The 144,179-nt window shown below is 44.5% G+C and overlaps 2 protein-coding genes across 7 annotated transcripts in view; one reads left to right on the top strand and one right to left on the bottom strand.

Moving 5' to 3' along the window:
• cnih4 (cornichon family member 4) overlaps positions 1–2,637 on the top strand; it is a 25,337-nt gene extending 22,700 nt beyond the window's left edge. The window contains 1 exon segment of the mRNA XM_067985327.1: positions 2,413–2,637. Coding sequence (XP_067841428.1) covers positions 2,413–2,440 — 28 coding nt within the window. The 3' untranslated portion in view covers positions 2,441–2,637.
• A 5,088-nt stretch (positions 2,638–7,725) lies between these two features.
• On the bottom strand, positions 7,726–111,718 carry LOC137322130 (WD repeat-containing protein 26). 6 transcript variants are annotated; one of them, XR_010962967.1, is made up of 16 exons: positions 111,055–111,534; positions 105,679–105,778; positions 105,531–105,587; positions 67,672–67,808; positions 62,623–62,720; positions 61,771–61,927; positions 47,419–47,557; positions 46,444–46,584; positions 43,872–43,991; positions 38,432–38,577; positions 35,348–35,426; positions 31,366–31,413; positions 28,362–28,491; positions 26,578–26,763; positions 25,309–25,724; positions 7,726–7,852 (listed from the first exon to the last, which is right to left on the bottom strand). XR_010962967.1 is itself a non-coding variant. In XM_067985245.1 (15 exons), exons 1-15 carry the CDS (start codon positions 111,447–111,449, stop codon positions 25,699–25,701), a joined length of 1,959 nt encoding a protein of 652 aa, XP_067841346.1. In that variant the 5' UTR covers positions 111,450–111,718; the 3' UTR covers positions 23,892–25,698. The 6 variants fall into 6 exon arrangements, 5 of the variants coding, with proteins under 5 accessions (XP_067841348.1, XP_067841346.1, XP_067841343.1 ...); XM_067985245.1 differs by lacking the exon at positions 7,726–7,852 and having other exon boundaries at positions 23,892–25,724; positions 111,055–111,718; XM_067985242.1 differs by lacking the exon at positions 7,726–7,852 and having other exon boundaries at positions 23,892–25,721.
• Between the last annotated feature and the right edge of the window lie 32,461 nt (positions 111,719–144,179).

Genomic DNA, 144,179 nt, shown 5'->3' on the forward strand with positions numbered 1-144,179 from the left:
TCAGGGTGGGGTCTGTCATGGTGAGAGTGATACTGAGGGTGGGGGTCTGTCATGGTGAGAGAGATACTGAGGGTGGGGTCTGTCATGGTGAGAGTGATACTGAGGGTGGGGTCTGTCATGGGAGTGAGGAGATACTGAGGGTGGGGTCTGTCATGGTGAGAGTGAGATACTGAGGGTGGGGTCTGTCATGGTGAGAGTGATACTGAGGGTGGGGTCTGTCATGGTGAGAGTGATACTGAGGGTGGGGTCTGTCATGGTGAGAGTGATACTGAGGGTGGGGTCTGTCATGGTGAGAGTGATACTGAGGGTGGGGTCTGTCATGGTGAGAGTGATACTGAGGATGGGGTCTGTCATGGTGAGAGTGATACTGAGGATGGGGTCTGTCATGGTGAGAGTGATACTGAGGGTGGGGTCTGTCATGGTGAGAGTGATACTGAGGGTGGGGTCTGTCATGGTGAGAGTGATACTGAGGGTGGGGTCTGTCATGGTGAGAGTGATACTGAGGGTGGGGTCTGTCATGGTGAGAGTGATACTGAGGGTGGGGTCTGTCATGGTGAGAGTGATACTGAGGGTGGGGTCTGTCATGGTGCGAGTGGGGTTGGATCTGTAATGGATAGTATGATACTGAGAGTGGGTGTGTAATGGGGAGTGTGATACTGGGGGTGGGGTCTGTAATGGGGAGTGTGATACTGGGGGTGGGGTCTGTAATGGGGAGTGTGATACTGGGGGTGGGGTCTGTAATGGGGAGTGTGATACGAGGGGTGGGGTCTGTAATGGTGAGAGTGATGGTGGGGGTGGGTCTATAAAGGATGTATGATCCCGGGGGTGGGGGTGTAATGGAGGGTGTGATACTGTTGGTGGTAGTATAATATTGTGGGGGGGGGGGGGGGGGGAGTGTAATGGACAGTGTGTTTAATGGGGAGTGTATTGCAGGGGGGCAGGGGGGTAACAGGGAGTGTGACGCTGGGGCTGGGGGGTGGGGGTGGGGGTGTGGCGGGGAGGGTGGGGGTGTGGCGGGGCGGGGGTGTGACGGGGAGTGTGACGGTGGGGACGCGGGGGTGTGACAGTGGTGGGGGGGGGCGAGACTTGGTGGTGGGGGGGGGCGAGACTTGGTGGTGGGGGGGCGAGACTTGGTGGTGGGGGGGGGGCGAGACTTGGTGGTGGGGGGGGGGCGAGACTTGGTGGTGGGGGGGGGCGAGACTTGGTGGTGGGGGGGGGGCGAGACTTGGTGGTGGGGGGGGGGCGAGACTTGGTGGTGGGGGGGGGGCGAGACTTGGTGGTGGGGGGGGGGCGAGACTTGATGGTGGGGGGGGGGCGAGACTTGGTGGTGGGGGGGGGCGAGACTTGGTGGTGGGGGGGGCGAGACTTGGTGGTGGGGGGGGCGAGACTTGGTGGGGGGGGGGCGAGACTTGGTGGTGGGGGGGGGGCGAGACTTGGTGGTGGGGGGGGGCGAGACTTGGTGGTGGGGGGGGCGAGACTTGGTGGGGGGGGGGCGAGACTTGGTGGGGGGGGGCGAGACTTGGTGGTGGGGGGGCGAGACTTGGTGGTGGGGGGGGCGAGACTTGGTGGGGGGGGCGAGACTTGGTGGGGGGGGCGAGACTTGGTGGGGGGGGCGAGACTTGGTGGGGGGGGGGCGAGACTTGGTGGTGGGGGGGGCGAGACTTGGTGGTGGGGGGGGGGCGAGACTTGGTGGTGGGGGGGGGGCGAGACTTGGTGGTGGGGGGGGGGCGAGACTTGGTGGTGGGGGGGGGGCGAGACTTGGTGGTGGGGGGGGGGGCGAGACTTGGTGGTGGGGGGGGGCGAGACTTGGTGGTGGGGGGGGCGAGACTTGGTGGTGGGGGGGGGGAGACTCGGTGGGGGGGGGCGATACTCGGTGGGGGGGGCGATACTCGGTGGGGGGGGCGATACTCGGTGGGGGGGGGCGAGACTCGGTGGGGGGGGGGGGCGAGACTCGGTGGGGGGGGGGGGCGAGACTCGGTGGGGGGGGGGAGACTCGGTGGGGGGGGGGGAGACTCGGTGGTGGGGGGGGGAGACTCGGTGGTGGGGGGGGGCGAGACTCGGTGGTGGGGGGGGGCGAGACTCGGTGGTGGGGGGGGGGGAGACTCGGTGGGGGGGGGGGCGAGACTCGGTGGGGGGGAGGGGGAGACTCGGTGGGGGGGGGGGGGAGACTCGGTGGGGGGGGGGGGGAGACTCGGTGGGGGGGGGGGGAGAGACTCGGTGGGGGGGGGGAGAGACTCGGTGGGGGGGGGGGGGGGGGAGACTCGGTGGGGGGGGCGGGGGGGGAGACTCGGTGGGGGGGGCGGGGGGGGGGGGGGGAGACTCGGAGGGGGGGGGGGGGAGACTCGGTGGGGGGGGCGAGACCACTTTGAACGGTCAGGCTCGATTCCCGGTGGTTGATGTTCTCTTTCACAGTATGATCCTGGCGTTGATAAACGACTGAGGCTGTCTCTGGACACTCCTTGATGTGAGCAAGATCCAAGTACAGGAGCCAGGACTGTCCCAGCCACTCACTTCTGTTCGGTTGGAAGTTCTCAAGAAGTACAAGAGGAAGATGCATCATGCAGTTTATTTTTTGGACCTGATTCAAATGTGTTTTGAGATTATTTTTTAAGCAATAAAGTTACTGTTTAAAAGGAAGACTTTGATCATCTGGTTGCCATATCAGGGAGAGCTTTCCCATTGGCCTTTTCAGCACCAGCCCTGCCTGAAGCGATTCTCAGCCGTCCACGTTTGCTCGCTGCTCTGCTGAATTAGGCTGTAGTTGGACTTCTAATATTGGCCTTGGTGCCCCAGGGTTAGGGAAGGGACTATCTCACCGGCTCGCCATCTCTTACCAGCGACCCCTACTGGAAAGCGCGTATCAGTGGACATCGGGCAAGGACGGGATCGAGGTTGGCTGTGATTCCTCCTCCTGTCAAATAGCCTCTGAGCTCACGCTTGAAGAATGGCTGCTCGGCTGAGGTACTGGAGGGCAGGCCGGAACCCATGAACTCTTTGGGAGGGAGGATCAAGAGGAGGAACGAGCCAGGGGCTGGCCAAAGTTTGCTGGTTGACCATAGTGTGTCTCTCACTGAGCTCCACTGGATTTCTGACTCTGACTTCTCGTGTGACAGAAGCAGTTGACAAATGACATCCCCGTGACCATGGTGCACGGTCCCTCATCGTCCTTCTGGACACAGTTGACCACACCATCCTCCACCAACGCCTCTCCTGCGTCGTCCAGCTGGGTGGGACTGCGCTCGTCTGATCCCATTCTTAACTATTTCATCGTAGCCAGAGAATTACCTGCAGTGGCTTCTCTTCCCGCTCTCCCACTGTTACCTCTGGAGTTCCCCAGGGATCTATCCTTGGCCCCCTCCTATTTCTCATCTACATGCTGCACCTCGGCGACATCATCCGAAAACACGACGTCAGGTTCCACATGTACACTGATGACACCCAGCTCTACCTCATCACCACCATCTCCCTCGACCCCTCCACTGTCTCTGATTTGACACGCTGCGTGTCCAACATCCAGAACTGGATGAGCAATAATTTCCACCAACTAAATATTGGGAAGACCGAAGCCATTATCTTCGGTCCCCGTCCCAAACTCTGTTCCCTAGCCCACCGACTCCATCCCTCTCCCCGGCCACTGTCTGAGGCTGAACCAGACCGTTCCCAATCTTGGCGTCCTATTTGACCCTGAGATGAGCTTCCGACCACATATCCGCTCCATCACCAAGATCGTCTGCTTCCACCCCCATAACATCGCCTGTCTTTCCCCCCCCCACCTCAGCTCATCTGCTGAAACCCTCATCCATGCTCTTGTTATGTCCAGACCCGACTATTCCAATACTCTCCTGGCCGACCTCCCATCTTCCACCCTCCGTAAACTTGAGTTCATCCAAAACTCTGCTGCCCGTATCCTAACTCACACAAAGTCCCGTTCACCCATCACCCCTGTGCTCACTGACCTATATCGGCTCCCGGTCCAGCAACGCCTCGATTTTAAAATTCTCATCCTTGTGTTCAAATCCCTCCATGGCCTCACCCCCTCCCTATCTAATCTCCTACAACCCTCCGAGATCTTTGCACTCCTCCAATTCTGGCCTCTTGTGCATCTCCTACTCCCCTCGTCCCACCATTGGTGCTGGAATTCCCTTCCTAAACCTCTCCACTTCTCTCTACTCCTTAAAACCTACCTCCTTGACCAAGCCTTTAGTCACCCATCCTAATCATAGAAAGGTTACAGCACCAAAGGAGGCCATTCAGCCCATTGAGTCCACGTCTGCTCTCTGCAAGAGCACTCCAGCTGGTCCCATTATCCTGCCCTATCCCCATATGCAAATTTTTTCCTTTCAAGAACTTGTCCAGTTCCCTTTTGACGGCCATGATTGAATCTGCCTCCACCACCGCCTCGGGCAGTGCATTCCAGATGTCTCATTCTTTGGCTCGGTGTCAATTTACATCTGATTACGCTCCTGTGAAGTGCTTTGGGATGTTTTCCAATGTTAAAGGTGTGATAGAGATGCAAGTTATTGTTGTTTGAAACTTCCTCACAAGCCAGGGTAGGATGATATGGATTGTGGCATTCACTGCACATGGTGGGCAGCTAAAGATCTGGGTCTAATGTATAGCATTTTGTGGGGAGAGGTCAGAAATAAAACCTTATCAAGTGGGAGGCAGATTTCTTTTGTTTTTCCCAAATCATGAGTTTGATTTCCTCTCAAGCCGGTTACTAGGGAGAAAACAATGACAAACTTTCCAACATCTAGACAGACTAGATGCAGGGAGGATGTTCCCGATGGCTGGGGAGTCCAGAACCAGGGGTCACAGTCTCAGGATACGGGGTATGCCATTTCGAACGGAGATGAGGAAAAATTTCTTCACTCAGAGGGTGGTGAACCTGTGGAATTCTCTACCACAGAAGGCAGTGGAGGCCAAGTCATTAGATGTATTCAAGAAGGAGATCGATATATTTCTTAATGCTAAAGGGATCAAGGGATATGGGGAAAAAGCGGGAACAGGGTACTGAGTTAGACAATCAGCCATGATCATTTTGAATGACGGAGCAGGCCTGGAGGGCTGAATGGCCTACTCTTGCTCCTATTTTATTTGTTTATCTATCAGTATAGACCGAGGCTGTGCAGTTGTCTTTTTAATCTCGTATGTTTTGCCAGATTTGAAGGGACAGTTACCAGATCAAAAACAACTCAATTGCTTTATATTTGTGACAATGTAATTCTGAGGGTCTGTGCTGGGTCAGGGCTTAAGGAGGGGGAAAATCAGCTTAAGGGTCCTACTTCTGATTACTGATCACATCCACACAACTTCCAGCTGGAATTATGGCAGTTGAGGACCGAATTGGGCTTGGTTGCAATGCCCCAGCTGTCGAATAGCGTGTTAGCTTTTGCTATCGGATGTGAATAATGGCTACTTGAACAAGGTGCAGGAGGGTGCCCGGGGCCAATGGATCCATAACCCAGCAAGGAGCCAGTGCCTTGGGAAGAGGAGAAAATTGCCAAGAAGCAGACCTGAGGTTAAACAAGATTGGGAAAAAGAAACTCTCCCCACATGGCCCCAGTTAGCACTTTTCCCACTTCTGCTTGTGGGTGAAAAGCCTTTGTAACTTTGGTTACTTCACTCCTGGGAACACTTCAGTTGTGACACTGTGAGAACTGCCTAGTTTGTACTTTATGAAGGATTAGCCAGTAAAAGATGACTTGGTACGAAGGTGCGTTGGAACTTTGCTCGAAGGCGGCAGTGAGTTGTGGACTTTGGATTCAGTCACGAGTGAATGAGTGAGTGAGTGCCAGTTAAATAGCCTTAAAGCTGATGGATGAATTTTATTTTAGGGCACGGTTTAAAAATGTAAGCACAATTCATATTTTACTTTGACATCCAGCAGCCACAATTCCTGTCCCACTCCCATTATCAAGAATGCTACTTAGAGTGTGAGAGTGCTGAGCTCCAAGTACACCCTTCAGCTTCAGCACTGAGCCGAGCAGCGTGCTGACCAATAATGTAATCACTGCAACACGCTGAATATCTCAGCAGGTGGGGCCCTGCTCAAGGTTTCTTCCTCTGCCAAGTCCACCGATCCATTAGCCTCGTGGCTGTTGCTGGGATCTTGCTGCTAGCAAAATAACTGCCACAGTCACCGACGTAACAACAGTATCGTAGTAGATACAGGAGGCCATTCGGCCCATCGTGCCTGTGCTGGCTCTTTGAAAGAGCTATCCAATTAGCCCCTTTCCCCATGGCCCTGTAAATTTTTTCCCTTCAAGTATTTATCCAATTCCCTTTTGAAAAATCTGCTTCCACCACCCTTTCAGGCAGTGCATTCCAGATCATTACAACTCACTGCGAAAAAAATGTTTCCCCATCTCCCCTCGGGCTCTTTTGCCGATCACCTTAAATCTGTGTCCTCTGGTTACCGACCCTTCTGCCACTGGAAACAGTTTATTTTTATTTACTTTATCTAAACCCTTCATGATTTTGAAAACCTCTATCAAATCTCCCCTTAACCTTCTCTGTTCTAAGGAGAACAAGCCCAGCTTCTCCAGTCTCTCCACATAACTGAAGTCCCTCATCCCTGGAATCATTCTAGTAAATCTCTTCTGCACCCTCTCTAAGGCCTTGACATCCTTCCTAAAGTGTGGTGCCCAGAATTGAACATACTACTCCAGCTGAGGCCTAACCAGTGTTTTATAAAGGTTTAGCATAACTTCCTTGCTTTTGTACTCTATGCCTCTAATAATAAAGCCCAGGATCCCATATGTTTTTTTTAAACAGCCTTCTCAACTTATCCTACCATCTTCAAAAGATTTGTGTACATACACCCCGGGTCTCTGTTCCTGTGTCCCTTTTAAAATTATACCATTTAATTTATATCGCCTCTCATTTTTCCTACAAAATGCATCACTTCACATTTCATCTGCCATGTAACTGCCCATGTCCTCCTAAAGTTTGTTTCTATCCTCCTCTTTGTTTACTACATTTCTGAGTTTTGTGTCATCTGCATACTTTGAAATTATACCCTCTATACCCCAGTCCAGGACATTAATATATTTCAAAAAGAGCAGTGGTCCTAATACTGACCCCTGGGGCACACCACTGTATACTTCCCTCAAGTCTGAAAAACAACCCTTCACCACTACAGTCACTGCTTTTCGAGGTAGTTGGTAGTATGGGAAGAGTTGAGAGTGCAAGTGTTAAGAAGCATCAAGAGGAGTTCCCGGTGGGAGGGCTAATAGATATATTACAGGTCAGTGCTCAACTGAGGGGAGGAAATCAGGCTTAGACACCAGCTGCCTTCCAGAGTCTCCCCCAAGTGGCCATTCTATATGGGTAAGCCGAGTCAGGGAGTATTGATTGTGGGGGTATTATATCCACAAACACAGCAGGATCAGGATTATGAGGCTGAGTTCCCCTCCTTCCTTCCCCTCCATGCCTGTGAGTTGTGGGGGGGGGTGCGGTGGGCACTGAGTCCCTGGTTATCCAGTCGAGATCAGCTGTCTACAGACCAGGGATTGAACCTGGCACCTTCCTAGTCCATTAGACCTCAGTGTCCCACTAGACAATGTGCTCATCTACCAAACCATGACTCGCTGGCGTCTCCCTTTAACTCAGACCCTTCATCCTCTCTGCTGGATACAAAGCATCAATACCTAAGCCAGAAACACTGAATAAACATCACGTCACCATCTTCTCCCAGATACGAATGAATGCTGAAAGTTTGGTGAGATGCAGTTATTTATTTTTATTGAATTTTAAGAAACGGGTACAAATCATCCTTGTTTGTTTGTTTGTTTGTTTTGAAGGATCACGTGCATCACGGTGATGTGATGTAAAGTGGATTTTCTCAAACCTAATACAACAGGAACAGAAATATTGGAAGCAGTTAAAATATTTATCGTCAACCATTAAGATATACTTAAAATGCTCTAATGTTTATAAAATAATGAAATGGTTTAAAATAATCCAAAATGGGAAAAAATAAATAGGCAAAAAAATACAGGCTGGATATTAAGTTGTGCAATGGCTTAATATAGAAACTAATGCAGAAAGGATATACTTAGTTCAATGTTATCACTAAGATTATTTAGTGAATTGGCAAAGAAAATTCCCATATCCAACTCACTTTAATGTTGTGCGATAAACACATTGTGTGATATTCATCCCCTTCAGATTGTTCCCGCTACCGGTGACAGACACCAGTACTTTGCCCAGTGTTACACGGTTCAAAATACTCTCTCCAGACACAACCAAAGCTTGGAATCTGCTGCTGGACACAGCCCAGCATATTGATGCCAGCTCTTGTATGCCCAACCGTGACACTTCACCAAAATCCCAGTGACAACAGCCTGTTCCACATTGGAAGTTTCAAAAATAAGAGGCCAAAAGCAGAAAGAGAGATACTCGAGCGAGAGCATGACTGGAAGAGTGAATGACAAGTGTGCTTTTCGATGTTTAGCATCAGCCCATTGCGATTATCCATATAAATACCAAAAGCTCTAAATAAACTGGCTCCACCACAGCTGTGTATTAAGTCAGAACAGCAGAACTAACTTCAGCTCAACAAATGGGCTTCTTGCCTGCCACTTGCTTCATCAATAGAACAAGGGCTCTTAAAGAAAATCTATTTACTTCCCTTCACAGGCCAGGCACACAGTCAGCAAACTGTGAAGGGAACCTGGCAACAGTAACTCTCGATGACATCCCATCTCTGTCGTGAGATAGATATAATATATCACTTAACATTCAAGACTTTTGTCAATGGAGAAATGGGGTGGCGTTCACACACACACCAAGATTAAAGCAGGTTCAGAAAGAACAGGTTTTCTTTTACAGACTCATGGGGCTCAAGAAACCAAAGATTAAACTGAACACATAACCAGAGTGGTGAACACACGATGGACCAGCAAGTAAAAATTCTGCAAATACACACAGTACATGAGGATCAGGCGACATCTGAAAGAGTAAAGGCAGTTTAGCGCTCTGGGTTCCTCACTTCCAAGGTCTACCCAAGATGGTGCCCGTTCCCTTCTGTATATTGTTATTATCAGAATTTCCAGTTTTTTTTCTGGGAATCAGGAGAGAAGGTCTATGTAGGCAATCAAGGTGAAAACCACCCGATTAGGGATTAGGGACCTTACACTGTCCACCCCCTGATCGTCACTGATTTAATAAACACTACACTTTGGGATTAGGGTCCTTACACTGTCCACCCCCTGATCGTCACTGATTTAATAAACACTATACTTTGGGATTAGGGTCCTTACACTGTCCACCCCCTGATCGTCACTGATTTAATAAACACTATACTTTGGGATTAGGGACCTTACACTGTCCACCCCCTGATCGTCACTGATTTAATAAACACTATACTTTGGGATTAGGGACCTTACACTGTCCACCCCCTGATCGTCACTGATTTAATAAACACTATACTTTGGGATTAGGGACCTTACACTGTCCACCTCCTGATCGTCACTGATTTAATAAACACTTTACTTTGGGATTAGGGACCTTACACTGTCCACCCCCTGATCGTCACTGATTTAATAAACACTATACTTTGGGATTAGGGACCTTACACTGTCCACCCCCTGATCGTCACTGATTTAATAAACACTATACTTTGGGATTAGGGACCTTACACTGTCCACCCCCTGATCGTCACTGATTTAATAAACACTATACTTTGGGATTAGGGTCCTTACACTGTCCACCCCCTGATCATCACTGATTTAATAAACACTACACTTTGGGATTAGGGTCCTTACACTGTCCACCCCCTGATCGTCACTGATTTAATAAACACTATACTTTGGGATTAGGGACCTTACACTGTCCACCCCCTGATCGTCACTGATTTAATAAACACTATACTTTGGGATTAGGGACCTTACACTGTCCACCCCCTGATCGTCACTGATTTAATAAACACTATACTTTGGGATTAGGGACCTTACACTGTCCACCCCCTGATCGTCACTGATTTAATAAACACTATACTTTGGGATTAGGGACCTTACACTGTCCACCCCCTGATCGTCACTGATTTAATAAACACTATACTTTGGGTTTAGGGTCCTTACACTGTCCACCTCCTGATCATCACTGATTTAATAAACACTTTACTTTGGGTTTAGGGTCCTTACACTGTCCACCCTCCTGATCATCACTGATTTAATAAACACTACACTTTGGGATTAGGGTCCTTACACTGTCCACCTCCTGATCATCACTGATTTAATAAACACTACACTTTGGGATTAGGGACCTTACACTGTCCACCCCCTGATCGTCACTGATTTAATAAACACTATACTTTGGGTTTAGGGTCCTTACACTGTCCACCTCCTGATCATCACTGATTTAATAAACACTATACTTTGGGTTTAGGGTCCTTACACTGTCCACCCTCCTGATCATCACTGATTTAATAAACACTACACTTTGGGATTAGGGTCCTTACACTGTCCACCTCCTGATCGTCACTGATTTAATAAACACTATACTTTGGGATTAGGGACCTTACACTGTCCACCTCCTGATCATCACTGATTTAATAAACACTATACTTTGGGATTAGGGTCCTTACACTGTCCACCCCCTGATCGTCACTGATTTAATAAACACTATACTTTGGGATTAGGGTCCTTACACTGTCCACCTCCTGATCGTCACTGATTTAATAAACACTATACTTTGGGATTAGGGTCCTGACACTGTCCACCCCCTGATCGTCACTGATTTAATAAACACTATACTTTGGGATTAGGGTCCTGACACTGTCCACCCCCTGATCGTCACTGATTTAATAAACACTATACTTTGGGATTAGGGACCTTACACTGTCCACCCCCTGATCGTCACTGATTTAATAAACACTATACTTTGGGATTAGGGACCTTACACTGTCCACCTCCTGATCGTCACTGATTTAATAAACACTATACTTTGGGATTAGGGACCTTACACTGTCCACCCCCTGATCGTCACTGATTTAATAAACACTATACTTTGGGATTAGGGTCCTTACACTGTCCACCCCCTGATCGTCACTGATTTAATAAACACTATACTTTGGGATTAGGGACCTTACACTGTCCACCTCCTGATCGTCACTGATTTAATAACCACTATACTTTGGGATTAGGGACCTTACACTGTCCACCTCCTGATCGTCACTGATTTAATAAACACTATACTTTGGGATTAGGGACCTTACACTGTCCACCCCCTGATCGTCACTGATTTAATAAACACTATACTTTGGGATTAGGGACCTTACACTGTCCACCCCCTGATCGTCACTGATTTAATAAACACTATACTTTGGGATTAGGGACCTTACACTGTCCACCCCCTGATCGTCACTGATTTAATAAACACTATACTTTGGGATTAGGGACCTTACACTGTCCACCCCCCTGATCGTCACTGATTTAATAACCACTATACTTTGGGATTAGGGACCTTACACTGTCCACCCCCTGATCGTCACTGATTTAATAACCACTATACTTTGGGATTAGGGTCCTTACACTGTCCACCCCCTGATCATCACTGATTTAATAAACACTATACTTTGGGATTAGGGACCTTACACTGTCCACCCCCCTGATCATCACTGATTTAATAAACACTATACTTTGGGATTAGGGACCTTACACTGTCCACCCCCTGATCATCACTGATTTAATAAACACTATACTTTGGGATTAGGGACCTTACACTGTCCACCCCCTGATCGTCACTGATTTAATAAACACTATACTTTGGGATTAGGGTCCTTACACTGTCCACCCCCTGATCATCACTGATTTAATAAACACTATACTTTGGGATTAGGGACCTTACACTGTCCACCTCCTGATCGTCACTGATTTAATAAACACTATACTTTGGGATTAGGGACCTTACACTGTCCACCCCCTGATCGTCACTGATTTAATAAACACTATACTTTGGGATTAGGGTCCTTACACTGTCCACCCCCTGATCGTCACTGATTTAATAAACACTATACTTTGGGATTAGGGACCTTACACTGTCCACCCCCTGATCGTCACTGATTTAATAAACACTATACTTTGGGATTAGGGACCTTACACTGTCCACCCCCTGATCGTCACTGATTTAATAAACACTATACTTTGGGATTAGGGACCTTACACTGTCCACCCCCTGATCGTCACTGATTTAATAAACACTATACTTTGGGATTAGGGTCCTTACACTGTCCACCCCCTGATCGTCACTGATTTAATAAACACTATACTTTGGGATTAGGGTCCTTACACTGTCCACCCCCTGATCATCACTGATTTAATAAACACTATACTTTGGGATTAGGGTCCTTACACTGTCCACCCCCTGATCGTCACTGATTTAATAAACACTATACTTTGGGATTAGGGTCCTTACACTGTCCACCCCCTGATCGTCACTGATTTAATAAACACTATACTTTGGGATTAGGGTCCTTACACTGTCCACCCCCTGATCGTCACTGATTTAATAAACACTATACTTTGGGATTAGGGTCCTTACACTGTCCACCCCCTGATCGTCACTGATTTAATAAACACTATACTTTGGGATTAGGGACCTTACACTGTCCACCCCCTGATCATCACTGATTTAATAAACACTATACTTTGGGATTAGGGACCTTACACTGTCCACCCCCCTGATCATCACTGATTTAATAACCACTATACTTTGGGATTAGGGACCTTACACTGTCCACCCCCCTGATCATCACTGATTTAATAACCACTATACTTTGGGATTAGGGACCTTACACTGTCCACCCCCCTGATCATCACTGATTTAATAACCACTATACTTTGGGATTAGGGACCTTACACTGTCCACCCCCCTGATCATCACTGATTTAATAACCACTATACTTTGGGATTAGGGACCTTACACTGTCCACCCCCTGATCGTCACTGATTTAATAAACACTATACTTTGGGGTAAAGAGAGAATGATTTCTACAAACGCACTAATCACTAATCATCACAGTATTGCCAATCAGATACAGTAGCATTTTACTGGACTTGAAATGTCCAATAGGACTTTTTTAAAAAGATGATATTTGAAACTAATTTTCTTTCGATGCATTGCAATCACTTGATTGTGTTTCACTTTTTACAATGCAGAATCCAACAGCAATTCTGGGAATGGAACACTTTCCAGTCGTCCCAGGTCAATTTCCCCTCTCTCCCTCCCCCCCCAACATCTGCCATCGTTATGGTTCGATTGAGACTGATTATTCATTTGGTACGAATTAGTGTCAAGTTATAAGCAATTCTCTGTGGCAGACGCACTAGGAGTCAGGTTCAGGAATCCTCACACTAACTAGCAGAGAGACTTTTTTAACCAATGAATGCGAGACTCCAGAGATGTTGCTAACTGACTGCCACTGGTATCTGTCCTTGGGATGCTACTTTCCCATGGATTCCTTGTGAAAGAAGTACCTGCACTTCACAGCAACAAGGGGGAACTGCTAATTCAACACATGGGCCGTCACACGCACAGACAGGCCTCAGTACTCTTTGTGCTCCCAACATGCTACACCATGGGGCCCCAGCATTATTACAGCTGTACAATGTGGATCTAGGCAATAGCAAATGCCCATCTGAACAGGAAGTTTTAAAAAAAAAACCTTTGGTGGAGGTAGCTTTATTCAAACTTGCTGTGGAATGTTATGCCAAAACGTATTCAAGTAGTTGTCTGATTTAAGTTAGCAGCCCAGGAGACAGGTAACCTCTATCCATTCCCAATACAAGGGTGTTAATAATTTCTATTCAGTAGCTAATGCTGCACCACTACTGATAATTCACCGCAGTGAGGTAATTTATAATCTCACTCGCCTCCCAAGTTGCCACCTTCTGTTATGAATGAATGAATGAATGGCACTTTTACAATGCTTACTTGCCATTGGCAAGCACCTCTGGTGATATTCTGGGTAATGTAAAGGGGGTGAGTGTCACACTCACTTCCAACACTGTCCAGAACCAGAGGTTTCAGAGGGTCTATGAGCTCAAAATGTAGGTCTCCATCTTCATACTCTCCCAATAGGGCCTGCAGTGAAATGAGGGATGACAGCAACTTGTAAGTCATGGGTCTCTGCTCACCTGCCACCTTAACCTCAGACAAAAAATGGCACAAGATAATACTTTGCAACCTTCCTAAGGTTTGTAAGGAAGTGTCATATTTTCACATGGAAGGTCAACGTTAGGAACGAGCAGCCTGCCTGCTCATGCCATTGACTTTCACTCTTCAATTCCTAGGCTCTGCAACCAGAATAGAGCAGAGAGCCACGGCAAACCGCACGTTCCAGAAACTAGCTTTCACCGCAAAAACCTCAGCAATTTACAACACCAGCTTAAAGGGTCATTCATCTCATCGCTGTTTACTGGATCTTGTGTGTGCAAAACAACGACCACATTTACCCATGCAATAAAGTCACAGCATTTCAAACCAATTCATTGTACATTAAGCACTTTGAGTGGGCTGAGATATAGTAAAACACCATGTAAAAGCAAGTCTTCACTCTTCTTAACCAATGATGCTTGTTATAATTTAATCTCCCCACCACCTACCCTCACTGAAAGGGACAAATAGTTTTTTTTTAAAAAAACAAGAGTGGGGGGGGGGGGGGGGGGGGAGGGAGTAAGAAAATATTAGGTTGTAGGAAAGCCCCAAGCCCAGTGTCTGCTGAAACAGTTTAATGTGTGGTTGAGGAGCTGAATTTGATCAATTGGCTCTTCAATGATTGTCAATGGCATCGCTTCTGCAGGAACCTGTTTAGGGTAGCTGGCTCATTGTTAAAATAGTGTTTCAGAGGCAGCCATTTGATTACAAAAGGCATCTCAGCTAAAGTTCAGTAAGAGCCCGCGGTCCTGTTTCTCCATCAACAATCCAGACAAGAGGCTATTAGTTAACTCAAAGTTTGGGGATTCAGGGTAAACCCTGGGGAATGGATAAGAAGGTGGCTGAAGGATAGAAAACCAGTGCTCCGGAGAAGTTACACTGGGGGGAAGGGGTAATACCGAGTGGGGCGCCCTAGTAATCAGTGTTGGGAACACTACTATTTCTAATTTAGATCAATGACCTGGATTCAGAAACTCAAAGCAAAGGGATCTAATTTGCTGATGATACCAAACTAGGAGGGGCAGTGAAGTCAGAAGAGGCAGTTCAGAAATTAAAGAACAATTTGGAGATAATGCAATTTAATGCAGACATTGTATGGTCCTGCACATAGGAAGGAAAAAATAGATGGTAGCCATATCCACGAATGGTGTTGGAATAACTAAGGAAGAAGCTGTGACACATGTAGGAGTCTTAGAAGATTTGGCACCAAACATGTCCAGCCAATGCAGAGCAGCAATCAACAAAGCCAATAGAATATTGAACTACGCAGCCAAGACAGTAGAACACGCCACAGATCATGATCAAATGGTACAGTATTCTGGTCAGATGGCACCTTGAGTACTGCATTCAGTTCTGGTTGCCAAACGCCAGAGAGAAGAGCCACGAGTTGGAATCAAGGGTCTGATTTATGAGGGACAATGGGAGAGACTTGGCCTTTTCAGCCTGAGAAGGAGGCATCTGAAGATGGAGAGGTATTTAAGATAGGTAAATTGCAAGAGTAGGATAAGGGAACATCTTCAGCTGCTTCATCAATGACCTTCCCTCCATCATAATGGGAAATGGGGATGTTCGCTGATGATTGCAGTGTTCAGTTCCATTTGCAACCCCTCAAATAATGAAGCAGTCCGAGCCCGCATGCAGCAAGACCTGGACAACATCCAGGCTTGGGCTAATAAGTGGCAAGTAACATTTGCGCCAGACAAGTGCCAGGCAATGACCATCTCCAACAAGAGAGTCTCACCACCTCTCCTTGACATTTAACGGCATTACCATTGCTGAATCCCTCACCATCAACATCCTGGGGGTCACCATTGACCAGAAACTTAACTGGACCAGCCACATAAATACTGTGGCTACAAGAGCAGGTCAGAGGCTGGGTATTCTGTGGCGAGTGACTCACCTCCTGACTCCCCAAAGCCCTTCCACCATCTACAAGGCACAAGTCAGGAGTGTGATGGAATACTCTCCACTTGCCTGGATGAGTGCAGCTCCAACAACACTCAAGAAGCTCGACACCATCCAGGACAAAGCAGCCTGCTTGATTGGCACCCCATCCACCACCGTAAACATTCACTCCCTTCACCACCGGCACACTGTGGCTGCAGTGTGCACCATCCACAGGATGCACTGCAGCAACTCGCCAAGGCTTCTTCGACAGCACCTCCCAAACCCACGACCTCTACCACCTAGAAGGACAAGAGCAGCAGGCACATGGGAACAACACCACCTGCACGTTCCCCTCCAAGTCACACACCATCCCGAATTGGAAATATATCGCCGTTCTTTCATCGTCGCTGGGTCGAAATCCTGGAACTCCCTAACAGCACTGTGGGAGAACCTTCACCACACGGACTGCAGCGGTTCAAGAAGGCAGCTCACCACCACCTTCTCAAGGGCAATTAGGGATGGGCAATAAATACCGGCCTCGCCAGCGACGCCCACATCCCATGAACGAATACAAAAAAAAGGTAAAGTGATCAGAAGTAAATTTTAGGACTAACGCCAGGAAATTATCCACAAAAAGTGATTAACATGTGATGGACTGCAGATAGAGTGGTGGAGGCAAAACTCTATAATCATTTAAGAAACAATTGGATGCTGCAATGGGGAAGATTTCTGGATGGGTGAATTTAGATAGTTTCAGTTACAGTCGCCCTACCTTGTTAAACTTCTCTTGACTAGATCAAGAATTCAAATTCCATCTAGGGTAAAGAGACTAATCCAAAGCCAATCAATGTAAACTAAAAACTGTGCTCCCACCCAAGTCAAATAGATTCACCTGTGAGTTCATGGGGGGTAAGACTGCACTCGTACTGAACTTACACATGATTTCCAAGTTATCCTTGCAGTTTTACGCATGTACCCACTGGGCTATTACAGTGTGGGCAGTCCACAGAAAACTGCCAATTTTGGAAGTTTAAATGCTGTCTTTCAGTGACATAGAAAATAGGAGCAAGAGTAGGCCATTCAGCCCTTCGGGCCTGCTCCGCCATTCAATATGATCATGGCTGATCGTCTAACTCAGTATCCTGTTCCCGCTTTTCCCCCATATCCCTTGATCCCTTTAGCATTAAGAAATATATCTATCTCCTTCTTGAATACATCTAATGACTTGGCCTCCACTGCCTTCTGTGGTAGAGAATTCCACAGGTTCACCACCCTCTGAGTGAAGAAATTTCTCCTCATCTCGGTTCTAACTGGCATACCTTGTATCCTGAGACTGTGACCCCTGGTTCTGGACTCCCCAGGCATCGGGAACATCCTCCCTGCATCTAGTCTGTCTGGTCCTGTTAGAATTTTATATGTTTTGATGAGATCACCTCTAGTGAATATAGGCCTAGTCGACCCAATCTCTCCTCATACGTCAGTCCTGCCATCCCAGGAATCAGTCTGGTAAACCTTCGTTGCACTCCCTCCATGGCAAGGACTTCCTTCCTCGGATAAGGAGACCAAAACTGCACACAATACTCCAGATGTAGTCTCACCAAGGCCCTGTATAACTGCAGTAAGACATCTCTGCTCCTGTACCCAAATCCTCTTGCAATGAAGGACAACATACCATTCACCTTCCTAACTGCTTGCTGCACCTGAATGCTCGCTTTCATCGACTGGTGTACAAGGACACCCAGGTCTCGTTGCACCTCCCCTTTTCCCAATCTGTCACCTATCAGATATTAATCTGCCTGTTTTTACAACCAAAATGGATAACCTCACATTCATCCATGTTATACTGCATCTGCTATGTCCTTGCCTACTCTCACAACTTGTCTAAATCACATTGGAGCCTCTTTGCATCCTCCTCACAGCTCACATTCCACCCCAGCTTTGTGTCGTCTGCAAACTTGGAAATGTTACATTTAGTTCCCTCATCCAAATCATTGATATATATTGTAAATAGCTGGGGCCCAAGCACTGATCCCTGCGGTACCCCACTAGTCACTGCCTGCCACCTGGAAAAAGACCCGTTTATTCCTACTCTCTGTTTCCTGTCTATCAACCAATTCTCAATCCATGCCAGTATATTCCTCCCAATCCCATGTGCTTTAATTTTGCACACTAACCTCTTGTGTGGGACCTTATCAAAAGCCTTCTGAAAATCCAAGTATACCACATCCACTGGTTCTCCCCTATCTATTCTACTAGTTACCTCCGCAAAAGACATAGCCCAGGCAGAAACCATTGGTGAACTGAATTGGAAAGGACAGTACAGGCTGGCGACATGGCTGTCAAAATATTACTCTGACATTCTTGCCTGATGCAAGTGAACTATGGCACGAAGTTGAACCTTAAAGACATTTCAAATCAGCAACAAAGATGGTAGGTATTAATGAAGGATGGTGAAGCAGGTCATAGTAGATATCAAGTCTGAAGACCTGGATACCTTGAGGTCCTGAAAATGGCAGGGAGACGTTGTATGGAATCTACATGCCAACGTTGTATAATTGAAGCCTAACTGCATTATCTGACAGATAAAAAAGTATACACCATTGAGCCAGTTGAGGTTGTGGAACACAAATATGCAGCTTCCACTACAAGACTATAAATGCAGACGCTCTGCTGAATAATATTAACTTGCACTGGCAGTATTTAAAAGCAAAGAAACAATGTCCCTTTCCAATGGCTGCAAGAAAGTAGACGCCTTGAGGGCCCATGTTATCCAGCAACAATACAGAACTTTAAAAAAAAATCAGATTTAGGATCTCCTGAACCATTATGGTGAACAATGAGCGATGAAGGGAGAACCAAACTCTACTCAACTCCTGGTTTTAAGGCACTTTCTCAGTAGCACCGATGCATGATAAAATCCTCCACCTCTTGACGGTGGGGCACCCTATAACACCATCGCATAGATCAAAAATCATCACCAGCCTTCAGGTATCAGTGGGAACGATCTCCTCCTTAACCAAAACAATTTGGCCGAGGAACCAGAAACACTGATTGGACACTCAGCCAGGTGGTCTCTTTTGGAACTCCACACCACAGCATGGGCCGTTAAATTCAAACTGAAAACAAGCCCTCCTTTCAAGGAACTGTCATTTTAACTATAATCTCCCTTTGGTGCTAGAAGTCAGAACAAGAATGGCCTTCGTCGCTTGGTGGTTCTCTTTCTGGTGAGCACTTCCTCACCCTTTAGTAACGACGGGAGAAAGGGCAAATCTATAGGACTCTCCGCTTTCCTGGAACCTTGGTGCGGACTCAATTGCTGTGTGTATTGTTCATTCTCTAGAGCTTAAAGTAGATCACTTATAGGGCATCCCACCAGAAAAGCAGTTTCATCCTTTGCTGTGTCTGCCCTCAGAATATTGCCTCAAATGGCAGCAAGTTGAAGTCATGTTAAATTTGTTACAAAGCAATTTGTGGCTTTGAGCTTACGTTGAGGTATTCCATTCAGTCAAGTTTCCTTCACTATCACAGGGGAAAAAAAAGAAATTGGGTTTGAGCTCAACTCTGCCCAACTGGCTAATTCAAGACCAGTTATAATAGGACACTACAATCTCTGGTCCAAGACATTCTCCTCAGTCCCTCATCAATTAGCCACTTCTGACTGGTATATGGAGATTCTATTCACCGTCATTTAGAGGCAGGGTGGAACTCTGAAAGTCCTGCCATGGTGATGCAATATTTACCCAAATATTACATTATTGGGGGGGGGGGTTTATCCATATACAGAAAATATTCCTATGGGGTAGAGGACATCAAAAAATATTGTAAAACAGAAAATGTTGACCATCAAATGTCGTTACCACAGAGGATCCAACGATCACAAACCTCTGGATACTTCAATTGCTGACAAACCTCTTTTTTTGCTGTTGTGACTATGGAATTATGTTTAAGGTACCTTTGCGAGCAAAAGTCTCGATTACCTTTTCTGACAAATAAGTTAATCAGCAGAGGGGTCAGTAACCAGAGGATACAGATTTACAGTAATTGGCAAAAGAACCAGAGCGGAGATGGAGAATTTTTTTATGCAGCGAGTTATGATGATCTGGAATGAACTGCCTGAAAGAGTGATGGAAACAGATTCGGTGATAACTTTCAAAAGGGAATACTTGAAGGGGAAAATTTTGCAGGGCTATGGGGAAAGGGCAGGGGAGTGGGACTAATTGGTAACTCTTTAAAAGAGTAGACACAGGCATGATGGGCTGAATGGCCTCCTTCTGTGCTGTATCATTCTACAATTCTATCTAGAATCCTTTAAAATGTAATTGTTCTTGAATACAAATGCAAGATGCCTACAGATGGTTAGGAATGTTCACATTATACAGTGCTGCTAAAAAATTCACTGAAAGGAAGAGAAGCAGCTGAACAAAATGCTACTCAGTAAAATGAACTTTGTGCAAAATTGCTGGCAGCCCCTTGCTAAGCAATGCTAAATATTCTTTGCACCATTTCCCAATTTACACTATTAGATCCGATTCAGGAATCTAAGCTCTTTCCTTGGAAAAAGGAGACAGAAGGTTATCAAAATACTGGAGACTATCTTCTTGTGTGACTGGGTGGTAGAGTTGTCTGTAAATGCACTAAATCCACTATAGAAATGGAGCTGCACCTGGCTACCCACTGGCTCCTAATACCAATATGGTACTGATCCATACAGATCCAAAAGGTCCTAGGTTAAATACTGGTCGAGGCTGGGTTAGGTGATCTCAGCTTGGAATGGTAGAATCAGTGTACCCCTAGAGGCAGGGAATGTTAAATCAGGCATGGTTCCAACTCCTAATTAGTACCTCGGTGGCATGTGGGCATGATTAGTCTTAGATGTGAGCCGTTGAATAGCCTGAACCCACTGTCTAGATTCCTGTGCAAAGAAAAAGAAAACAAATTGGGCAAAAACCTGCACCCAACCTGCCTCAGGTACCAGAGCTGAACACCTGGCCTTTTAATGTGAAATGGTTTGCTCTTCACTGGATCTTAACTCTTACCCCAAATGACACTTCACCAAAGCAGATTCTGAAGCTGGATCCATCAGCCAAACTTAAAAGGGATCCCACTTATGTACCTGACAAGAACAAAAGACTCTGGGAAGTTGCCAAGGGCCTGCATTCTGATCTATCTTAGCGTCCAGGCACCACCTACTATTTTTTCAATGACCTTCCTCAGTCAACCCTGACAGACTGGAAGTTTAAATCATGACTGAAGGGAAAACCCAATTTGTGCTGAGTTAGCTGATGTCACCTGGGACAACAGGTGATCTGCTACAATTGTCCTGTGCCCTAGGGCAAGAAGGGAAGAAAAACAAAACAAGCCTAGGTTCTCACTTCGACTGTCTAATTATCTTTACTGTCATGATGTGGAGATGCCGGTGATGGACTGGGGTTGACAATTGTAAACAATTTTACAACACCAAGTTATAGTCCAGCAATTTTATTTTAAATTCACAAGCTTTCGGAGATTTTCTCCTTCCTCAGGCAAATGTTTTGCCTGAGGAAGGAGAAAATCTCCGAAAGCTTGTGAATTTAAAATAAAATTGCTGGACTATAACTTGGTGTTGTAAAATTGTTTACAATTATCTTTACTGTGTGTGAATGTTGAATGAGTTAAGCAGCCTCCCCATACTCACCCCAGGTCAGTATATATGCATGACTAAGGTCACTGTGCCTCTTGATTGAGCAATCTTTTCAAGCTGGAACATAATCAGTCTCCTGAACTAGAACACCATGCACTGTCTGATCAACAGGCACCTTCTGCTAACAACAAGCTGAATGGATTTGATAGTGGCTTTCCAGTCCATAATCCCTACTCCAAAAATAAAATAATCGGAGTCAGGTTGGCACAGCATAGCTCAAGTGGCACTGTTGACACACCATAATTTAACAAAAAGGTGATCTGACTTGTTCTGGTGGGATTTGCCGACTCTGCTCACACACCTGCTCTTCCCAACGGGCTTGGATCCACTTCCAATGTGCTTCTTTACGAACTGGGCAAAGTGAATATTGCAACAAGATGCACAGGTATCCACACAAAAATGTATAATTTTTTTTTTGCTTAGACTTTGTGCTAGTTTGAGGACTGTAAACTCTATCACAAAAAATGCTCAAAGCTGTTTTCTCCCCTGTCAGAATGTGCTCATCTCTTCAGCTTTGGGTTTCACCCAAGGGCTCTATTCTCTGTGCTACACACAAGAGATGTAAAGGATTGTTACAGAGACCTGTAAATTTGTCAGACCAATTTTTGGAACACCGCTTTAACTGCATGCATTTAAAATAGAAGCTGGGAATTTATGTATTAAATGTATCTGAAGTATTCCTATCCAGAGAGTTGGAAAAACAGAACGTATTGCCAATCGATGACTGGTAAATTATCAGGTAATATCTGATTCTATTCTAATTCCTAATGTACAGCATCTAAACTCGGGTAGAAATATTGATAATTTACACAGAAGATTGTGTTTAAAGAGAAAGGAAGGTCTGAAGGAACACACACTGTTAACATACTCCCCCAGTTTATATTGAACAAAGTGATGCTCTTTTATCAATTTCCTATCTCTAAAAGACTCAGTAAGCTGGTTCTGCTCACTGCTTGGCACCAACAGGAGGGGCCTCGAGTATCTCAGGAGCAGTTCTGCTGAAAGCAATGGGGTAGCAATATTGTAAAGTTTTGAGTGTCACCCATTCCTGGGTAAGTATGGTACCCACCTGAGGATATGCAACCTGGGGGGAATAAGAATATTCTGAACACAAGGTTCGCCCCTACCCTTCTCTTCTAAATTAAGCCATAGCGATGTCATGATGTTGGTGAATATACATTGATGAAGCCGTAACCATTTTAAGTTGCTTTGGAGTACATACACCATCAGAATCTGCCTGCAGTGAATCCAATCACCTCGGTTCAATCAAGGGGCACTGCCAAACTTTGAAAATTTTAAAGTGACTATTTACCATCCCACTCAAAAAGTATATGTTAAATCATTTGAAATATCAAACAGTGCAGAGTATTAACACCCACCCACATTCCATACTTCACACTGACATAGCAAATAACTAGCACACTCCAGGGGAACCTTTCTGTACACTTCCTAGCCCCAGGCTGTTAGATCTAGGGCAATAAGAACCCAGCAAAAGGAACAAGTCATGCGTCAGAACTCTCAGCCTCCTGCCCTGAGCTGAGTTCAGAGAGCACAGAATGAATGGACTGCAAATACGTTGACTAATAGGGAAGAAACCCCATTGCTGATCCATGTGGAAATACAATTCTTTGTATTGAAATTAGGAGAGCCAGTGCTATAACTCAAACTCGGTGCAGAACTAACGCTGAGCGTAGATCACTGAAGCTGCCCCAGTTATAGAGACCCAACATATAGAAACGTTAATGCTGACTGCAGTTTAATGACACCTCCAGAGCTACGGTGCATGTGTTCAGCATGGGTATGAATCAGGGCCAGTGAAACCATCCCGAAGTGGGCCTGGATGACACTGGCAGAGATATAACAGATGTATGTTGGCTGTGTTGCACTGCACGCTTGAAGCTGCATGGTTGCCAGTTCTGAAGTAGAGCCAACCTCTAATGTAGTAATAATTGGGCAAAATCAGATTACATTCTGCGGTTGCCTTCTACAGTATCTTTCCCCAATGTCTCTTCCCCCAACATTGAGTTTAACAGACTAAATACAAACTACAATTTTTATTAATGGGATCCAACTTACATCTCATCTCTGCAAAGTGATCTTTTGTTTCTCTTTTCCTCTCCTTCCCCAGTTCAAAAAGCAAATTTCCAAATAACACAAACCCAAATTTGGAGGAGAATTTAATCTTAGTTCTAATAGCAGTCATACATAAAAAATAAATCATGGACTCTAAAAGAATGTACAATAAATTGGCAAAGTACAAATTTGTGATTGATCAGCCAGCTATTTGATCAATCAAGTCGCTATTCAATTTATCAGATTGCAGTGCTGTTTCCCCACCCCCCAGATCTAACCCATACAGGTCAAGTACTAGTTACATCACTAAATAAAGACATTAAACCACATTGCTGCACCTTTCCTCTTGAGCCCTTAGACCTGCTCACTTCCTTAAATCTCATTTTTCGAGAAGAGGAGCAAATTCTACACTGGAGAATGGCTCACCAGTAGAGGTAGCACCTATGCCCCTCCCACTCCAGCAGCAGTACAATACCTGGTAATTAGGCAATTGCCAGTGAAAGTTAGTATTTTGAGGGGTAGATGAAATGAAGTTGATAACATATGCAAAAAAGGATCTAAACAGATTGATCAGTATGTGGTGAGAAATCTTAGAAGGATATTATTGTAAATAGTTGAGTTTAAAAATGGGCAAAATAGTAAAGGGCAAATATAGCAAAGAAATATAGTATATTGCACAAGTCAAGGTGTGGTAAGGTTTCTTCTCATTAAACATTTACATTCTTTCCCCATTTTCTTGCTTTAAGCCACCCCATAGTCAGTAGCAGTCCCTAGTCAGGAAGGAACGTGTGTGGCCTGCTCCCAAGCCTCTGCCAATGCTGCTCTGTAATCACCCACTTGTAGGTGCTCAAAAGTGCTTCAGGGTTCACTCACATTCAGATTTTTCCCAGCCCACACCCCATCCCATGGTGCCGACCTCCAGATGAGATCAAGAACTTGCTAATTGGGAATCAATGATGTAAAACCCTGCCACAGCTAGTCACCTGCCACGTCACTCAGCACTGATTCTGTCTGCAACTCAAACAGGTGAAGTTACAAGTCTGAGTGAAAGAACATGTATCACTGTATAGTTTTTGGTAACACACATTCTCTTACAGTCAGTATCAGTTCGGCTTTAAAATCATTCCTAAACAAATCCAAGTGGCATTCCCACCGCAGTGAATTTAAAAAAGTCACTGCTGTGATCATTTCATGAACAATGAAATGAATTTATCGTAAAACAAATGGAAGACCATGATGAGGAAATGAGTGCAGGAAAATAAGATTTAAATGATTCAACTAACAATTAGGATCTTTAAAAAAAAAACCTGAAATTTTGTACATGAACTCCTAGTTCTTCCCCTCCCCAAAAGACCACAATGAAATAAAGTTCCAAGGCAGCATGACCCAAGATGAAGTCCATGAACTGAGCTGTAGTTATTTCCACTAATTCAGGCTACCAGATTGAAAACAAGGAAAACAATCTTCTATTTTACTGCATGTTTGCTCCAGGCTAAAGCATTCCTCACCCTAGCAAGCCTTCTAAATGTGTTAGACTCCAAACAAGCACTTAAAATTCCATGGTGTAGAACAAGAAGGTAGGCTGCCAGAGCAAAAAAAAAACAAAAAGGCAGAAAGAAATCTGAGTTCGATGGAGTCTCAATGTAACACAGTTCCTCATGACCAATGGGTAAAATTCAAAATGGCGTCCCAATGGGGTCTAACGAGATTGCTTCTCTTGAATTTGTAACTATGAAGCAAGGCGGTAGGATGCTGGCACCGGTTAGAGGACCGGGAACGAGTTCTTCGTCACAAGCATGTCTTGTCCAGTGATCAACCGCAGATGGTTTGTGTCAAAACCCAAGCCATTTTGTTCCGTGACTAATTTCAGTTTGAAGCTGTCCGTTGCAAAGTCACCGTCAACTATCCATGCTGCTGCAAGCTTCTGAGGAAAAAGAGGAACACAAAATTAACAGATTACAAAACAAATCTGAAATAAAACCATTCGTGGTCTGCACAACTGTGATTTAAATTAACTGCGTTAGAGAGAAATACAATTGTTTGGACTGTTCAAATGAACAATGTTGCTGGCTCCAGATGTTGCACTGTGGGTCCCAGAAAGAGGTATGGACTTAGCTTTCCTTTAAAATGTTGCGGTCATATTTAGTACCAGGGAGCCAGTTTCTACTAGTGTGGACGGATACAAACTACAAAGCCCACTTTACTAAATTGGATAGGTCAACTTGGAATTATAGAAATGACAGGAAAGGAGGCAGCCATTCAATCCTATTGCACCTCTGCCACCGTTAGCTCTTCAACCAGAGCTATCTAAACCACTCAGGTAATGTTATCGAAGAACTATTTAATCCATGTCCTCTGAGACATTTGAAAAATAATGAGCACACTTAAATCTAAGGAACAAGGCACAAACAATTTAGTTATGTAGGCTCTCAACTTAAGAACAGGAATTTGTACTGTATTCGATTTGGAAATCAAACCATCACTAACTTGCATTTATATAGTACCTTTAATGTAGAAAAAACGTACCAAAACCAGTACAAACAATTTCTGCAAACAGTGAGATTCAAGTGCAAGTAAGTTCTATTACGTAAATTCCTAACTCGAGTCCAAAATGCTGCATTTTATTTTTCTGCCCATTCCATTGTCTGATCTCCAGTAATTTGCTCCAGAACATACATCCTATTAACAATATGTTCACAAAATTTAGTATGGTTTTACTGTGTAATCCAATATTCAGCTAAAGTTTGCCGACTGCAGTAAATAATGAAACTCATCACCTTCAGACTCTTGGGTGTCTAAGAAAGGCGCTGGTCCCCATATCCTGACCGTACCATCGTCTGAAGCGCTAGCCATCATGGACGGGACCTGCGGGTTCCAGCTCACGCAGTTTACAGTACGGGTGTGTCCTGTCAGCTCTGCTATTGGGAGTTCACTCCGTTTGTGCCAAATATAAACCTTGTGATCTGCAAGAGATTCTTTGTTAAAATACAAATTACAGCACCCTGTTTTACCCCTTCACACACATAACCAACCTATAATTCATAAATTGGTTAGTAACAAGCAAATAAATTTAGATGGTAAAAGTTAGCTGTTTTGTAAATTACTGCCATTAGCATTTTCTCATGAACCCCCCGCCCCCCCCAGCAGTCTCCTGGCTAAAGGGTCAGGGAGGCAGTCTACTCTCAGGTCTCAGTCACTCCCTATTCTATAATCATCTGTAAGGGGCCCTCTAAGCAGGCAGATACAAAGCCGTATTGGAGGCAGCCTGGCAGAGTGAAAAGCAGGGCAACTTGCCCAGTGATTTTTCTCTCCCACTGTGGAATAAGAATTAGGCTTCCCCTCATCACCTCCTAATTAGTACACCTGATACCAGCAAATGCGGAGAATCAAGAGATGGGGTTGGATAGGGGAGGAGAGATCCCACCTCACCATTCTTTGATGGAGCAACAACTCCTTACCTCAGCGGGTTCATCTACAGACAGCTACCTAAACCCCTACCATTTGGCACAGTTCCTAATCTCAGCTGTGCCATTCGGTGGAAGGCAAGTAGAAATATCGCACTTCCCCATAGGGAGTCAACAGCGCACCTGCTTTAAAATAACAGAATCTACTGCTAGTCCTCAATTCAATTCAAGTAACTATCTGGGTTAATTGAATGGGGGCTGAAAACTCTGCCACCCATCATCACAATTAAAGTGCCCCATCGTAAAAAAAACTATACTCGCTTACAGGTACAAGCCAAAGACTTTATGGTAGAGAAAGATTTCAGCAACTTGCTCAAACTGCTAATCGCTACTTTTTAACCCCTTGGATTCGCACCAACAGTCAGAACCAAGGGTGAGAATCAAGAGCAGGCAGCTAAAGCAGTCACCACTGAAAACCAATCTTTGCTATAAAATCTTCAATATACCTTTGTGTTACATGGGAGTGGCATCACAGCACAGCACAGCGAATCACCAGCATATGGTACAGGGCAGTGCGAATAGGGGCTCCAATCCAATGCGTTGCTTGATCTGAGCCAACCTGCTGTGGGAAGGTGATGGTCTGACGACAGATATCTCCCACATGGGGAACCACATTACCCCCTCAAAATGGAAAAGAGCTGGGAGCAGACTCCATGCCTGTCCCCCTATGCCCCAAGATGTGGGGAGACCAAGGGGAATTGATAACATTTATAATCTCTCAATAAATATGTTCATAACTCTCAAAGTTTGTAAAACTCTTTGATAAACAGAAAAGGTAGACTTCAAAATTGTGTAGTCATTGCTCAAAAACAAATTGTTTGGGGTAGATCCACAAAATGAAAACGGAAATATTAGTATGGACACATGCCTCAATATCTATTGCAATTTTCCCTGGCCCAATTAAATGGTGGATTTCTGTCAACAAAATGCCAAGAACCTGGGCTTTTTTCCCCTAATATCCACATCAAGACGTACCATGGGCAAACAAACAGAACTAAGTGGATAGTTCTTGCAGAGAGCTGGCACACGTGCAATGGGTGGAATGGTCTCCACCTGTGCTGTGAAAGTCTATTACACGGTGTACTTCAGCTGCTTACCTTCACTACCACTGGCTATAAAGTCTTCATTGTTGCCTCCAAAACATGAATGAATTGTGTAAAATCCTTGTGTGACACCTTGATACTTTCTCACTAAAACACGGTCCTGCAAGTCCCATAGATGAACTCCCTGGCAACAGAGAGAAGACAGTCATGCAGAAGTTTAGGTTTTCTTTCTACTACATTTTATTCTATATAAAGTAGTCTTTGAAATAAAAAAGTGGAATTAATATTCAGGTGCTCTGGACAGTAGGAAGGGATGATACCCAGATGACCTAACATTAAAACTTTGATTATAAGTACCTTCTTGGTTGAGAGAGGGAGCATCTGAAAAGGTTAACATTTCTGGTTCTGACAAGGGCTCAATACCTGAAATATTAACCTGCCGTTTCTCTTTTCAGATGCAGATGGATCTTCTGTATATTTCCAGAATCTTCTATATTTTATTTTGGATTTATAGCATTTGCACAGAGCTACACAGGTAAACACTCCATCTAAACGTTTGGGCCGTATCATTGCTGGTTTGAGTGCTTTCCAGTGGCTGACAATTTTACCATTGTTGGGCTAAACTCTTTAAGTAATATGGCTCACTGTGGTTAAGTGAGTTTGGGTGTAAATCAGCTAGGATGCACCTGAGTGTTTCTTCTCAACTCTGATGCATTTTTGTTCTTGTCTGTATTCCTGGCCCACGGTCTTTTAAAGGCCCCAATACTCAACAATCCACCTCCCTCTCCTCCTTTAAGATCGTTTTTAAAACCCCACTTCTTTGACCAAGCTTTTGGTTACCCTTGTAATATCTCATGTCCATTTTTTGCCATTCACCTCTGTGAAGCACCATGGGATGTTTTTCTATATTAAGAGGTGCTATATAAATGCAAGCTGTTGTTTGCCCCTTCATGTCCACACCAGTGATTTTCTCCACATGAGCCACCTTGTCTAATCTTACTCTCACTTCTTCCCCATTCCCTTCAACAGCAAAAAATGATCATGGAGCTAAAGAATGAGATGTTATGAGGGTAACCAAAAGCTTGGTCAAAGAAGTGGGATTTTAAAAGAAGACCTTAAAGGAGAAGAGGGAAGTGCAGTGGTTTAAGAAAGGATTTCCAGATCATGGGGCGTAGGTGGCTGAAGGCATGGCTACCTGTGGCGAGACAAAGGAAGGAGGATACATAAGAGGCTGGACTATATGATTCCATGTTAATGTTGGGGAACGGCACACTTTCCGTGTTAAGCGCCTCCAAGTCAGATATAGCAGCTAGATGCAGCATGAAGCTACTCTACCCTGACAATTCAGCTCAACTCCAGAAGAGTGCATCTTATTGTGCTAGATTACCAGCTAGCGCAGTTTAGTGCTGGGAGCCTGTGTGTGGATTCATACTCAGCTCCCCAAGCATCGGCAATTCAGTACTGCATCAGGAAATGATACAACTGTACCTCATTATAACAAAGCATTCATTTCATATGAAGGGGTACGAAATGTTTCTCAGATATGTTATAAGGCCCCACATAAATCCAAGACTTTGTTTCATTACAGTTTTGCCAGGATTAGAGTATGTTAAATTATGAGGGGTTTAATAATCACAGTACAAACTGATTAGTATTACTTGTTAAAATTTAAGTGCAAAATAAACTTGGATTATTTAGGTCCTTGAAGTATGTGGGAAACCTGGGCTTCTAAAACATAATCATAAAAATACTTTTTAAAAAATAAAATACAACAGGTGATTAAAGCAGCTCATTGCAAGTAGTTTGGTTTCAATCATAACACTGGCAAATTGCCTTATTCACTACAAACCAATGATGTTTTCTGTTGGCAAATTCCATAAGCCAGTATTTCCTGAATTGCCATCATTCCAGTGTAGTCCAAAGTCTAAAATCTGTAGCAGAATTCTCAATTGCTCGAAAATTTACTGAATGCAATGTCCACCACTGAGCTGTAAGGTATAGCTGGTTACACAAACCAAGAGTCTGCACATCACCACCTTAGACCGCAGGCTTCCACTACTTCAGTCAATTTCACTCAAATGCATTTTCTTGCTTGCGGATTCACTATGTCCTGGAGTCGGTATAACCAGATGGCACACTGGCTTTCTGGAGGTTGTAATGTTTGATACGAATCACTGAGGACTCCCTTCTCTAACCTTTGGATCAATGTTGCATATTGAACACGTTCTTATAAGGAGGCACCACTGCCAGGCTTTTCACTTTACAATGACTGTAGAGATGGAGAAATCAGCTCACCCCAACAGGACCCTCAATACTCCCAGATTCTGAAGCGATCCATCATATCATCACTATAACAGACTGAGCTATTGAACTCCAAAATTACAGCAACATAAACTTTTACATCACTAACTGGAGATACCTTTCCATGCCTGGAATGAGAAATCATGGTGCTGGGAGACAGCAGAGGTGGTGGTTGAGGTCAAGAGGTCAACTTTAACTGTATGAAGTGAGTCTGCACAGAGGTCACCTGGGAGGATCTGCTCTGCCACTCCCAGCAAGTAGATTCATCAATGTTCCAAATCCTCTCCATTGGGTGGTCTACACACGGAGGTCACAGTGTAGAGTCAAACAGGCAGACATCCAGGTTTAAAAGCTCTCCATTCTGTCCTAAGGATAAGTGCAGATGTAGGGACCCACCCACAATCCCATTCCTATAACAGCCTGTAACCTTCAACTTCACAACTGACCTAGAGCAGCGGAATCAAGCCTACTTGCAGTAAGGCAACGTCCATCAAACTTTATGCTAATCAGAAATCAGAGTTCTTCAACCTTGGGCAGTGAGCTTCTTCTATTAGTTTAAATAAAACTTTTCTTCAGAATGCTGATAAAATCTAGTGTTCTCTCCACCATGCTGTGTGTAACCATTAAAACAGTCTTAAAGGTAGAGTTATTACTGAAGTTTGTGGGACCAGGACCCCAAGTCACCATCACCACTTAGTGTCAAAAGCAGTACAAGCTTAAATCAGTTCTGGCTGTTTTGTGCAGACTTTCTACTCACTCTGGAGTCAATCGACTTCTCCTGCCTTTTCTCTTCATCTTCCACTGTCTTCAGTTACATTTTCACCATGCAGAGGGAAACATATGAGTCTTGTTAAAAATTCAATTCCAAATAGCTGGCTGCTTCTTCAATCCCAGAGAGATCAATGTACTAGCAGGTGGATATAGTGGAGAGATCTTGCAGTAGAGGTTGGAGGAAAAGCACATAAAAAGACAAAAAAAACACAAAGCTGCCATCAAGTGATAAATGCACCCCTCCCCATTAATCTGATCAGCTTCGACAGAAGCAGAGAGAGCTGGTTTCAGTGAAGTGAACGCAGTGATAATGCACTGTGAAATGCATCAAGAACTAAGACTAATGATCCCTCTGTAGTTTGTGGTGTTTAATACCAGAATTCAATTTGTCATCTTAATAAAGGGCTGACATTACACTGGTTTAAGGCCTACAAGTACCAGTGGATAAATTCCACCTGTTCAAATGGAAAGCTGTGCAGTACATATCCATTGCGGACTTTCAAAAGGACATTCTTATATCTGGTAAACATGCTTTTCCACAACTAATTATCTATATATTATACCACCTTCCCACACATGAAGTCGGCTCATCATGACAGACCACCAGAAACATCTCATGAATGGAAACAAAAGTTAAGAAATAATCACACCATACAAACCAGGTATGATCGCTGCTGAATTCGCCATCTCAATCAGGGTGTAAGAGTATAATTGGCCTCAGCACGCATGGGTAATGGACAGGGACATAATTAAACCAGTTCTCCTACCGTTGGTTGTTATCCAGCAATCCATGCTGAAAAATGCATGTGTGGAAGCAGAGGGGGGTTAGTAGTACGAGCGGCTTTGGCTGTGACGATCCCACCTCACAAAGTCAAACACAGGAAAGAATGTCCACTTCGGCAAGGGACCAGGGGGACGCAGGCACCCATGAAACTACCCCTCAGCACAAGTCAGCAACTCGAAGGCAGGAAACTACAAGAAGGAAAAATGTACCGTGTACACAAGTGGATCTGTTAGGATGCGGGTTTGTGCTCACAATCCTTCAGTCACAGTTACTAAATCTAAGCTGCACTGCTCTAAGTAAATACTTGCATTTATATAGCACCTTATAACACTGTCAAAACAGCTCAAAGTGCTTCACACAGTGAAGTACGGGAACTTATATAGACAAACTCCCCCTATAATGGAAGTGCTGAGTGAAGGCCAGGAGAGAAGGAAGAAAAAGTCAGCCACCCCAGGTTGATCTCGTTTAGGCAGTTTCAGACTCGCACTGTGGAAGGCTGGTAACCAGGTCACCAACTACCTCGGTTAGGAACTCCATTTAACAGAGTCTAATTAAAAAACTTGACCGGCTTTCATTTATGTTGTGTTTTATCACACCACTCAAAGCATTCACATTCAACGAATTATACTCAAGTATAGTGAGAGTTATTAGGCAAATGTGGCAGCTATTTTGCACACAGCAAGATCAAAGAAACAGAAATGACAATTAATCTATTTTTGATGGTGTTTATTGAGGGAGGAATGTTGGCCATACGCTGGGAGAACTGTTCGAATAGTGCCAAAGATCTTTAATTTGATCTTGGGATGTCCACGTTAGCCACTGAAACAAGCAGGCAGGGCCATGGTTTAACATCTCATCCAAAAGACAGCACTCCACCGGTATTGCACTGGATCATCAGCCTGCCTGGATCATGTGCTGAAACCCTGGGGTGGAACTTGAACCTTCTGACAAGGTGAAAGTGCTAGCAATTGAACCAACCTGGCACTTTGGCAGGAAGAGGAAATAAATAGTCTCACCAAAATAAAAGAATACAATTGTATTACACACAAAAAAAATGCCTGGGGGACAAATTACAGAAGAGCATTCTCTTGTTTGTCTGTACATTCCATCTCATTGTCACAAAAACAATCATAAACCATCAGAACACCTCCAAGTCATCTCCAACCATTTCTCCAAATGTCTGCCAGGAGAGAGAAAATTTCAGTATATTCAGCGTCAAGCCTAAAGATAACTTTGAACACAACCTGGAGTGCTCTTCAGTGCCAACAGCCAATCATGAAGTGATGTTACTACACACCTCATTGCCACAGTGCATCTATAGAACATACTTATTGCAATCGACCCTCTGTGGTTATGTAAAATTAACAGAACCTGGAAATTGCTTTGCTACAATATCCTCCCTTCAGAGAACTTTGACCAAAAGTGGGGTAATTGTATAAAGCAGTTTCATGGAAAATGTAATAAAATGCAACAAATCCTGCCCTCTTACAACACATTTTATTAATTATTTTATCCCTCGTGACATAGAAAGAACCTCAAAATTGATTAATTCTTGATGAATGTTAAGTACGTCTCTCCACTACAGAACATTACACCACTTTTATCTACTGGATTAGGCAGAACAGTCCTTCAGGGGTTGTAAAACAAGTCAACACCTGCAGTATTAAAAGGTAACTGCTGTGGCTGTTTAACGGGATAGCTTTTATCTCAAAACAACCCCGTTTCACTCCAATAAAATATGCCACAGGGACAGTGGAACATAACACAAGGTCCTGAAAGTAGTTACATACCATGATTCCACAGACTTAAGCAACCCACTGGGACCTTGCCTAAGTGCCTAAACTCCATGTGTTCATTTATTCAGCAAATTTCAATAGGTTATTTGACATGAAGGTCATTACGGCAAAGACTTACTTCCACTAATATATCAGTTTTAATACAAGGGAGGGGTAACTAACAGGAGTTAGGCGAAGATTAGAGGAGGCAACCAAAGGCAGTCAAACAGAAGGGTTTTGAGGAGGCTTTGAAGGTGGGGAGACTTGTAGCAAGGCAGAAGTGTTTAGGAAGATAGCAGTCCCGACTCAAAAGAGTGTTGTGTGCGCAAGCTGGGACGGGGCTGAAGAAAGTTGCTGGGGTAAGGTTAAGCAAGGCTGGGGGAGGACTCGTAAGTGAGGATGATCATTTAAAATTCAATGTGTTGGGGAATGAGGAACCAATAGTGATGGCGAGGATGGTTGAGCAGGACTTGGTGTGGGATAGGATTTGGGCAGTGGTGTTCTGGATGAGTTGGAGTTTGGAAAGACAGTTAGGGCAGTGTTGGAAAAGTCAAGCCTGGATTATGGCAAATGTGTTGCTGAGGGTAGGAATGAGGTATAAATGCAAGCAGGTAATGTTTTAGAGATGGAAATAGGTCTTGGTGATAGGGTGAATATGAGTTATGAAGTTAAGCTCAAGATTACATAGGACACCTGTGCACTGTCAGGTAAAGCTCGAGAGATCTGCCAAGGAGAAGGATGGAATCAAGGATTCGGGGGTTTTGGCTGGTGTCCGATAGGCATTCAGACAGCACAACAGCAATGAAGTCAGGGTGATGGTGGAGGGGTAATGTTTGGTGTCACTGGCACATGTGTAGAAACTGATCCGATGCTAATGGATGTCAGAGAGGTAGCATGTAAATGAGGAATAGAAGAGGGCCAAGGATGGAACCTTGGGGCAGATTGGGGTGAGCGTGCAAGAGCAGTTAGGAAAGTCACTGCAGGACACCTGACTATGTAGGAACAGAAGGGAATGGAACCATATACGGGTGATACCACTTAGGAGAGGCAATGGTAGAGTACTGACCCTCACTAGACAGCAACAAGTGAGAACCGTAGCTGATTTTATCCCCCTCACTGGGTGGCCTCTGCACCCAGAAGTGAAGCCACACACAACTGTCCCAGCTGAGATCAGCTTGGCACAGACCAGGGAATCTAATCCAAGACCAACTTGATTTATTTGTCTCAGTAACGAACTATTTTGGTGCATTTACTAATTAAACCTACAAGGTGAGGCATTAACTGGTTACACTGTCTATACTTGCATCAGAAGGTGAATTTGTCCCCTTTGACTTGGAGCCTATGAAAATGCTACAGTAGGGAGCTACAGGTCAGATTCAAACAAATTGATTCCTTTCTATTTTACATACCTGAGTCGCTACATTTAACAAGGCTAACCTTCCATTCTTCGAAACTGTAAAAGACATTATAGGATGATCCTCTTGCACTCTGTAATAGAACCAAACAAGAATCAAGTAGGGCACCAACAACTTTAATGCACTGGATTTATTTTAATAACTTTCACAACACAATGAGTTGAGGCAGCTCTGAACAATGATGAGAGTCAGGATTTTTCATCCTCTCCACAAAGCTATACACAAGCAGACAGGAAGGTCTTAAAAACAACTCTTCCTTAAGACATCATTTAAAACAGAAAGCAATTACAACCAATGGACATCCTTTTATTTTATTCTCAAGATTTTTTCTTTAAACATTTCTTCAAAAGCAAGTCTCATCAATGAAGATAAAGAATTGAGAGGATTATTGAATTCCAATACATGACGGGATAGAATTAAACAGTTAATTCTGAAGTACACCAGATTGACTGTCTCAATTAATGTTAGTTAAGTCTGGGGTGTCCAACCATTTTGTCTTCATGGGCAGCATAGGTGTGTAATCGTGGAGCCTTGGGGCCCACATATAAAGCTTAAATGAGTGTTCCCATTAGTTTGCACATATCTCAAGCTGTGGAAACTAGCAGATTAAGGTGTTGATTAAGGATTTATCCACCAGAGGCAACAGCCCTTTCCAAGCCCCCAGGCCCACACAATTCAAACAGGACAAACCAGTAAAGTACAGAAGCACAAATAAAGCTAAGATGTCTAAACTTTGCTGATTGGATTGCCACGTATTTTGAGCTGAATGTGGCCCAAAGGCCATAATCATGACATCCCTGATTTAATTTGCTTTGCACTGTTAAGCTCAGGAATTTCACCAAGCCAGGTAATCTCAGTCTGTGTCGTTCGAACAAAAAAGAAAATCAAAAACTGAACTGTACTAAATTGATTTAATATTTAAAATCCAACCCGGTGAAGGAGAATATTTGATGATCTCATGACTTAATCAGAAGTCAATCATTCTCATTACTACAAACTACACCACCAATGGAATTCACGATCCTCAGGCCTGCTGTTTTGTGGCTGTCATTGCTTCCCAGAGTCTCTCTTCATCCTCTGAGTGATGATTTTAAATTGATGACCCCTTGTCACTAACTCCAAAAGCAGGAGTCTTTCTCTATTCACTATCAAAACTTTTCATAATTTAAAAAACCTCTTAAATTTCCTCAGCCTTCTCTGCTCCAGTTGAAATAGTTCCAGTATCTCAAGTCTTCCCTCACAAATATAGTTTCCCATCCCAAGTATCATCCTGATGAACCGATGGTGTACACTATCTATGGCGTTAATACCCTTTCTATAAAGCTGCACACAGTATTCTCACTGTGCCCTAACCAATGTTTTGAATAAATACATCATGATTTCATCACTCTTGCACTCTATGCCCCATTTATAAAATCAAAATTTTTATTCCCTTTTTCATGGCTTTATCTACCTGCACTCGCACTCTAAGGTAATTATGTATATGAACCCCTAGGTCGCTATTCATCCACTTTATAGTGTTTTTCCATTGCGTGTACACTCTCATTCAGTGTTTTTCCTCCCGAAATGCATTATCTCACACTTACCCACAATAAAGTGTACCTACCAAATATCTGCCCATTTCACTCTATATTAATCCATATATTAACCTGAAGTCTTTTACAGTGCTCCTCACAATTTGCCAAACCTCCTACTTTTGTGTCATCAGCAAATTTCAAGATTATGTTTTCTATAGCCGAACCATCCATATACACTGAGAATAAAAGTGGACCCAGGACTGACCCGAGGTACACCACTTCTGACCCTTCCTCCAATCCCAGCAACACCCATTTACCTTTATTTGTTTCCTATCTGTCATCCAACTTTCTAACCATTCTGCTACACTTCCTCTTATACCGTACACTTGAATTTTCCGAACAACCCTCTTGTGAGACACCTCATCAAATGATTTTTGAAGTTCCATCTACACTACATCTACTGCATTCCCTTTTTCTATCCATTCGGTCACATCAAGTTTGTCAAGCGTGACTTACCTTTAACAAATTCTTGCTGGTTGTCCTCAGTTAACCCATGTATTTCTAAATGCTCACCAATTTTATTAGGATACAAGGAGTGAGCTTAAATGGGATGAATGAACTTTTCTTGTATTCTAATGTTGCTGACAGAGAAACAGCAAAGTAATTCCGAAGACACACAGTAGAAGCTGCACTGCAGCAACTCGCCAAGGCTTCTTCGACAGCACCTCGCAAACCCGCAACCTCAGCCACCTAGAAGGACAAGGGCAGCAGGCACATGGGAACGACGCCACCTGCACGTTCCCCTCCAAGTCACACACCTTCCTGTCTTAGAAATATATATTGCCGTTCCTTCATCGTCACTGGGTCAAAATCCTGGAACTCCCTACCTACCAGCTCACCACACGGACTGCAGCGGTTCAAGAAGGCTGCTCACCACCACCTTCTCAAGGGCAATTAGGGATGGGCAATAAATGCTGGCCTTGCCAGCGATGCCCACACCCCATGAATGAATAAAAAAGGGAGTCGAAACAAAAGTCAGAAGTAAGCTGGGTCAATCATACTCCAATGCGCTGTCCCATCGAGTACGATGCATAGTACTGCCTGCAGTTCCACAATCTTGACATTACCATCAGGAAGAGGTACTCAAGAAGGTAAAACCTGAAGCAGAGACATTCAGGCTGGCTCCACTCTCATCTTTATGGATGGATCCCTAATAGCATTGGAAGAAGCCTCAGTGCGCTTGAAGATAGAATAGATACACAGGATGGTAGACCCCAGGGGATGAGAGGAAAAGTTAAAATGGACAAAAGAAATTAAAAAGTAGCACTGGCAGGTGACACAGCACAGTGACAATCAACCAGGATATATGCAATGAGATATCAATCTCAGCACACCACTACAAGGAAGGCAGGAACTTCGAAGAGGAAAGATTAGTCCACACGTGTGTACTAAAAACAGCAAACTATATTCACAAGTGATCCATCCATCCACCCTTCCATGGGATCAGATAGTCCAAATAGAGCTTTAATCTCAGTGTAAACAGCTAACCACAATGGCTTACATATTCCTATCGGTCAGGTCCTCAAAGTTGTAGCCTCGTATCCGCTGATGTGTGTCTGAAGCAAGAACTGTTTTTCCGTCGTTTAGACACCATAGGCACTGCACTCTCACACCTTCCCACGAATCCAGCAGATTTCCCTCCAAATCCTAGCCCAGACACAAAGAACTGTTACACATCTGAACACAGCAATGTCAGTAAGCCTCTCCAGCTTTGAACAGCTGGAACATAATTCTCTCCCCCTCTCCCACCTCCTCCCTTCAAGGCACTGATTCTTGCTGGATACAGTTCCACATGTAGTGGCAGTCCTCTGGTATCACACCCAAGTGGCCATTCTATATGTGTGAGTATAGACTGTGTCAGTAGGATTTTCGACTGGGGAAGGGCATCGCGGCATCTTTTCCTCATCCAACATCTACACATAAGCATTTTCAAATAGGGGCTTACAGTCAGCAGTCAGGAGAGGGAGTCCTGGCTGAGTTTTCCCTGCCAAGCCTATGGTTGCCAACTTCAATCGTAGATCCCCAACTTCTGATTTGGCTGATCAACTAATTGAGCACAAATCAAAGGAATAAGATTTTCCTAATTTTTTATGACTATGAAAATGTTATATTAAATAAATCAGGACTGATAGCATCAGTGTTTACTTTCTTGAAATGATGAAATGATTATCAAAGCAACTGTGTCAGTGTTTAAAGATAGATCAATTTTTAATTAGTAACAGGCAACCAAGGTAGACCAATTTGATCCAATCCCACTTTTATTCAGTACCCACCAGTACAGGCCTGGAATCAGCACCACTGAAGTCTGCTGTGGGAGTTGAGTCCTGCCCTGGAATCGGATTATATCCGTGAAGTTAACCTATCTTTCTTCCAGATGCTCATCTACTGCTATGCACATCATTTTCAGTTTTTATTCCTGATCTTTGGTTTTTATTTAAAATTTTCAACATTTCCATCTTTTTCTTAGAGCCTGCAGACTTAGCTAGTCCAGGTAAAGGTCAAGAACTGACAAGTTTTGTTACAGCCTTTGCAAGAGCCACCCATAGGGAGCAATGAGGAAAATAGGTCTGTGCTAACAGATTGGACAAATTAAATGTTTGAGTGTTCTGTACAGCACAGCACCATCTAGTGCATACAGAATAAATTAAAATTTAGATGGGGCAGTATGCAGCTTGACAGATTCTCAATAAAAAGCATCTGAGGAATGGAGTTTGTAGGCTCTCAAAAATTAGCTCTTCCATTGGATGTTTGTGTGCAAGGGGAGCAACAGGTCTGCAGGGGACTCGAGAGCAGAAGTAGCAACTTTTTAAGGGATGTGCAGTGCAGAACAATGTGAATAAGACAGAATGCGACAGAACATGCCAAACAGTTTGATCCAATTGAAGTCAGCAATGAACTTTGTAGCATTTGAGTATCTGGAACACTTAAAAGTATTCTCTAAACAAAGTGTTCCTGATTAAATAGACACTCAGTGCCTTGCAGAGCACTGTCTGGGCCTGCTACAAACAGGCCTCAGCTGGTTTCTATTAGAGTTCAGCAAATATATAGGTCAGCACACCCAGCCAGCCAATAAATTGAAGACAGAAGCATCACATTTCAGTATTTGATATTGCAGCAACAATAGGCTTCTGCAGAAATGACCGAAGCGAGTGTGTATAGTACTACAGCAAGACTGGAAATGTTCACATCTGGGACATTCCACAGGACCAGCAACCTGGGACGTCAAATATGTTGATAAAAAAGTCCCGGATCCAGTGACACCTCTCTCAATGTGTTTTCTCAGGAGGACAAACAGGTTAATTTTCATTAGCAGGGTGTGTGAAGTGTCATGACCTGCTTCGTCCCAACCACGAGTGTCACACAGTACAGCAATCAGCTGGTCTCAAAGGCATGCATTCCACTCACTGGCAGGCACCTAAAGGGATCTGACTCAATCACTGCTGTAATGGATAATGTCTTGGTCATTAAGAACGTAAGAAATAAGAGCAGGTATTAAATTCGCCATTTAATAAGATCATGACTGATCTTCAACCTCAACTCCACTTTCCCACCCGATCCCCATATCCCTTGATTCGCTTAGAGTCCAAAAATCTATTGATCTCAGCCTTGAATATATTCAATGACTGAGCATCCACAGCCTTCTAGAGAATTCCAAAGATTCACAACCCTCTGAGCAAAGAAATTTCTCCCCATTTCAGTGCTAAATGGCCAACCCTTTATCCTGAGACTATGCCCCCTAGTTCAAAACTCTCCAGGGAAAACAGCCTCTCAGCATCTACCCTGTCAAGCCCTCTCAGAATCTTATATGTTTCAATGAGATTCTCATTCTTCTAAATTTAGAGAGTATAGGCCCATTCTACTCAACCTCTCCTCACAGGACAACCCTCTCATCCCAGGAATCAATCTAGTGAACCTTTGTTGCACCGCCTCTAAGGCAAGAATATCCTTCCATAGATAAGGAGACCAAAACTGTACGCAGTACTCCAGATGTGGTCACACCAAAGCCCTATACAACTGTAGCAAGACTTCCTTACTCTTGTTCTCCAACCCTATTGCAATAAAGGCCAACATACCATTTGCCTTCCTTATTTCTTGCTGTACCTGCATGTTAACTTTGTGCTTCGTGTACAAGGACACCCAAATCTCTCTGAACACCAACATTTAATAGTTTCTCACCATTTAAAAACATTCTGTTTTTCTATTCTTCCTACCAAAGCCTTCAAAAGGGAACTGGATAAGTGATTGAAAGGAAAAAAAATTGCAGGGCTACAGGGATAGGGCGGGGGAGTGGGACTAGCTGGATTACTCTTGCATAGAGTCAGCACGGACTCGATGGGCCGAATGGCCTCCTTCTCTGCTGTAACCTTTCTATGATTCTAATAACCTCACATTTCCCCACATTATACTCCATCTGCAACTTTCTTGCCAACTCACTTAACCTGTCTATATCCCTTTGCAGACACTGTGTCCTCCTCAGATTACTTTCCCACCTGGCTTTGTATCGTCAGCAAACTTGGATACATTACACTCATTCCCTTCATTGAAGTCATTAATATAGATTGTAAATAGCTGAGGCCCCAGCACTGATCCTTGCAGCACTCCACTAAGTTACAGTCTGCCAACCTGAAAATAACCCATTTATTCCTACTCTCTTTTGTCTGTTAATCCTCTGTCCATACTAATATATTATCCCAACCCCATGAGTCCTTACCTTGAAGGATAAGTATTCGCCTTTCAATTACACTAGGTGACTTTTTAACTCCATTTTGTGATAAACAAATCTCCTAAATTCCCAAGTCCTTCAAGAGGTAACTGTCCTTCGTGTTGTAAGCTGAGTGTGGGTTATATAGAAAAACACGGAAACAGGCCGTTTGGCCCAACCTGTCCGTGTTGGTGCTTATCCTCCATGCAAGCAGTAGGCCTAATCTCATGTGCCTACCCTGCTTCCATATCCCTTTATCCTGCTTTCCTTCATCTACCTATATAATCTATTCTTAAAAGTTGACATGGTCTCTGCATTCCAGTCTCACACTTCATGTGCATAAAAGTTTCTCCTGCTCTGTCTAAATTTCTTGCATTTAATCTTATATCTATATTCCCTTATTCTAGATCCCTCAACCTCTGGAAACAGTCTTGTTTCTATCTACTCTGACCCATCCCTTCATAAATTTAAACACCTCTATCAAATCACCCTGAGATCTCCTACAAGGGATCATATCTATAAAACCAGCTAGTAACTATATGGGTCTGGTAATGTGATAGTCATTGTTTGGGACTAGCAGCTCAGGGGCCATGAGTTCAAATCCCACATGTAAAGTCTGGAATTGAATCTAATAAATCTGGTGATTTGTGGCTGGTAACAGAAAAGTAACTATCTTGTTCACTAAACACCTACGATGGGAACCTGCCACGGCCTACATGTGCCTGCACTCCCACACTACTTGGTTGACTCAATGTCCTCTGAAATGGCCTGGCAAGCCACAGTTATAAAAACAATAACAAAGTCCATCACCAACCTCTTAAGGGAACTAGGGTTGGGTAACAAATGTGGCTTTGCCCATGTTGCCCACATCCTGAGTACAAATGAACACACTCAGGCAAGTCAGGATAAGAATTTTAAATTTGAAGCTTTGAGGGGTCAGCAGCCAATATAGGTCAGTGAGGACAGGAGTGATAGATGAACAGGATTTGTTGCAGAACAGGATATGGGCAGCAGAGTTTTGGATGAGCTGACATTTACGGAGGATGCAGGATGGGAGGCTGGCCAGGATAGTATTGGCATATTTGAGTCTGGAGGTGTCAAGAGCATGGGTGAGGTTTCAGCAGCAGATGGGCTCAGGTAGGGGCAGATATGGGCGATGTTACAGAGGTGGAAGCAAGCAGTCGTTGCGACAGAGATTTATGGGGTCAGAAACTCAGCTTAGAGTAGAATATGATGCTGAGGCAAACAGTCTGGTTTCGCCTGAGACAGCAGCCAGGAAGGGGGATGGAACTGGTGGCAAGGGCATGGAGTTTGTGGTGGGAGCCAAAAATAGTGGCTTTGGTCATTCCATTGTTTAACTGGAGGAAATTGTGGCTCATCCAGTTTTTGATGTCAGACGAGCAGTCCGACAGAGGCGGTGGAGGGATTGATAGAGGTGGTGGAAAGGTAGAGCTGGATGTTGTCAGTGTAGCTGTGTAAGCTGATCTCGTGTCTGTGGATGATGTTACTAAGGGGCAGCGTGTAGATGAGGAAGAGGAGGGGAGCAAGGATAGATCGCTAATGGACTCCAGAGATAATGGTGCAAGGGCTGGAAGAGAAGCCATTGCTGGAGATGCTCTGACTACAATCAATCATAAAGGCAAGAGTCAAACCAAGTATGGACAGACTCACCTAACTGGACAACGGCGGAGCGATGTTGGAGAAAAATGGTGTGGTTAACTGTGTCAAAGGCTGCAGAGTGGTCGAGGAGGGATAATGCACATGGTCACAGTCACAGAGAAAATTTCAGTGCTTTGGCAGGGGTCGGGTTCAAGGCTAGGACAGGAAGGAGGTTTGGCTTGGTGATCAAGGGTAAATGGCAGGGAGAGGGAAGGGAGAGCAGAGCAGATCATCTCAAACTTAGTGACAAAGACGTTCATGAGCTCCTTACACCTGTTCGAGATGCGGGTGGAGGGGGAAGGGGTTCAAGGAGATGGTTTGTAGTGAAAAAAATAATTCCAGGGTTATTTTTGCTCTCCAGGACGATCCTGGAGTAGTGGACACACAGATAAATTTTACACAGTACTCCACAATATGGGAGTGTAGCAAATGTTCTAAATGTAAAATGAACCTGTTTTGTAGAAGTATGCCACGGTCGGCTAGTCCAGTCATAGCTATTTTTATAAATGCAAATTTTGATAAACAAAAGGTGACCACACGGGCATACAGATAAAAATTAAACTGAAACTGAGCAACTCACACACTGATAAAACTGTCCACGCTGTCCACCTGTCACAAAGCGCTTTCCGTCTGGGTTCCAAGCCACGCTTGTTAGACTATCCTCATGAGACTGGCTCATCTTTGTTCTTAGCTCCCCTGTCTGGAGAGGGGAAAAATTTAACCCATCGACTGCAATGTGTTCTGGCATCAAAAGTAACAAACAATCCAGAGTTAACATTTTCTTCATTTCTGATGTCAGGTTTCAGTGTCACACACTTGCAGATTCAGACCTTTTACAGATGATCTGGCCAGTGTTGTAATAAGGCTTATTTAATGCAACAGTAAGCTGTAGGAAGAAAATTTTCACTTATAATGTGCAATATACTTGTGTGAAGCTCAATTACCTCAGCCTTCTCCCTCCACCAGTGACCTGTTATCACCAGGATTTCGCTCCCATGTCATATGGCTCAAAATGCTCCAGATACAGTCCAAAATTGGAAGAACTAAATCTAATTTTAGTGGATGTTTTCAAAATGTATGTGTACTTACGAAAATTTCACAAGCCCACCATGCTTTGCTGAAATCCTCGTTACAACATTGATGGTCTGCTTGCTTAAGGATCTAGGTAGTTTCAAATACTTCTACATGAAGGTAATGTTGCTGATTTTGTATCCCTATTTCCACATTCTCCTCCTCTCGTGTCTTTTCAAGTCACACACTTCCTACATCTGATTTGTTCCCAGGCCATTCTGAACCAGCCACTGAAAGGCCTGAAGACTACTGTCCTTTCTCAATATATTGAGCTGAGATCAAGAACTTAATGAAGTAGGTGGTAAGTCTGTCTCACTACTCTGCACATCGGTGCAACGACCTGGACCGGCGCGGTGCGACGACCTGGGCCGGCGCGTCAACTTCATGTATTCAAAGGGGTGCCAATATGACAATGGACCAGAATGCTAGGACTTTTGCACTAACTTCCTAAAGGATAAATCTTAGCCATGACTACGGAATCATCAAATGGAGGCCAGGCGGTTATTGTAAGAAGTCAAGTTTAAAAAGGTCAGCCAGGCCAATCCCCTGCACCTGCCTTAGTTATGAAGCAGCACGTGCAGAGACCTGCAACGTCAGGTATGGTGCCAGGCATATGAATAGAGAAAACATATCATAAAAATAATAAATGGTGATAATACTGTGACTTGGGGGGATAGGGGCAAAGAACTTGTTTGGGAGTTGCTCAGCCCATGTGGTGTCATTAACCCGAGGTACTTCATGTCAATTAAACCAGTGTTGCCCAATATATTAGTCACCAGCCACACGTGGCTAATTGAGAATCCAGATGTGGATAATTACATTTTTGATTAGTAAATAAAAAAATTAGTAACAAGCACAGTTGTTTGGACATGTGATCTCAATACTCATATTCGCACAGTGTATGCATGTGTACTTTAACATATTTGTGCGTTTGTCTGTAAAATGGTTAGATAAAAAGTAGAGTATGCCAGTATTTTGATCGTTATGTGCTTTACTTCCTTGGTTACTACTTATTGGTTATTTGCTAAAGTGGTGTGTAACACCAGTGAAAATGCTGGACTTCAGCTCTACAGAAACACCAGCAACATTATATGGAGAGAGGAGCTGAATTCTGGTCAGCTCATCCAATCCGAATAACCACTCTAGGCCAGAAGAAAGCAAGACCAACCAATATCCAGCAGCGCAAACTGGGCTCGCAGCATCTAACCATGTTCTGGATGGGGAGCAGGGGCGGGTCTGGCATGTTTATTGTGTGAGTCAACATTCTTAGCAATCACTCTGATGAAGTCAAAATACTGCTCGTGGGACAAAAATCTAGAAGCTGCACTAAGATGTGCTGTGTCTGATAAATTCATGCTAGAATTCCAAACTTGGGTGAAAGAGAAAGACTACAAAGTTTCACAATGAATGGTAGTAGATATTTGTTAAGTACATTTATTTCTATTGGGTGCAAGGTGTTTTCCACTAAAATTAGTGGACGTAGCTAAAAAGGCATTGCACAGCCACATCTGTGGCTAGTTAGCGATTTCTATTTGACAATGCTAAATTAAACCAATGTTATAAGTAAATTAAAACCTGTTAAATCATAATCTTTTGTTATTGTTTGATGAGCAGCACCAGTGGTGACTGAGTGCTCCAGGATAGCATTCAAATTAAAACAGGAGTTACAGAACAGCAGTACCAAGCTCCTTATGCAGTTCCATATGATTTTTCTATTGACGTATGCTGGAGGCTATCAGCACAAATTCTACCTCACTGATGACGTCAGGGACGTGCTATCACTTATGTCTTAGACTTGCAAAGTAACTCCAAGGAGCTTGCACATGAGCCATTTTAAGCACTATAGTCTGGGCAAGGCAGAGAATGGAAATACTCTGTGTAGATGTGATCTACTAGTGGTGCACTAAATAAAGACAGTGGAAGAGATTTAGCAAACTTATTAGCATCACTGATTCCCAATTAGCTTTTGATCATCCAGTTTGCAACTTTTTTTTAGGTTGAATCCAGTGCAACAGTCACTTAGGAATACCATCCGTGCCAATAATTTTGATGTCTATTACATTCTCATCAGCGTTGCTTACCTGCACATTCCAGAGCCATAATTCAGAGCAGTCATCAGGGCCACAGGCTAGAAGATAGTTATCATCTGGACTCCACGCCAGGTATGATACTCCGTAAGCATGACCCTCTAAAGTTTTAAGCAATCTAAGCTGGTGAGTGTCCTAATAGAGAAAAATAGAAAATTAACAAAGCCCATTAGTGAAGCTTTCCCACATTATTAGTACATTTGGGCGTTCGGGATAATGCTGCACAACACACATAGTCTTGGGACTTCAGACCTCATCACTTTAATCTGTATTTAGGAATTGTATGTTTTAACCTAATTATGTTTTTATTATTTTTTGAGGCATCGTGAGTTATATTAATGCTGGGAAATTGGCAGCATTATCACTAAGCACTCCCACATCAGGTGATAAGCAGAGTAAAGCCCATCCTTGTGTTTTCCCAAAAATGTGCCTCACCACCAACCTCAGAAGAGCCCCTATATTAAATCAGTCCATTATTTTCCCAATTTCCTACACCAGCCATCTGTTACTTGAGAATAAAAGAAACACGCTGTGATTTCTGCTGGAAAATATTTGTGTGGAGTTCAGGTGAGAACAGAATTGACCACGATTGCCCTCCATGGATGAATGGACATCCAACATAATGTCTAGGCTCAGGCATAAGGGATGACTGCTGATGTTTGGGTTAGGTACTGCTGTGCTACCAGCAACAATGAAGGGGAAAAGGTTGAGTGAAAAAGAACAATTTGTGGAAATGTTGTACTTCAGACAACATGTACAATTCATTAATGATTTGATGTAACCTACGTCAGGTTTTCAGCACTGTGGAGAAAATGCATTTCCTTGGAAAAATAGGTCTATACAGGGTTTATTAAAACAATTTACCATGAATTGGGAATATGGTGATCCAAATCAAGGCTAGGAGAAGCACACTAATTGCTCAACCTGAGGAATACAGGGGCTTTTGTTTCCTGTAGCCATGGTACTTACTGGATCAACCTGCCATATAATAACCGTGGTGTCCTTGGATCCTGTTGCTAATTTAGTGCCATCATTGGAGAACTTGCAGAACCACACCTCATTGCAGTGCTCTGTGAGGATCTGCTGTGTGTAGCAAGGGAACTGTTTCCTTTCGAAAAAAAAATTAGACTTTAGCTCTTAAAAGCGAGTGCACAAAAAGGCAATACAGTCCACCCTCACTATAGCACTGGCAGGTCCTGAGGAATATTTCGCACAGACTTCCTGATTCCCTGAACGCCACATACAAATACATATATACTACTTGCCAGGAGAGAAACCCAAGTCACTGGCCCTTAAAAAAGTTGCTTCCATTTTGGCCTGGACATCTATTTTAGCTGTACACAAAGCTTGATTCTGAATCATTTCTCAGATTATTACCAGAGACAGCAAAGCTTGAACAGAAAAATAAAACAATGAAATTCTCCAAAGTAAATACAGTATCAGAAGAGAAACCAAACAGCGGGCAGTAAGCAAGCTTTGTAAACTACATGAAGATTGAGGAAAACCATACTAAAGAAAGTTAATATTTACTCTCGCCTGCTCAACCTTCATGTGAAAGTCACCAAGTAGCATAAAGAAACAAAGTGCCTCTCTTACGTTGAGGCTAGCCAGAAGCTTGAGATGGCCGGTTAAGATACCTACAAGAAGTTACTCCAAGTAATGCCTTGCAAACAATGATAAGAAACCCTTGACATAGTGACCTAAGAAATGGCCAAAAACACAAATGAATATCATATAATTTGTTCTGGTGACCCTCTACCTAACAATTCAATACATTCTGCAAGTCTACTTGATTCATTTTTAGTTGCAGGTTCATCTCAGCCATAGCTCCCAAAAAAATGAGATTGGCTAACTAACATCCTTGGTTCTACTTACACTGGATGCTTGGATCTGTTTTAAAAAAAGCATTTGCCTTTCCACAGAGGAGACATGCAGGAGAGGGGGGGGGGGGGGAAAGAGAGGGGGGTGAAAAGGAAACACTTCCAGAACATTAATTCCAGAGATAAATGAAGTTCAGGTATTTTGATTTTTCCAGGCATTTGGGGACAGGGGGGATTTTCTTGGGTCAGTGTCCAAGTACACTGGGCACAGTAAACATCAGGAACTTGGGCGGGTCAGAGAGCAAGCCTATAAAAGAACCCACCAAATGAATGGAAGGATGGTTCCTTTACTCTGACTTGCCTGACTTTGATACTTCTGTGCCTTGACAATCGAGTGCACCTGGGCACTGATTCCTTTCATTCCACAAAACTGAAAATTATTGGGTGTTCACGAGCTGAATTTCCTGCCAATGGTATATAATAGGCCGAGATGGCCACTACATAAACTCTCAACAACAAGCTAGTACTCAATAGGGAGGGAAGAGGCTTGTGTGGAGCATAAACACCGGCATGGACCTGTTGGGCTGCATGGCCTGTTTCTGTGCTGTACATTCTATGTAATTCTATACAATTCAAACCTACGTAAATAGTTACTAATAGAGCATTTACCTTACAGAATGGTTTCGAGCAGCAACTCTGATTTGGCAACTGTACTGCAGGAGAGGTGAGGCAGTAATACTGCCCCCCCCAAGACACCAAGACCCACCTGAAGTGTTTTTGTCTTTGTGGCTCCAGACACAGTAGCACCAGAGCAACCATATAAATGGCTAACAGACTTTTTTTTGCTCAGTCCAGTCATGCAGACTAACAATGCAGTTTTGTTTGCTTGCCTGTTATGGACTTTCCCCAATCAGGAAGGTTCTGAAGCCAGAAAAGAAAGTCACGAATCAGGACATTCAACCAATTGGACAAGCACGAGTGCAATTTTTTGCTGGTGTGGTGGAATTCACCTCTCAACATGTGCACCAATGAATTATAGAACTTAGTTATAGTTACATTAGGAAAAAGAGGGTGGTCAGGAGCAGTGTTGGCCCCTTAAAAACTGAAAGTGGGGATATTGTCATTGACAATGGGGAAATGGCGGACATGTTGAACGATTACTTTGCGTCAGTATTTACAGTAGAAAAAGAGGATAGCATGCCAGAAATCCCAAGAAAACTAATATTGAATCGGGGACAGAGAACCGATAAAATTAACAGAGGTAAAGCAACAGTAATGAAGAAAATAATAGCACTAAAGAGTGACAAATCCCCAGGACCAGATGGTTTCCATCCCAGGGTTTTAAAGGAAGTAGGTGAGCACATTGCGGATGCCCTAACTATAATCTTTCAAAGTTCTCTAGATTCAGGAACTGTCCCTCTAGATTGGAAAGTTGCACATGTCACTCCGCTTTTTAAGAAAGGAGAGGGAAACCAGGGAATTACAGACCAGTTAGCCTAACATCTGTTGTGGGGAAAATGATGGAGTCTATAATTAAGGATAGGGTGACTGAACACCGAGAATTTTCAGTTAATCAGAGAGAGCCAGCATGGATTTGTGAAAGGTAGGTCGTGCCTGACAAACCTGATTGAATTTTTTGAAGAGGTGACTAAAGTAGTGGACTGGGGAATGTCAATGGATGTTATTTATATGGACTTCCAGAAGGCATTTGATAAGGTCCCACGTAAGAGACTGTTAGCTCAGTTAGAAGCCCATGGAATCGAGGGAAAAGTACGGACTTGGTTAGGAAGTTGGCTGAGTGAAAGGCGACAGAGAGTAGGGATAATGGGTAGGTACTCACATTGGCAGGATGTGACTAGTGGAGTCTTGGGGCCTCAATTATTCACAATATTTATTAACGACTTAGATGAAGGCATAGAAAGTCTCATATCTAAGTTTGCCAATGACACAAAGATTGGTGGCAATGTAGATGAAAACATAAAATTACAAAGTGATATTGATAAATTAGGTGAATGGGCAAAACTGTGGCAAATGGAATTCAATGTAGACAAATGTGAGGTCATCCACTTTGGATCAAAAAAATAGAATAGGGTACTTTCTAAATGGTAAAAAGTTAAAAACAGTGGATGTCCAAAGGGACTTAGGGGTTCAGGTACATAGATCATTGAAGTGTCATGAACAGGTGCAGAAAGTAATCAATAAGACTAAAGGAATGCTGGCCTTTATATCTAGAGGACTGGAGTACAAGGGGGCAGAAGTTATGCTGCAGCTATACAAAACCCTGGTTAGACCGCACCTGGAGTACTGTGAGCAGTTCTGAGCACCGCACCTTCGGAAGGACATAATGGCCTTGGAAGGAGTGCAGTGTAGGTTTACTAGAATGATACCTGGACTACAAGGGTTAAGTTACGAGGAGAGATTACACAAATTGGGGTTGTATTCTCTGGAGTTTCGAAGGTTAAGGGGTGATCTGATCGAAGTTTAAGATATTAAGGGGAACGGATAGGGTGGATAGAGAGAAACTATTTCCGCTGGTTGGGGATTCTAGGAGTAGGGGGCACAGTCTAAAAATTAGAGCCAGACCTTTCAGGAGCGAGATTAGAAAACATTTCTATACACAAAGGGTGGTAGAAGTTTGGAACTCTCTTCTGCAAACGGCAATTTTTAAAAAAAAATTCGTTCACGGGATGTGGGCGTCGCTGGCAAGGCCGGCATTTATTGCCCATCCCTAATTGCCCTCGAGAAGGTGGTGGTGAGCCGCCTTCTTGAACCGCTGCAGTCCGTGTGGTGACGGTTCTCCCACAGTGCTGTTAGGAAGGGAGTTCCAGGATTTTGACCCAGCGACAATGAAGGAACGGCGATATATTTCCAAGTCGGGATGGTGTGTGACTTGGAGGGGAACGTGCAGGTGGTGTTGTTCCCATGCGCCTGCTGCCCTTGTCCTTCTAGGTGGTAGAGGTCGCGGGTTTGGGAGGTGCTGTCGAAGAAGCCTTGGCGAGTTGCTGCAGTGCATCCTGTGGATCAGCCACAGTGCGCCGGTGGTGAAGGGAGTGAATGTTTAGGGTGGTGGATGGGGTGCCAATCAAGCGGGCTGCTTTATCTTGGATGGTGTCGAGCTTCTTGAGTGTTGTTGGAGCTGCACTCATCCAGGCAAGTGGAGAGTATTCCATCACACTCCTGACTTGTGCCTTGTAGATGGTGGAAAGGCTTTGGGGAGTCAGGAGGTGAGTCACTCGCCGCAGAATACCCAGCCTCTGACCTGCTCTCGTAGCCACAGTATTTATATGGCTGGTCCAGTTAAGTTTCTGGTCAATGGTGATCCCCAGGATGTTGATGCCGTTGAATGTCAAGGGGAGGTGGTTAGACCCTCTCTTGTTGGAGATGGTCATTGCCTGGCACTTATCTGGCGCGAATATTACTTGCCACTTATGAGCCCAAGCCTGGATGTTGTCCAGGTCTTGCTGCATGCAGGCTCGGACTGCTTCATTATCTGAGGGGTTGCGAATGGAACTGAACACTGTGCAGTCATCAGCGAACATCCCCATTTCTGACCTTATGATGGAGGGAAGGTCATTGATGAAGCAGCTGAAGATGGTTGGGCCTAGGACACTGCCCTGAGGAACTCCTGCAGCAATGCCCTGGGGCTGAGATGATTGGCCTCCAACAACCACTACCATCTTCCTTTGTGCTAGGTATGACTCCAGCCACTGGAGAGTTTTCCCCCTGATTCCCATTGACTTCAATTTTACTAGGGCTCCTTGGTGCCACACTCGGGTCAAATGCTGCCTTGATGTCAAGGGCAGTCACTCTCACCTCACCTCTGGAATTCAGCTCTTTTGTCCATGTTTGGACCAAGGCTGTAATGAGGTCTGGAGCCGAGTGGTCCTGGCGGAACCCAAACTGAGCATCGGTGAGCAGGTTATTGGTGAGTAAGTGCCGCTTGATAGCACTGTCGACGACACCTTCCATCACTTTGCTGATGATTGAGAGTAGACTGATGGGGCGGTAAATGGCCGGATTGGATTTGTCCTGCTTTTTGTGGACAGGACATACCTGGGCAATTTTCCACATTGTCGGGTGGATGCCAGTGTTGTAGCTGTACTGGAACAGCTTGGCTCGAGGCGCAGCTAGTTCTCGAGCACAAGTCTTCAGCACTACAGCTGGGATGTTGTCAGGGCCCATAGCCTTTGCTGTATCCAGTGCACTCAGCCGTTTCTTGATATCACGTGGAGTGAATCGAATTGGCCGAAGACTGGCTTCCGTGATGGTGGGGATATCGGGAGGAGGCTGAGATGGATTATCCACTCGGCACTTCTGGCTGAAGATGGTTGGTTCATACTAGCTCAATTGCTAAATTTAAATCTGAGATTGATAGCTTTTTGGCAACCAAAGGTATTAAGGGATATGGGCCAAAGGCGGGTATATGGAGTTAAATCACAGATCAGCCATGATCTTATCAAATGGCGGAGCAGGCACGAGGGGCTGAATGGCCTACTCCTGTTCCTATGTTCCTATTCTACTTGAAGTAACTCTGTGATATAAACATAGCATAAGTGAGCCAAAATGGCTGAAACTTCACACCCAGTGTTATATTCATGGTCCTAACACCAGTAATCAAAGCAGTTCCCTCTATTACAGATCATTTAGTGTACATGAATTTTACGGAACCAAATAAATTTATCAATGAAAGAAACTCTTGTTTGGTCAGGTTGGCCTATTCAAGAACTACACAATCCACTGGAGGCTCTGAGAAACGCTGTATCTGATTTTGCCTTCCAAATAATAATGATTTTTTTTCAGCAAGTATGGAGTATTCTATATTTGATCTGGTGAACAATCCTATACAACTTCACCATTAGATACATCTCTGGGTAACCTCACATGCTGCTTGAAGTCCACTGCATTCTGTATTCCTGGAAGATGTTCAGCAGTGTAAGCTTTGGTTCAGTGGTAGCACTCTCACCTGAGTCAGAAAGTCATGGCTTCAAGTCCCATCACAGAGACTTGAACAGATAATTTAGGTTGACATTTCAGTGCAGTACTGAGGGAGTCTTTTGGATGAGTTGTTAAACCGAGGCTCCGTCTGCCCTCTCAGGTGGATGTAAAAGATCCCACGTACTATTCAAAGAGGAGCAGGGAATTCCTCCCAATATTTATCACTCAACCGACATTATTAAAACAGATTCTCTGGTCATAATCTTATTGTTTGTGGGACCTTGCTGTGCATAAATTTCCTGCTGGATTTCCCTACATTACAATAGTGACTACATTTCAAAAGTACTTCATTAGCTGTAAAGCCCTTTCGGACACCCTGAGATCATGAAAGGGGCTATATAAATGCAAGTTCTTTCTTTAAAAAAAAACATACCACTTCCGACTCCGTAGAAACACACCCATTGGTATGTTCACATATGTTGGTCTCTGCTCAGACTTCCTGTTTCTAAAACTTTCACTCAGAATAGGCGTAGAGCCAAAATAACTATACGCTTCAGTCGACGGTCCAGCAGTTTCCGCTTACACCAGCCCTTGTGGTTGAGTTTTGTGTAGAAAGTGAAACGCTGTGCTACTGCTGTATTGAGATGGAACTAATTTTGCCATACAAGGCAAAAACTTACATGACTGAAGATAATGAATCACAGAAATTTCCTTGGTTGATGGCAGAGCTGATACATGATTATGATCCTGGACTCGCAAACCAGAGGCTGAGTTCAAACCCTGCAGCGATAAGTTATTGAACTGAAATCAATAAATCTGGTAACTTATGGGCTGGCACCAGAAAGATAACTAGATTGTCGTGAAACTGGTTTGCTAATGTCCTTTAAGGAAGGGAAACTGCCACCCATACCTGGTCTGGCCTACACATAACTTCAGTCCCACACTATGTGTTTGATTCAAAATTTGAAACTACTGCGACATAAGTTCGAGAAGAAAAAATCATATCCCAGTCGACTCTACAAAGTCCTCCTTACTAACATCTGGGTACTGGGAGAGTTGTCTAACAGACTAGTCAAACAATAGCCTGACAGGATTCTATGAGGATGACTATCTGTTAACCAACATCCAAGAATTCAACACCAACACTGAGTATCTCCAGTCCCACTGACAAGATGTGCCCCAGGGAGTCCTCGCTCATTGACACAGAACCCATGAAGTTTCATAGCTTTGGGTCAAACAATATCAAGGAAACAGCCTGATAGTCACCATCTCCCATAACTAACACATCAGTATTCTTCAATGATGACTACCACTTTGAGGAAGCACTGAGGGAAACAAAAGCACAGAATGTACTCTGGGTGGGAGGCTTTAATGTCCAAGAGTGACTTAGTAGTACTTGAGCTTGTACAAGTATATAAAAAGGAAGAGGGTAGTTAAAGTAAACATTGGTCCCTTAGAGGATGAGACTGGGGAAATTATAATGGAAAACAAGGAAATGGCAGAGGAATGGAACAAATATTTTGTATCTGTCTTCACAGTAGAAGACACTAATAACATACCAATAATAGAAGATAATCAAGGGACAAACGGGAGGGAGGAACTATCACTAGAGAAAAAGTACAAGGTAAACTAATGGGTCTAAAGGATGACAAGTCCCCTGGTCCTGATGGCTTGCATCCGAGGGTCTTAAAGGAAGTGGTTACAGAGATAGTGGACGCATTGGTTGTAATCTTCCAGAATTCACTAGATTCTGGAAAGGTCCCAGCGGATTGGAAAACTGCAAATGTAACACCCCTATTCAAGAAGACAAAGAGGCCATCCCCTATGGACAGGCCCTGCGAATACACAGGGTCTGCTCAGACGAGGAGGAACGCGATGGACACCTACAGACGCTGAAAGACGCCCTCGTAAGAATGGGATATGACGCTCGACTCATCGATCGACAGTTCCGACGGGCCACAGCAAAAAATCGCATAGACCTCCTCAGGAGACTAACACGGGACGCAACCAACAGAGTACCCTTTGTCGTCCAGTACTTCCCCGGAGCGGAGAAACTACGCCATGTTCTCCGCAGCCTTCAACATGTCATCAATGAGGACAAACACCTCGCTATGGCCATCCCCACACCTCCACTACTCGCCTTTAAACAGCCACCCAACCTCAAACAGACCATCGTTCGCAGCAAATTACCTAGCTTTCAGGAGAACAGCGTCCACGACACCGCACAGCCCTGCCACGGTAACCTCTGCAAGACATGCCAGATCATCGACACAGATACCACCATCACACGAGAGGACACCACCCACCAGGTGCATGGTTCATACTCCTGTGACTCGGCCAACGTTGTCTACCTCATACGTTGCAGGAAGGGATGCCCCAGAGCATGGTGCATTGGCGAGACCATGCAGACGCTGCGACGGCGGATGAGCGGACACCGCGCAGCAATCGCCAAACAGGAGGGTTCCCTCCCAGTTGGGGAACACTTCAGCAGTCATGGACATTCATCCACCGACCTTCGGGTAAGCGTACTCCAAGGCGGCCTTCGAGACACACGACAACGCAAAATCGTCGAGCAAAAATTGATAGCCAAGTTCCGCACCCATGAGGACGGCCTCAACCGGGATCTTGGGTTCATGTCACGCTACACGTTACCCCACCAGCGAACAAATGTTATCTGTTTTTAATATAATGGGTCATTTGCTGGCTTTCTCTGCCTTCCGGATGTTTCTGCCTCTCTCTGTTTTTTTTCCTGTTTGTTTTTTTGTTGAATGTGTATTCGGGGGTTCTGCAGGTGACACCTCTCTGTCTGAACACGGTGATTGCCTTGGCAACGGGCAGTTGCAGGGGCATTCTGTAAACACCATGTATTGTTCTATATGTATAAATGCGTAGGCTTCAAGGAGCTCCTGAACATTTACCTGAGGAAGGAGGAAGTCTCCGAAAGCTTGTGAATTTAAAATAAAATTGCTGGACTATAACTTGGTGTTGTAAAATTGTTTACAATATTCAAGAAGGGAGTGAGACAGAAAGCAGGTAACTACAGACCAGTTAGCCCAACATCTGTCATTGGGAAAATGCTAGAATCCATTATTAAGGAAGTAGTAGCAGGACATTTGAAGACTCATAATGCAATCAAGGAGAGTCAACATGATTTTATCAAGGAGAAATCGTGTCTGACAAATTTATTAGAGTTCTTTGAGGAAGTAACGGGCAGGGTGGATAAAGGGATAAATGGATGCAGTATATTTGGATTTTCAAAAGGCATTCGATAAGGTGCCACATAAAAGGTTACTGCACAAGATAAGAGCTCATGGTGTTAGGGGTAATATACTGGCATTGATAGAGGATTGGCTAACTAACAGAAAACAAAGAGTCGGGATAAAAGGGTCATTTTCAAAATGGCAATCTGTAACTGGTGGGGTGCTGCAGGGATCAGTGCTGGGGCCTCAACTATTTACAATATAAATCAATGACTTGGATGAAGAAGCAGAGTGTATTGTCGCCAAATTTGCTGATGATACAAAGGTAGGTGGAAAAGCAAGTTGCGAGGAGGACATTGTGTCTGCAAAGGGATAGAGACAGGTTAAGTGAATGGGCAAAAATTTGGCTGATGGAATATAATGTGGGAAAATGTGAAGTCATCCACTTTGGGAGGAAAAATAAAAAAGCAAAATATTATTTGAATGGAGAAATACTACAAAATGCTGCGGTACAAAGGGATCTGGGTGTCCTAGTACATGAAACGCAAAAAGTCAAAATATAGGTGCAGCAGGTAATCCGGAAGGCAAACGGAATATTGGCCTTTATTTCTAGGGGGATGGAGCGTAAAAGCAGGGAAGTCATGCTACAACTGTACAGGGTGCTGGTGAGACCACACCTGGAGTATTGCGTACAGTTCTGGTGCCCGCATTGAAGGGAGGATATACTTGTATTGAAGGAAGGATATACTTGCATTGAAGGCAGTTCAGAGAAGGTTCACTAGGTTGATTCCGGGTATGGAAGAGTTGTCTTATGAGGAAAGGTTGAACAGGTTGGGTCTATACTCGTTGGAGTTTAGAAGAATGAGAGGAGATCTTTTTGAAACATATGAGATTCTGAGGGGACTTGATAGGGTCGATGTTGAGAGGATGTTACCCCTCATGGGGGAATCTAAAACTAGGCGGCATAGTCTCAGAATAAGGGGTCGCCTGTTTAAGACGGAAATGAGGAGGAATTTCTTCTCCCAGAGGGTCATGAATCTTTGGAATCTGTGGAGGCTGAGTCATTGAACACATTCAAGGCTGAGTTAGACAAATTTTTGATCAGCAAGGGAGTCAAAGGATATGGGGAAAAGGCGGGAAAGTGGAGTTGAGGTAAAAAAATCAGATCAGCCATGATCTCATTAAATGGCGGAGTCGGCTCGAAAGGCTAAATGGCCTACTCCTGCTCTTCTGGAACCCAGAAGGCCACAGCTGCCTTGGGGCCTGCGTCATGTGGTGAGAGAATCAACTCAAGGAAGTAACCTATTTAATCTTTTCTCACTAACCTGCCTACTGCAGACACGAACGACCACAACTACATTGGTAGGAATTACCATCGCACAGTCCTTGTGAAGACAAAATCTCGCCTCCACAGTGAGGACACCCTCAATCACAATGTGGCTCTACCATCAGTGGGACAAACTAAGAACAGATCTAGCAGTCCAAATTAGGCTCTGTGGTCCAGCAGCAGCAGAATTGTATACCATCACGATTAGCAGCCCCCTGACCCAGCACATCCCTCATTCCTCCATCGCCATCAGGACAGGATGTCAACCCTGATTCAATGAAGAGTGTAGAAGGGCGTACCAGGAGCAACACCAGGTATACCTTAGAATGAGGTTCCTAGTGAAGGTACAACACAGGACTACTTACATGCTAAACACCAAGCAGGTTCTGGAGTGCTAAATGCTCCCACAATCAATGGAGCAGAACAAAATTCTACAGGCTTACCACATCCAGTTGAGAATGGTACAGCACAATAAGGTAACTAATGGAAGGAGGCTCTATGAACATCCCAATCATCAACCATGAGCCCAGCACGTGAATACCAGCGACAAGGCTAAAGTGTTTGTAAGTGACTTCAGCCAAAAGTGCCAAGATAATCCTACAGGGCCTCCTCCCAAAGTCCACACCATCACAGATACTAATGTACAATTCGGTTCATTCCAAATAACATTAAGAAGCAACTGAATTCAGTTACAAAAGCAGGGCAGAGGCTGGGTACTCAAACAAGGGACTCACCTGAACTGCTAAAGCCTCTCCACCATCTAAAAAGCTCAAGTCAAGAGTGTGATGGATACTTACCATTTGCCTGGTGAATGCAGCTGCAACAAAACAAGCTTGACCCCATCCAGGTCGGAACAGTTTGCTTGATTGAAACCCCCGCCATTGGACTCAATATTTATCTCTTCCGTTACTGCAATATATACTATCTATAACATACTGTAGCTACGAACCAAGCTTACTTCAATAGAACCTTCCCCTACGACCTCGATCACTAAGAAGAACAAAAATAGCAATGTCATAGGAACACCATCATCTCCTAGTCACACATCATCCTGACTTGGACATTAACTGCCACTCCTTCTTCATCACTGGGTCAGTACCCTGGAATTCCATACTCTACATCACTGTGAGAGAAACACCACCACAAAGACTGCAGCAGTTCAAGAAGTTAGCCCACCACTTTCTCAAAGCAACCCGAGATAGGCAATAAAAGTAGACTAGCCAGCGTGTAAGTAGAAGTCCTGCAAATGGCCTTAGCACCACTTGTTTAGAGACAGAGAAATCAGCCAGGATTCCTGCTCGTGATCACTATCTCGCAGTTTTTTCTGGTAGCATATGTATTAGGCCATCAGATGAGGATCTGGCAGTAGCTGTGATGCCCTCGCTCAAATAACCTGCCAACACTCACCATGAAGGCTCATACATGAATACTGGACTGTATATGGACTTTCAAAAGGCATTTAATAAAGTACCATATAATAGACTTGTTAGCAAAATTGAAGCCCATTGGATTAAAGGGACAGAGGCAGCATGGATACAAAATTGACTATGGGACAGAAAACAGGGAGTAGTGGTGAACAGTTGTTTTCCAGACTGGAGGGAAGTATACAGTGGTGTCCCCCAGGGGTCGGTATTAGGACCACTGCTCTTTTTGATATATATTAATGACCCGGATTTGGGTATACAGAGCATAATTTCAAAGTCTGTAGATGACATGAAATTCGGAAACATAGTAAACAGTGAGGAGGATAGTAAAAGACTTCAGGAGGACACAGTCAAACTGGTGAAATGGGCAGACACATGGTAGATGCAATTTAACGCAGAGAAGTGTGATATGGTGCACTTTGGTAGGAAGTATGAGGAGAGGCAATATAAACTAAATGGTACAATTTTAAAAGGGGGTGTACGTACACAAAACTTTGAAGTTGGCAGGACAAGTTGAGAAAGCTGTTATAAAAGCATATGGGATCCTTGGTTTTACAAACAGAGGCATACAGTACAAAAGGAAGTTAGTTAAGGTAATTGGCAAAAGGACCAGAGGTGAGATGAGGAGAATTTATTTTCCGCAGCGAGTTGTAATGATCTGGAATGCACTGCCTGAAAGGGTGGTGGACGCAGATTCAATAATAATTTTCAAAAGGGAATTGGATAAATACTTGAAGGGGAAAAAATTGCAGGGCTATGGGGAAAGGGTAGGGGAGTGGGACTAATTGGATAGCTCTTTGAAAGAGCTGGCACAGGCACGATGAATGGCCTCCTTCTGTGCTCTAACGTTCCATGATTCTATGAATGGTCACGGTCAAAATCTTCAGGTGTAAGAGAAAATTACCAAAAAAGCCAGATATTATATAGACACACATATCTATGCTCACATCTACACATACATATGCACACCAAGTTATAAAAATTGAAAATGGAAACAGAGGACCCAAGATGTGACATAATCTGAACTGAGAAATCACAAGTGAGCCAAACTTTGGTGAGTTCATCAAGTGTGATGTGATTCAATTCTAATTATTCTAAGAAACTAACTCAGGTGAAAATCTTAAATACTGTCTCAAATGATGCAAAGTACTCCTCTCGTGGTGCAATTGGAAGTATCATTTTTGTTAAAAACAAAATCAATGGTTAAATGTTCTGAGCAAAAGGTGTTTGAGGCCATCTCATTCCAGTCTCATGAGAAGACACACCCATAACACTCCCCAAGTGTTTTTTTTTGGTATATTTCTCCAACTTATTTTATAATATTCAGCTTTAAAACTTCTAAATTACTTTGCCCAGATTGATTAATAGCTGTAAACAGCACTCACCATTCAAGGCTTTTTCAAAAGTTACACGAACAAAGGAATGAAATGAAAGCCAGATCACAGTGACGCCTGCCTGCTGCAGCTACAGCTGGTGACACTTCAATTGGAATATAAATACACAGACCACCCACAATTGGGTAATAAAGGTCTGCCCACTGAACAGCGACAACTGAAATTAAGTAGCAGTTTCCTTTTCTATAATTGTTCTTGCATCAGGTCTCCACTTGAGGTGCTACCAGTCTCACTGCACACCAGAAAGGGTACGGTAACCTTTACAAGTTCGTTAAAAGGAAAGTTTGGATTTCGGATCAGGCTTGGGCATGAAATGGGAGCTTTTTTTTGTACCTCTCCAGCAACAGATCCCAAATTAACCAAGGAGCTGCATCAACATCAATGCATGCCTACTCCCCTCTCCCAAGAAAGAAGCAGGCATGACACTAGAGTGTCATTAATACATTGCCATGATGTGGAGGTGCCGGTGATGGGCTGGGGTGGACAAATGTAAGGAATCTTACAACACCACACACCTAACGAAGGAGAAAGCCTCCGAAAGCTTGTGATTTTCAAATAAAACTGTTGGACTATAACCTGGTATTGTAAGATTCTTTACATTAATACATTGCAACAGAGACTTCGTTATAACTGCATTGCAATTTAGTAGCCCTCACAGATTAATGTCCACAGTGAATGGGAGGCCTCAGATTAAGGAGCTACTTCATCTTGTTCTTCCATCACAGCACAATTAAAGCCGGAATCTTTTTTTCCCCCACAAATGTGCAGAGCAAAACCTTGAAACTGACACAGGAAGATTCCCTTAACCTCTCCTATACCGTCAGCTTAGATCAATGGAGTCTCGTCCCAGGCAGGTGGCTGTTGGTTCTAGCTCCAGTTGAAGACTCAAACACAGAATCTACGATGACATCCCATAGTAATACTGAGGATCTGCTGCTGTCCTTCAGATGAGGCAATTAACTACGATTCCGTCAGTTTGTTATGGTGTTTGAGACAGATAGTAAAGAACCCATGTCACTACTCAACAGGACGAAGAGACTCCTGCTGATATTCTTCGCTCAACTACTACCACCAAAAAATACAAGATCAACTGGTCACTCAAAATGCCTTCTTTCCTAACAAGAACAGTCACTGCAATTCAAATTAAATTCACCGCATATGAAGAGTTTTGAGGGCAGTAAGGTTCTATATAAAGCAAGCATTTGATGGTTAATTCCTTACCTGCTGCAAACGTGGTCTATAAGCAGAGACATCGAGTCCAGGTTGCCGTCTAATTTAGTATTGTGATACAGGCACCGGTCCCGTTGCAGTTCCACTGCTTGGCGTAGCAGCGTCTGTAAGCGTCGTGGAGGTAGCATCACTGACGGGGGCAAGTACACTGGGAAAAGAATAAAGTCAAAATAAAGATGGATTTAACTTTTTGAATGACTGGATAAATTTCACTTTTAAAAAAGACAAGTCTGGTTACTGCCAAACCTAACCCAAAGCTGCTATATAAGTGAATAAAAGGTGGATCATGACCCCAGGCTATGTGGAGTGACTCTTCAATTCCTTACCTCGCCTTTTCTCTCTCTAACAGGGAACCACCTGAACTTTGCTCAGTGCTGCTGTAACTGGAAAACTCAGCATGTGGGCATGAAACTGCGTCTTACAAAAGAGCCAGTGTGCTGTAGTAAGTCAGACATGTCTTCTGGTATAACCACAAAGGGCTTTTAAATTTATAAAGAATGATTGATCAATTGTGCTCTTTCATCTCTACTGCTTTAAATTCTCCCACTAAATGAAGAGCTGTGCGACTCTCCCTCTAGGAAAGGACCACATCACTATGGTACGGTTGAGATTAGGAACTCACCATGTGGCTGCATCCATGTCTTAACACTCCATGGCACAATCCACTAGAACACCAACATGTCAGCATTTGTTTTGGAGTGAGCTAAGCAATCAGATAGCCATTAATGCAGTTATGGCCATCAGTTTACAACCACTGTGAAGGCCCAAATCCCCTTATAACTCTGTTTATTAATCTGCCCAGGCACCATTTTACTGCTTTGGTGCAAAGCAGAACCAACTTACTCTGAAGTTTGTCGAGTAATTTTGAACGTGAAACAGTCCCTTTTCCTTCCCACTCTGCCTTTGCTCTAAGGTCATCTGTATGGCTGCACATTAGATACCTGTGGAGACAGAGTGAAATAAACTTTCAGCAGCCTTACTAAAATGCTCAAATTTTGTTTGTGAACATGGTAGATGAGACGAACTAGAACAGTGGTAGAATAAAGAGCTCCATGTAAATTAAAATTAAATGGTGGTGAGTATGTGGAACACGCTACCACATGGAGTGGTTGAGGCGAATAGCATAGATGCATTTAAGGGGAAGCTAGATAAGTACACGAGGGAGAAAGGGATGGAAGGATAGGTAGATAGGGTGAGATGAAGTAAATAGTGATAGGAGATTCGTGTACAGCATAGACCAAATGGCCTGTTTCTGTTCTCTAAACTCTATGTAATGAGTGCTTCTTCTGGTTGTGTTTGTTACTTAAATTCCTTGTTTTTATTTTCACTTCTGCAGGCAGACTCATGCTGGGTAAGGTTCCATGGGCACCAGCAGCAGCCTGGTACTCAGGGTGTCAGCAGCCTATGTGATCATGAGGGGGGGTAGCACATTCAAGTCTGATCCTATCCTCATCAGACATCCATACACTTATATTTTCTAATCAGGATCTCTGGGTAACAATCACAGTGCTGGGATGTACTGCCGGGGTGGGAAGGGGTGGAGGCAGAGTCAATCGTGGCTTCCAAAAGGGAACTGGATAAGTACTTGAAAGGAAAAAAATTGCAGGGCTACGGGGATAGGGTGGGGGAGTGGGACTAGCTGGATTGCTCTTACATACAGCCAGCATGGACTTGATGGGCCGAATGGCCTCCTTCTATGCTGTAACCTTTCTATGTTGAATTGAACCTGGCATCTCCTTGGCTGGACTGGATTAGTACCAAATCAGGCTGTGCATTATTTACCCACTGGACCAGCAGGAAGTCCCCACATTCCAGCTTAAACATTCACTAAAGGGGTTACATTTTCAAGATGTAGATTATGGAACAAGAGTGAATAGGCAGTGGCCCAAGAGGAGGTGAGGCACTCCCTTGGAACGGCAGGGGGAAGCCAGAATCAGTAAAATTAACTGTGCCCTGGTGCAAATCCCAGCAGAGAGAGAGAAACATTGGCAGACGACTAGGCACAGACCAGCTCGCCAAGGTCAGATCAAGGAGTAATGCCAGAGGACTATAAGAGGGGTAGGAAAAAGAAGGGGGAGAAACTAATTTTAATCAGTGCATAAAAAATGAGGATGGATGGGAGGTAAGTATCAAAGTAGCGAAGCGTGATCATACCAGCTTTCTTCATACAAGATAGCCAAAATTGAAAATATACTTCTACATTAATTTCTTCTACAGCAGCACAAGTCTCTGAATCCATATACCCTAGGACAAGTCATACCTGTGCTTTATCATTCCTTTGTCTATACTCATGAAATATGACCATTTTAAATGGGAATTGACAGTACTTTGAAAAAAAGTACTTTATATTATAGATAGTACCTTTAAGCTTCCATTTACAGAAGCCACACTAATGGCTGGGACCAGCTTATTTGACAATACTGTGGTCAACACAGACCCCAAAACAGGAACCAAACAAGATATGTGTTCAAAACTGCACAGAAATGGAAACCAGGATAAATACTGGGGGAAAACGTACAATTTTATATTTTAGAAACAATACTTGTGAAGGCTTTAATCAATACAATGCTATAACCCAATATTCTTACTTTAACTGGCAAGTAGCTAACTCTTTGGCATACATTTCCAGTTCTTCCATCTCAAGAAAGCTAGAGTACGAGGAACCAGGAGTATAGCTGTTTATCTAATTGCAAGGGACTGCAAGGCTATATAGAATCATAGAAAGGTTACAGCACGGAAGGAGGTCATTCGGCCAGTCAAGTCTGCACCAGCTCTATGCAAGAGCAATCCAGCTAATCCCACTCCCTCACCCTTCCCCTGTAGCCCAGCAAATTTTTTCCTTTCAAGTACTTATCCAGTTCCCTTTTGATGGCCATGATTGAATCTGCCTCCACCACCCCCTCTGTTCTAAGGAGAACAACCCCAGCACTGACCCCTGGGGAACACCACTATACACCCACCTCCAGTCCGAAAAACAACCGTTCACCACTACTCTCGGTTTCCTGTCCCTTAGCCAATTCTGTATCCATGTTGCTACTGCCCCTTTTATTCCATGGGCCGCAATCTTGATGATAAGCCTACCGTGCGGCACTTTATCAAATGCCTTTTGAAAGTCCATATACACATCAACAAATATATCAGGGGTACTCACCAAATTTGTCAAAGGCCAAAATCCCAGCAGTGACTCACTTGTAATCCATTTTCAGACCTACCATAAAGCAACTTTAAGGACTTATTTAATTTTTTGTCTTTTTCTTGCTCTCTCCCCTGAATCTCAGTTCTACAAACAGTCTACAGCTAGGGGGTGGTGAATTGAGGCCCAGAAACTTGTCCACACAGGTGAGGATGCTCCATGAAAATATCAGCATGGGAATGGGAGTAAGTAGATAGTATTATGAGAACCAGCAAAGGCACAATTGGCCAATGGTCTCCTGTGCTGTAGAATTCCCTGACTCTAGAGATGGTTTAGTGCCAGGACATGCTGCTCACTGTAGTGGCTGAATCCACATCCAAGTTACAGGTCATCCCTGGAAGCCAATACTGGTCATTTCTCAGCTCTATCCAGGTGTAGATAATAACATTCTAGCAATATTTTTAATTCAACAAAATCTCTAAAGAATTTAAGTTATAACTTGAATTAGAGCACTAGACACAGTATTTGTTGTGCTATGGATAGAATTTCAAAAAAGCGATTAGACAGTTAGTTGGCAGGGTAAATACAAAGACCACCACAGAAGCTGCTAAATCAAGTTCATTTGTTGGATTCAAGATCAAAACCAGCCACTGGAGTTGGTAATTGAGATTCCATTCGATGTTCCCATACCTTAGATCTCAAGTGGTTCCATTGCTTTGATTCACTGCATAGTCACACCAAGAAAGTCCCAGATTCAATCTCTGATCTGTACAGAGCTAGGAACAGAAAATCTCAAGCAGGAAAAAGACCACAGCTGCATCCAGCCCTTCGTGCTATTCAAGCAGTTGTAACTGATGATGTGTTTTTCTTCAAACACTTGTTCAATTTGACCTTGAAGAGTTAACTGTTCTTAGCCATACTGTTAATCATAGAATCATAGAAGTTACAACATGGAAACAGGCCCTTCGGCCCAACATGTCCATGTCGCCCAGTTTATACCACTAAGCTAGTCCCAATTGCCTGCACTTGGCCCATATCCCTCTATACCCATCTTACCCATGTAAATACCCATCTTACCCATGTAATAAAGGTGTTACAAGTGTATTATGCATCTCATAGCTTGGGTAGGGTTAGGAGAGATTCAGCCAGGGCTTCTGCTTGCTAATGAGTGATTCCACAAGCAAGTGCATCGAAGTTGTGAACAGGATCAGACTTGGCTGCAATACCCTTCTCAGCCAAATAGCCTGTTACCATCCACCATCTAGGCTCACACAAAGAAAACAGAGGATGGCCGGCATCTGTAGCAACCAAATTCCAGCATAAGTCAGTACATTTAGATAAATATAAAAAATGCAAAAAAATGGACAATAATTGAGATACTGGATGTACAGGGCACAACTGCAAAATTTGCAGATGACACAAAACTTGGAAAGGTAGCAAACACTGAGGAGGATAGTGATGGACTTCAAGAGGATATAGACAGGCTGGTGGCATGTGCGGACACATGGCAGATGAAATTTAACGCAGAAAAATGCGAAGTGATACATTTCGGTACGAAGAACGAGGAGAGGCAATATAAACTAGAGGGCACAACTCTAAAAGGGGTACAGGAAAAGAGAGATCTGGGGGTATATGTGCACAAATCGTTGTAGGTGGCAGGGCAGGTTGAGAAAGTGGTTAAAAATGCAAACGGGATCCTGGCAAACGGGATCCTGGGCTTTATAAATAGAGGCATAGAGTACAAAAGTATGGAAGTCATGATGAACCTTTTATAAAACACAGGTTCGGCCACAACTGAAGTATTGTGTACAGTTCTGGGCACGGCACTTTAGGAAGGATGTGAAGGCCTTAGAGAGGGTGCAGAGGAGATTTACTAGAATGATTCCAGGAATAAGGGACTTTAGTTACGTGGATAGACTGGAGAAGCTGGGGTTGTTCTCCTTAGAACAGAGTCGGTTGCGAGGTATTCAAAATCATGAAGGGTCTAGACAGAGTAGATAGAGAGAAACTGTTCCCATTGGCGGAAGGGTCAAGGAGCAGAGAACATAATTTATGGTGATTGGCAAAAGAACCAAAGGTGACATGAGGAAAAACTTTTTTACACAGCGAGTGGTTAGGATCTGGAATGCACTGCCCGAGGTGGTGGTGGAAGCAGATTCAATCATGGCTTTCAAAAGGGAACTGGATAAGTACTTGAAAGGAAAAAATCTGCAGGGCTCCGAGGAAAGGGCGGGGGCATCGGACTAGCTGGATTGCTCTTGCACAGAGCCAGCGCGGACTCGATGGGCCGAATGGCCACCTTCCATGCTGTAACCTATGATTCAATGAAATGACTCTGCTTAAAAAAGTAACATTCCTGATGTTTCAGTTTCACCACTCTGTTTTGAAGAATCTGAAAATTAGCAACACTCTAGCCAGACTATTTGTCTTTCTGTTGGAGGTCATGGAAATGAGTGAGGAAAGACCCTGATGAGAAGCACGGACAGGGTTTTTTATTACAGTTTTACAAGTGGATGGAGGCATCCACTGACACTCAAGTGTCATTTAGCAGGCCAGTGTCGCAAATTTGTTACCAACAACATGGCCACTTATACCAAGTAGAAGAGACGAAGTGACAATTGTAGAGCTCCACACTTTACTCACCATGGTGTGAACATATTCCAAAGTATCCAAAAATACTCAGCACAACTGAGTTTGATGTGTCATGTACTTTTAGTATTTACATTTGTGAAAATTCTCTACTTGCTTCTCCCACTTACCCACTCAAGATGTGTATTCGCTCTGTGTTGAATTTCAGAGGAGTGAGTTCACAGCGCAGGACCTGAAGAGCTTCCAGAACCTTGCCATCTTCCAGATATTCCAAGTACTTCTGCTGCAGCAGCAAGAATTTCATTTTCTGAAAAAAAGACATTCAACATGACAAAATAAAGACCAGGAATTTCACAACTTACAATCTCTAAATTCAGAAATTCAGAATTTTGATTTAAATGTTCATAAGTTAGATCTCAGAATCACAAGGCAAGGGGTCTTTTTAGTCTCCCATACCCAATTTTCAGGATTACAACATAGATTTCCAGTTAAAGAAGTAGAAATTACACAATAATATTCTGTTATTTACCCTATGAGTCACTCATTATCCTGACTTGGAACGCACATCACCCTTCCTTCAATGTCACTGGGTCAAAATCCTAGCATTCCCTACCTAACTCCATCAATGCAGCAGTTTTACAGCCATCAAGGCAGTCAACTATCACCTTCAGATATGTATTCACAAAATGTATAATTACACTGCCTGGTGTTTTCATAATTCAAATGGACTTAAGAGTTACATAAGTTTCACAATTCCGCTACAATGCTTTACTGAAACCCTGCTGACAAGAATGGGCGTATTTTGTATGTATTTCCTATGACAGCTAATGGCAAATCTGTATTACAACAGTTATTTTAAAACAATGACTTGGTGCCTAGTATAGGTCCTTTCTACAAAGGCTAACTGGAACTTTAACTTGCCTGTTTTGGGGCTGGGTTTCAACATCAAGCAGAACTGCAGCAGTCAATTTATAATAACGGCAAAAAAAAATCACAATGGGAACAAACCTCATTTTCACCATCAAACCAGATGATCATTTGTTACAAAATGAATACCATTTAGCAGTTTTAGAGCTTCACTTTGCAAACAATAAACAAACAGTCATTCCTAATTGAAATTTGGTACCAAATCAAATTATTGGTCATACACCCAAACCTTAAATAGAAGGTAAATAGAAGCCAAACTATATTTTGAGTGCCAAATCATAAAACCACCCACTACTCCTGGAGGGCATAGATAGCCCCAGGTGCCCTTTCTCTACCAACTGCCTCCTTAAACTTCTCTACCCTGCAGTTTACCTCTAACAAGTACGAAAAGCTCATTGACTTTTTTGTTACCAAGGTAGAGATTGTCCATTTTCAGCTGTTTGTTCTGTTTTCCCCCTTGACCTGAACCTCCATTTCTCTCCAGTTTATCTCTCCATTGCCATCTGCAAGTTCATCTTGTCCACGAGACACACTACTTGTTCTCTCGACGCCATTCCCACTAAACCCCTGACCATTCAACTTTATTTCCCAGCCCCAATGCTAGCTAACATTGTAAGCAGATCCCTCTCAAGCTCAGTCCCTCTTCCTTTTCAAACCATTACTTACCACCTCAAAAAAGTCAGAGCAACTCCAACAATGGCTTCTCTTCCTACCCTGCAGTCATCTCCAGAGTCTCTAAAGCCATCCAATCCTTGGGTCCCCTCTTCTTCATCTACTTGTTATTGCTTGGCAACATCTCCAAAAACACGGGTCAGCTTCTACATGACCACCAGATCTACCATCACCACCTTATTTGACCCTTCCATTGCATCTGTACTGTCAGACTGCTTGTTCCAACAGCCAGCCTTAACTTCGTTCAGCTAAACATTGGGAAGACCTAAGCCACTGCCGTAAACTCCCCTCCTTGTCCACTGTCTCAGGCTGAACCGGATTGTTCACAATCTTGACATCCTATTTGACCTAAATTTAATTTCTGGCCCCATATTAGCTCAATCATAAATACAGCCTCATTCCACCATCACCTCTACTTCTGCTCATTCACCAATAAAACCCTCATACGCATCTTTGTCACTTACAGACTCCATTACTCAAATGCTCTCCTTGCAGGCCTCCTACCCTTCATAAACTCCAGCTCGTCAAAAACTCTGCTGCTTGTATCCTATACTGCATCAAATCCTGCTGGTCCATCACTCCCATCCTCACTGACCTGCGTTAGCTCATGATCACATTTAAAATTTTTGTCCTCATCTTTAAATCCATTCATGTCCCCACCCTCCCTATCTTTGTAACCTCCTTCATCCCTACACATGCCTCCCCCTGCCCCATTCTAAATATTCCATGCTGTACCTTTTCTATTGCTTTTACACATTTCCTGTAATGGGGTGAACAAAACTGTACACAATACTGCAACTGCTGTGCAACTAATGCCTTATAAACGTTCAACATTACCCTTGCTTTTGTGTTCTGTTGCTCTTGATACAAAACTAAAAATTCCATTTGCCTTTGTGGTCTAATGGATACTGTAGTGTAGTGGTTATAGTACTGGACTAGCAATCCAGAGGTCACAAGTTCAAATTGCAGAGAATCAGAAACAAATGGCCATGTAAACTGCCAGATTAATGAAAAAAAATCCAACTGTTTCATTAATGACCTTCAGAGAAGGGAAAGAATCCTGCCATCTCTACCTCTGTGCTACTCAGCTGCCAGAGCAAATAAATGTAGCCTTGTCAGTGTCACAAAAACTTGCAATGCCACTTTTAATGACCTGCGTATTTTCACACCAAAGTCCTTCTGCTCCTTATGTTAGGTGGCCCATTTAAAAATAAGACTGTTGCAGGGTGACTCAGGCTGAATTATAGATAATGACAAGGGCACGGCAGAAGTGGATAAAACTAAAACTCAAATAGGTTGTTCACATCAAGAGTAACAGTACAGGTTGAATTGAAGACTCAAGGTACAGAAGGAAATGGCTGAAGTTATTGGTGATGTCCTAGTAAATATTTTTAACACTTCATTGAGAACCGGGGTAGTGCCAGATAATTGGAAGGCGGCATGTGATATTTTTATTTTAAAAAGCATAAAAATCACAACCAGGTAATTATAGAGTGGTGAGTGTAGCCTCAGGAGTGGGAAAATTAGTGGAAAGCCTCATAAAGGATGTTAATAATGATCATCTAGAAAGTTCAGGTTTCATTGGAGATACTCTACATGGCTTCAGAAATAAAAGAAAGACTTGCATTTATATAGCGCCTTTCACAACCTCAGGACGTTCCAAATCACTTCACAACCAATGTAGTACTTTTGAAGTGTAGTCATTGTTGCAATGTAGGAAACTTCAGGAAGCAGAGGTCAAAAGCTTGATGAACCTGATACACTTTTTTTTGAAGAAGGTACTGCAATGGTAGATCTGGTAGATGACATCTACTTGGATGGTTAAAAAGCGTTCGACAAAGTCTTACAAGAGGGTCTGTGTGCTAAAATTAAGTCCCATGGTGTCATGGGAGATATTGCAAGATGGATCACAAATTGGCTAAAGGACCGTAAGCAAAGGGTGGTTTTAAATGGGGCTACCCCCAATGAGATCTGGTCAGTATTGGGGTGTCCCAAGGATGTGTACTGGGTCCCCTCCTGTTTATTAATGATCTGAAGCAGAGCACAGATAGTAGTTACTGAATTCACAGATGATTAAAAAAAACCTGTGCTGTAGAGTCAGGACCTCAGAAGGAAATATAACTGGATTTGGAAAGATTGGGGAAGTGGGGCTAAGACTGACAAATGTCCTTCATCACAGATAAGTGTACAGTTATGCAGATAGGTGGGCAGAATTCAGGAATAGAGTATAACACGGGTGGGTATAAGATAAGGATGACAGTAAGGGAGAGACTTGGAAGTGGCCAATGACTGCAATGGTCAGGCAGCTGCAGTGAACAAGGTCCTGAGCTGTATTGCCTGGGCTGCTCAGTTTAAAGCTTGGGTCACAATAATAGGGTTATATCAGGTTATGGTGAGCCTCATCTGAGGTACTGTACATCATTTTCGTCTTCCCACTTCAACAAGGACATCATAGAATAATAGAAAATTTACGGCACAGAAGGAGGCCATTCGACCCATCATGTCCATGCCGGCTGAGAAACAAGCCACCCAGCCTAATCCCACTTTCCCGCACTTGGTCCATAGCCCTGCAGGTCACAGCTCTTCAGGTGCACATCCAGGTATTTTTAAAAAATGAGTTGAGGGTTTCTGCCTCTACCACCCTCTCAGGCAGTGAGTTCCAGACCCCCACCACCCTCGGTGAAAAACCTTTTCCTCCTTTCCCCTCTAATCCTTCTACCAATCACTTTAAATCTATGCCCCCTGGTTATTGACCCCTCCGCTAAGGGAAATAGGTCCTTCCTATCCACTCTATCTAGGCCCCTCATAATTTTGCACACCTCAATCAAATCACCCTTCAGCCTCCTCTGTTCCAAGGAAAACAACCCCAGCCTATCCAATCTGTCATCACAGCTAAAATTCTCCAGTCCTGGTGGTGGTTCAGAAAGGGGCAACAAGGATGATCTCCCACATAGCACTAAGCAATGGAGATAGATTTGTCATCCTGGGTTTGGATTCACCAGAGAGGCGTAGGCTTAGAGAGGTTCTGATTAAGGCAGTTAAAATTATTAAGGGATTTAATAACATTCAGTTGGATAGATTGATGATGGGGTCAGGTAGAATTAGGGGCCACTAATTCAAATTGAAGAAACAGGGATTGAGACTGGATGTTCAAAAAAATGTATTTTTTGTAGACTGTGATTCACCCTTGTAATGGCATTGTAAGGAATCTTACAACACCAGGTTATAGTCCAACAGTTTTATTTGAAAATCACAAGCTTTCGGAGATTATCTCCTTCGTCAGGTGAGTGAGTGAAAGGTTCTCAAATCGCTTATCACTCTCCTGACGAAGGAGATAATCTCCGAAAGCTTGTGATTTTCAAACTAAGATTCCTTACATTCGTCCACCTCAGTCCATCACCGGCATCTCCACGTAATGGCATTGGGAGGCAATAATGACACCTTGCAGTCCTTCATGAAAGTGTTAGACATATTTCTGGAAATATGGGATCATGGCAGAAAGAAGGCAAGCCTTTGGCAAATAACTGACTGTTGTAGCATCCTGGTGCTTGTTTGATTGCCTTTGACAGGTCGAAGGGGATTTGGCGACAAGGGGTTTCACAGCTGACTGCCACATAAAAGATTACTTCACAAGATAAGAGCTCATGGTGTTGGGGATAATATACTGGCAAAGATAGAGGATTGGCTAACTAACAGAAAACAAAGAATCGGGATAAAAGGGTCATTTTCAAAATGGCAATCTGTAACTAGTGGGGTGCTGCAGGGCTCAGTGCTGGGGCTTCAACTATTTACAATATATATCAATGACTTGGATGAAGGAACAGTGTCTTGTGGCTAAATTTGCTGATGATACAAAGATAGGTGGAAAAGCAAGTTGCGATGCAGACACAGTGTCTGCAAAGGGATATTGACAGGTTAAGCAAATGAGCAAAAATTTGGCTGATGGAATATAATGTGGGAAAATGTGAAGTCATCCACTTTGGGAGGAAAAATAAAAAAGCAAAATATTATTTGAATGGAGAAATACTACAAAATGCTGCAGTACAGAGGGATCTGGGTGTCCTCATACATGAAACACAAAAAGTCAACATACAGGTACAGCAGGTAATCCGGAAGACAAACGGAATAATGGCCTTTATTTCTAGGGGGATGGAGTATAAAAGCAGGGAAGTCATGCTACAACTGTACAGGGTGCTGGTGAGACCACACCTGGAATACCGCGTCCAGTTCTGGTGCCCTTATTTAAGGAAGGACATACTTGCATTGGAGGCAGTTCAGAGAAGGTTCACTAAGTTGATTCCGGGTATGGAAGGGTTGTCGTATGAGGAAAGATTGAACAGGTTGGGTCTATACTCGTTGGAGTTTAGAAGAATGAGAGGAGATCTTATTGAAACATAAAAGATTCTGAGGGGACTCGATAGGGTAGATGCTGAGAGGATGTTACCCCTCATGGGGGAATCTAAAACTAGGTGGCATAGTCTCAGAATAAGGGGTCGCCCGTTTAAGACGGAAATGAGGAGGAATTTCTTCTCCCAGAGGGTCGTGAATCTTTGGAATTCTTTATCCCAAAAAGCTGTGGAGGCTGAGTCATTGAATACATTCAAGGCTGAGTTGGATAAATTTTTGATCAGCAAGGGAGTCAAAGGATATGGGGAAAAGGCGGGAAAGTGGAGTTGAGGTAAAAATCAGATCAGCCATGATCTCATTAAATGGCGGAGCAGGCTCGAGGGGCCGAATGGCCTACTCCTGCTCCTATCTCTTACGGTCTTATGTTTGTTTTTTTGCCTCTTCCAGGAGGGGGGGTGGGGAAGGGTGGGGATATGGGGCCAAGTTCTGTAATAAGTAGGGACAGCACATATGACCTTTTTTCATCCTGAGTACACAACAAAAATGCATTTCCTTTCCCTATTCTTACTTCCAAAATGTAATACTTAACATTTCTCTATAGTGAACTGCATCTGCCATGTGTCTGCTCATGTCCTGCTACACTCTTCCACAAACTTCATCACACCTCTCAGCAAATTTCAATATTGTTCCCTCAATTCCTTTGTCTAGATTATTTCTGTATGTAACAAGAGCAACCCCTAAGGAACACCACTCACCACATCTTTCCAGTCTAAGAAACGTCCTTTTATTAAGTGCTGTGGGACTTTCTTCTATTTAAAATGCGCTATATAAATGCGTTGCTATTGCTTTATTCCTACCCTTCGCTTGCTGCCCTTCAATCATCTCTCTATTCATTTGGCCAAATTCCCTTCAATATCATGTGTTATTTTTCCTGTCTCTTACATTATCAAATGCTTTTTGAGAAGCCTTAAAAACCAGATGCCAGTCTTCAGTCAATTCAGTTCACTCCATGTGACATCAAGAAACAGCTGAGTGCACTGGACACAACAAAGGCTACAGGTCCTGACAACATCCCGGTTGTAGTGCTGAAGACTTGTGCTCCACAGCTAGCCACACCCTTAGCTAAGCTGTTCCAGTACAGCTACAACACTGCCATATATCCTACAATGTGGAAAATTGCTCAGGTATGTCCTGTCCACATAAAGCAGGACAAATCCAACCCAGCCAATTACCACCCTATCAAGCCTAGTTCCCAATCATCAGCAGAATGATGGAAGGAGTTGTCAAGCACCATCAAACAGCAGTTATTCATCAATGACCTGCTCACCGATGCTCAGTTTGGGTTCCGCCAGAACCACTCAGCTCCAGACTGCATTACAGTCTTATTCCAAACACGGGCACGAGCCCGAGGTAAGGTAAGTGACTGCTCTTGACATCAAGGCAGCATTCGACTAAGTGTGGCACCAAGGAGCCCTAGTAAACCTGAACTTAATGGGGATCAAGGGAGAAACTCTCCAGTGACTGGAGTCATACCTGGTACAAAAGAAGATGGCTGTGGTTGTTGAAGGCCAATCATCTCAGCCCCAGAACATTGCTGCAGGAGTTCCTCAGAGCAACGTCCTAGGCCCAACCATGGCTGCAGTGTGAACTATCTGCAGGATGTACTGCAGTATCTCACCAAGGCTTCTTCAGCAGCACTTCCCAAACCCGCAACCTCCACCACCCAGAAGCTCAAGGGCAGCAGGTGCATTGCTAACACCATTATCTCCAAGTTTCCCTCCAAGTTCAACACCATCCTGACTTTAAAAATATCACCATTCCTTCATTGTTCCTGGTCGAAATTCTGAAACTCCCAGCTAAGAACATTGTGGGAGCACCTTCACCACATGGACTGCAGCGATTCAAGAAGGTCACCAACTCAAGGGCAACTAGAGATGGGCAATAAATGCTGGCCTGCTAGCAACACCCACATCTTGAGAATGAATATTAAAAAAATATATTGATACAATAATGTCTGTATAATTTGCTGCAATAAATGCCAATTGATTCTGGAGCTCTGCAAACATAAGAACATAAGAAATAGGAGGAGTAGGCCACGCGGCCCCTCGAGCCTGCTCCGCCATTTAATAAGATCATGTCTGATCTTCTACCACAACTCCACTTTCCTGCCCTATCCGCATATCCCTTGATTCCCTTAGTGTCCAAAACGCTATCGATCTCAGTTTCGAATATACTCAATGACTGAGCATCACAGCCCTCTGGGGTAGAGAATGTAATAAATTGGATAGCCAGGTGGTGAAGGATAGAATACCAGAGCCTGATCTTTAGTTGCTTCCAAGCCTTTATTCACTGAGATCCACATTACCATCCCCTCACACCCTAGATAAGCTCTCGTACAAATGAATACAATTAACAGAGAATTCTGAAGATTCACAACCCTCTGAGCGAAGAAACTTTTCCTCATCTCGGTCCTAAATGGCCAACCCCTTATCCTGAGACTATGACCCCTAGTTCTAGACTCTCCCGTAAGAGTACAGTAGTGTCCATCCATACAGTAGTGTCTGTAGGGTGTTCATTGAGCCAAAACTTGGGTCTTTATGGAGAAGGTCCTTGAGCTACTTCAGGTGTTCAGGATCCTATCTAATTACCTCAAACCAAGTGTTCAATTTGGCCAGAAAGTAATACGCTCCTTCTGGGCATCCTTATCTTCCAAAAACGTAATGCTTTATTATGGACTGCTCGCGGTACTTATGAAACAAACTGATTCAAAATTCTGTGATAAGTGACTAGATGTTTGTCCAAGTAGTGATTTTCACAATATTGTCTCTTAAAATCTCCATGACATCCATATTTAAAACACTATCATGTAGCAAGCACAGTCATTTACAAAGACAAATCACATTCTTGAACTCAACACTAATTCAGTTGTACCTTCAAGACAGCTAGTCACCAGAGCGGTTTGCCAATGCAAGCTTTGCCCTGTTCTGAGAACAAAAATATCAGCAATGGAACGTGGCCTTATGTCTGTACGTTCATCGTGCATAACTGCCAAGGCCTTTCATTTCACAGCTGCGCAAAGTTCTGCATCCAACTGTTCTTACAGCTTGGGTAAGTAATTCTGCTGCAGGGTGCCTATTTTTGGCAGTGCTCCAACCCCTTTCACACACTTTCCCATCCAATCCCTCAGAAAACGATAAGGCTTCTCCACAGGAGCATTTGCAGAATACCAGCCCACGGGTATCTGGAACAATTTCATTCTTATGTAAGGAATCTTACAACACCAGGTTATAGTCCAACAAATTTATTTTAAAATCACAAGCTTTCGGAGATTATCTCCTTCGTCAGATGATTGAATGAAAAGGTTCTCAAATCGCATATCTTATACGATGTTGGGACAGCATCACACCAATCAAAAGGTGTCGTTGTTATTCAAACAGGCCAGTCACGGAGAACAGCACGTCCCAGTACACTCGATATACATTGTGTCTTTTACACAGGCAGGCAGAAAGAAACTTAAAATGGCAGAGAGAGAGAGAGAGAGAATTTTAAAAAACATATAAATTTTTCCCCCTTTTTGCTGGTGGGGTTACGTGTAGCGTGACATGAACCCAAGATCCCGGTTGAGGCCGTCCTCATGGGTGCAGAACTTGGCTATCAACTTCTGCTCGACGATTTTGCGTTGTCGTGTGTCTCGAAGGCCGCCTTGGAGAACGCTTACCCGAAGATCGGTGGCTGAATGTCCTTGACTGCTAAAGTGTTCCCCGACTGGGAGGGAACCCTCCTGTTTGGCGATTGTTGCGCGGTGTCCGTTCATCCGTTGTCGCAGCGTCTGCATGGTCTCGCCAATGTACCATGCTCCGGGGCATCCTTTCCTGCAACGTATGAGGTAAACAACGTTGGCCGAGTCACAGGAGTATGAACCGTGTACCTGGTGGGTGGTGTCCTCTCGTGTGATGGTGGTATCCGTGTCGATGATCTGGCATGTCTTGCAGAGGTTGCCGTGGCAGGGTTGTGTGGTGTCGTGGACGCTGTTCTCCTGAAAACTGGGTAACTTGCTGCGAACGATGGTCTGTTTGAGGTTGGGTGGCTGTTTATTTCATTCTTGGCAGTTGTTGCTTACGTCAAAGCCACTTTGCTTGCCATGCCAGCCCCGCCGCTCTCCTTGCTCTTTACTCTGTTTCTGGTTAGTCAAGTGATTCTTAATAGCATCCTTCATTGTGCAGAGAAAATGTCTGAAGACAGGCCAAAAAAGGTTTTCCTCCATTGTCATACCGTCCTTCAGATGAATTGAAAAACACATTCCTTCACAGAGGTGCAACAAGTCTTCATTCTTGCAAAGTCACAAACACAAAATACACAGCCAAGGGGAAACTAAAACCACAATTGCAACTTTAGAATTATTTGTCACATAATTTGATTTTACAAATAAATTAGTAAGTTACCCAGTGACAGACAAGAAAATGTGCACATGAAAGCACTGCCAAACACCACAAGGTCAATTGTGGCGGGAATAATATTTTCAAAAAAGTCCATTACAAGCTTCAACACCAACATCCCCAAAACATCAAACACGCAAGGGCCATGGTGACTAGGAACTGCTACGTAATATATTTGAAAGAATGCAATTAGTTTTACAGGCAGAATATTAAAGTATAACCGCAGAAAAGTCTTCAACATATACTGTTTCATTCTCACAGAAAATTAAATCTTAGAACCTAGAAGTTTACAGAAGGAAGTCATTCCGTCCATCACATCTGTGCTGTCTCTTTGTTAGAGCAATTCAGAACTAATCTCACTTCCACAGTTTCTCCCTGTATCTTCCTCTGCTTCAAATATTTATCCAATTTTCTCTTAAAAGATGTAGTGATCTCTGCCTCAACCATTTCCTGTGTCAAAATCATTCCATGCTTCAGCAATCTTGTATGGAAAGAAATTTCTCCTAACCTCTATCCTCACTCGTTTAGTAATTAGGTGTCAATCTTGGCTCAGTGGTAGCACGAGTACCTGAGTCAGAAGGTCACAGGTTCAAGCCCCACTTCAAGTTTTAATAGGATGGGTGTTCTTACTTAGAAGTTAGTCCTCAGAACAATAGGGTTAACAGCATTACAGGTAGATATTCATAGTTATTCTCATGTGTTTAATAAATCTATTACTGATAATTAAGCATACACATAAAGGCAGCACTTACGGCAATACCTTACGAATTCACACGTTACAGTTTTGAGCTCATAGATTTTCAAGGCTGATCAGGCCTCATCGAATTCTGAGGTCTCTCCCCCAGCACCCACCCTTTTTCAATTGTGTAATGTTGCAGCATTACCTAGTCTTCCTTTCATATCCTTTATCAAAACTTCAGTTTTACACATCCTGATTGATCTGCCAATCAAATCATTAGGCTGAAGATAGTGACAGAAATTCATGGACTATCAAAGGCCTTCTAACAATCTGGGAGGGTGTTATTGTTCCACCACTCCAGGCTGTATTCCATCGACAGATATAGCCTTCCAAGGTTGACTTTGCATGCAGATATTTATGTCTGATCAATACAACCCTTTCCTACCATCTTCAACTTTGAAAACATCTAACCATCATAAAAATGTCATACATCTCATGCTTCCCTGTGAAGTTGAAAGCCTACAAGATGCCATGCTGTTTATACACCAATTGAGACCTATAAACTCTCATGGTCTTGTTACAGGTTAGTTATAGGATCTGTTTATATCAAAGGGATAATTAAACTGCTAGTGAGATCAGATACAAATGAAAAGTTACTGGACACAGTTAATATAAAGAAATTAATGAAGAAAAATCAATAGCAGTACCATTTGATTAATCCTTTCCTAACACAGGACTTGAACACATATTCTAAGGTGACACATGAGTGCAGTACTAAGGGAGCGCTGCATTGTTGCAGGTACTGACTTTTGGATGAGATGTTAAACTGAGGCCCCCTCTGTCCTCACAGGCAGATATGAAAGACGCCATGACACTATTCAAAGAGGAGCAGGGATCCTGGCAAATATATATCCCTCAATGAACACTAAGAACAGATCAAAAAAAAGAAAAAATGCTGGAAACATTCAGCAGGTCAGTCAGCATCTTGAGAGAACATAAGTTAATGAAAGATCTACCCCCAAAACGCAAATAATTGGTCATTCATCTCATTGCTGCTTGTGGGACCTTGCTGTGCACAAATTGCCTGCTGTGTTTCCCTATGAAACAGTGACAACACTTCAAAAGTAATTCATTGGCTGTGAAGTGCTTTGGGATGCCCTGCGGTCATGAAAGGCATTATGTAAATGAAGTTCCTTCCTTTAAAAATGACCCCGTCGCTGACTCCCTTACCAGAGGAAAGAGTCTTTTCCTGTTCCTCTATCAAAATTCTTCATAATTTTGAAGTCTCTATTAAATCTCCACTGGACATCGAGTGGAAATAGTCCCAGTGTCTCATCCCTCCTCATCATTTTCCATCCCTGGCAACATCCTGGTGAATCCACACTGCATGCATTGTTCTATGGCTTTAATATCCTTTATATCATTCCCAGACAGCACAGTAGTCTAACTGTGGCCTAACCAATGTTTTGTATAGATGCATCATTACTTCTTTACACATGTACTCTACGTCCCTATTTATTGTCAAATCTAAAATAGATGTTGCTACAGAATATACAAATTATTCAATATTGGAATTTTATTTTGATGCAGATAGTTTGCAATCTTGCAACGGACTGCAGCAGTTCAAGAAGGTGGCTCACCACCAAGGGCAATTAGGGATGGGCAATAAATGCTGGCCTCGCCAGCGACGCCCACATCCCATGAACTAATAATAAAAAAAGGAAAACAACCCCAGCCAATCCAATCTCTCCTCGTAGCTGCAATTTTCAAGCCCTGGCAACATTCTTGTAAATCTTCTCTGCACTCTCTCCAGAGCAATTACGTCCTTCCTGTAATGTGGTGGCCAGAACTGCGCACAATACTCCAGCTGTGGCCTTACCAGGGTTTTATACAATTCCATCATTACATCCCTGCTCTTGTATTCTGTACCTCGGCGAATAACGGAGAGCATTCCATATGCCTTCTTCACAACCTTATCTACCTGTACTGCCACCTTCAGGGACCTGTGCACATGCACTCCAAGGTCTCTCACTTCCTCTACCCCTCTCAATATATTCCCGTTTACTGCGTATTCCCTTTTACTGTTTGCCCTCCCTAAGTGCATTACCTCACACTTCTCAGAGTTGAACTCCATTTGCCACTTTTCCACCCACTCCACCAACCCATTGATATCTTCTTGGGAGTCTACAGCTATCCTCTTCACTATCAACTACACGGCCAATTTTTGTGTTGTCTACAAATTTGCCAATCATGCCCCCTACATTCTAGTCCAAATCATTAATACATACCACAAACAGCAAGGGACCCAACAATGAGCCCTGTGGCACAGTACTGGAAATGGATTTCCATTCGCAAAGACATCCATCAACTTTTACCTTTTGTTTCCTGTTATGGAGCCAATTTTGGATCCAATTCGCCACATTTCCCTGTATCCAATGGGCTTTTACCTTTCTGACCAGTCTGCCATGTGGGACCTTCTCAAATGCCTTACTAAAATCCATGTAGACAACATCCACTGCACTACCCTCATCAATCCTTCTCGTCACTTCCTCAAAGAATTTAATCAGATTTGTAAGGCATGACCTTCCTTGAACAAATCCATGCTGACTATCCCTGCTTAAACCATGCCTTTCCAAGTGACAGTTTATCCTATCTCTCAGTATTGATTCTAATAGTTTGCTCACCACCAAGGTAAGACTGACTGGCCTATAATTGTTTGGCCTTTCCCTCATCCCTTTTTTAACAATGGTATTACGTTTTGAGTCTTCCAGTCCTCCGGTACCTCCCCTGTATCTAGTGAGGATTGGAAAATTATCCTCAGAGCATCCGCTATTTCCTCCCTGGCTTCCAGGGGAGGTACTGGAGGACTGGAAGACTCCAAACGTAGTACCATTGTTTAAAAAGGTTACGAGGAAAAGGCCGAACAATTATAGGCCGGTCAGTCTTACCTTGGTGGTGGGCAAACTGGCTTCCTTCAATAGCCTAGGAAACAATCCATCCAGCCCTGGTGACTTAATCAACTTTCAAGGATTCCTGTCCCTCTAGTACTTCCCCTCTCGTTATGTTTACCTTATCCAATATTTCACACCTCTCCTCTAACTACTACGTCTGGATCATCCTTTTCCTTTGTGAATACGGAGACAAAATATTAATTTAAAACCCTACCCACATCCTCTGCTTCTACACACAAGTTACCCTCATCATCCCTGATTGGTCCCACCTTTTCCTTAGTATCCTCTTGTTCTTAATGTACTGATAAAACACCTTTGGGTTTTCTTTAATCTTACTAGCTAATATTTTTTCATGCCCTCTCTTTGCTTTCCTTATTTCCTTTTTTACATCATCCCTGTACTTTCTATACTCCTCTAGGCTGGCTTTCTGTTGGATTTAGTTTTCTGTGACAGTCATAAGCTTTCTTTTTCTGCTTTATCTTGCCCCGTAAACTTCGAGACAACCAGGGGGTGTCACCCTTTTCCTTTGAGGGAACGTTGTACCCGTAAAATTTCACTTTTTAGTGCCTCCCACTGGCTTGCCACTGATTTCTCCTCAAGTAGTTGTGTCCAGTCCACTTATCCCAAATCACTTTAGTTCTGTAAAATTTGCCTTCCCCCAATTTAAAACGTTTACTCCTGATTTAACTCTGTCCTTTTCCATAATAATGCTAAAGCTAACTCAATTGTGGTCACTATCCCCAATATGGTCACCCACTTGCCCATCTTCATTTCCCAGGACTAAATCTAGAATTGCATCCCCTCTTGTTGGGCTTGTCACGTACTGGTTAAAAACGTTCTCCTGGACACCGATCAAGAATTTTGCGTCCTCTCTGCCCCTCACACTGTTTCAATCCCAGTTGATGTTAGGGTAGTTGAAGTCCCTTATTATTGCACTCAGAAATTTGCCTACATACTTATTTTTCTATCTCCCTTTCGCTATTCGGGGGTCTACTGTACACTCCTAGTAGTGTGACTGCCGTTTTTTATTTCTTAGCTCAACCCATATGGCCTCGATTGATGATCCATTTAGCATATCATCCCTTCTCACATCTGTAATTGATTCTTTAACCAATAATGCTACTCCTCTTTTTTTTATCACTCCCTCTATCCTGCCTGAAAACTCTACATCCAGGGATTTTGAGCTGCTAATTATTCTCCTCTTTAAGCCAGGTTTCCGTTATAGCAATGATATCATGCTGCCATGTGTCTATCTGTGCCCTTAGCTCATCTGCTTTGTTTGTAATACTCCTTGCATTGAAGTATATACCCTTTAACCCCATCAAATTCCTGTGCTGAACATTATTTAACCTTTGCTTCTTTTGCCTTTGAGTCACTAACTGCTTCTTTTGCCTTTGAGTCACTAACTATGTCACTAACTGCTTTTCTATTTCCCATTCCTGGTCTGAATTTGTCCTATCTGTACCTGCCCTTTGGTTCTCATCCCCCGCCATACCCTCCCCAACAGAACTAGCAAATGCCCCCGCGAGGATATTGGTCCCGGTTCTGCTTGGGTGCAACCCATCCAGCTTGTACAGGTCCCGCCTTTCTCTTAAGCCACAGGTAAATGAGCGGTGAAGCAGGAGCAGCTTTTTACTTTTGGGGCTCCCCGAGACTTCTACGACCCACCACTAAATTCAAACATTGGAGAGGCCAACAGCAGTTAATGGTCCCACCCATTATCCCATGGAAGTGGTGAGCCAGTGACTTTGTTCATAATATAGTAGCATGAAAATTACACATTATAAACAGAGTTTTCAGAGCCATTTGCATTCCCAAACAGATTTGTAACATACTCTCAAGCATCCATTATTTTGTAATAGCTCTAAATCATCCCCTAAGAAATGAATCAGTCAGTTTCCGATGACTTTGAATTCTCTATCAACTCATTACTCCTCTAAGCCCTCACTCTACCTCTGTAATCTTCTCCAACACTACTTCCCAGCATACATTCTCCACTACTCTAATTGTGGCCTGTTTGTCTCTCTTCTCCCCACCCCCTTTGGTGATGAGTATAGCCATCAGCCAACATGCCTCTTCACTCAAACTTTCTTCCCCTGAACTCCTCCATCTTGACAATTTTCCCCCTACCTTAAAGGCTCCTCTAAATCTACCTTATTTTACTGTGCCATCGATCAACTTCTCTCCCGCTTACTGCTCGATATCCTCCAACGTCCTTTAAAGTGTCTTAGGATGTGTGACAAATATGAAGCATTTTGTCTGAGATGGATTATTTATTGAGTTCTTTCTTGCTGTTCACAATACAAGCAGAATTAACATTAGGTACTGCCAGCTGATTCATCAAGCCGTGGCACACTGGACCATACACACCTGTAGTTTGTACCTGTGCAACAAAAAAGGGGGCTAATACGTTAATGCCAGATGACTACAGAGCCATTTGTGCCATTTTGTCCAGCAGTGTCCTGCAATCACAGGTACTTCAGTGGTTGGATCAGCTCAGGAAGCAGACAAGCCATTCCATTCAATTACAAAAATGCTGTGAATGTCTGACCACTTAAATGTAGGTGTCAGCCTTGGCTTACTGATAGTAACTCTTGCCTCAGAGTCTGAAGTTGTGGGTTCAAGCCCCAGTCAAGAGACATGAGCACATAATCTGGGATGACACCAGTGCAGTACTGAGGGAGTGCTGCACTGTCTTTCAGATGAGATGTTAAACTGAGGCCCCGTCTGCCACCTTACAGGTGGATGTAAAAGATCCCATGCACTATCTGAAGAGCAGGGGAGCTCTCCCGGTGCCCTGGCCAACATTTATCCCTTAATCAACATGACCAAATACAGATTAGCTGTGCACAAATTGGCTGCCGCATTTCTCTACACCAGTGATTACACTTCATTGGTTGTTAAGTGCTTTGAGATGTCCCGAGGTCACGACAGAGGAAGTGGCCCTGGAAATAGTGGATGCATTGGTGATTATCTTCCAAAATTCTATAGACTCTGGAACAGTTCCTACAGATGGAAGGTGGCAAATGTAACTCCACTATTTAAAAAAGGGAGAGAAAAAACAGGGAATTACAGACCAGTTAGCCCAACATCAGTAGTGGGGAAAATGCTAGAGTCTATTATAAAGGATGTGATGACAGAACACTTGGAAGGCTTTAACTGGATTGGACAAAGTCAGCATGGGTTTATGAAAGGGAAATCATGCTTAACAAATCTACTGGAGTTTTTTGAGGATGTAACTAGTAGAATAGATAGGGGAGAACCAGTGGATGTGGTATATTTGGATTTTCAGAAGGCTTTTGATAAGGTCCCACACAAAAGGTTAGTGTGCAAAATTAAAGCACATGGGATTGGGGGGGAATATACTGGCATGGATTGAGAATTGGTTGACAGACAGGAAACAGAGAGTAGGAATAAACGGGTCTTTTTCCGGGTGGCAGGCAGTGACCAGTAGGGTACCGCAGGGATCAGTGCATGGGCCCCAACTATTTACAATATATATCAATGATTTGGATGAGGGAACTGAATGTAACATTTCCAAGTTTGCAGATGACACAAAGCTGGGGTGGAATGTGAGCTGTGAGGGGGATGCAAAGAGGCTCCAATGTGATTTAGACAAGTTAGGTGAGTGGGCAAGAACATGGCAGAGGCAGTATAATGTGGATAAATGTGAGGTTATCCACTTTGGTTGTAAAAACAGAAAGGCAGATTACCTGAATGGTGATAGATTGGGAAAAGGGGAGGTGCAACGAGACCGGGGTGTCCTTGTACACCAGTTGCTGAAAACAAGCATTCAGGTGCAGCAAGCAGTTAGGAAGGCGAATGGTATGTTGGCCTTCACTGCAAGAGGATTTGAATACAGGAGCAGGGATGTCTTACTGCAGTTATACAGGGCCTTGGTGAGACCACATCTGGAGTATTGTGTGCAGTTTTGGTCTCCTTATCTGAGGGAGTGCAACAAAGATTTACCAGACTGATTCCTGGGATGGCAGGACTGACGTATGAGGAGAGATTGAGTCGACCAGGCCTATATTCTCATCGAAACATATAAAATTGTAACAGGACTAGACAGACTAGATGCAGGGAGGATGTTCCCGATGCCTGGGGTGTCCAGAACCAGGGGTCATGGTCTCAGGGTACGGGGTATGCCATTTGGAACCGAGATGAGGAGAAATTTCTTCACTCAGAGGGTGATGAACCTTTGGAATTCTCCACCACAGAAGGCAGTGGAGGCCAAGTCATTAGATGTATTCAAGAAGGAGACAGATATATTTCTTAATGCTAAAGGGATCAAGAGAAATGGGGAAAAAGCGGGAACAGGGTACTGAGTTAGACGATCAGCCATGATCATTTTGAATGGCGGAGCAGGCCCGAAGGGCCAAATGGCCTACTGTTGCTCCTATTTTCCATGTTTCTATATATGTGCAAGTTCTTTCTTTGTGAGAAATACAGTTTTAATATCCTCTACTTTGGACTGCCTTCAAAGGAATTTGGGGTTCAAAGGAATCTTAGGTGAATTGCAGTCAGGGAGCAGTCAGGCCAAAGCCGTCAACAGAGCTAATCAGAGGGCTTCATGGTAGTACGTTACCACATAAGCATTGAGCAGCCACGTTGAAGGACCAATTTCATACTGTGTGTTAGCGAGGGAAAAGCATTTCTGTTGTTTTGAGATTAAGGAAAATAGTAAAGTATGTTATTACTGTAAATGTTACTTGTACTGAGCACTGTTCACTGACCTGCTTAATTTTTAATAAACATGTCTCTTGGTTTCGAACCTGATCCATAGCCTGATAACAGTGCATATTCCTCTGCCTTCTTAAGTGGGGGAAAATGACGTGGCAGCATGCAACATAATCCAATATGTTACAGTACAGTGATATGGGTTCTGTGTTCAATCCCTGGTCAAGCTACATTACTGAGACATCAGGCAGATAAAAGTACACCCTGGCTCATAAGAACACAAGGTCCACTTACAGGTGTGGTCAGCAATGCTTAACCCAAGAAAATAGCTGGCATTATAACCCAAAAACATAACCAGATGTTTGTGAAGTAATAGTACCCTCGCCTGCTGACTACATACACCTGTTAGGATATGTGAAGTGTGTGAACATGCCTTCCACTTCCCCTGTGGTTATGTAGACAAGCATGTCAGCTAAGCAGCACACAAGCAAGGTCCCAGAAACAGCAAGTGAGATGACTGACCTGTTAATCTAGTTTTAGTGGTGTTGATTGAAGGAGGTATTTGGCCAAGTCACAAGGAGAACTCCCCGCTCTTCAAATGGAGCCAGAGATCTATTGCACCCACCTGAACAGGCAGACAGGGTCTCATCTTGTCCGAAAGATAGTATTGCTGACAATGCAACACTCTCAGTGCCGCACTGGTGTCAACCTAGACTGTGTGCTCAAGTCCCAGTGAGGCTTGAAACCATGCCTTCTGACACATTAGGCAAGAGTGCTATCTACTAAGCTAAATTGACATAGAATGAAACAGCACAGGAGGCCACCATTCGGCCCATCGTGCTGGTGCCGACACTTTGAAAGAGCTATCCAATTAGTCCCGCTCCCCTGCTCTTTCCCCACAGCCCTGCAAATTTTTTTAACCTATAAGTATTTACAAATAATTACGGAATTTATTCAGCACATTCCTCTGCAATTGGCTGACTCAATATTTAAACTCAGATACAATTGTTAGAAGACAATTCTAAAAGGAATTGGTTTCCAAGAAACAATCCAAGAACTAGAAATGCAGCCTCTCAAAAGGTGCTGATCTCAAATCTCCACTCCCAATTCCTGCAAACCACATTCAGGTCACAACTACCTGCACTTGTAGTAATCTTATTAAGATGAGAACACCTTCAAAGTTAACCAAGAGTGCAGGGTATTGCAGCAGCTTTCTGAAATTAGGCTCTTTCAGAATAATCGAGGTTTACAGTTTTTGTTAAGAAGCAGCCAGAATCAGTGAATACATTTCCCAAAACAAACGCAAGAAAAATGACAGGAAAAGAGTAGCTAGCCAGTCAAGTCTGTTGTGACCTGGCATGGTGAAGGTGCCACTGATCATCACATTCACCCCCACCCCCCCCACAGCAGTCATTCAATCTCCTGGGAGACACAAAAAATGAAAAACTAATTTAGGAAGAAACAATGGGAAACTCCTCTCCGGTCCACAAAAGCAATGAAGGAAATTCTAGGAAACCAGAGCGACTGGTGACATAACCCTCCAATGACCCACCTACCCTCTAAGTACAGATGTTTGCCACTCACAGGAACTTAATTTAGGTCCTTGTTGAATGCTTGCAATGAATCCACACGCACCGCAAGTGCTGTTGACTCAATCCAGAGGTCGATGACTCCCTTTAAATGTACCTCCTAGCATCTAACCAACTCTATGCTTTTGTAACTTGGTATATGCCCCTGGTCCTCTCTAACCTATCTTGGTCAAATACCCTATCCACTTGGATCATCTAATTCTTTCATTATTTTAAAGATCTCAATCATATCTCCTTGGTCTATACTTTTCCAAAGTAAAAAGCTCCACCTGTAACACCAATCCCTGCGGGACCCCAATAGTGACTGGCTCCCTTGCAGAACCTCTACCATTAATAACTACCTTCTGTCTACAGGAATACAACCAAAAGATTCGACCTTGCTTAAGCTTTCGTGCAACATTTTATGAAAGACTTTTAGAAAGTCTAGGCACAATGTCGACTGAGCTTCCACCGTCCACCAACTTTAATAACTTCATCAAGTAAAATGACCATCCCTAATGAGAGCGCTCCTAACCACCTCCCCTTGACAGTCAATGGCATTACCATTGCCGAATCTCCCGCCATCAACAACCTACGGGTCACCATTGACCAGTGACGCAACTGGACCACTCATATAAATGCCGTAGCTACCAGGGCAGGTCAGAGGCTGAGCATTCTATGGCAAATAGCTCACCTCCTGACTCCCCAAAGACTCTCCATCACCTTCATGGCACAAGTCAGGAGTGTGATGGAATAGTCTCCACTTTCCTGGATGGTGTAGCTGCAATAGCTCAAGAAGCTCGATACCATCCAGGACAAAGCAGTGCGCTTGATCGGCACCTCATCCACTAGCCTAAACAACTAACCCCTCGACCACCAGTGTACCATGGCTGCAGTGCGTACTATCTACAGGATGCACTGCAGCAACTCGCCGCACTTTCTTCAGTACCACCTCCCAATTGGGAGAACCCCTTACTCTTCTGCACGGCGCCATTTTATGTCCACCTGAACAGGCACACAGGAACCCAGTTTAATGTCTCATCAAGTAACATTCCCCGAGTACTGCCTAGATTACATGCTGATCCAGAATATTCTGCTGCGACAGTATAAAGCTATGATGCGTAGTTCAACAAAGGAACGATCGATGAACAGATAACCTCTGACTCAAGCAAGAGTGCTACCACTAAGCCAAGCAAGTGGGGTTGGAGTACAAAAGTAAGGAAGTCTTGCTGCAATTGTACAGGACTTTGGTGAGATCACACTTGGAGTACAGTGTACAGTTTTGGTCTCCTTACCTAAGGATGGATATACTTGCTTTAGAGGCAGTGCAACGAAGGTTCGCTAGATTGATTCCTGAGATGAAAGGGTTGTCCTCTGAGGAGAGATTGAGTAGAATGGGCCCATACTCTGTGGAGTTTAAACGAATGAGAGGTGATCTCATTGAAACACATAAGGTTCTGAGAGGCTGTTTCCCTTGGCTGGAGAGTCTAGAACCAGGGGAAATAGTCTCAGGATAAGGGGTCAGCCATTTCGGACTGAGATGAGGAGAAATTTCTTCATTCAGTGGGTTGTAAATCTTTGAGCATCCACAGCACTCTGGGATAGAATTCCAGTCGTTGAGTATATTCGAGGCTGAGAGATAGATTTTTGGACTCTCGGGGAATCAAGGGATATGGGGATCGGGTGGGAAAGTGGAGTTGAGGTCGAAGATCAGCCATGATCTTATTGAATGGCGGAGCAGGCTCGAGGGGCCATATGGCCTACTCCTGCTCCTATTTCTTAGGTTCTTATGTTTTGACAATTTATGCAGGCCATTGATTTACTGATTACATGGATAATGAACATAATACAATTCTAAAAACACCAGTAAAAATCCCAGTATCTGATGTAATAAAACAGAATTAGATTTATTTAGTCACCATAAAACAGGGCTCCCGAGCATAATATACAAACAATTCATAAAATATTATCTACATTCAGTGGTAGAAAACCTGTTCTGCATCAACTATGGTCAGGTCATGGTAGTCAATATATGGCTAGGTCTAATTCTTATCAGTATGATCTAAAAGTAATTTATTCTGGAGTGGTAATGAATATTTGAATGCATGTTCCTACTGCCTTTTAAAAAAAAAATTAAAGCATCAACTTTGGATCCTGAGTTTAAAACACATGCTCTTACCTACAATGCAGCAATTGCTTTCAGATTTCACTAATACACCAGTACATTCATAAAGTGTCAGTTTGGCTCATTTTGCAGTACTCTAGGTCAGATGATTGTGCATTCGAGCTCCACATCAGGACTCTAGCACATAATCTAGCGGGGATATTGCAGTCCAATTCTGATGTGCTGTGTTGTCAGAGGTGTTCTTCAGGTAAGACATTAAACGTAGGTGTTGTCGGATTGTAGTGATTGGCATTCTGGAAGGACAAGATCAAATGGGCTAAAAGGTCTTTGTCCAACCTAAACTTGCATCACTTAACAGATCAGCTTAGTCACAGCACCTAACACAATTTGGACTAATATTTCAGGAAAATATTGTGGATTATGGGGATTTACTTATGTGATCAGATGGCGTCTAAAAGGTCAGAATAATTACGGTGTCACATATTTCTAAATATAGTGAGAAGGCAGGTAGGCTGGATTGAGATCAGGGTAGACTAAATAGATGTAATCATGTAGGGACTCCAAATTAATACCTGGACTCGCCACAGTAGATCATACAATTAGGAACACAGCAACGGAGACCCACTGCACAGACACAAAGGTTCTTATTCAAGTTTTTTTTTTAAACTTCCGATAAGCACCTGCCTATGCACAGCCGACAGTGACCATATTTTAATTTCTGTAATGTTGGCAAACAATTTTCAATGTAGGATAGTCTCGTCAGCTATTGGTCCAACAGCTTTAAGTTTCACGTGATGGCTGTCAATGGGATGCCAGTCAACACAAAATGTCAAGCAACCATTTTCAAATATATTACAATCCTGGAATATTCTTGATTTGTCATGATTGTGAGCCCATTGATTTCAATGGGCTGGTTGCACAACAGCAGCACAGCTTCAATTAGGTCAGGCTATCACACCTACTTTTCAGTCTTTCCAATGGAACTCGCAATGGAGCTAATGCCATTCTCACGTTCTATCTCCCAGCTGCATTCACTAGAAGTTCCAGTCTGTTTCCTCAAAGCAACAAGTTGAAGGCATTTTTTTAATATATAACTGGTTTAATTTTTTTAAATCTGAGGGCTTTAACTGCTCCAGCAACCTAATAAACAAAATGCCCTGCCACTTTCTCCCAACAACCATTCATATTTCATATTCACCATTCACATTCATATTTGCTCAATATTCATGTTATTAACTTAAAACCGATGTTTAATAATTAGTGGCAGTGAATGGATGATAAGAATTAATTTTTCCCATTCCACACCATTAAAATAAACAAACAAATAAATGGCCTCCTCCTGCATTTCAACTGCTGGCTATGAATCAGCACTTAAAAATATTAAAATAAATAAATGGTCATACCAATTTCCCATCTACTAGCCCTGGTAAAACAAATTCAATACACTTGCTCATTTGTATTTAAAATGCAGTATTTATAAAGTTTCCCCAGTGCCCTGCACCTTGCATACTTTTCATGAGCTTTTACACAGGAAGTTGCTGCAAGTTAGAGATCCAAACAGCACGCGCCCTCTACAGGGCATCTGGGACCAGTGTGAACATGGCTAGCAACTGTGTATCTCCTTAACCAATCAGACTGAAGAATCGTTAATGAACAGTAGAGTCTGAACTAGGAAGTGTAAGTTAGAATAGTGAATTCAATGTCAAATCAGGTACAGAAAGCAAAATAGAGGGAAAGAAATATTGGATTAAGAGAGAGAGAGAGAGAAAGAAAGAGACTAAGATAAAGTAAAATAAAATTTATTTGATTTTTTAAAAATCTCCAACAATTAAAACATGAAAAAATGAGACTCCACACTTGTAAAGTTAATTTTCAGTGCTAGAGGGTTGTTTGGCAGTAATTAAGACTTATCACGCCATCAAAAAGGGTATTTAGACTGAAAAGGACAAACCCTAACTTTCCGTGGCAAGTTTAGTTTGTATTTACCAGGCAAATACAGGAACTTCACGCGGTTCAATGTATTTGAATGTTGAGTCAGTCAGCGAGATGCCGTTTTTGCGCAGCTGACGGCGGAATGGTGCATCTTGGACAGCAGCTTCCGGATTTTTGCGTTTAACTGCGAATCTGCCTTTGCTTGAAGTTGCTGACCAATTTGCACATAAATAGCAAGTGCTGTTAGCCTCACCGTTACTTTGACAGTAAATTCTGACCCAATACTTTCTGCCCTGCCGGCCTTTTGGGCTGTTGACTGTATGCCACAAAGTAAAACTAAACAAACAAATAAGTACATGTCTGCACTGTTATTGTAGCCTCCAGAAGCTCTCTCACGTTTAAAAATCAATACTTTCCCCAGCACTGATTTTTCTTCAACTTATGTGCTACGCAGAGCTTTTTTCCCCAAAAACTTTTTTCCATGATGTGGGTGATCACATCAATGCCGCACTTATTGCCTATCCTTATTTTCCCTGAAGTTCTGGGCCGCCTTCTTGAACTGCAGTTCTTGTACTGATGGTGTTCTGACAGTAGAGTTAGGTAAAGAACTCCAGGATTTTTGACCCAACAATGGTGTAGAAAAAGCGATATATGTCAAAGTTAGAATGATGTGCAATTTGGAGGAGGTGTTCCAATGATAGTCTTTCTTCTTGGTAATAGTGGTTGCAGTGCTGAAGACACCGTCAAATTAACCTTGCTGAGTTGTTGCATTACACCTGGTAGACAGTACACATTGTTGCCACAGTACATCAGTGATGGAGGTGGTGAATACAGAGTCCAATGCCAGGAACTTCTTAAATGTTGTTGCAGCTGCAGTCATTTAGCTGAGTGGTGAGTAATTCATCACACTCCGGAGTAGTGCCTTGTACATGGTGGAGAAGCTTTGAGGGGTTAGATGGTGAACCATTTGTTGCAAAGTACCCATCATCTGCTGTGTTCTTGTAACCAGTGTTGACATGGCTGGTCCAGTTATATTTTTGGTCAATGGTGAAAATATTGATGATGGGGGACAGTTGTGCTGCTGGAAGTTCACAGGGAGGTGGCTGGGCTTTCTTATGTTAGAGGAGATAGTTATTACCTGGCACTGAGTGCAAATGTAGCTTGCCACATTTGAATCCATGTCTGGATGTTGTCCACCACCTGCTGCAGCAAGGCATAGGCCTTTTCATTATCGGAGGAGTTGTGAATGGAGCTGAACACTGCATTTATTGCAAACAGCCCCACTCCTGACCTTATGACAGAGTGAAAGGAAGGTTCAACAATGAAGCAGCTGAAGATGGTTGGGCTGAGGACACTGCCCTTAGGAGCGCCTACATTGATGTCTTGGGGATGGAATAATTGACCTCGTCAGCATCTTCCTGTGTCAGGTGTGACTCCAGACACTGGAAGGTTGACATACTTGACCCTCACTGACCTTAGTCTTGTTAGGGCTCCATGATGCTATACTGAGCTGATTCGAGGACAGCTACACTCACTCTCCTTTGGCTTTCAGCTCTCGATTCCACATCTGGGTCAAGGCTGTTATGAGGTATGGAGCCGAGTAGTTCTGCAGAATCCATTCTGAGCATGTGAGCAAGTGCCTCATGGTGGCACTACTGGTGGCACTCCTTCCCTCACGCTCCTGATAACTTGGAGAAAGCTGATAGAGCTGTGACGAGCCAGATTAGATTTGTCTCCTTTATGGATAGAACAATAACCTCAGCAATTTTCAACACTGTGAAGTAGACATCGCCATCATAGGTGCATTGGAATAACTTGGCTAGGGGCACGGCTATTTCTGGTAGGCAGATCTTCAGCACTAAAGACAAGATGCAGTCAGCGTCCATAGCCTTCACTGAGTCCACTGCTCTCAATGATGTGGAACAAACCAAATTGGCTAGGCACTGGGACCCATGATGGTGGGGAGGAGGTAAACTATAAAAGGACCATAAGCAATACCACAGGATATCCACTGGAATTAATAATCCATCTGTAAGGTTACACCGGAGATGAGTATGAGAGGTTAATCTCTACACCAACATACCTAATTCAAGCAGAGAATTCCAATGTGTTAATTTCAATTACCAACAAATTAAAAACTCTGACCCAAATGAAAGGGCCATTCTGTTAATCCGACAGACCCACCAGAGGTGGCGGTACAGTGATATACAGTCAAGAGGGAGTGGCCCTGGGAGTCCTCAACATCGACTCCGGACCCCGTGAAATCTCATGGCTTCAGGTCAGACATGGGCAAGGAAACCTCCTGCTGATTACCACCTACTGCCCTCCCTCAGCTGATGAATCAGTCCTCCTCCATGTTGAGCACCACTTGGAGGAAGCACTGCGGGAAGCAAGGGCACAAAATGTACTCTGGATGGGGGACTTCAATGTCCATCACCAAGAGTGGTTTGGTAGCACCACGACTGACCAAGCTGGCCGAGTACTGAAGGACATTGCTGCCAGACTAGGCCTGCGGCAGGTGGTGAGCAAGCCAACACGAGGGACAAGCCTACTTGACCTCGTCCTCACCAATCCACTTGTCACAGATGCATCTATCCATGACACTATTGGTAGGAGTGACTACCACACAGTCCTTGTGGAGACGAAATCCAGTCTTCGCACTAAGGACACCATCCAACGTGTTGTGTGGCACTACCACCATGCTAAATGGGATAGATTCAGAACAGATCTAGCAGCTCAAAACTGGGCATCCATGAGGCGCTGTGGGCCATCAGCAGCAGCAGAATTGTATTCCAGCACAATCTGTAACCTCATGGCCGGGCATATTCCTCACTCTACCATTACCAACAAGCCAGGGGATCAACCCTGGTTCAATGAAGAGTGTAGAAAAGCATGCTGGGAGCAGCACCAGGCGTACCTAAAAATGAGGTGCCAACCTGGTGAAGCTGAAACTCAGGACTACATGCATGCTAAACAGCGGAAGCAACACGTTATAGACAGAGCTAAGCGATTCCACAACCAACGGATCAGATCAAAGCTCTGCAGATATGCCACATCCAGTCATGAATAGTGGTGGACAATTAAACAACTAACGGGAGGAGGCGGCTCTGCAAACATCTCCATCCTCAACGATGGCGGAGTCCAGCACGTAAGTGCAAAAGTCAAGGCTGAAGCGTTTGCAACCATCTTCAGCCAGAAGTGCCAAGTAGATGATCCATCTCGGCCTCCTCCCGATATCCCCACCATCACAGAAGCCAGTCTTCAGCCAATTCGATTCACTTCACGTGATATCAAGAAACGGCTGAGTGCACTGGATACAGCAAAGGCTATGGGCCACGACAACATCCCGGCTGTAGTGCTGAAGACTTGTGCTCCAGAACTAGCCGCGCCTCTAGCCAAGCTGTTCCAGTACAGCTACAACACTGGCATCTACCTGACAATGTGGAAAATTGCCCAGGTATGATCTGTCCAAAAAAGTAGGACAAATCCAATCCGGCCAATTACCGCCCCATCAGTCTACTCTCAATCATCAGCAAGGTGATGGCAGGTGTCGTCGACATTGCTATCAAGTGGCACTTACTCACCAGTAACCTGCTCATCGATGCTCAGTTTGGGTTCCGCCAGGACCACTCGGCGCCAGACCTCATTACAGCCTTGGTCCAAACATCAAGGCAGCATTTGACCGAGTGTGGCACCAAGGAGCCCTAGTAAAATTGAAGTCAATGGGAATCAGGAGGAAAACTCTCCAGTGGCTGGAGTCATACCTAGCACAAAGATGGTAGTGGTTGTTGGAGGCCAATCATCTCAGCCCCAGGGCATTGCTGCAGGCGTTCCTCAGGGCAGTGTCCTAGGCCCAACCATCTTCAGCTGCTTCATCAATGACCTTCCCTCCATCATAAGGTCAGAAATGGGGATGTTCGCATATGATTGCACAGTGTTCAGTTCCATTCGCAACCCCTCAGATAATGAAGTAGTCATGCCGGCATGCAGCAAGACCGAGACAAGATCCAGGCTTGGGCTCATAAGTGGCAAGTAATATTCGCGCCAGACAAGTGCCAGGCAATGACCATCTCCAACAAGAGAGGGTCTAACCACCTCCCCTTGACATTCAACGGCATTACCATCGCCGAATCCCCCACCATCAACATCCTGGCGTCACCATTGACCAAAAACTTAACTGGACCAGCCACATAAATAGTGTGGCTACAAGAGCAGGTCAGAGGCTGGGTATTCCGTGGCAAGTGACTCACCTCCTGACTCCCCAAAGGCTTTCCACCATCTACAAAGCACAAGTCAGGAGTGTGATGGAATACTCTCCACTTGCCTGGATGAGTGCAGCTCCAACAACACACAAGAAGCTCGACACCATCCAGGACAAAGCAGCCCGCTTGATTGGCATCCCATCCACCACCCTAAACATTCACTCCCTTCACCACCGGCACACTGTGGCTGCAGTGTGTACCATCCACAGGATGCAATGCAGCAACTCGCCAAGGCTTCTTCGACAGCACCTCCCAAACCCGCGACCTCTACCACCTAGAAGGACAAGAGCAGCAGGCACATGGGAACACCACCACCTGCACGTTCCCCTCCAAGTCACACACCATCCCGAAGTGGAAATATATCGCCGTTCCTTCATCGTCGCTGGGTCAAAATCCTGAAACTCCCTTCCTAACAGCACTGTGGGAGAACCTTCACCACACGGACTGCAGTGGTTCAAGAAGGCAGCTCACCACCACCTTCTCAAGGGCAATTAGGGATGGGCAATAAATGCCGGCCTTGCCAGCGACACCCACATCCCATGAACGAATATGAAAAAAAACAAGAGTAAGGAAGTCTTGCTGCAAATGTACAGTGCTTTAGTGAGATCTCATCTGGATTACTGTGCACAGTTTTGGTCTTCTTACCTAAGGAAGGATATACTTACTTTAGAGGCAGTGCAACAAAGGTTCACTAGATTGATTCCTGGGATGAGAGGGTTGTCCTATGAGGAGAGATTGAGTAGAATGGGCCTATACTCTCTGGGGAATGAAAGGTGATCGCATTGAAACATGTAAGATTCTGAGAGGGCTTGACAGGGTAGATGCTAAGAGGCTGTTTCCCCTGGCTGGAGGGTCTAAAACTAGGGGGCATAGTCTCAGGATAAGGGGTCGGCCATTTAGGGCTGAGATGAGGGGGAATTTCTTCACTCAGAGAGTTGTGAATCTTTGGAATTCTCTACCCCAGAGGGCTGTGGATGCTCAGTTGTTGAGTATATTCAAGGCTGAGATTGATCGATTTTTGGACTCTAGGGAAATCAAGGGATATGGGGTTCAGGCGGGAAAGTGGAGTTGAGGTCGACGATCAGCCATGATCTTATTGAATGGCGGAGCAGGCTTGAGGGGTCCTATGGCCTACTCCTGCTCCTATTTCTTATGAATACTAATCACATCAAAGTATTCAACTGCACCATTCAGTTTCACTCCACAATACAAAAATTGTTTCAATACCATTGTCTATGTTAACCCATTCATCAGGATTCCTCTGGAGCACTTCACAGTAGCTGATCACAGGGCAGAAAAGGAACCTTTTGAAAAGGAGCGAAAAAAAGAGATGAAAAAAGTGCACCCCTAATTGGGGTTCACTTTATTGAAGTAGCTTGCATATTGCTCAATCTTGTGTTCAATTAGAAAGATGGTCCCATAACAACTTAGTTTTTGAATGTTCTGATCTGCACTAATCATTATTGAAGAATTATAAATTAGTTGTGAACGATTGCTCACATTTTTTTCATTTATCTCATTGATGCAGACAAACCCATCCCTGTCATCAGATACTTAAACTGCTAAGACTGCAAAGCTCAACAGTGAGTCATTTTAGGACTCATTAAAAAGAGCAATAGATCCTCCAACATAAGTAGGTAAAAGCAGTAAACCATGCAGACCAGGAGATCCCAGGTTATATTGAGTTAGCTGATCTCAGCTAAAGAACTACAATCAGTCTCATCATCCTCAGGCTAGAGAGGAGAGAAAAGCAGCTCCAGTTCTTGCCCCTAATCGCTATCCAGTAATTTCTGCTAGAAATTCGTATCTGTGGACATCGGGATGAGAACAGAAGCAGTGGTGATGGAACCATATCCCAGCAAGAATCAGCAGCTTCAAGAGGGAAGAAAAATAGGAAGTAGCAGGAAGTCATACCCAAGCCCACCTATAGCACCAATGGTTTAGAAACTTCCATGCTTCAGTCCTTCCCTACTAAAAGAATAACTAACAGGAGGCAATTGATAAACATCCTCACTGATGGGACATTATTCCGATCTTCTATTCCTAGTTCCAACAGAACAAATCTACTCTTGGTTCTGTATGCATTTCATGTCATTTATGCCACAATCTAGAGTAAGTTACAAGAAATAAACATTTGTCCCATTTTATATGCTTCCAATGCAAGGATCCTCTCAAACAAAAAAAGTCTATTACAGCATGTATTTTTGAAGTGAAGACATGCAATGCAACAGAAGGAAGTGGTTACTGAGATGACCTACGGTTCATGGGACATGTTGTATACCAATAAACTGCAACAGACTTCTTAAAAGCCACCATTTTGTTCAATCATAACTTAAAGTTAATCATAAATAAAATGGATTCTAATCTTTTGATGAGTTTTCTCCATAACTAGGTAGAATGAATAGTATACAGCAACTATTTCGCAGAATACTGGGTTTATTCCTTTTAAGGAAAACATGTATCGTTCGTGACGGAGTTTTCTCTCTCCCTCCTTAAAAAAGGAGGGAGAGAGAAAACAGGGAATGACAGACCGTTTAGCCTAACATCAGTCGTAGGGAAAATGCTAGAGTCTATTATAAAGAATGTGATAACAGGGCACTTAGAAAATATCAATGGGATTAGACAAAGTCAACATGGATTTATGAAAGGGAAATCATGTTTGACAAACCTACTAAAGTTTTTTGAGGATGTAACTGGTAGAATAGATAAGGGAGAACCAGTGGATGTGGTTTATTTGGATTTTCAAATAAAGTCCCACATAAGAAGTTAGTGTGCAAAATTAGAGCACATGGGATTAGTGGTAACATACTGGCATCGATTGAAAATTAGTTAACAGACAGGAAACAGAGAGTAGGAATAAATGGGTCTTTTTCGGGATGGCAGGCAGTGATTAGTGGGGTACCGCAGGGATCAGTGCTTGGGCCCCAGCTATTCACAATATATCAATGATTTGGATGAGGGAACGAAATGTAATATTTCCAAGTTTGCTGATGACATAAAACTAGGTGGGATCGTGAGTTGTGAGGATGATGCAAAGAGGCTTCAAGGCGATTTAGACAAGTTGAGTGAGTGGGCAAATACATGGCAGATGCAGTATAATGTGGATCAATGTGAAGTTATCCACTTCAGAAGAAAAAAACAGAAAGGTAGAGTATTATTTAAATGATGATAGTTTGGGAAATGTTGATGTCCAAAGGGACCTGGGTGTCCTTGTACACTAGTCACTGAAAGCAAACATGCAGGTGCAGCAAGCAGTTAGGAAGGTTAATGGTATGTTGGCCTTCATTGCAAGAGGATTTGAGTACAGGAACAAGGATGTCTTACTGCAGTTATACAGGGCCTTGGTGAGACCACACCTGGAGTATTGTGTGCAGTTTTGGTCACCTTACCTAAGAAAGGATATACTTGCCATAGAGGGAGTGCAGTGAAGGTTCACCAGACTGATTTCTGGGATGGCAGGATTGTCGTATGAGGAGAGATTAGGTCAACTCGGCCTGTATTCACTCGAGTTTAGAAGAATGAGAGGGGATCTCATTGAAACATATAAAATTCTGAAAGGGCGAGACAGACTGGATGCAGGGAGGATGTTTCCACTGGCTAGGGGTCCAGAAAGAGGGGTCACAGTCTCAGGATATGGGGTAGGGCATTTAGGACTGAGATAAGGAGAAATTTCTACACTCAGGAGGATGAACTTGTGGAATTCCCAACCACAGAGGCTGTGGAGGCCAAGTCACTGAATATATTTAAGGAGGAGATAGACAGATTTCTAGACACAAAAGGCATCAAGGGGTATGGGGAGTGAGCAGGAATATGGTATTTGAGATAGAGGATCAGCCATTATCATACTGAAGGGCAGAGCAGGCTTGAAGGGCCGAATGGTCTACTCCTGATCCTATTTTCTATGTTTCTATGTGACGAAGGCCACTCATTTATAGTTTTCACAGAAAAATGAGAAGAATTGTAAAATTTTATCCCTAAACCACCAGTAAAAGTCCCAAAATTGCATTTAATAAAATAGAATTTAATTTATTCAGTCACTGTAAATCAGTAATCCTGCTCATGATTTTGTACTTGTAATTCATGGTCTTCTTATATACAACTGCATCCTACAAGAGGCAATGCTGCAAGCTTTAGAAGCCTCATCCTCTCCCAAAACCTGTATTCCATGGAGTAACAGCTGCATCCGATAAACATGAATATTTTTCCCAAGATGTCTTATCCTTGGATCATATTGTTTATAAACTGCAGTACAAGAGCCAATTGCCAAATTTCTGACCATCAGTCTCTAATCATTCAAGTTAAACCAACAGCAGACACAATTTATTCACAGAAGCAGAATTTATCCTCTTCTCCTGGGCCTTATCAGCCACACACTACCACCTAGCAAGTGGACAAATAATCAATTCCCAGGCCTCTACCAACACTTGCCTCAAGCCAGCAGCTGGGAGGTACACAGACGAAAGTAACTTTCCCTTAACTTTTATTCCTTGTGGAAGCACCTAGTCTCTGACTTGCCACTTTGTCAGGTGGGTGTGAATTTTCCCATCCTATTAATTCAGGGTCATGTCACGGGTCTTGAAACATACTTCACAAAATTGTAATGTACATTGCAAAATAGATCACAAGATTTCAACATACAGCTTACCTTCAAACTTATTCCACGAAAATATGTATTTACTATTCAAGAAATTCAAATAAATTACTTGTTAATTTTAAAATGGTAACGATGTAGCTATTAAGACTTGTGCATGGCTGCCCCTCCAATGCTGGGTAACTGCACCAGCCAGCATGACACTGAACTCCCAGGTTTGATCCTCAGTATGTGCCAATTTAGCTGATCTGAGCTGGGGCTGTGGTCACAGCACTACTATTTGCCTCACCTTGCCTTTAAAGAATTAACTTGCATTTATGTAATGCCTTTCACAACTTCAGGGTGTCTGGGAATGGTTCACAGCCAATGAAGCACTTTTGAAATGTAATTACTGTTGTAATGTAGGGCACTGCAGCAGCTAATTTGCACACAGCAATGTCCCACAAACAGTAATGTCCCACAAACAGCAATGAGATAAGTGACCAGATAATCTCTTTTAGCGATATTAGATGAAGGATAAATGTTGTCCTGGACAACAGGAGAACTCCCCTGCTCTTCTTCGAAGTGTCATGGGATCTTTTACATCCACCCGAGGGGACAGACAGGGCCTCAGATTAACACCTCATCTGAAAAACAGCACCTCAGTACTGCACTGAAGTGTCAGCTTAGAATATGTGCTCAAGTCTCTGGAGTGGGGATTGAACCCACAACCTGCTAACTCTGAGGTGAGAGTGCCATTGAGCCAAGGCTGAGTGGGAGGGCAGTTTAGGGGAAGGAGAGATGAGAATACGGGATGGGGAGAAAAACAGCTCGAGCTCCCAATTCAATGCTATCATAGAATTTAAGGGCAAAAACTTTTTAAAACCAAAAGAAAACACATGCACATGGCAGGTCAGTAATTAAGATTCCAATGTTCCAATGTACTGCATCAAGCTTTGGGGGTAGAGGGGAGGAAAGAGACAACAGAGGATAGAACAGGGAGTGAGAGCACTAACCTTATTTTCCTCTCCACTCTCTCATCCAAGTGGCTATTTCCCATCCACGAGCAGAGACAGAGAGTGCCCAAGCGCTATTCCTCCAAAGAGGCACAAAATCAAACCCGCCACGTCCTCTCAAAGAACTCAAATATCTCTGTGGAAAAACATCAACTCCACTGAACTGACTCTGGGAACAGGACTTTATTCTGAGTATCATGGCACTGATATAGCTTGAGTACAATGCAGAACATAATACTTGTTCATGGGTCTTTCACACAAAGTGCTCTCAAAATGTACATTGTAACTTCAACCTCATCAATTTTACTTCTGCACATTTTCCGAGGAAAGGGTGTGCATCCCAGACCCCATCTTTACGGCTGTGTAAGGAGTTGCCTGTCTAAACCCTAGGGTGATTACCCTCCCAATTTCCCAATGCGGTACACATGGGAACCAATCCTGTGGGCAGTCACAGACCCCTGACCATTCCACAGCATATAACTATGATATCTCAACATCTGCAAAAGTACGGTCAAGTATTTGCCACTTAATCAGTGTAATCACATCAACGTACTTTAGAAAAATCACAAGTCTAAAACACACTTCTCATGTGAAATTCAGTCCATCACAAATTGGTGTGATCACCACCAATGGCTGACTTACAACCAATATTTCAAGCTGCAGCTCAAATGGTTTCTTTAGACACAGCCTAAGTTTGGAAGAATAGAACTTATTAATTGTACTGTAGGACACTTTTTAATAATTCAACTGAATATGCTATGAAAATTTCATATTTCCACAAATGCACTTTATTAAAATCCTATCACTGCACCGTTTTAAGTCCTTGAACGTGTTGTCGCCTCCCAAATCCATGCCCATCTTTCCTGCAACTCCACATTTAAATCCCTCCAGTCAGGTTTCCGTCCCTGCTACAGTACTGAAACAGCCCGTATCAAAGTCACAAATGACATCCTATGTGACTGTGACCGTGGTAAACTATCCCTTCTCATCCTTCCCGATCTGTCTGCAACATTTGATACAGTTGACGACACCATCCTCCTCCAACGTCTCTCCTGTCACCCAGCTGGGTGGGACTGCACTCGCCTGGTTCCATTCTTATCTATCCAGTTTTTGCCAGAGAATCACCTGCAATGGATTCTCTTCCCACTTCTGCACGGTTAATTCTGGAGTCCCCCAAGGATCTATCCTTGTCCTCCTCCTATTTCTCATCTACATGCTGCCCCTCAACGACATCATCCGAAAACATGCCAGGTTCAACATGTATGCTGACGAGGTCAGCTCTACCTCACCACCACCACCACCCTCCCTCGACCACTTCACTGTCTCTGATTTGTCACGCTGCTTGTCTGACTGGATGGCAAAAATTTCCTCCAATTAAATATTGGGAAGAGCGAGGCCATTGTCTTCGGTTTCCGCCACAAACTCCGCTCCCCAGCCACTGACTCCATCCCTCTCTCTGGCCACTGTCTGAGGCTGATTCAGACCATTCACAACCGTGGCTTTCTATTTGACCCCGAGATAAGCTTCCGACCACATATCCACTCTATCACCAAGATCGCCTATTTCTGTCTCCGTAACATCACCCGTCTCTGTCCCTGCCTCAGCTCATCTGCTGCCGAAAGCCTCATCCATGCCTTTTTTTAACCTCTAGTCTTGACTGTTCCAATGCTTTTCTGGCCGGCCTCCCATCTTCCAACCTCCATAAACTTAAGCTCATCCAAAACTCTGCTGCGCGTATCCTAACTAGCACCAAATCCCGTTCACCCATCACCCCTGTGCTCATAGGAACAGGAGTAGGCCATTCAGCCCCCTGTGCCTGCTCCGCCATTTGATAAGATCATGGCTGATCTGTGATCTAACTCCATATACCCGCCTTTGGCCCATATCCCTTAATTCCTTTGGTTGCCAAAAAGCTATCTATCTCAGATTTAAATTTAGCAATTGAGCTAGTATCAATTGCCATTTGCGGAAGAGAGTTCCAAACTTCTACCACCCTTTGTGTGTAGAAATGTTTTCTAATCTCGCTCCTGAAAGGTCTGGCTCTAATTTTTAGACTGTGCCCCCTACACCTAGAAACCACAACCAGCGGAAGTAGTTTCTCTCTATCCACCCTATCTGTTCCCCTTAATATCTTATAAACTTCGATCAGATCACCCCTTAACCTTCGAAACTCTGGAGAATACAACCCCAATTTGTGTAATCTCTCCTCGTAACTTAACCCGTAAAGTCCAGGTATCATTCTAGCAAACCTACGCTGCACTCCCTCCAAGGCCAATATGTCCTTCCGAAGGTGCGGTGCCCAGAACTGCTCACAGTACTCCAGGTGTGGTCCAACCAGGGTTTTGTATAGCTGCAGCATAACTTCTGCCCCCTTGTACTCTAGTCCTCTAGATATAAAGGCCAGCATTCCATTAGCCTTCTTGATTATTTTCTGCACCTGTTCATGACACTTCAATGATCCATGTACCTGTACCCTTAGGTCCCTTTGGACATCCACTGTTTTTAACTTTTTACTATTTAGAAAGTACCCTATTCTATCCTTTTTTGATCCAAAGTGGATGACCTCACATTTGTCTACATTGAATTCCATTTGCCACAGTTTTGCCCATTCACCTAATCTATCAATATCACTTTGTAATTTTATGTTTTCATCTACACTGCTTACAATGCCACCAATCTTTGTGTCATCAGCAAACTTAGATATGAGACTTTCTATGCCTTCATCTAAGTCGTTAATAAACATTGTGAATAATTGAGGCCCCAAGACAGATCCCTGCGGGACTCCACTAGTCACATCCTGCCAATGTGAGTACCTACCCGTTATCCCTACTCTCTGTCGCCTTTCGCTCAGCCAACTTCCTAACCAAGTCCGTACTTTTCCCTCGGTTCCATGGGCTTCTATCTTAGCTAACAGTCTCTTATGTGCTCACTGACCTACATTGGCTCCCGGTCCGGGAGTGCCACGATTTTAAAATTCTTATCCTTGTTTTCAAATCCCTTCATGGCCTTGCCCCTCCCTATTTCTGTAACTTCCTCCAGCCCTACAACCCTCCGAGATCTCTGTACTCCTCCAATTCTCGCCTTTAGCGCATTCCTGCTTTTAATTGCACCAAAACTGGCAGCCGTGCCTTCATCTGCCGAGGCTGTAAGTTCTGGAATTCCCTCCCTAAACCTCTCTCTCCTCTTTTAAGGCGCTCCTTAAAACCTATGTCTTTGACTAAGCTTTTGGTCACCTCTCCTAATATCTCTGAATGTGGCTCGATGTCAAGTTTTGTTTGAAAATCTCTGTGAAGCGCCTTGGGACGTTTTACTACATTAAAGGCGCTATATAAACGCAAGGTGTTGTTGTTTAAATGTCTAATGCTAAATACTGTACATAGGCAGGACACAATTTCCAGTTCACAGAATCTGCAAGAAAATAAACAATCTAGTTCTAGTTCCAACCACAAAAGTCCTCAAAGGGTTAAGAGACAGAAGATGTGGTTGTGTGCTTGAAACGTCAGTTCCTGTGTTCTCTGCCCACCCCTCCCCCACTCCTAGACAGGAAGCTCTACAAAGCCTCTGCAAAACAAATGAATCAGCTGGAACAGACAAGCAGCTGATCATCTTTGTTTATCGTCACTTCTAATCCAGCACAAACACTGGCCTTTTCTATCCCTACCCCCTGCGCCCCCCCAAAAAAAAATAAAAAAAACACAAACATAATCAAAACCTTCCCATATTCCTCTCCACTGAACATTGTTTAGTCAAGCACTGGCCTAGCATCCTGACATGTCCAGAATCTTTTGTATTGAAACAGATTTTTTTTAATGGAAAAAAGCAAAACAAAAAAAATTGCATTCTGCAACTTTCATTGTTCCTTACCACAATCACATGAGGTGAATGCACCAAAGACTTCAATTCATTAAGATCGTTTTCAGCCTATTAACAAAAGACAGCAATAATTAGTTTAGTTCAAAGCATACAATGCAAGGAATGTGTATATAAATATAGAGAGCTGACAGAATGTTACCTTTTCCCATTCTCCCTCCATAACGTGATTGCGGAATTTAGTTGCAGAAGGATGCTCTAAGCGGCAGCCCGATTCCTGCATCAAAAGATCCACCGTTTGGCTACAAGAGGAGAAATAATTCAAACCTTGAACCCCAACGACAGTATTGAAAAGGAAATCTGGATCAAAGTTCTGATGATAACAACCACAAAATCCCACATCATTTACAGTACTTATAACCGGATCACTACAGCCAAATGTCAAAAATGTTCCTTTAACAATTTTGCACAACTAGATTAAGTGTCATGACACCATAATGTCAAATTTACAGGCTTTGCTTAAAGCGGGTATGAAGGCTTTGTGTGTGTGTATAGGTATAGCTTTCCAGGTGTAAATCTGTAAATCCTATATTCATACATCTATAAATAAACTGTCAATAATGCATTGCTTAATTCCACAAATTGTGTGATCACAAAACACTAACAATCCATCCCAAAGGCTCCTTCAAACACTTGGAGCCAAGTACATGCTAGATTTCCTAGGCATCTGCATCCAAGTAATAATCTCGATCTTCAACCTTTTAAGTTCTTTTTCCAAATCCAAGTTTTACCTCCATCAAACTAATAATTACAGTGTAAGAAAGGAATCAAACTTTATCACCATAAATTGTTTTTCTATTTTGAATCTTTAAAGATGGCTATTTCGCACTTTCCTACTATACATCACTAGAAAATCTAATTTAAGAAATTAGCTAATTTAGCTAAAAATTAGGAAATAATCATAGAATCATAGAAAGGTTATAGCACAGAAAGAGGCCGTCGGCCCATCGAGTCCATGCCTGCTCTATGCAACAGCAATGCAGCTATTCCCATTCCCTATCCCCAGAGCCCTGCAATTTTTTTCCTTTCAAGTACTTATCCAGTTCGCTTTTGAAAGCCATGATTTAATCTGCCTCCACACCCCCTCTGGCAGTGCATTCCAGATCCTAACCACTTGCTGTGTAAAAGTTTTTCCTCAAATCACCTTTGATTCTTTTGCCAATCACCGTAAATCTATAAGAACATAAGAAATAGGAGCAGGAGTAGGCCAATCGGCCCCTCGAGCCTGCTCCGCCATTCAATAAGATCATGGCTGATCTGGTCCTAACCTCAAATCTAAATTCATGTCCAATTTCCTGCCCGCTCCCCGTAACCCCTAATACCCTTTACTTCTAGGAAACTGTCTATTTCTGTTTTAAATTTATTTAATGATGTAGCTTCCACAGCTTCCTGGGGCAGCAAATTCCACAGACCTACCACCCTCTGAGTGAAGAAGTTTCTCCTCATCTCAGTTTTGAAAGAGCAGCCCCTTATTCTAAGATTATGCCCCCTCGTTCTAGTTTCACCCATCCTTGGGAACATCCTTACCGCATCCACCCGATCAAGCCCCTTCACAATCTTATATGTTTCAATAAGATTGCCTCTCATTCTTCTGAATGCCAATGAGTAGAGTCCCAATCTACTCAACCTCTCCTCATATGTCCGCCCCCTCATCCCCGGGATTAACCGAGTGAACCTTCTTTGTACTGCCTCGAGAGCAAGTATGTCTTTTCTTAAGTATGGACACCAAAACTGTATGCAGTATTCCAGGTGCGGTCTCACCAATACCTTATATAACTGCAGCAATACCTCCCTGTTTTTATATTCTATCCCCCGAGCAATAAAAGCCAACATTCCGTTGGCCTTCTTGATCACCTGTTGTACCTGTATACTAACTTTTTGATCTTCTTGCACTAGGACCCCCAGATCCCTTTGTACTGCAGTACTTTCCAGTTTCTCGCCTTTAAGATAATAACTTGCTCTCTGATTTTTCCCGCCAAAGTGCATAACCTCACATTTTCCAATATTGTATTGCATCTGCCAAATCTCCACCCACTCACCCAGCCTGTCTATATCCCCCTGTAGGTTTTTTATGACCTCCTCACTCTCCACTTTCCCTCCCATCTTTGTATCATCTGCAAACTTTGATACGTTACACTCGGTCCCCTCCTCCAAATCGTTAATATAGATTGTAAAGAGTTGGGGACCCAGCACCGACCCCTGCGGAACACCACTGGCTGCCAGTCCGAGAATGAACCATTTATCCCAACTCTCTGCTTCCTGTTAGATAACCAATCCTCCACCCATGCCAGAATATTACCCCCAATCCAGTGATTCTTTATCTTGAGCAATAAGATGTCCTCTGGTTCTTGACCCTTCCGCCAATGGGAACAGTTTCTCTCTATCTACTCTGCCTAGACCCTTCATGATTTTGAACACTTCGATCAAATCTCCTCACAACCTTCTCTGTTCCATGGAGAACAACCCCAGCTTCTCCAGTCTATCTAAAGTCCCTCATCCCTGGAACCATTCTAGTAAATCTCTCCTGCACCCTCTCTAGGGCCTCTACATTCTTCCCAAAGTGCGGTGCCCAGAACTGTACACAATACTCCAGTTGTGGCCAAACCAGCGTTTTATAGAGGTTCATCACGACTTCCTTGCTTTTGTAATAATGGGCTAGATAGACGCATTTCTACTTCCTAATCCTGTTACATCAATGTATGGTCCCATGCCACTATATGACAGCAATATACCTTCACTGACAATCAGAACTCAAGTACACAAAATCATTCAGCCCACTGCGCTTGCTCCTTCCAATGTACCATTTGTGATATGGACCTTTGTACAGTCTCAACCTTATCACCCAAAGGAAGTGAAAAGTCACCTGTAAAACTTTTAAGGAAAGGAAAATTAAATTTCTCAGCATTACACACAATCATGCAAAAATTCTAGGATATCAATCACCGCAATCTACATTGCTCATGCTGGACAGGTAACATTCCATGGATGGCAATTCAACGTTCACAGTCGGCTGGAATACAGCACCCACCACCAACAATGCTTAAATTAAGCACAGCTGGATACATTTGTACCTAATTGCCATTTGCACACAGATATAAACAATGTGAGATTGGGAGAAAATATACTCGGAAAGGACAGGATAAGCCCAAACTCACTGATGCTCACTCTCTCCATTAGATAGTTCAACCCCACACACAACCCTTGCCAATTGCTGGTAATGTTCATTTCTAGGTGAGCTTAATAAAAAAAGGGGAAGGAGGAGGGAAATCTGTGACAAAATTCAGGGAATTACTCAAATTCTTTCACGACTACGTAAAGAAATTACACAAGCTCTAAGAGTCATCACTGGACTCAAACTACTCCCCCACAACCGTAGGAATTTAAGGCTAAAGTGGGCCAGAAAAGGCCATGTCAATGCATTGGGCCAGTCTCAAAGGTCGGGGTGAAAATTCGTCTTGAATTCATTATGTAAGCATGTTTCATAATGTAAGCATGTTTCATACTGGTGCAGCACATGTTCTCTCCACCATAGTTTGTTCCAGACATTTCCAATCCGTTTGTTTTGTTTTCTTCAGTGCACACTTGCCTGGTTTTACCCCAACTCAAGTCCCAGATTTTTCGCACTTGGTCCACTCTAGCCAGTGTGAACTGTCATAGGTTACTCTTTGAATCTCCTTCATCACTTTTAAAGGATTTCTCACAACATATCTCCTTCACCAAGCTTTCGGTCATCTCTCTTAACCCTCCCACAAAGCAAAGTGCCTGTCCGTTTCCTCTTCTATGAAGTACTGTGGGATGGATTTCTACATTAAATACATTACTTTTTGAATCACTTCACGCACTCTCTGAGTATTATTCAATTAACCCACATTGTCCACTATGCTGAGTTTTATTCATTCCACTCATAGTCCCAGGTTTCATTCACTACCTACTATTTCAGCTTTCACTCGGTTCACTCACTTCACGGTGTTGTTTTCCCCATGTCCACACAAGTTTTATCCCACTTGATCCACTATCCCAGGTCTTACATTAACAGTGCCCACAGTACCAGGTTTTACCCCCTTTACCCAGTGCCCACAGTACCAGGTTTTACCCCCGTTACCCAGTGCCCACAGTACCAGGTTTTACCCCCTTTACCCAGTGCCAACAGTACCCGGTTTTACCTCCTTTACCCAGTGCTCACAGTACCAGGTTTTAACCACATCACCCAGTGCCCACAGTACCAGGTTTTACCCCCTTTACCCAGTGCCCACAGTACCAGGTTTTACCCCCTTTACCCAGTGCCCACAGTACCAGGTTTTACCCCCTTTACCCAGTGCCCACAGTACCAGGTTTTACCCCCTTTACCCAGTGCCCACAGTACCAGGTTTTACCCCCGTTACCCAGTGCCCACAGTACCAGGTTTTACCCCCTTTACCCAGTGCCCACAGTACCAGGTTTTACCCCCTTTACCCAGTGCCAACAGTACCCGGTTTTACCTCCTTTACCCAGTGCCCACAGTACCAGGTTTTAACCACATCACCCAGTGCCCACAGTACCAGGTTTTACCCCCTTTATCCAGTACCCACAGTACCAGGTTTTACCCCCTTTACCCAGTGCCCACAGTACCAGGTTTTACCACCTTTACCCAGTGCCCACAGTACCAGGTTTTACCCCCTTTACCCAGTGCCCACAGTACCAGGTTTTACCCCCTTTACCCAGTGCCCACAGTACCAGGTTTTACCCCCTTTACCCAGTACCCACAGTACCAGGTTTTACCCCCTTTACCCAGTGCCCACAGTACCAGGTTTTACCCCCTTTACCCAGTGCCCACAGTACCAGGTTTTACCCCCTTTACCCAGTGCCCACAGTACCAGGTTTTACCCCCTTTACCCAGTGCCCACAGTACCAGGTTTTACCCCCTTTACCCAGTGCCCACAGTACCAGGTTTTACCCCCTTTACCCAGTACCCACAGTACCAGGTTTTACCCCCTTTACCCAGTGCCCACAGTACCAGGTTTTACCCCCTTTACCCAGTACCCACAGTACCAGGTTTTACCCCCTTTACCCAGTGCCCACAGTACCAGGTTTTACCCCCTTTACCCAATGCCCACAGTACCAGGTTTTACCCCCTTTACCCAATGCCCACAGTACCAGGTTTTACCCCCTTTACCCAGTGCCCACAGTACCAGGTTTTACCCCCTTTACCCAGTGCCCACAGTACCAGGTTTTACCCCCTTTACCCAGTGCCCACAGTACCAGGTTTTACCCCCTTTACCCAGTACCCACAGTACCAGGTTTTACCCCCTTTACCCAGTGCCCACAGTACCAGGTTTTACCCCCTTTACCCAGTACCCACAGTACCAGGTTTTACCCCCTTTACCCAGTGCCCACAGTACCAGGTTTTACCCCCTTTACCCAATGCCCACAGTACCAGGTTTTACCCCCTTTACCCAGTGCCCGATGCCCCGCGCTTTTTTCAGTAAGTTCACTATCCCGGGTTGTACCCACTACACCTACAGTCCCGGGTTTTACTCACTTCAGCCCTAGGCCCTGCAGGTGTTGTCCGATCAAGCGGATGACATCCTCGTCGCTCTGGGACAGGCGCTTCTTCTTCTTGAGCGCGGTCTGGTCCGGGTTAGTCCCGCCAGGCCCGGGAACCAGGGGGATAGTGGTGGTGGTGGCGGCAGCGGCGGCCGACGAGGAGGAGGAGGGTAGCCCGTTGGAATGAGCGGCCGGGGCCGGTGTCTGGACGGAGCCTGAGCCAGAGCCAGAGCCGGAGCCGCCGCTCGTGTTGTTGTTGTTGGAGGCCGGCTCTTCCCCAGGCTCGGCTTGGCTGGAATCCCGGCCCGTCACATCTCCGTTCTGGGCTCCAGCTGAGGGAGTCTCGGCGGCGCCGCCGCCGCCCCCACCTTGGTTCCCGTTGGCCTGCATGACGCCGGGAGCCTGGCGCCCGGAGCCGCCGCCGCCGCCGCCGCCGAGGAGCAAGAGGCCGCTGAAGTTGCCTGGAGGGTTGTGGGGGCCTAGTCGCACTCCTCCGAGTCCCGCCGCCCCGGGCTCACCCTCGCCCTCCGCCGCCGTCGCTCGCTGCTTCTTCCGCGGTGGCGGAGACACTCCACCGGTCTCCGAGTCGGAGGAGGAGGAGGAGGCCAGAGTGAACGTCGTGTCCTCGGCCGCAGCTGCCGCCGTGGTGGCTCGGTGCTTTTTTCAAAAAAAATTTATTTATTTATTCCTCCCTCCCTCCCTGGTCGGGTCGGCGGGTGGCGGGGGGCCTCCTCCTCCCCCGAGGGGGGAGGTTTGGGATGCTCAGCGATGAACGATGGCGGGGCGGGAGGGGGTCCTCTGTGTGTGTGTGTGTGTGTGGACGGGGGAGGGGGAGGGGAAGGTTCCGGATCGCTCGGCGACGGTTCGGGCGCGAGCGGATCGCTAACGGTCACCCGGCCGCGGGGTTTCCCTCCCTTGTCCCTGCTGGCTGTCTCGCGCCGGTGGCGGTGACAGCGGCTGCGCCCGCTGCTGTCCGGCGCTCGAGCTCCTTCTCTCCTCGCCGCCGGTTCCCGGTTCCCGGTTCGCGGTCGGTCGGTCGCTCGCTCGGGTTTGTGATGTGTCTTTTCTCGTTCTTTCTACCCGCCCTCCCTCCTCACAGGTTCATCATCCCCTCCCTCTCAGCCGCCGCCGTCCGTTTATGCCTCTAACCCTCTCTGTCTCTTGTGTTTTTGTTGTTGTCGCTTCGGCCACAGCTAATGGAGTCCTCACAACAACTGAACCTGATGTCACCGGAAATTCCCACACTCCACACATCCGCTGGGCTGGAGGAGGAGGAGGGGGAGCGGGCGGGAGCGGGCACGCCCAGCTTGTTACGCCATCACGTAAGTTCTCAGTGCAACCCTCCCCCCACAAAGCGAATGCTTCATCTTCAACATAAGACTTCCCCCACCCTCTACATCAAAAAAAAATCCTACAAATATTTTAAGCCATAGAGTATGGAAGTTATGGTGAACTTTTATAAAACACTGGTCCGGCCACAACTGGAGTACTGTGTCCAATTCTGGGCACGGTGGTAATGTTACTGGACTAATAATCCAGAGTCAGGAGTTCAAATCCCGCCACGGCAGCTGGGGGAATTTAAATTCAATTAATTAAAGTCTGGAATTTTTAAAATACTAGTATCAGTAATGGTGGCCATGAAACTACCGGATTGTCGTAAAAACCCATCTGGTTCACTAATGTCCTTTAGGGAAGGAAGCCTGCCGTCCTTACCCGGTCTGGCCTATATATGTGCCTCCAGACCCACAGCAATGTGGTTGATTCTTAATCACCCTCTGAAACGGCCAGGCAAGCCACTCAAGAAGGCGGCTCACCACCGCCTTCTCAAGGGCAATCAGGGTTGGGCAACAAATGCTGGCCTTGCCAGCGACGCCCACATCCCATGAACGAAAAGAAAATCTGAGCACCACACTTTAGGATGTGGAGGCCTTAGAGAGGGTGCAGAAGAGATTTACTAGAATGGTTCCAGGGATGAGGGACTTTAGTTACGTGGACAGACTGGAGAAGCTGGGGTTGTTCTCCTTAAACAGAGAAGGTTGAGGGGAGATTTGATAGAAGTGTTCAAAATCATGAAGGGTTTAGATAAAGTAAATAAAGAGAAACTATTCCCATTGGCAGAAGGGTCGAGAACCAAAGGACACAGATTTAAGGTGATTGCAAAAGAACCAAAGGCGACATGAGGAAAAACTTCTTTACGCAGCGAGTAGTTGTGATCTGGAATGCGCTGCCTGAAAGGATGGTGGAGGCAGATTCAATCATGGCTTTCAAAAAGGAATTGGATAAGTACTTGAAGGGAAAAAATTTACAGGGCCACGGGGAAAGAGCGGGGGAATGAGACTAACTGGATTGCTCTTACAGAGAGCCAGCTCGGGCTCGATGGGCCAGAAGGCCGCCTTCTGTGCTGTAACCATTCAATGATTCTATGTCTGTGGAATTTGCTGCCCCAGGAAGCTGTGGAAGCTACATCATTAAATAAATTTAAAACAGAAATAGACAGTTTCCGAGAAGTAAAGGGAATTAGGGGTTACGGGGAGCGGGCAGGAAATTGGACATGAATTTAGATTTGAGGTTAGGATCAGATCAGCCATGATCTTATTGAATGGCGGAGCAGGCTCGAGGGGTCGATTGGCCTACTCCTGCTCCTATTTCTTATGTTCTCATGTTCTAAATGCGTGCTTTTACAGTCAACATTTATCTGAAAATTTCTTTGTCTACATTTATAATGCAAACTGCCTATGTAATTTGTCACATTGCATTTACATCCTCCTGCCAGTGGTGGCACTGGAGTGCATCCATTGGGGGATGGTTACGTACAGTCCCCATATAAAGTGGACATAGGAATTTATAATAGCAATACATAAAAATAAGGACAGACTCTATTACTTAAATCAGGATTCAGTTATATCTCGGTGCCCTGATTCAATTATTCCCCTGCTCACTAACCCCATCTCACCTGAAGACTGCATTGATATAGTGCCTTTAACGTAGTAAAACATTCCAAGGCATTTCACAGGAGCGTTATCAAACAAAATTTGACATTGTGCCACATTAAAAGGGTGTAAAGATAAACCCAGCAACTATAGGCCAGTCAGTTTAACCTCGGTGGTGGGGAAACTTTTGGAAACGATAATCCAGGACAGAATTAACAGTCACTTGCACGAGTGTCGATTGATATGGGAAAGCCAGCACGGATTTGTTAAAAGCAAATCGTGTTTAACCAACTTGATAGAGTTTTTTGATGAGGTAACAGAGAGGGTAGATGAGGGCAATGTAGTTGATGTGGTGGATATGGATTTTCAAAAAGCGTTTGATAAAGTGCCGCATGGTAGGCTTGCTATTAAGATTGCGGCCCATGGAATAAAGGGGGCAACAGCAACATGGATACAGAATTGGCTAAATGACAGGAAACAGAGAGTTGTGGTGAATGGTTGTTTTTCGGACTGGAGGGAGCAGTGCAGTGGTGTTCCCCAGGGGTCAGTGCTGGGACCACTGCTTTTCTTGATATATATTAATGACTTGGACTTGGGTGCACAGGGCACAATTTCAAAATTTGCAGATGGTACAAAACTTGGAAGGGCAGTGAACAGTGAGGAGGATAGTGATAGACTTCAAGAGGATATAGACAGGCTGGTGGCATGGGCAGACATGTGGCAGATGAAACTTAACGCGGAAAAATGCGAGATGATGCATTTCGGTAGGAAAAATGAGGAGAGGCAATATAAACTAGAGGGCACAATTCTAAAAGGGGTGGAGGAGCAGAGGGATCTGGGGGTATATGTGCATAAATCATTGAAGGTGGCAGTGCAGGTTGAGAAAGCAGTTAAAAAAGCATATGGGGTCCTGAGCTTTATAAATAGAGGCATAGAGTACAAAAGCAAGGAAATCATGATGAACCTTTATGAAACACTGGTTCGGCCACAACTGGAGCATTGTGTCCAGTTCTGGGCACTGCACTTTAGGAAGGATGTGAAGGCCTGAGAGAGGGTGCAGAGGAGATTTACTAGAATGATTCCAGGGATGAGGGACTTAAATTACAAGGATAGACTGGAGAAGCTGGGATTGTTCTTCTTGGAACAGAGAAGATGGTGAGGAGATCTACACCCTTCAAAATCATGAAGGGTGCAGATAGAGAGAAACTGCTCCCATTGGCAGAAGGGTCAAGAACCAGAGGGCATAGATTTAAGGTGATTGGCAAAAGAACCAAAGGTGATGTGAGGAAAAACTTTTTTTTATTACACAGCGAGTGGTTATGATCTGGAATGCACTGCCCGAGGGTGGGGTGGAGGCAGATTCAATCATGGCCTTCAAAAGGGAACTGGACAAGTACTTGAAACGAAAAAATGTGCAGGGCTATGGGGATAGGGCGGGGCAGTGGGACCAGCTGGATTGCTCTTGCATAGAGGCAGCGCGGACTGATGGGCCGAATGGCCTCCTTCTATGCTGTAACCTTCTATGATTCGATGATAACGAGATACTACGACAGTTTGGTCAAGGAGGTAGGTTTTAAGGAGCATGTTAAAGGAGAGGAGAGAAGCAGAGAGGTTTAGGGAGGGAATTCCACAGCTCAGGGCCTAGGTTGCTGAAAGCATGGCCACCAATGGTGAAGCAATGAAAATCAGGGATGTGCAAGAGGCCAGAATTTTAGGAGCGAAGGGATCGGTATTGGGAGCATTCCTCTTTTTGATATATAGTAATGACCTGCACATTGGTATATAGGGTATAATTTCAAAGTTTGCAGATGATACAAAACTCGGGAATGTAGTAAATGATGTGGAGGATAGTAACAGACTTCAGGAGGACATAGACTGGTGAACTGGACAGATTGGGTACGGTAGCATTGCGGTTATGTTACTGGACGAGTAATAGTGGTTATGTTACTAGCATAGTGGTTATGTTACTGGACAAGTAATTCAGAGGCCTGGACTAATAATCTGGTGTCATGACTTCAAATCCCGCCACGGCAGCTGGGGAATTTAAATTCAATTAATTAAATAAACGCAATTAATTAAATAGAATCTGGAATTAAAATACTAGTATCAGAAACTACCGGATTGTTGTAAAAACCCTTCTGGTTCACTAATGTCCTTTAGGGAAGGAAACCTGCCGTCCTTACCCGGTCTGGCCGATATGTGACTCCAGACCCATAACAATGTGGTTGATTCTTATTTGCCCTCTGAAATGGCCGAGCAAGCCACTCAGTTATACAATCTCGCTAAAAAAAGTCATAAAATGAATAGAACCAGACGGACCACCCGGCATTGGACCACTAGGCCCCGGACACGACAAAGGCAAACCAAGCCCAGTCGACCCTGCAAAGACCTCCTCACTAACATCTGGGGACTTGTGCCAAAATTGGGAGAGCTGTCCCACAGACTAGTCAAGCAACAGCCTGACTTCAGAATCACAGAATCATACCTTTCAGCCAACGTCCCAGACTCTTCCATCAACATCCCTGGGTATGCCCTGTCCCACCAGCAGGACAGACCAACCAGAGGTGGCGGTACAGTGATATACAGTCAGGAGGGAATGGCTCTGGGAGTCCTCAACATTGACTCAGGACCCCATGAAATCTCATGGCATCAGGTCAAACATGGGCAAGGAAACCTGCTGATTACCACCTAACGTCCTCCCTCAGCTGATGAATCAGTCCTCCTCCATGTTGAACACCACTTGGAGGAAGCACTGAGGGTAGCAAGGGCACAGAATGTACTCTGGGTGGGGGACTTCAATGTCCATCACCAAGAGTGGCTCGGTAGTACCACTACTGACCGAGCTGGCCGAGTCCTGAGGGACATAGCTGCCAGACTGGGCCTGCGGCAGGTGGTGAGCGAACCAACACGAGGGAAAAACTTACTTGACCTTGTCCTCACCAATCTACCTGTCGCAAATGCATCGGTCCATGACAATATTGATAGGAGTGACCACTGCACAGTCCTCGTGGAGACAAAGTCCCGTCTTCGCACTGAGGATACCATCCAACGTGTTGTGTGGCACTACCACGGTGCTAACTGGTATAGATTCAGAACAGATCTAGCAGCTCAAAACTGGGCATCCATGAGGTGCTGTAGGCCATCAGCAGCAGCAAAATTGTATTCCAGCACAATCTGTAACCTCATGGCCTGGCATATTCCTCACGCTACCATTACCAACAAGCCAGGGGATCAACGCTGGTTCAATGAGGAGTGTAGAAGAGCATGCCAGGAGCAGCACCAGGCGTACCTAAAAATGAGGTGCCAACCTGGTGAAGCTACAACACAGGATGAAATGCATGCTAAACAGCGGAAGCAACATGCTGCAGACAGAGCTAAGCGATTCCACAATCAACGGATCAGATCAAAACTCTGCAGTCCTGCCACATCCAGTCGTGAATGGTGGTGGACAATTAAACAACTAACGGGAGGAGGAAGCTCTGTAAACATCCCCATCCTCAATGATGGCAGAGTCCAGCACGTGAGTGCAAAAGTCAAGGCTGAAGCGTTTGCAACCATCTTCAGCCAGAAGTGCCGAGTGGATGATACATCTCGGCCTCCTCCCGATATCCCCACCATCACAGAAGCCAGTCTTCAGCCAATTCGATTCACTTCACGTGATATCAAGAAACGGCTGAGTGCACTGGATACAGCAAAGGCTATGGGCCACGACAACATCCCGGCTGTAGCGCTGAAGTCTTGTGCCCCAGAACTAGCTGCGCCTCGAGCCAAGCTGTTCCATTACAGCTACACGACAATGTGGAAAATTGCCCAGGTATGTCCTGTCCACAAAAAGCAGGATAAATCCAATCCAGCCAATTACCGCCCCATCAGTCTACTCTCAATCATCAGAAAAGTGATGGAAGGTGTCGTCGACAGTGCTATTAAGCGGCACTTACTCACCAATTACCTGCTCACCGATGCTCAGTTTGGGTTCCGCCAGAACCACTCGGCTCCAGACCTCATTACAGCCTTGGTCCAAACATGGACAAAAGAGCTGAATTCCAGAGGTGAGGTGAGAGTGACTGCCCTTGACACCAAGGCAGCATTTGACCGAATGTGGCACCAAGGAGCCCTAGTAAAATTGAAGTCAATGGGAATCAGGGGGAAAATTTTCCAGTGGCTGGAGTCATACCTAGCACAAAGGAAGATGGTAGTGGTTGTTGGAGGCCAATCATCTCAGCCCCAGGACATTGCTGCAGGAGTTCCTCAGGGCAGTGTTCTTGGCCCAACCATCTTCAGCTGCTTCATCAATGACCTTCCCTCCATCATAAGGTCAGAAATGGGGATGTTCGCTGATGATTGCACAGTGTTCAGTTCCATTCGCAACCCCTCAGATAATGAAGCAGTCTGTGCCCGCATGCAGCAAGACCTGGACAACATCCAGGCTTGGGCTCATAAGTGGCAAGTAACATTCGCGCCAGACAAGTGCCAGGCAATGACCATCTCCAACAAGAGAGAGTCTATCCACCTCCCCTTGACATTCAATGGCATTACCATCGGCGAATCCCCTACTATCAACATCCTGGGGTTCACCATTGACCAGAAACTTAACTGGATCAGCCAAATAAATACTGTGGCTACAAGAGCAGGTCAGAGGCTGGGTATTCTGCGGCGAGTGACTCAACTCCTGACTCCCCAAAGCCTTTCTACCATCTACAAAGCACAAGTCAGGAGTGTGATGGAATACTTTCCACTTGCCTGGATGAGTGCAGCTCCAACAACACTTAAGAAGCTCGACACCATCCAGGACAAAGCAGCCCGCTTGATTGGCACCCCATCCCACCACCCTAAACATTCACTCCCTTCACCACCGGCACACTGTGGCTGCAGTGTGTACCATCCACAGGATGCACTGCAGCAACTCGCCAAGGCTTCTTCGACAGCACCTCCCAAACCCGTGACCTCTACCACCTAGAAGGACAAGAGCAGCAGGCACATGGGAACAACACCACCTGCATGTTCCCCTCCAAGTCACACACCATCCTGAATTGGAAATATATTGTCATTCTTTCATCGTCACTGGGTCAAAATTCTGGAACTCCCTTCCTCACAGCACTGTGGGAGAACCTTCACCACACGGACTGCAGCAGTTCAAGAAGGCGGCTCACCACCACCTTCTCAAGGGCAATTAGGGATGGGCAATAAATGCTGGCCTCGCCAGCGACGCCCACATCCCATGAACGAGTAAAAAAAAAACATGACACATGAAATTTAACGCAGAGAAATGTGAAATGATTCATTTGGTAGGAAGAATGAGGAAAGACAATGTGAACTAAATGGATCAATTTTAAAGGGGGTACAGGAACAGAGAGACCTGGGGGTGTATGTGCACAAATCTTTGAAGGTGGGAGGACAAGTTCAGAAGACTGTTTAAAAAGCATATGGGATCCTAGGCTTTATTAATAGCGGCATAGAGTACGAAAGCAAGGAAGTTGTGCTAAACCTTTATAAAACACTGGTTAGGCCTCAGCTGGAGTATTGTGTTCAATTTTGGGCACCACACTTTAGGAAGGATGCCAAGGCCTTAGCGAAGGTGCAGAAGAGATTTACTAGAATGGTACCAGGGACTTCAGTTGTGTGGAAAGAATGGAGAAGCTGGGGTTGTTCTCCTTAGAGCTGAGAAGGTTAAGGGGAGATTTGATAGAGGTGTTCAAAATCATGAACAGTTTTGACAGAGTAAATAAGGAGAAACTGTTTCCAGTGGCAGAAGGGTCGGTAACCAGAGGACACAGATTTAAGGTGATTGGCTAAAGAACCAGAGGCGACAGAAGGAAACATTTTTTTTTACATAGAGTTGTTATGATCTAGAATGCACTGCCTGAAAGGGTGGTGGAAGCAGATCCAACTTTCAAAAGTATGAATACTTGAAGGAAAAAAATTACAGGGCTATGGGGAAAGAGCAGGGGAGTGGGACTAATTGGAGAGCTGTTCCAACTAGGCAATCTATCAAAAATGTGACATCTTTGTGCACTACTTGCCAACTTTTCCCATTATAAATTTTTGTGACAACTATGTTCCTTGGTAAACTTATATTGTAATTACAGCCTCCCACCAGTGGAAGTGCTGCAGCATCAACACAGGTGGCAGGGTGTAATTACAGCATGACAAGTTTAGACAATTAAAATTTAAAAAGAAGGCCAGAACTCATAACTTTAAAATGGTGACTGAGTTACATCTGCGCACCCTACTACAACAAAAACTTGTATTTATATAGTGACGTTAACGTAGAAAAATGTCCCAAGGCGCTGCACAGGAGCGTTATCAAATAAAATTTGACATCAAACCACATAAGGAGATATTCGGACAGGTGACCAAAAGCTTGATCAAAGAGGTATGTTTTAAAGAACGTCTTAAAGGAGGGGAGGTTAACTAGCGCCGTGGGGGAGGGTTTCAAATAATTTGGCAGGGGGAGGGGCACCAGGATACAGGAGTAGAGACAAGGTCGAGGAAGGACAAACAGCAACAGAAGAAAGAATAGTGTAGAAAAAGCAGGAATTAGATGGAGCAATAAAGCAAAGCCGACTAGCATACTGTTGGAATGCATGTGTGTTAATGCGGGGAGTGTTACAAATAACGAACTACAGGCGCAAGTTGCCACATGGGGTTATGATACAGTGGTTATAATGGAGACCTGGCTTAAACATGGGCAGGAATGGGAACTAAACATTCCTGGCTGCAATACATTCAGGAGGGATAGGGAAAGAGGTGGGGGGGGGCGTGGCAGTATTGATCAAGGATAATATTTACAGTTCTACAGAGGGTCGATAAACTAGAGGGTTCAAAGACTGAATCTATTTGTTAGAGTTAAGGAGCTGTTACATTGCTGGGTGTTTACTATCAACTCGCAAATAGTGAGAAGGAGATAGAGGAGCAAATCTATAGGCAAATGTTGGAGAAATGTAAAAATATTAAAGCAGTAGGGGACTTCAATTACCCTAATATTGACTGGGGGAGAAAACAGAGTAAAGGAGGGTGAAGAATTCCTAAGATGTGTACAGGAGAACTTTCATAATCAGTATGTTTCTAGCCCAACAAGGAAGGAAGCAGTGCTGGATCTAGTTCTGGGAAATGAAGTAGGGCAAGTGGAGTGTGTTTCAGTGGGAGAACATCTGGGTAATAGTGCTCATAATATAATTAGGTTTAAAGTAATTATGGAACGAGTCAAAGAAAAATCAAAAGGTGAAAATACCCAATTGGAAGAGAGCCAATTTCAGTGATTTGAGATGGGATCTAGCATAGGTGGACAAGAAACAAAGATTGGCCGGGAAAACAGTGAATGAGCAATGGCAGGCTTTCAATGCGGAGATAGTTTGGGTACAAATCTAGCATATTCCTTTAAGGAGGAAAGACAGGGCTTGCAAAGCTAGAGCTCCCTGGATGACAAAGGAAATAGAGGTTCAAATAAAACAAGAAGGAGGTTTATGACAAATGTCAGGTACAGAATACAGTTGAAAAACAGGCAGAATACAGAGGGAAATGGAAAAAGGATATAAGAAGGGCAAAGGGAGAGTATGAAAAAAGATTCGTGGGTAACATAAAAGGGAACCCAAAAATCTTTTATAAACATATAAAAAGTAAAAGGATGGTTAAAGGAATGGTAGGGCTGATTAGGGACAAAGAAGGAAATCTTCTTGTGGAGGCAGATGACATGACTGAGGTACTGATTGAGTACTTTGCATCTGTCTTCACAAAAGAAGAGGATTATGTTAATGTCACAGTAGAGGAGGAGGGAGTCGAGATATTGGATAGAATAAAAATAGATAGAAAGGAGGTGCTAAATAGGTTGGCATCACTCAAAGTTAACAAGTCACCCCGTCCAGATGGGATGCATCCTTGGTTGCTGAGGAAAGCTAGGGTGGAAATAGTTCTGACCACAACCTCTCAATCCTCCTTGGATATGGGAGTGGTGCTAGAGGACTGGAGGATTGCAAATATTACATCCCTGTTCAAAAAGGGGGAGAGGGATAAACCTGGTAACTACAGGCCAATCAGCCTAATGTCAATGGTGGGAAAACTACGAAAGACCATTGCCAAGAACAAAATTAATTTTCACTTGGAGAAGCATGGGCTAATAAGGGACAGTCAGCACGGATTTGTTAAAAGCAAATCACATCTGACTAACCTGATTGAATTATTTGATGAACGGATGTTTTTCTGACTGGAGAGAAGTATGCAGTGGGGTCCCCCACGGGTCGGTATTAGGACCATTGCTTTTCTTGTTATATATAAATGACCTGGACTTGGGTGTAGGGAGTACAATTTCGAAGTTTGCAGATGATACAAAACTTGGCATGAGGAAAGCTAAATTAGACAGCTCTTTCAAAGAGCCAGCACAGGCACGATGGGCCGAATGACCTCCTGCTGTGCTGTAAGATTCTATTATTCTATTCTATGAGGCGTTGCCAGACCGGGAGCCAATGTAGGTCGGCGAGACACAGGGGTGATGGGTGAACGGTACTTGGTGCAAGTTAGGATACGGGCAGCAGAGTTTTTGGATGAGCTCAAGTTTATGGAGGGTGAAAGATGGGAGGCCGGCTGGGAGGGCATTAGGATAGTCCAATTAACCTCTGCCCTCTAAACCCACTTCATCTGAAGACTACACTTGATCTTGACTCCCTATGTACAACAAAAAAAAATCTTATGTCTGCAAAACCTTACTTCCTGCTGTTATGTTTGTGTTACACTTTTGTGTCAACTTTTTAATAGTACTGGTATCGTAGTAGGCCTTAAAAAAAGTGGCTGCAGAGATAGCAGATGCATTGGTATTAATTTTCCAAAATTCCCTAGATTCTGGAAGGGTCTCATCAGATTGGAAAATAGTGAACGGAACGCCTCTATTCAAGGAAGGAGGGCGATGGAAAGCAGGAAACTACAGGCCAGTTAGCTTAACATCTGTCATAGGGAAAATGCTAGAATCTATTATTAAGGAGGATATAGCAGGGCACTTAGAAAATCTCAATGCAAACAGAGTCAACGCGGCTTTGTGAAAGGGAAATCGTGTTTGACTAATTTATTCGAGTTCTTTGAGGAAGTAACAAGCAACGTGGATAAAGGGGATCCTGTGGATGTGGTGTACTTGGATTTCCAGAAGGCTTTTGACAAGGTGCCACCTCAAAGGCTACTACACAAAATAAGAGCTCATGGTGTAGGGGGTAACATATTAGTATGGATAAAGGATTGGTTAGCTAACAGGAAACATAGAAAATAGGAGCAGGAGTAGGCCATTTGGCCCTTCGAGCCTCAATATGATCATGGCTGATCCTCTATCTCAATACCATATTCCCGCTCTCTCCCCATTCTCCTTGATGCCTTTTGTGTCTAGAAATCTATCTATCTCCTTCATAAATCTATTCAGTGACTTGGCCTCCACAGCCTTCTGTGGTAGAGAATTCCACAGGTTCACTACCCTCTGAGTGAAGAAATTTCTCCTCATCTCAGTCCTATCCCGTATTTTTAATGGGGAACAGGAAATGGCAGAGCAATTAAACAAATACTTTGGTTCTGTCTTCACAGAAGAGGACACAAATAACTTCCCAGAAATGCTAGGGAACCAAGGGACGAGTGAAAAGGAGGAATTAAAGGAAATTAGTATTAGTAAAAAAATAGTGCTGGAGAAATTAATGGGACTGAAAGCCGATAAGTCTCCAGGGCATGATAATCTGCATCCCAGAGTACTAAAAGAGATAGCCATGGAAATAAGAACATAAGAACATAAGAACATAAGAAATTGGAGCAGGAGCAGGCCAATCGGCCCCTCGAGCCTGCTCCGCCATTCAATAAGATCATGGCTGATCTGATCCCAACCACAAATCTAAAGAACACAAGAAGTCGGAGCAGGACCCGGCCACATAGCCCCTGGGCCCTCTCCGCCACCCACAGGGCATTGACCGATCCGAACTCAGCTTCATGTCCAATTTCCTGCCCGCTCCCCATAACCCCTAATTCCCTTTACTTCTAGGAAACTGTCTATTTCTGTTTTAAATTTATCTAATGATGTAGCTTCCACAGCTTCCTGGGGCAGCAAATTCCACAGACCCACCACCCTCTGAGTGAAGAAGTTTCTCCTCATCTCAGTTTTGAAAGAGCAGCCCCTTATTCTAAGATTATGCCCCCTAGTTCTAGTTTCACCCATCTTTGGGAACATCCTTACTGCATCCACCCGATCAAGACCCTTCACAATCTTATATGTTTCAATAAGATCGCCTCTCATTCTTCTGAACTCCAATGAGTAGAGTCCCAATCTACTCAACCTCTCCTCATATGTCCGCCCCCTCATCCCCGGGATTAACCGAGTGAACCTTCTTTGTACTGCCTCGAGAGCAAGTATGTCTTTTCTTAAGTATGGAGACCAAAACTGTATGCAGTATTCCAGGTGCGGTCTCACCAATACCTTATATAACTGCAGCAATACCTCCTTGTTTTTATATTCTATCCCCCTAGCAATAAAAGCCAACATTCCGTTGGCTTTCTTGATCACCTGCTGCACCTGCATACCAACTTTTTGATTTTCTTGCACTAGGACCCCCAGATCCCTTTGTACTGCAGTACTTTCCAGTCTCTCGCCATTAAGAAAATAACTTGCTCTCTGATTTTTCCTGCCAAAGTGCATAACCTCACATTTTCCAATATTATATTGCATCTGCCAAATCTCCGCCCACTCACCCAGCCTGTCTATATCCCCTTGCAGGTTTTTTATGTCCTCCTCACTCTCTACTTTCCCTCCCATCTTTGTATCATCTGCAAATTTTGATATGTTGCACTCGGTCCCCTCCTCCAAATCGTTAATATAGATTGTAAAGAGTTGGGGACCCAGCACCGACCCCTGTGGAACACCACTGGTTACTGGTTGCCAGTCCGAAAATGAACCATTTATCCCAACTCTCTGCTTCCTGTTCGATAACCAATCCTCCACCCATGCCAGAATATTACCCCCAATCCCGTGATTTTTTATCTTAAGTAATAATCTTTTATGTGGCACCTTGTCGAATGCCTTCTGGAAGTCTAAATACACTACGTCCACTGGTTCCCCTTTATCCACCCTATACGTTATATCCTCGAAGAACTCAAGCAAATTTGTCAGACATGACTTCCCCTTCATAAAGCCATGCTGACTTTGTCCTATTAAATTATGCTTATCTAAATGTTCCGTTACTGTCTCCTTAATAATCGACTCCAAAATTTTACCCACCACAGATGTTAAGCTAACTGGCCTATAATTTCCAGCCTTCTGCCTACTACCCTTTTTAAATAACGGTGATACATTAGCAGTTTTCCAATCTGCCGGGACCTCTCCTGAGTCCAGGGATTTTTGGAAAACTATCACCAAAGCATCCACAATCCCTACTGCCACTTCCCTCAAGACCCAAGGATGGAAGCCATCAGGTCCAGGGGATTTATCCGCCTTGAGTCCCATTATTTTACTGAGTACCATCTCTTGAGTGATTTTAATCGTATTTAGCACCTCCCCCCCCAGAGCCCCCTGTTTGTCCAGTGTTGGGATATTCTTAGTGTCCTCTACTGTAAAGACTGAAACAAAATATTTGTTCAGCATTTTTGCCATCTCCATGTTTCCCACCATTAATTTCCCGGTCTCATCCTCTAAGGGACCTATGTTTGCCTTAGCCACCCTTTTTCTTTTTATATAACTATAGAAACTCTTGCTATCTGTTTTTATATTTTTTGCTAATTTCTTTTCATAATCTAACTTCCCTTTCTTAATCAATCCTTTAGTTACTTTTTGCTGCCTTTTGAAGAATTCCAAATCTTCTATCCTCCCACTAAGTTTGGCTACCTTATATGTCCTTGTTTTTAGTCGGATACTATCCTTGATTTCTTTACTTAGCCACGGATGGCTGTCATTTCTTTTACACCCTTTTTTCCTCAGTGGAATATATTTATTTTGAAAGTTGTAAAATAACTCCCTAAATGAACACCACTGCTCATGTACCGTCTTACCCTTTAATCTATTTTCCCAGTCCACTTTAATCAATTCCGCTCTCATACCATCATAGTCTCCTTTATTCAAGCTCAGTACGCTTGTTTGAGAATCAACCTTCTCACCCTTTAATTGGATATGGAATTCAACCATGTTGTGGTCGCTCGTTCCAAGGGGATCCTTAACTAGGACATTATTAATTAATCCTGACTCATTACACAGGACCAGGTCCAAGGTTGCCTGCCCCCTTGTAGGATCAGTTACATACTGCTCAAGAAATCCATCCCTGATGCACTCAATGAACTCGTCCTCAAGGCTGCTCTGCCCAATTTGATTTGTCCAGTTAATATGATAATTAAAATCCCCCATAATTATGGCTGTTCCCTTATTACATGCCCCGACTATCTCCTGATTAATACTTCTTCCAGCAGAGTTGCAACTATTAGGAGGCCTATATACTACGCCCACTAATGTTTTTTTTCCCTTATTATTCCTTATCTCCACCCAAACTGTTTCATTATCTTGATGCTTTGTCCCAATATCATTTCTCTGTATTACAGTGATTCCTTCCTTTATTAACATAGCCACCCCACCTCCCCTTCCTTCCTGCCTGTCCTTCCTGATTGTTAAATACCCTGGCATATTTAATTCCCAGTCGTTGTCACCCTGCAGCCATGTTTCTGTAATGGCCACAAGATCATACCCATACGTAGTTATTTGTGCCGTTAACTCGTCCATTTTATTACGAATGCTACGTGCATTCAGATAAAGAACTTTCAAATCTGTTTTGTGACGCTTAGTTCCTGCTTTTTCCTTTTTTAACACTTTACCTATTACTCCATACCTTCTGTCCCTTCCTGTTACGCTTTCCTCTCTCTCCCTGCTCAGGTTCCCAACCCCCTGCCACTTTAGTTTAAACCCTCCCCAACAGCACTAGCAAACACTCCTCCTAGGACAGCGGTCCCGGCCCTGCCCAGGTGCAGACCGTCCGGTTTGTACTGGTCCCACCTCCCCCAGAACCGTTTCCAGTGTCCCAGGAATTTGAATCCCTCCCCCTTGCACCATTCCTCTAGCCACGTATTCATTTGAAATATCCTCCTATTTCTACTCTGACTAGCACGTGGCACTGGCAGCAATCCTGAGATTACTACCTTTGAGGTCCTATTTTTTAATTTACCTCCTAACTCCCTATATTCTGCTTTTAGGACCTCATCCCCTTTTTTACCTATATCGTTGGTGCCTATGTGCACCACGACAGCTGGCTGTTCGCCCTCCCCCTCCAAAATGTTCTGTAGCCGCTCCGAGACATCCTTGATCCTTGCACCAGGGAGGCAACACACCATCCTGGAGTCTCGGTTGCGGCCGCAGAAACGCCTGTCTATTCCCCTTACAATTGAGTCCCCTATCACTATAGCTCTGCCACTCTTTTTCCTCCCAGCCTGTGCAGCAGAGCTACCCGTGGTGCCAGGAAGTTGGCTGCTGCTGCCTTCCCCTGATAAGTCATCCCCCCCAACAGCATCCAAAGTGGCATATCTGTTTGAGAGGGGGATGGACACAGGGGACCCCTGCACTACCTGCCTGCATCTCTTACTGCATTGGTTGTCATCTTCCAAAATTCTATAGATTATGGAACAGTTCCTGCAGATTGGAGGGTGGCAAATGTAACCCCACTATTTAAAAAAGGAGGGAGAGAAAAAACAGAGAATTACGGACCAGTTAGCCTAACACCAGTAGTGGGGAAAATGCTACTATAAAGGATGTGATAACAGGACACTTAGAAAATATCAACGGGATTAGACAAAGTCAACATGGATTTATGAAAGGGAAATCATGTTTGACAAACCTACTGGAGTTTTTTGAGGATGTAACTGGTAGAATAGATAAGGGAGAACCAGTGGATGTGGTTTATTTGGATTTTCAGAAGGCCTTTGATAAATTCCCACATAAGAGGTTAGTGTGCAAAATTAAAGCACATGGGGGTAATATGGACAAGTTGGGCCTATATACATTGGAGTTTAGAAGAATGTGAGGTGATCTTATAATATAGATATGGATATATATAAGAAACATATAAGATCCTGAGGGGACTAGAAGGGGTAGATGCTAAGAGGATGTTTCCCCTTGTGGGAGAGACTAGAACTAAGGGCCACAGTTTAAAAATAAGGGGTCTCCCATTTAAGATGGAGATGAGGAGAATTTTTTTCTCTCAGAGGGTCGTGAGTCTGTGGAACTCCCTTCCCCAGAGAGCGGTGGAGGCAGGGTCATTGAATATTTTTAAGGCTGAGTTAGATAGATTCCTGATTAACAAGGGAGTCAAAGGTTATAGTAGGTAGATGGGAAATTGGGTTGAGGTCACAATCCAATCAGCCATGATCTTATCAAATGGCAGAGCAGGCTCGAGGGGCCGAATGGCCTACTCCTGCTCTTAATTCGTATGTACAGCACAGGAGGAGGACATTCGGCCCATCGTGCCTGTGCTGACTCTTTGAAAAGCTATCCAATTAGTCCCATATTGTAAATGAGCAGCGCCACAAACTCGAACCCACGCCTCCGCAAAGACTGGAACCTTAATCTAGCACCTTAGACCGCTAGGCCACGTGATCACATTTTCAATTATAAATTCCCATGGCTACATTTATAATGTAAATTGCCTTTGTAAATGTGTCACGCTGTAATTACATCCTCCAGCCAGTGGTTGCCCTGTAGCACCTCAGTTTTGCTTTTTTCAGCTCATCAATATGTACTGCAGAGAAACTCCTCTGTTCCAACTAATTCTACATCCCTGCTTCCCAAACTGTATGCCCTGGTCCAATTATCCCTCGTCTCTAATGCCGCTTCACCTGAAGACTACGCTTGGTCATGACTCCTGTGTACAACACTTTAAGGAGATTGACTAGTGTTATTGTTAAATATTCCATATACCAGGCTCTTTATGTCCGTTATTCTGTCATATCCTGGAGCTAGCATGTCACAAGCTGTCTTCTGTAGATCTTTGCATTACTCTGATGTGGAAACTGAGACTTGGGATGACAGGTGCTGGAAGGGATTACCTGGGCATCAAGTATGAAAACACATGCTCATATAGCCAGGGCTTGGCACCAACCATGATTGGATTGCACAGAAGCATGCATCTGCTGCTGAAGCTCTGCACCTCCAATCGGTGGCACCAGGGTAAGATGGGATCTGATGCTTTCGTCGGGAGGATTGTGTCAATGTACTCACATATTTTATGGTGAGTTGTGCTGCTCACTATGCCACTCGTGAGGAGCTCCTCATACCTGCTGTCTACCAAGTTAACTTCTTTACCCAGAAAGTAATTAGAATGTGGAACTTGGAGTAGTTGAGGCGAATAGTATAGCTGTAAAAAGCAAAACTGAGGTGCTACAGGGCAACCACTGGCTGGAAGGTAAAGCTAGATAAACACATGAGGGAGAAAGGAGTAGAAGGATATGCTGATAGGGTTAGATGAAGAGGGGAGGGAGGAGGCTTGTATGGAGCATAAACACTGGCATGGACCAGTTGGGCCGATTGGCCTGTTTCTGTGCTGTACATTCTATGTAAGTGAGGGCTTAAACTCGCGCTTGTCAGTAGTCTAATGACCAATTTGTGACCATCCTTTCTGTGGAGGAGGTAAAGAGAGTGTTTGGGTTTCAGGTTGCTCCAAGATGACATGCCTGTTGACAGAAGTTTGGAACATAATCAACCCTCTGTAGCAGACTTGGTAATCCAATACCTAAGACAGGCAGGTTACTGTTAATAAATGACTAGCCTGGATGGGTAGCCTTGTGACCAGGGCTGGGATTCTTCCCACTCAGCTCCAGATAACCCTGCAAACCAATGCATCAGTTGGTAGAGAATCCTATATGGACAAGCAGTGGGAGGCTTGATAGTGCTCTGTGTCAGAATGTTGTGGGTTCAAACCCCACTCCAGGAACTTGAGTATATAATCTTGGCTGACATTCATTGCAGTACTGAGGGAGTGCTGCATTGTCAGAGGTGCTGTCTTGCGGATGAGACCTAAACTGAGGCCTCGTCTGCCCTCTCAGGTGGACGTAAAAGATCCCATGGCACTATTTCGAAGAAGAGCAGGGGAGTTCTCCCCAGTGTCCTGGCCAACATTTATCCCTCAATCAACATCACTAAAAAACAGATTATCTGGTCATTATCACATTGCTGTTTGTGGGATCTTGCTGTGAGCGAATTGGCTGCTGTGTTTCCTACATTAGAACAGTGACTACACTTCAAAAGTACTTCGTTAGCTGTAAAGCACTTTAGGAGGTTGTGAAAGGTGCTGTATAAATGCAAGTTCGTTCGTTCTTTCTTTCTGTGCTGTATGATTTTAGCCAGTTAAGTTCCCTCTATACACTTGGAGGTCCCTAAGCCTGAGGTTCGCCAAACTTTGCCCAAGCTCTCTGGACTTAAGTAAGATTGTGTATAATGGGGAGAGAATATGGAACTTGAATCGGGCAAACAGGTACTCTATCTGTGTGTATTTCTCAGTAGATCTGTTTAGAGACTCTTAAACACAGTGACTCTTTAAAAAAAAAAGTTCTTCCCCTTATCATTTTGAATTAATATACAACACATGTCTATATAAATTAAGAATAAAAAAGTTTGCTGAGCACTTTTTCACATGCCACATTATGTTTCTTCACCAACGACATCACATCCCCTCTCGTCGTCTTCAATCCATGTCTTTTCAGTGCAATTTTCTACTTTTACTCACTTGAGCAAGCCTTTTTCCCAGTGTTTGCCAAGTGCTAAACTCCATCAAAAGTGACTGTGCTATTGCAAACCTGCCATCTTATCGTCTGTGCTTGATATCAGTGACAAATGTTATGCACAACCGTTTCATGTCATTCTCGAGCCCCTGGGAGAGAAAGAGAGAGTGCTCCTTCAACTGTCATTAGCATGGTTTGTTTTTTAATTGGTAACATATTTAGTTAAAAACATAAGATCCATTAGGCCCTATTTGGATAAATCTCGATTGCATCTACCTGCCTTCTTGCCATATCCCTTGACATACACACTGACTGTCAGCATTTCACACTGACAGGGGCTTGGTTAGCATGTCAGAATTTGCTGACAAAAACTAGACCTCTCTTCCTCTAGTCCTGCTTCTAGCTTTGTCCGGCTGCTAATGCAGCAGACTGAGCTGCCCCTCTCCTCTCAGGTTTTCCTGTCTGCAGTACACAGAGGCCACAGTCCCTGGCATTAACACTTTGAGCAGTGCCAAGAGGGACTCAGTCCAGTGCAAAAACAGAGGGACGTAGTTTGGAGCAGGACTGAGTGGGCATGGGGGAGGGGGGAGAAGAATGGTAATGAAGTGGGGAAAATGGATGGCAATGAATGGGAGAGAAAGCAGGGCATTGGGATTAGTTTCAGATTCCTCCAACAAAGGGCCCAGACTTGATGGGCCGAATGGTCTTCTGTGCTGTAAGCTAATTTTTTTGGGAAAGTGTTTGGAAATAAAGGGGAGGGAAATGGGAAAGTAAAGGAAGAAAGAAGGGAGGAAACAAAAGGTAGAGGGAATGGAGAAAGAAGGAAGGAAATGAAAAGAGCAGGAGAGAGGAATGTGTGTAAGTGAAGGATTTTTCTGTATGTGAAAGTATATTGTGTTAAAGTGAAGGAATGTTGGGTACACCTACAGCTTAAATTACAAAGTCCGTGTAACTACTGTACCTGTTTTCACATCTCAGAGCCATTCCTGAGTTGTCAGCTTATATGAAGCTGCAAGAAATTCTGGTTCACTCACAACTTGTCAGACAGGCAAAAAAACCACAGTAATAGCTGTGGAGACGTGGGTGGCAGCGGAGAGATTAAGCGGGTATTGTCAGCAGACGTATGAAAGCTGCGCCTATGCTTACGGATAATATCACTAAGAGGCAACAAATAGATGAGAAATAAACATCCACTCCCTCCACCAACAGCGCACCGTGGCTGCAGCATGTACTATCTACAGGATGCACTGCAGCAACTCGCCAAAGCTTCTTCGACAGCACCTCCCAAACCTGCAACCTCCTAGAAGGACAAGGGCGGCAGGTGCATGGGAACACCATCACCTCCAAGTTCCCCACCAAGTCACACACCATTCCTGACTTGGACATATTGGCCGTTCCTTCATCGTCACTGGGTCAAAATCTTGGAACTCGCTACCTAACAGCACTGTGGGAGAACCTTCGCCACACGGACTACAGCGGTTCAAGAAGGCGGCTCACCACCACCTTCTCAGGGCAATTCGGGATGGACAATAAATGCCGGCCTTGCCAGCGATGCCCACATCTGAGAAATGAATTTTAAGAAAGGATGAAACCTTGTGACCATGGATATAGAAGGAGAAGTCATTACAGGAGATGTGCTGGCTGGACTGAGACAGTTGGGACTGGAACTATGTGAGACCAATGCCAGAGATGGACCATGTCGAACTTGTGGTTGAACATGTCGCAGGCCACAGAGCGGCTGCAGAGGATGAGGAGGAATAATGTAACACACTCTCAGTACTACATTGACGTGTCAGCTTAGATTTTGTACTTAAGTCTGTAGAGTGGGGCTCGTACCTAAAACCTGCTAACTTAGCTGCGAGAGTTCTACTCTTTGCTTCCTGTGATCCTGACACCTGGTCCTAACACTGCTGTCAAGCCAAAGAGATTGACAAGTTTCACCTGCACCATCTCAGATTCATTATACATAATGGCAGGAGCATGTTTGATGAGGGCGGTCTCAATGCTGTGGGTGCATCAGAAGCTGGACTGAGAAGATGGTAAAGGTGGGCATGGAGTTGGATGACAACACATTCCAGAAGCTCAGAGAGAAAAGCGTGGTTGAAAATGGGGACTGGAGATGACAGAGGGGTTGAGGGTAGACTTATTAAGTAGAGTGATGATTGTGGCAGTTTTGAAAGTGGGGGGGGGGCGGGGTAACATTTCCCGAGAAGTAGGAGCTGTTGAGACGGTTGTGAGCATTGAGCGGAGGGGAGGAGCGATAATTGAGTGGCCAGGAGTCGGGAAGTGGTTAAGGCAGAATGAGGAAGGCCTCATGGTAGAGATAAGTCCGGTGAGGGCTGGGGTGGAGATTGGGGGTGGGGGGGTAAAGTATAGCATGTTGAGAGGTCGGACCTGGGAAGTGGACTGAGCTGAGAGAGCTGGAAGAGGCTAAAGCTGAGGCAGCTGAAATGATGGCCTCAATTCTATTACCTCCTCACTGAGACTTGACTGGTGGTCAAGAGTCTGGGGCCTGTCTGCGTAATAGAAGATTGGAAGAGCTGGATTGCTTAGGAGTTGGAGAAGATTTATTCGGCTTCAGTTGTAGTTGTGTGCTAGGGTCTCGGTTGTTTTTTTTATATTTGTTCAGGGGATGTGGGCGTCGCTGGCGAGGCCAGCATTTATTGCCCAGCCCTTGATAAGGTGGTGGTGAGCCGACTTCTTGAACCGCTGCAGTCCGTGTGGTGAAGGTTCTCCCACAGTGCTGTTCGGAAGGGAGTTCAAGGATTTTGACCCAGCGACGATGAAGGAACGGCGATATATTTCCAAGTCGGGATGGTGTGTGACATGGAGGGGAACGTGCAGGTGGTGTTGTTCCCATGTGCCTGCTGCTCTTGTCCTTCGAGGTGGTAGAGGTCGCGGGATTGGGAGGTTCTGTCGAAGAAGCCTTGGCGAGTTGCTGCAGTGCATCCTGTGGATGGTACACACTGCAACCACAGTGCGCCAGTGGTGAAGGGAGTGAATGTTTAGGGTGGTGGATGGGGTGCCAGTCAAGCGGGCTGCTTTGTCCTGGATGATGTCGAGCTTCTTGAGTGTTGTTGGAGCTGCATTCATCCAGGCAAGTGGAGAGTATTCCATCACACTCCTGACTTGTGCCTTGTAGATGGTGAAAATGCTTTGGGGAGTCAGGAGGTGAGTCACTCGCCACAGAATACCCAGCCTCTGACCTGCTCTTGTAGCCACAGTATTTATGTGGCTGGTCCAGTTAAGTTTCTGGTCAATGGTGACCCCCAGGATGTTGATGGTGGGGGATTCGGCGATGGTAATGCCATTGAATGTCAAGGGGAGGTGGTTAGACTCTCTCTTGTTGGAGATGGTCATTGCCTGGCATTTGTCTGGCACGAATGCTACTTTCCACTTATCAGTCCAAGCCTGGATGTTGTCCAGGTCTTGCTGCATGCCGGCATGGACTACTTCATTATCTGAGGGGTTGCGAATGGAACTGAACGCTGTGCAATCATCAGCGAACATCCTCATTTCTGACCTTATGATGGAGGGAAGGTCATTGATGAAGCAGCTGAAGATGTTTGGGCCTAGACACTGCCCTGAAGAACTCCTGCAGCAATGTCCTGGGGCTGAGATGATTGGCCTCCAACAACCACTACCATCTTCCTTTGTGCTAGGTATGACTCCAGCCACTGGAGAGTTTTCCCCCTGATTCCCACTGACTTCAATTTTACGAGGGCTCCTTGGTGCCACACTCGGTCAAATGCTGCCTTGATGTCAAGGGCAGTCACTCTCACCTCACCTCTGGAATTCAGCTCTTTTGTCCATGTTTGGACCAAGGCTGTAATGAGGTCTGGAGCCGAGTGGTCCTGGCGGAACCCAAACTGAGCATCGGTAAGCAGGTTATTGGTGAGTAAGTGCCACTTGATAGCACTGTCGACGACACCTTCCATCACTTTGCTGATGATTGTAATATGACCAGGGCCTCGTTTATTGACCAAAAGGTCAGGATTGCCTTGTTTTTCTCTTGCCTTGTGGCTGTCAGGGTCCCCTTGGTTCAGAGCTGTTTTGGGTGCCAGTGCGACTGCTGGCAAGTTGGGGTCCAGACCTGCCTGCTTGTTGCTGGTTCAGCTGTTGGTCCAGGGCTGCATTTGTGGAGCATGTAGGGTTAGACATACTGAAGCCTGAAGCCGTGTGGCGTTGACACAAACAACTGGACTGGAGCAGCCTTCAATATTATGACATGGACTGGATAATTCTGAAACACATGCAAGAAAAGCAGCTACTGCAGAATCAATAACGGCAACAACGACCAAGTGACTGATACCCGGTCCGCACAGACTGGGAAATGGCGTGCTTAGGGTTGCCAACTCTGGTTGGACGTATTCCTGAAGGTTTCATCACATGACCTCCTGCCTCTAACTTCCCCGCCCCCACACCCTCGCCATTGGTCGCCCGACATGTCCATCCTCACGCTGCCCCGCCTTCCTATGGCAATTGGAAAGTGAACAGACTCTTCATTATCCGATTGGATGATTCTTGACTGTCAGTCAAACAGCCTTTTTCCCTCATGTCCAATATTTTTATAACTAATAAAGGAAAGTGTTCAAAGAAAAGTTTTTAAAAACGCAATTTTTTAATGCCCCAATGATTTTTCTCCTGGGTTGCTCACAGCAGTGTCCTGGAGATTAGCCTTTAATTCCTGGAGGGTTGGCAACCCTGGTTGTACTTCATGGTCTGGACTGCACTGTTACCAGCATGTCCATTTAAAATACGCTGTGACAATCGCTAGGGATTGAGTTATTCCTCATTCAATGATTCGCAAATGTGGGACAGTGATCATGCCACGCATGCACATTGTAGGTCATCAACTGCCCTCGCTGCCTTTCACTAAAAGTTTTGTTACCTCCAGACCTATTCCAATGCTCCCCTGGCCGGCCTCACATTTTCCACCCTCAATGTACTTGAGCTCATCCAAAACTCTGCCACACATATCCTAACTCGCAGGAAGACTTGTTCACCCATCACCGCTGTGCTCACCGATCCACATTGGCTCCCGGTCCACCAACACCTTGATTTAAAATTCTCATCCTCATGTTGAAATCCCTCCATCCATCCTATCTGAACTCAGAAGTGTCAGCGCTGTACATTCTCTGAACTCGGTAGTGTCAGTGCTGTGCGATCTCTGAACTCGGTAGTGTCAGTGCTGTGCGATCTCTGAACTCGGTAGTGTCAGCGCTGTACATTCTCTGAACTCGGTAGTGTCAGCGCTGTACATTCTCTGAACTCGGTAGTGTCAGCGCTGTACATTCTCTGAACTCGGTAGTGTCAGCGCTGTGCATTCTCTGAACTCGGTAGTGTCAGCGCTGTGCATTCTCTGAACTCGGTAGTGTCAGCAATGTACATTCTCTGAACTCGGTAGTGTCAGCGCTGTACATTCTCTGAACTCGGTAGTGTCAGCGCTGTACATTCTCTGAACTTGGTAGTGTCAGCGCTGTGCATTCTCTGAACTCGGTAGTGTCAGCGCTGTGCATTCTCTGAACTCGGTAGTGTCAGCGCTGTGCATTCTCTGAACTCGGTAGTGTCAGCGCTGTGCCTTCTCTGAACTCGGGAGTGTTAGCCCTGTACATTCTCTGAACTCAGTAGTGTTAGTGCTGTACATTCTCTGAACTCAGTAGTGTCAGCGCTGTACATTCTCTGAACTCGGCAGTGTTAGTGCTGTACATTCTCTGAACTCAGTAGTGTCAGCGCTGTACATTCTCTGAACTCGGTAGTGTCAGCGCTGTACATTCTCTGAACTCGGTAGTGTCAGCGCTGTACATTCTCTGAACTCGGTAGTGTCAGCGCTGTGCCTTCTCTGAACTCGGGAGTGTTAGCCCTGTACATTCTCTGAACTCGGGAGTGTTAGCGCTGTACATTCTCTGAACTCAGCAGTGTCAGCGCTGTACATTCTCTGAACTCGGGAGTGTCAGCGCTGTACATTCTCTGAACTCGGGAGTGTTAGCCCTGTACATTCTCTGAACTCGGGAGTGTCAGCGCTGTACATTCTCTGAACTCGGGAGTGTCAGCGCTGTACATTCTCTGAACTTGGTAGTGTCAGCACTGTGCATTCTCTGAACTCAGTAGTGTTAGCCCTGTACATTCTCTGAACTTGGTAGTGTCAGCGCTGTACATTCTCTGAACTCGGTAGTGTCAGCACTGTACATTCTCTGAACTCAGTAGTGTTAGCGCTGTACATTCTCTGAACTCGGTAGTGTCAGCGCTGTGCCTTCTCTGAACTCGGTAGTGTCAGCGCTGTACATTCTCTGAACTCGGTAGTGTCAGCACTGTACATTCTCTGAACTCAGTAGTGTTAGCCCTGTACATTCTCTGAACTCGGTAGTGTCAGCGCTGTACATTCTCTGAACTCGGTAGTGTCAGCACTGTACATTCTCTGAACTCAGTAGTGTCAGCGCTGTACATTCTCTGAACTCGGTAGTGTCAGCGCTGTGCCTTCTCTGAACTCGGTAGTGTTAGCGCTGTACATTCTCTGAACTCAGTAGTGTCAGCGCTGTACATTCTCTGAACTCGGTAGTGTCAGCACTGTACATTCTCTGAACTCGGTAGTGTCAGCGCTGTGCGTTCTCTGAACTCGGTACTGTTAGCACTGTACATTCTCTGAACTCGGTACTGTTAGCACTGTACATTCTCTGAACTCAGTCGTGTTAGCCCTGTACATTCTCTGAACTCGGTAGTGTTAGCACTGTACATTCTCTGAACTCGGTCGTGTCAGCGCTGTACATTCTCTGAACTCGGTAGTGTTAGCCCTGTACATTCTCTGAACTTGGTAGTGTCAGCGCTGTACATTCTCTGAACTCGGTAGTGTCAGCACTGTACATTCTCTGAACTCCGTAGTGTCAGCACTGTACATTCTCTGAACTCAGTCGTGTCAGCGCTGCACATTCTCTGAACTCCGTAGTGTCAGCGCTGTACGTTCTATGAACTCAGTAGTGTTCGTGCTGTGCGTTCTCTGAACTCGGTAGTGTTAGCGCTGTGCATTCTCTGAACTCGGTAATGTTAGCACTGTGCCTTATCTGAACTCGGTAATGTTAGCACTGTGCCTTCTCTGAACTCGGTCGTGTTAGCACAGTGCTTTCTCTGAACTCGGTAATGTTAGCACTGTGCCTTCTCTGAACTTGGTAGTGTTAGCACAGTGCTTTCTCTGAACTCGGTAATGTTAGCACTGTGCCTTCTCTGAACTTGGTAGTGTTAGCACAGTGCTTTCTCTGAACTCGGTAATGTTAGCACTGTGCCTTCTCTGAACTCGGTGGTGTTAGTGCTGTGCGTTCTCTGAACTCGGTAATGTTAGCACTGTGCCTTCTCTGAACTCGGTCGTGTTAGCACAGTGCTTTCTCTGAACTCGGTAATGTTAGCACTGTGCCTTCTCTGAACTTGGTAGTGTTAGCACAGTGCTTTCTCTGAACTCGGTAATGTGAGCACTGTGCCTTCTCTGAACTTGGTAGTGTTAGCACAGTGCTTTCTCTGAACTCGGTAATGTTAGCACTGTGCCTTCTCTGAACTCGGTGGTGTTAGTGCTGTGCGTTCTCTGAACTCGGTAATGTTAGCACTGTGCCTTCTCTGAACTCGGTCGTGTTAGCACTGTGCCTTTTCTGAACTCGGTAGTGTTAGCGCTGTGTGTTCTCTGAACTCGGTAGTGTTAGCGCTGTGCGTTCTCTGAACTCGGTGGTGTTAGTGCTGTGTGTTCTCTGAACTCGGTGGTGTTAGCGCTGTGTGTTCTCTGAACTCAGTAGTGTCAGTGCTGTACATTCTCTGAACTCAGTAGTGTCAGCGCTGTACATTCTCTGAACTCGGTAGTGTCAGCGCTGTACATTCTCTGAACTCGGTAGTGTCAGCGCTGTACATTCTCTGAACTCGGTAGTGTCCGAGCTATACATTCTCTGAACTCAGTCGTGTCAGCGCTGTGCGTTCTCTGAACTCAGCAGTGTCAGCGCTGTACATTCTCTGAACTCAGTAGTGTCAGCGCTGTACATTCTCTGAACTCCGTAGTGTTAGCACAGTGCTTTCTCTGAACTTGGTAGTGTTAGCACTGTGCTTTCTCTGAACTTGGTCGTGTTAGCACAGTGCTTTCTCTGAACTCGGTAATGTGAGCACTGTGCCTTCTCTGAACTTGGTAGTGTTAGCACAGTGCTTTCTCTGAACTCGGTAATGTTAGCACTGTGCCTTCTCTGAACTTGGTCGTGTTCGCACTGTGCATTCTCTGAACTCGGTAGTGTTAGCACAGTGCTTTCTCTGAACTCGGTAATGTGAGCACTGAGCCTTCTCTGAACTTGGTCGTGTTCGCACTTTGCATTCTCTGAACTCGGTAGTGTTAGCACAGTGCTTTCTCTGAACTCGGTAATGTGAGCACTGTGCCTTCTATGAACTCGGTAGTGTTAGCACAGTGCTTTCTCTGAACTCGGTGGTGTTAGTGCTGTGCGTTCTCTGAACTCGGTAGTGTCAGCGCTGTACATTCTGTGAACTCGGTAGTGTCAGCGCTGTAAATTCTCTGAACTCAGTAGTGTCAGCGCTGTGCCTTCTCTGAACTCGGTAGTGTCAGTGCTGTGCATTCTCTGAACTTGGTAGTGTCAGCGCTGTACATTCTCTGAACTCGGTAGTGTCAGTGCTGTGCATTCTCTGAACTTGGTAGTGTCAGCGCTGTACATTCTCTGAACTCGGTAGTGTCAGAGCTGTACATTCTCTGAACTCAGTCGTGTCAGCGCTGTGCGTTCTCTGAACTCAGTAGTGTCAGCGCTGTACATTCTCTGAACTCAGTAGTGTCAGCGCTGTACATTATCTGAACTCCGTAGTGTCAGCTCTGTACATTCTATGAACTCAGTAGTGTTCGTGCTGTGCGTTCTCTGAACTCGGTAGTGTTAGCGCTGTGCATTCTCTGAACTTGGTAATGTTAGCACTGTGCCTTCTCTGAACTCGGTAGTGTTAGCACTGTGCCTTCTCTGAACTCGGTAGTGTTAGCACAGTGCTTTCTCTGAACTCGGTAATGTTAGCACTGTGCATTCTCTGAACTCGGTAGTGTTAGCGCTGTGCATTCTCTGAACTTGGTAATGTTAGCACTGTGCCTTCTCTGAACTCGGTAGTGTTAGCACAGTGCTTTCTCTGAACTCGGTAATGTTAGCACTGTGCATTCTCTGAACTCGGTGGTGTTAGCACTGTGCCTTCTCTGAACTCGGTAGTGTTAGCACTGTGCCTTCTCTGAACTCGGTGGTGTTAGCACTGTGCCTTCTCTGAACTCGGTAGTGTTAGCACAGTGCTTTCTCTGAACTCGGTAGTGTTAGCACAGTGCTTTCTCTGAACTCGGTAATGTTAGCACTGTGCCTTCTCTGAACTCGGTGGTGTTAGCACAGTGCTTTCTCTGAACTCGGTAATGTTAGCACTGTGCCTTCTCTGAACTTGGTAGTGTTAGCACAGTGCTTTCTCTGAACTCGGTAATGTTAGCACTGTGCCTTCTCTGAACTCGGTGGTGTTAGTGCTGTGCGTTCTCTGAACTCGGTAATGTTAGCACTGTGCCTTCTCTGAACTCGGTCGTGTTAGCACTGTGCGTTCTCTGAACTCGGTGGTGTTAGTGCTGTGTGTTCTCTGAACTCGGTGGTGTTAGCGCTGTGTGTTCTCTGAACTCAGTAGTGTCAGTGCTGTACATTCTCTGAACTCAGTAGTGTCAGCGCTGTACATTCTCTGAACTTGGTAGTGTCAGCGCTGTAAATTCTCTGAACTCGGTAGTGTCAGCGCTGTACATTCTCTGAACTCGGTAGTGTCAGAGCTGTACATTCTCTGAACTCAGTCGTGTCAGCGCTGTGCGTTCTCTGAACTCAGTAGTGTCAGCGCTGTACATTCTCTGAACTCAGTAGTGTCAGCGCTGTACATTCTCTGAACTCCGTAGTGTCAGCGCTGTACATTCTATGAACTCAGTCGTGTTCGTGCTGTGCCTTCTCTGAACTCAGTAGTGTTAGCACAGTGATTTCTCTGAACTTGGTCGTGTTAGCACTGTGCCTTCTCTGAACTTGGTAGTGTTAGCACAGTGCTTTCTCTGAACTCGGTAATGTTAGCACTGTGCCTTCTCTGAACTTGGTAGTGTTAGCACAGTGCTTTCTCTGAACTCGGTAATGTTAGCACTGTGCCTTCTCTGAACTCGGTAGTGTTAGCACAGTGCTTTCTCTGAACTCGGTAATGTTAGCACTGTGCATTCTCTGAACTCGGTAGTGTTAGCACAGTGCTTTCTCTGAACTCGGTAATGTGAGCACTGTGCCTTCTCTGAACTTGGTAGTGTTAGCACAGTGCTTTCTCTGAACTCGGTGGTGTTAGTGCTGTGCTTTCTCTGAACTCGGTAGTGTTAGCACTGTGCCTTCTATGAACTCGGTAGTGTTAGCACAGTGCTTTCTCTGAACTCGGTAATGTGAGCACTGTGCCTTCTCTGAACTTGGTAGTGTTAGCACAGTGCTTTCTCTGAACTCGGTAATGTTAGCACTGTGCCTTCTCTGAACTCGGTGGTGTTAGTGCTGTGTGTTCTCTGAACTCGGTAGTGTTAGCACTGTGCCTTCTCTGAACTCGGTCGTGTTAGTGCTGTGCGTTCTCTGAACTCGGTAGTGTCAGCGCTGTACATTCTGTGAACTCGGTAGTGTCAGCGCTGTACATTCTCTGAACTCAGTAGTGTCAGCGCTGTGCCTTCTCTGAACTCGGTAGTGTCAGTGCTGTGCATTCTCTGAACTTGGTAGTGTCAGCGCTGTACATTCTCTGAACTCGGTAGTGTCAGAGCTGTACATTCTCTGAACTCAGTCGTGTCAGCGCTGTGCGTTCTCTGAACTCAGTAGTGTCAGCGCTGTACATTCTCTGAACTCAGTAGTGTCAGCGCTGTACATTATCTGAACTCCGTAGTGTCAGCTCTGTACATTCTATGAACTCAGTAGTGTTCGTGCTGTGCGTTCTCTGAACTCGGTTGTGTTAGCGCTGTGCATTCTCTGAACTTGGTAATGTTAGCACTGTGCCTTCTCTGAACTCGGTAGTGTTAGCACAGTGCTTTCTCTGAACTCGGTAATGTTAGCACTGTGCCTTCTCTGAACTTGGTAGTGTTAGCACTGTGCCTTCTCTGAACTTGGTAGTGTTAGCACAGTGCTTTCTCTGAACTCGGTGGTGTTAGTGCTGTGCTTTCTCTGAACTCGGTAGTGTTAGCACAGTGCTTTCTCTGAACTCTGTAATGTTAGCACTGTGCCTTCTCTGAACTTGGTAGTGTCAGCACAGTGCTTTCTCTGAACTCGGTAATGTTAGCACTGTGCCTTCTCTGAACTCGGTGGTGTTCGTGCTGTGTGTTCTCTGAACTCGGTAATGTTATCACTGTGCCTTCTCTGAACTCGGTGGTGTTCGTGCTGTGTGTTCTCTGAACTCGGTAATGTTAGCACTGTGCCTTCTCTGAACTCGGTCGTGTTAGTGCTGTGCGTTCTCTGAACTCGGTAATGTTAGCACTGTGCCTTCTCTGAACTTGGTAATGTTAGCACTGTGCTATCTCTGAACTCAGTAGTGTCAGCGCTGTACATTCTCTGAACTCAGTAGTGTCAGCGCTGTACATTCTCTGAACTCGGTAGTGTCAGCGCTGTACATTCTGTGAACTCGGTAGTGTCAGCGCTGTACATTCTCTGAACTCAGTAGTGTCAGTGCTGTACATTCTCTGAACTCAGTAGTGTCAGCGCTGTACATTCTCTGAACTTGGTAGTGTTAGCACAGTGCTTTCTCTGAACTCGGTAATGTTAGCACTGTGCCTTCTCTGAACTCGGTGGTGTTAGTGCAGTGTGTTCTCTGAACTCGGTAATGTTAGCACTGTGCCTTCTCTGAACTCGGTAGTGTTAGTGCTGTGCGTTCTCTGAACTCGGTAATGTTAGCACTGTGCCTTCTCTGAACTCGGTAGTGTTAGTGCTGTGCGTTCTCTGAACTCGGTAATGTTAGCACTGTGCCTTCTCTGAACTCGGTAATGTTAGCACTGTGCCTTCTCTGAACTCGGTAGTGTTAGTGCTGTGCGTTCTCTGAACTCGGTAATGTTAGCACTGTGCCTTCTCTGAACTCCGTAGTGTCAGCGCTGTACATTGTATGAACTCAGTAGTGTTCGTGCTGTGCGTTCTCTGAACTCGGTCGTGTTAGTGCTGTGCATTCTCTGAACTCGGTAATGTTCGCACTGTGCCTTCTCTGAACTTGGTAGTGTTAGCACAGTGCTTTCTCTGAACTCGGTAATGTTAGCACTGTGCCTTCTCTCAACTCGGTAGTGTTAGCACAGTGCTTTCTCTGAACTCGGTAATGTTAGCACTGTGCCTTCTCTGAACTTGGTAGTGTTAGCACAGTGCTTTCTCTGAATTCGGTGGTGTTTGTGCTGTGCTTTCTCTGAACTCGGTAGTGTTAGCACTGTGCCTTCTATGAACTCGGTAGTGTTAGCACAGTGCTTTCTCTGAACTCGGTAATGTTAGCACTGTGCCTTCTCTGAACTTGGTAGTGTTAGCACAGTGCTTTCTCTGAACTTGGTAGTGTTAGCACTGTGCCTTCTCTGAACTTGGTAGTGTTAGCACAGTGCTTTCTCTGAACTCGGTGGTGTTAGTGCTGTGCTTTCTCTGAACTCGGTAGTGTTAGCACAGTGCTTTCTCTGAACTCTGTAATGTTAGCACTGTGCCTTCTCTGAACTTGGTAGTGTCAGCACAGTGCTTTCTCTGAACTCGGTAATGTTAGCACTGTGCCTTCTCTGAACTCGGTGGTGTTCGTGCTGTGTGTTCTCTGAACTCGGTAATGTTATCACTGTGCCTTCTCTGAACTCGGTGGTGTTCGTGCTGTGTGTTCTCTGAACTCGGTAATGTTAGCACTGTGCCTTCTCTGAACTCGGTCGTGTTAGTGCTGTGCGTTCTCTGAACTCGGTAATGTTAGCACTGTGCCTTCTCTGAACTTGGTAATGTTAGCACTGTGCTATCTCTGAACTCAGTAGTGTCAGCGCTGTACATTCTCTGAACTCAGTAGTGTCAGCGCTGTACATTCTCTGAACTCGGTAGTGTCAGCGCTGTACATTCTGTGAACTCGGTAGTGTCAGCGCTGTACATTCTCTGAACTCAGTAGTGTCAGTGCTGTACATTCTCTGAACTCAGTAGTGTCAGCGCTGTACATTCTCTGAACTCGGTAGTGTTAGCACAGTGCTTTCTCTGAACTCGGTAATGTTAGCACTGTGCCTTCTCTGAACTTGGTAGTGTTAGCACAGTGCTTTCTCTGAACTCGGTAATGTGAGCACTGTGCCTTCTCTGAACTTGGTAGTGTTAGCACAGTGCTTTCTCTGAACTCGGTAATGTTAGCACTGTGCCTTCTCTGAACTCGGTGGTGTTAGTGCTGTGCGTTCTCTGAACTCGGTAATGTTAGCACTGTGCCTTCTCTGAACTCGGTCGTGTTAGCACTGTGCCTTTTCTGAACTCGGTAGTGTTAGCGCTGTGTGTTCTCT

This window comes from Heptranchias perlo, chromosome 5, assembly GCF_035084215.1.
Source record: "Heptranchias perlo isolate sHepPer1 chromosome 5, sHepPer1.hap1, whole genome shotgun sequence".
Taxonomy (NCBI): Eukaryota; Metazoa; Chordata; class Chondrichthyes; order Hexanchiformes; family Hexanchidae; genus Heptranchias; species Heptranchias perlo.

Coding starts and splice junctions, on each gene's coding strand:
- LOC137322130 (XM_067985245.1), bottom strand. CDS start 111,449: ATGCAGGCCAACGGGAACCAAGGTGGGGGCGGCGGCGGCGCCGCCGAG. Junction 62,721..67,671: donor CGAATACACATCTTGAGTGG/GTAAGTGGGAGA, acceptor CTGTCTCCACAG/GTATCTAATGTGCAGCCATA. Junction 43,992..46,443: donor TATGGCTCTGGAATGTGCAG/GTAAGCAACGCT, acceptor TCCCCTCTCCAG/ACAGGGGAGCTAAGAACAAA.